Genomic DNA, 133,328 nt, shown 5'->3' with positions numbered 1-133,328 from the left:
TGGCTTGTTGTTAGAAGTACTGGGGGGAGATTGTCCAAAATACACTTTCCTGAGCCCTCCCCTGAGAAGACTAAGTAAATAGAGCTAAAATGAGGCCCGAGATTAGATACTTTTCAAAGTCCCCATTCTCACCCCCTGAGCTCTTGGGCCTCTTACCCCTTGGGAACTTTAGCTGCATTATCTGTAAGATGAGAGCTTAAATTAGTTGAGCTCTCCCATAGGGGAAAGGAGGAGAGGAGGATTGTCAGGAAAATTCTACTTGGAGACTTTAGATTAAGAGAGTTGCTCCTGGGAGTCAGTAGAGTGTCCATCTTGGTGGTCCTGTTACTGGAAACAATGGTGGGTGCTGTTTCTGCTTTAGGCTCTATTTCTTGACTCCATTCTGGAGTGACATAAAACCAGTTGGAAGGCAAGACCGAAAAAATATGTGTGCCTCCTTTGGCATAGACCTGTTGTACACCCCTCATTTCACAATCTCTAAGGACCCTCCACGCTGGAATTCTGTGACTGGGGTCCCTGGGTGAAGTAAACCCAAAGTGAAACCAGCCACATAAAACTAAGGAGTAGTTTTTGCTTTATGTTACCTTTAAACAACAACAACAACAACAGAAAGCTTACTGTAGTATCGAAGCACCTAAACAATAGCTGGTATGTAGTGAGTGCTCTATAAATGTTGGCTAAATGACCTGAGCTTCTGCTATTCGTTGGAATTGAGGACCTAAAGTCAGCCTGCTAGCAGCTTCTCGATGGTGTGTGGCCTTTTGCTTACCCTTGGCGTGTGCTTTCTTTGTTGGGACCTGTGGGTTTTGCAATATGAACTTGGAGCTTTGGAACTTTTATGTCCCATAATGTCTGCAAGACTCTTATAATCAAATCCCTTGTGATAAGGGATAAAATATTACTTATTGCTTTGTATGTCCTCAAAGTGGCACTATTTATAAATGAATAAGCCAAAACTGCAGTTGGAGAACTCCAACTGAATTTCTTCTTAGTTAAAAAAAAAAAAGTGTGAATAGCATTTGTTATCACCTTTGATGTTTTGTGGCAGTGTCGGAGGAAGTGGACAAGGTATCTAACCAGCCACAAAAGTATAGGTGTATTGGTAAAGAAATAGAGTCTTTTTAAAGGAAATAAAAATAAAAATAAGTTAGTGGATCCATTTGATCTCTGTCCAGTAACAAATGCCTAATGAAAGCTTGTTATACCTTCAAGCATTTCAAATGACAGGTGCCCAAAAGTCTCCCTTGCTTTAGCCTTATAAGTCCCCAAAGTTTCTGAAATTTTTAAAACCCTATGTTTATCTGGTATAATAATGAAAAAAAATAAAGAAAAGCTATATATTCATTTACAGCAGGACAAGAAAAAGACTCCTAAATATTAAAAGTTAAAAACTAGGCTTAGAAGATGAATAAGTTCTGGACAGCTAATGCACAGCATTGTGATTATAGTCAACAATACTGTATCATATACTTTGAAGTTGCTAAGAGAGTAGATCTGAAATGTTCTCAGCACAAAAAGGAAATAGTAATTATGTGACATGATGGCAGTGTTAGCTAACACTATGGTGATAATCATATAGCAGTATTTAAGTCTGTCAAATCAACACATTGTACACCTTAAACTTACACAATGTTATATGTCATTTATATCTCAAAAAAAAAAAAAAAGCAGAAAGTGGGATAAAAGCCTACATCTAAAAGTTACTACAGGGCTGGACCCGTGGCTTAGTGGTTAAGTGCGCACGCTCCACTGCTGGTGGCCTGGGTTCGGATCCCGGGCACGCACCAACGCACCGCTTCTCCGGCCATGCTGAGGCCGTGTCCCACATACAGCAACTAGAAGGATGTGCAACTATGACATACAACTATCTACTGGGGCTTTGGGGGAAAAAAATAAAAATAAAAAAAATAAAAGTTACTACGAATGTTGTGTTTTTGAAGTGAATACAAAGGTAATATGAGGCACATTCATTTTCTACAAACTTCTCATGTTAAGATATACTCCACAAAATATTAAACATTAAAATATTAAATATTAAAAACATTTAAAGATATTCTCTACAAAAATAATAATAGTAATAAAAACTGATTTTAATGGGAAACAAATTCCTTTTAAAAAATCAAAATACTCTTTACCTCCCAGAAGTATCATTAGTCTAAGCACTTCATGGTAAGAGGTATGTTGAATTGAATCACAATGTCTACGCTGTTTGATCATATTCTCCTTTATGTCATCCTTCTTGTCGTTCTCCTTTTTATGTTGTCATCAGAATGGCCAGAGCTTGTGTCTGAGGTGGGAGAACAAACTTAGCAAGATACTGATGTACTTTATGGCAATGATGCCAGCCTATGTGATGTTGTCACTTTTTTTGGGTACAGCAAGTTCAGAACAGGATGTTCTCTTACGAGACTTTAAATTGGTTTTTGATGGTCAAATATTCAAAGAAGCATTCCTGGAGGCAAAAGCTACAGCACGTATGTCTCCTTACACTGGGCATATTATATGGAAAAATCAAGTTTAGGTGGAAGAAGAAGAAAAATGAAGCAAATTAGTAAGTTATGTCTTTTTTTAAGCATGTGCAATTTGATACTTTGGGAAATAAACAAACCCCCAAAATTATCAAAGATCTTATCTGAAAGCCTTGTGTCCTACAAGCTGTTTCTCTTGCAGTGTTCAAGAAATGGTGCCTCAATACATCCAGTTGCAAAGCCAGAAACAGTAGCATCATTCTTGACCTCTCCATCTCTCTCATCTCCCACATCTAGTCCATCTCCAGGTCCTGTCGCTACTGCCACCCAAATACCCCTTTAATCTCTCCGTTTCTCTCCATCTTCTATAGTCCAAGCTGCATATCTGCCCTGGGCTACTATAAACAGTCTCCTAACTAGTCTACCTGAATCCTCTCTGACAACTCCTGTCTGTCCTCCAACCCAAGTCAGTTCTCCTAATTACAGTCATTTCTTTTTGAAATGTAAATACGAGCGTGTCCCCATTTTGTTCAAACTCCACCACTGGCTTTCCATTTACTGTCATGAAGAATATTGTCTTAGCTTGGGCTGCTATAACAAAATACCACAGACGGGGTGGCTTAAACAACAGACATTTGTTTCTCATGGTTTGGGAGGCTGGGAAGTCCAAGATCAAGGTGCTGGCTGGTTCAATGTCTGGTGAGACTCTCTTTCTGGCTTCTAGACAGCTGCCTTCTCCCTGTGTGCTTACATGTCCTTTACTTGGTGCAAGATTGTGGAGATAGATAGATAGAGACAGAGAGATCTTTTCCACTTTTTATGAGGGAGAGAGACCTTTTCCTCTTCTTATCAGGGCCCCAATTCCATCATAAGGGCCCCACCCTCATGACCTCATCTAAACCTAATTACCTCCCAAAGGTTCCACTTCCAAATACCATCACTTCAGGGGTTACAGCTTCAATGTATGAATTCTGGTTGGACACAAACATCAGTCCATGACAAACATAAACCATAATGGCCTGTGGAGCTTTGCATTCTTAAAAGAATGTGACTCAGAAAAAGATGACACACATGAATAACACAGCAAAAGGCAGCAAGTGGTAAGCGCAATGTGAATGGTTAGAAATTACATGGGTTGGGGCTTTGTGTGGTTACAGTGTGTCGTGTAGTGGTCCTCAAAGTGTGGTCCTCAGCTCAGCAGCATCAGCATCACCTAGAAACTTCTTAGAAATGCAAATTATCAGGCTCCACCCCAGATTTTTTTTTTTTTTTGCTGAGGAAGATTGGCCCTGGGCTAACATCTGTGCCCATCTTCCACCACTTTATATGGGATGCCGCCAAAGCATGGCTTGACAAGTGATGCATTGGTGCGTGCCCAGGATCTGAAGCCTGGGCTGCCACAGCGGAGCGCACACACTTAACCGCTATGCCGCCGGGCTGGCCCCCACCCCGGATTGACTAAATCCAAAACTCTGGAGTTGGAGCCAAACAATCTGTGTTTCCACGAGTCCCCTGGGTGATTCTGATGGGTGCTAAAGTTTGAGAACATTGGTGTAGTGAACGCTGTGTGCACTGCCCAGACCTCCCTGAAGGACTGAAGGATTTATTCCTCTGGCTGCTGGGAGTGTTGTTAGCCCTCTCACCCGAGACTATGCGCCCTTTCCGGAGGCACTTTGCATCCAGTGACTGGTTGATGCGGGAATATAAAGCCCCACTTCTTACTACAATGAGAGGGGCAACCCTGAAAGGCCTCCTCAGCTTCTCAGCTCCTGGTGGCTTGGCTGCAGTCTCTGTTGACATTTCACTGCAGCCCAACTTCTTTGCCCAGTCTGCTTCATTTCCTTCCATTACACAGGAGTTACTCCCAACAGCTAACAATCTTCCTGCACTCCGACCTTCCTCTCAGAGTCTGCTTCCCAGGGAACCTACTCACAGTGCTTCACAGACGAAATAGGATTTGAGTTGAGATTTAAAGAAGGATGGGAAACAAGTCAATAAGTAAGGAGGGGAGGGGTGGAAGGATTGGAGATGGAATTTTCCCCAGGGAGGAAGGCATCATGAGCCAAATTTATCTTCAGGCCTCTTTAGGAAATGCAGAGTGACCCTGGTGGGCTAGATTGTAGAGAAGGGAGTCATGGGGTTTTGCTGAAAAGGTAGATTGTGGAAGGCATTAAGGTGCCCCAGTTAAGAGTTTGGACTTGATCCTAAAGGTAATGTCAGGTTCCTCACACTGACGTTTATTAGTTCATTCACTCAACAATACCCATTAAATGCTGGAGAGACACTGGTGAGCAAAAGCAGACCTGGTTCCAGTCCCCAAGGAGCTTACAGAATAATAGGAGAGCTGGACATAAATCTGTCACACAAATGCCAAATTTGCACACCCATACTAAAGTAAAGGGTTTCAGAAACTGAAGTATAGAAATAGTACACGGACCCGAATTTAGGACCCTCTTACTCTAACTTTTGGGTTTTTTCCCCTATTGGCCTACGAATGCTTTGAGAATGAAGGTTGCTCTTGGTCGCGATTTCTCAGAATGTAGCGCAGTAGGTGCTCAGGAACATGTGCTGAATGAATTATGAGTTCAGAGACTTGACTTCACACCACCTAGCACATACTAGATGCTTGACAGACATTGGTGAGTGAATGAATGAATAACAGAATAGTTTAGGTGACGAGGTTGTTCAACCAGAACTACTTCCCAAGTGCTGGTCTTTGCAAAGAAAAATAAGGGCAAAGTGTCATGTTGTTTATAAAGCTACACTGACTTCATTTTAAGAACTGCTGAGAGGTTTTAAGTGATTATGTGCATCCCCTTCCCTGTGTTAAAATACCTTTTCTTTCTGAAAGGATGGTAAAAGTCAGTATACTGTAAATTACTCTTACTAGGCAAAAAAGTCAACAATTTAGTAGCTTAAATTGTTTTAAACTAGTCGAAAAGTTGGGAGCAATTTCTGCAGGGCAAGTTAGGACAATGGGAGGGTCTGGTGTCTGCTGAAGATCAAGGATTAGTCTTTGAGCTGTCCTTGATTTCCACCCTTGAAAGAATTGGGGATGTATACCATTAAGTCTATGATTGGGGGTGGGCTGGGGAGGAGGTGAGTTGGTTACTAAAGCAGGAAGGAGAAAGAGGTTATTTTCAAGAGTTAGGGAAGACAGGAGAAATAGACTGACAAGCAAGCAAACACTTCCAAAATGAACAACAAAAACAAACCCATTTTGTAAAACTCCTTGAGGGCAAGGGGAAGCGCTACTTAAGGGGATTCAATTATGTTCAAATACAAGCTAGGAGAAATAGGTTTTAGACTTGTTTGGAAGCACTTTTCTGTGCCCACTTACTATGCACAAATGCTTCAAGGTGATGACAGGTTAGGAAAAAGGACAGAAGTGGTCAACAGGTGGAGGGAGGGTGGAGTGTGGGCTGGTCAGAGAGGGGGCCATGGTGAGCAGAGGCCGTGGGACATGTGGGGTTGGAATTAGTGGAATCAGCGCTTTGTAACTGGCTGTGCTAATAAGCAGGGAACATTGAACATGTCTGGACCAGAGGACTAACAAAAGTTAGCAAAGTGGTACACAGCAGGAATGGTTATACAGTAGATCACGTAATTTGTATTTTCCCAGTTCAACCGCAGGGATGTGGCAGTGAGGGCAAGGCTGGGCAGGTGCCTGGAGGAAGATGAATGACAAAGAGACAGCAGGCTGATGGAAGTGATGGATAGCCAGCCAGCAGCGAACAGAAACAGGAGGAGGAAAGGAAGGAAGAGGAGACAGGGAAATAGAATATGTTGCTGGCTCTCTTGTTAATTTAGCTGCCTAGTAGCCATGTAAACAGAGTATCATAAAAGATGGAGTGTAAGAAATCCCAACAATATCCAAGACAGACATCAGGATGAAGAAAATCCAGAGTATTCTGCAAAGAAGGCAAGGGTAAGAACAATTTAAAGTAAAATCTCTCTCTCCCCCTTTCTCTCCCTCTCTCTCCCGCCCTCCCTCCCCCTTTCGCTCTCCCTCTCCCTCTCCCTCTCTCTCTCACACACACACACACACACACACATACACACACACACACACACACACCTTCTAATGCCCTCTGAAGGCAAAGTTAAGCAACCTGCCTCCGTTAAGCTCCTTCTAGAAGGGAACACCATTGTCAAGGCGAGGGATGAGAGAGCTTGGATTTTCCAGGTGGACCTCAGAAATAAAGAGTGAGTGATGGGACCGGCCTGGTGGCGCAAGTGGTTAAGTGCGCGAGTTCCGCTGCAGCGGCCCGGGGTTCGCCGGGTTCGGATCCCCGGGCATGCACTGACGCACTGCCTGTCAAGCCATGCTGTGGCGGCATCCCATATAAAGTAGAGGAAGATGGGCATGGATGTTAGCCCAGGGCCAGTATTCCTCAGCAAAAAAAGAGGAGGATTGGCAGGGCCGATATTCCTCACACACACAAAAAAGAGTGAGTCATGAGGTGGAGAGGTAGGCAGGGGCCTTATGGTCACGTTAAGAAGTCTGGGCTCCATCCTCAGAGTGATGAGACCTCATCGAGGGTTTAAAGGTGGAGAATGCTATGTGGGGATGGCAAGACTGGAGGCAGAAAGGCTGTTGCAGGGAAGAAATGACGGAAGCGTGGCATAAAACAGTAACTGGGTGAATAAAATGGAACAGATTTGAGAGATGTGTAGGGCAAGGAATTGATAAGACTTGGAGATTGATTAGCTGTGGGCAGGAGGAGGAACAGTTATGGATGACTTGTATCTTTGGGCAACGAGATAAATATAATGCTATTAACTGAATAACAATATACATAAGAATAGGGAGGATTTCTATCACCACAGGGAAGTCCCAAATATTTATAAGGTAAAAAGGAACTCCAAGGATGTTCTTCAGATTCTGCTTATAATTTCGGCTATACTTAAATGATCAAAGACAGGTATCTTTTTATATAAACAATTAAGAGACCTCCTTTGGGAGCTTATTCTAATACTTCCACAACATTTACCACCAAGTAAGACCTACCATCATATAGAATCTAAAAGAATCTTGATGTAACCAGGACAATTTCTATGATAATATGCTGTGTGTTCTGTTCTGTGTAGCACAATGTAAACCCAGAAATATGCCTGTAACGATAACTAAATTTATATGGTATTTAGCTTATATAAATCCATTATTTTATTTGAGTCCCATAACAGCCTTGCCAGAGAAGCTAGTTCCTTCCCTTCCTTATGAGCATCAAGGCCAGGACAGCTTATGGGAGAGCCACAGGCAATATCTAGAAATATTTAAAAGTTATAGATCAAGTTATCTTCCTACTTTGACAAAAATATCTTTACAACCACAAGAATGGAAAACATGTATAAAGTTAGGGTTTTGTTTTTTTTTTTTTTTTTTTTTTTTTCCCCCCAAAGCCCCAGTAGATAGTTGTATGTCATCGTTGCACAGCCTTCCAGTTGCTGTATGTGGGACGCGGCCTCAGCATGGCCGGGGAAGCGGTGCGTCGGTGCGCGCCCGGGATCCGAACCCGGGCCGCCAGCAGTGGAGCGCACGCACCCAACCGCTAAGCCACGGGGCCGGCCCAAAGTTAGGGTTTTTATTTGACTGAAAGTTGGCAAAATATCAAATATGACTAAATTTAATTATCTTTGCTCATGCCTGGGCATCCAACTGATCTGGCAATGTTTGGATGGATAATAAAATAATGACCTAATTCATAAATTATTACATATGTATTCCAAAAAAATCTATTTTTCTTGTCTCCTTTCAGTAAAATCATAAATGGTGTTGTTATAAACAGGATTTTCACATAGTTGGTGTTCTGTTGACAGTGAAACCAAATGAGACCATCTTTCTTCAGTCGGTGTAGCTGACTGTTTGGTAGTTTTTTATTAATTTCAATTTGAGAAAACTTTACTCTGCTGAGACAGAGTTGAAAATAAAACATGAAATTTACTTATCATGTTCAAACGTTGTAATGAGATCACATTTAATGAATTAACATTATTGCAGAAGAATATACTAATTTCATCACATAAACTACTATCACTTATATTGCCATTTTAATTATCTCTTAAATGTAATGAGAAGAGCCAACTAATGTGAAGAACCAATATCAAGCTTCTAGACCCACACATCTACAAATTTAAAAGGAATATGAATTGTTTAATATTGCAAAATATTTCTGTCTCCATGCGCAACTGTAATAAATACCGTGCTAATTCGTGAGTACCTCTGGAACCACAAACTGGAACAGAAAGAGAAGAAAATTGACATTTAACACTACAAGGAAACTACACTTTGTTATGCAAGACTTGCATTCATGCTATCTCTGACAAGTTAATTAATTCATCTATGTTTTTATCAAACTAACAACTTCTGATGTTCAAAATCTCCCTGCTCTCTGAAGCAGTATCCATCTCTGATAATGGTAATGGCTACAAACAATCACAGCATTAGGCATGGTCGTGTTTTGTATTGAGGGCATAAAGCAAGTAGGGAAGCATTTCTCTGGGACCTGAAGAGTGTTATTCCTGAGAGCAATGTTCAGAGTTGCAGGTTACCAGTTTCCAAGTGAGAGGTACACGTCATCTTTTTCCTCTAATGGCTTTATGGAGATATAATTCACATAACATAAAACTCATCCCTTCACCCTAAAAAGAAACCCTGTACCTGTTAGCAATCATTTCCTATACCTCCTCTCCACCACCCTGGCAACCATTAATCTACTTCATGTCTCTATGGAATTGCCTATTCTGGATATTTCATATAAATAGGATCATGCAATATATGGAAGTTTGTGTGTGGCTTCTTTCATTTAGCATAATTTCAACGTTTATCCATGTTGTGGCATGTGGCTGTTTTTTTTTCCCTTCATTCCTTTTTATGGCTGAATAATATTCCACGGTATAGATACCACGTTTTGTTATTCATTCATCAGTTGTTGGACATTTGGGTTGTGTCTACTTTTTGGTTATTATGCATAAAGCCACTATGAATATTTGCATGCAAGTCTTTGTGTGGACATGTTTTCCTTTCTCTTGGGTCTATACCTAGGAACAGAGTTACTGGGACATGTGGTTACTCCATGTTTAACAATTTAAGGAACCAAATGGCTTTACAAAGTAGTTGTGCAATTTTACAACTCCACTAGTAATATGTGAAGGTTCCAATTTCTCCACATCCTTGTCAACACTTTTAATTGTTGAGTCATTGTTCTAAACCCTTTACAAGTGTTAACTCCTTTGATCCTCCTAGTAATGCTATATCCAGAAAAGGGAATGCAGAGTCAGAGGGGCTGAGTAACTTGCTCAACACTAACACACTGGAGAGTGGCAGAGCTATAATTAGGAATATGTTACACGAAGAAAACACTATTTGAACACTCAAGGGAATGAAAACAATTTGGGGGGATTTTTTTCTCCCTTTTTTTAACGGAACTTCCTGAGTTTAAGATAAAATCCTCTGTTCTATGCAAGTTGAGACTGTGGATGTGCTAAATCCACTCCTGCCTTATGCTTCAGGGATAGCCAGTATTGGGGCTTAATATTGAAAACAAGAGGGAGAAAGAAATAATCTCTGAATATTCATTTCAATTAAGGCAAAGTTTTCCATTTAGTCAAGAACAAAATCTATCAGCCACTGATATTTTGTGAATATTTGAAATTTAAAAAAAAATTCATTTTTTAAAGGGGATTTGAAAAAGTTTGTTCTCCAAGTGTGATCTTTATTATTCTTGGACCAAAACAGTTTCCAAGGTACACATTTTCACATTCTTAACGAAGTCAGTGGAAATTGACTTCAAAGCCAATTTTTATGAATGTCTTAATTGCATGAAGATACATGCCATCTTTTAAATGGAATTTAATCTAATTTTATTGAAATTCATAATTGTAAAAAATTTATATATTTTTTATATTAGGATAATAGTCAAGCAGAAGTATATCATCTTTTAATGTTTGGTCTCAAAAGTAGAAGTGTCAACATTCTTAAGAACATGGCAATAAAGTAAATGCAGTTAACTCAGTGCCTAGAAAAGACTTGGAATAGAGTCAAACTTTGACCTTAGGAATCTGATTTCCAAGACTACGTGCTATTTAAGAATAAAATTGTGCATTTGTACAAAACATTCCAAGAGTCTGTATTCAGTGAGTTTTGTCTCTGGCAGAGGCACCAAGATGGAGGATGATGCTCATGTCCGTGCCTCCTAAGGAGATTGTCCTCTGTATCTCTGATTCACAGATAGTGATATTCAATAGAGAAAGCGCCGAAGGAAGAGGGAAAGTGTATCTGTAGAATCAAACAATGAGCCAATCATTTTCCTGCTGACCATTTCCCTATTGCTTCTGAAGTAGCTCAGTTCTTAGAAGAGCTTGTGAGGAGGAGAAAGACCATCTTGAAATGAAGGCTACAAGCTACCTTACAAAAAGCAGAACTGCTTCAGAGGAATCAGTTACAGGGGAAGTTTGGGAGGGAGAAATGATCAGTTTGGAAGAAAAATTTGTTCTGTTTTAGACATTGCACATTTGTGGTTTGGGGCATTTTATGAGCACTCTACTATCTTCTATTCACATGGAACCATTCCAGATAATGTTATATGAACATACAAACCCTAGCATACTTATTATTTTAACAGCCTTATTGATGTCTAATTCACATACCATACATTTCACTCAAAGTAAACAACTATCCTCCTTATGATATTATACAGGAGTGTTATATATAATATGGTTCCTTATAACTTTTAAAGTGCAGGTTCTTCTGGTGGTAGGGTTTAAATGTACTAGAAAGAAATTATAGGGCCCAAATAATTATTTTAGCTTTCAAAAAGTCTAATAAACCTTGTAGCAACTTTGTTTTTGCAACATCCTTGTTTTAAGGAAGGAAGTTAGAGATATTTGCCTCTCCAGAAATTTAAATGGAATTATAAAACTCCCATCCCCTTCTATGCTGTTGACAGGGTTATTTTCATGTTTAAGTGAGGCTGTTTGAGGTTTTGAAGCATAACTTCACAAGCTTCAGAGTACAGGCAAGCATACAGTGAAAATTTTACAATTTGTTTCCTTCTATGACTTTTGGTTATATACATGGAAGTCATTCTCATAGTTATATTTTTCACTATTGGTGGCAATTATTAGGGTTTTAGCAGGTGATAATCATGTTCTTTTCCTTGATTTGTGTTTAGAAACAAATGAGAAATAAGATACAGGAGTCAGACAGATAGAATCAAACTATCAGCTTTATTACTGATAAAACTGATTGGAAAGCAGGGCTTAGGTGTGCAGCCACAATGGTTTCCTTGGATCATTATGATTAGGTTCAATGCTAGTGCTAGAAAACTCAAAATAACAGAGGCATAAATGAGGGAGAGACTATTTTTCACCTAAAAGTCTAGAGGTGTCAGATCAGGACTGGTAGAGGGTTCCACAGTATACAGTTCTCAGATGCCTTTCAATTTTGTTGATTTGCTACGTGTGGCTTCTTTTTCCAAAGTCATCTCGGGGTCTAGGATGGATGCTCCAGCTCTGGCCATCATGTATACATTCTAGCCAATAGGAAGAAAGAGGAGGATAAGGGAGGGATGTCTCAATTTAAGGACACACCATTTGTGCTTATATCCCATTAGCTAGAACATAGTCACTTAGCCACATCTAACCAGGAAAAGTGCCCAGTTTTTAGCTGGGTAGTCATGTACCCAGTTAAAAACTGGGAATTCTAATATCGAATGGGAGAAAACGTATTACTGGACAACTTGTAGTCTCTGCCACATTCCTGAGTTAAACTTACGCAGCCCGGCAGAGGCAGAGCTAGACAACCACCGGCCTCCCCTATAGTGCAGGGCAAGCTGCTTACCAGAGATGTACCTCGGGGATAAGCTGCTTGTAAGAGGGGAACCCAGAAGGGCTGAGCCAAACATGCTCAGTTCCTTCTCATTCGCACCCACTGAGAGAGGCCGGACGTGTTTCTCCTATACTTTTCCTTTCCTAACTGATGTCTGGTTTTTCTGAGTGACAGTACAGTGAACTGTCATAAGGCAGGAAAGCAGCACACGATTTGGCACCACAATAACAAGGTTTTCTTAGTTTCCCATTATCTAGCCTTTCTTTGTCTTCACTGTCCATTAGATTAAGAAATCTTCCTGAATAATCATATGAGAGTTCTTCTTCTGGCAAAATGTCTTTGGCTGCAAAAAGTGCCAACTTTGGTACCATTGAGTCAATTCGGACAGGAATCATCAACAGGTTTGGCTCACAAGAATGATTAAGGAATCTTCCAATATTTCCTATATGGGCAGGATCAACAAATGTTTCTATTACCTGCCCATTATAAACATGTTCCCTGACGGCTATAATGTAATTCAAATCGTGTACAGTTTGTAATTGAATTCTTCTCTGTACTTCGGAGAATCCTAAAACCTCGCCAGCATATTCACAGACAAACCGTCCTTTTGGTATAAATTCCAAGGTACGAAGTCCCCAGCCTTTTTTATCTGTCTTGAACACCTGGAGGTGGAATTGCAGACCCTGCTGGACTACTCTGTTCCTGCACTGGTCACTGCACTGGCACAGGACACTGCATTCAAACACTGGCTCGGCACACTTGGCTTCGGACCCTATGTGTCTGAGGCATGAATTACCATCATAGTTCTCCTCGCGACGGAGACAGGAGCAAGAACCAGGGAGGCAGGGAGTTTTGAGACAACTGCATCCAGGAAAGGTTATTTGAGTGGGATCAATGTCTGTTCCGGGTCCAGCTACATGATCAGGAGTATACTGCAAAAAGTAGAAATAATGTAAGTCAGCATGACATGTCACGTATTTCATATACATTTAAAGCAGCTTTTGGCTGAGACACTTCCTAATTCCAACATATATAAAAATAGAACAAACCTGACAAACATATTAAAATATTGTCTGAAAATATATCTCTCCAATTTAAAAAATAAAATTATTTTTTAGATTTAAAATTCTATGGTTTCATTTTAGATATAAGGATAACAATAGGAAAATATGTATTTTTTTTCCTCTTAGAAATTGAAAGCTATGTAACCATTTCATTTCCCTCTTAGCTTTGGATGTGAGGAAAATCAGCGCTGAATTTATTTTCTGAATGCAGTTAAGTGTTCTCTCCTTGGCTTTTGATCTCCTTTACATTTATCTGATAATATGTACATAGTTTTATTGTGAGTTACCTCAGATCCTTTTTGGGGATAAGAAAGTCATAAATGATAAATCAATGAAAAATGGCCTTTGTAAGAGAGTCTTCTGTTTATTTTTTTAAAGAATTTTTTATGTGAAGATTATTTAAATTCTTAAATAGTCTCTCATGTTTTAAAAAATACTATTACCTTATAGTTCTATTTGAGTCTTCACAATGTCAAAACAGGCATTTGGCCAAAAAATTACAGACAGAATTCCAAAAAATGTATTTGCTACATATATATTAATAGATACTTAAATTTATTGTAGATATATTGTATACATGTAAGAAATCCTGTTCTTATTAAATGAGAAAGAGATAATATGAAAAAGTTTCTCAGTCTTTTAAATGTACCTGTATTTTCAAAATGTTACATTTATAAAATGTTACAGGAAAAAAAGTCCTAAGTCTAAAATCTCTGTGTGAAGCCTGACCTCTGGTTATTTCCTTATGGGCATAATGAAGCTTATTTTTTTTTTTTTTAAAGATTTTATTTATTTTATTTTTTCCCCCCAAAGCCCCAGTAGATAGTTGTATGTCATAGCTGCACATCCTTCTAGTTGCTGTATGTGGGACTTGGCCTCAGGATGGACGGAGAAGTGGTGCCTCGATGCGCACCCGGGATCCGAACCCGGGCCACCAGCATTGCAGCGCGCGCACTTAACCACCAAGCCACAGGGCCGGCCCTGAAGCTTATTTTCAAACGCTGAAGATTATAGTGTCTCTCATGAGCCCAGCATATTTTCTTATGTGTAGAATAATTCTTTTTTTCTTTGCAGGGAAAGATTCGCCCTGAGCTAACATCTTTGCCAATTTTCCTCGTTTTTTTTTACTCCCCAAAGCCCTAGTGCATGGTGGTATATCCCGCTTGAAAGTCTTTCTAGTTCTTCTATGTGAGCTGCCACCACAGCATGGCAACTGACAGACAGGTGGTGTGGTTCTGCGACTGGGAAAGGAATCCAGGCCGCCGAAGCAGTGAGAGCGCTGAACTTTAACCACTAGGCCATCAGGGCTGGCTCAGAATAATTCTTGCTTATACGGAATCTAATTCATTTATTCATACTTGCTTTGTTCCAAAAAGGATTTAATGAGGCTTACAAAGCAGTAAGATAAATGAACAATGGTAAGAAAAGCAAGGCAAAGGGGAAAATGAGAGCAAGCTAATCGAGCAAACTTAGTAGTAGAAGTAGTGGACATCTGGCTCTGCCTGAGAGCAACCACTTCCAAGAGGGAAATACAATTACATGTATGGTTTGCACTGTCCATAAGGAACAATCTCACTGTTCAGAAGCGTTGACTTTTTCCAATATGGAGACTGGAGAGAAATTTCACCAATGTGTCCATCCTACACCATTCTTTTCCAGGAAGCAGTTTCATGGGCTGTTTTTCATTTCGTTCATCTGTGACCCAATAATGGCTGTTGGCACACTGCCACAGCACAGTCAGCAAAAGCAGTTCTGAGGGACCAGTTGCACAGTCTTTAATTCAGGGACAGATTTTAGAGTATCTAGAGGAATGTTCCAACCTCATATCTTTCAGTCAATCTTCCATTAATATTGTGTCTCCTGGCCAAGCTTTAGAAAGGTATTGAACAGCATGTAGTTAAACTCCCTGTGGAGGCCTCGGTGGAGCTATGCAGTTGGGTGTAAAACCCCATACTTGAAAAAACACTGAGCTGGAGGGAAGGACTGACATCTTCTTGTGAAAGTTGAGGAGGATGATGAGTGGGAGTACCTGCGAGGGAAGGCCAACACTGCTTAAAAAGTGATTTGGGGGTGGAAAGCAGAAATAGCTTCTCTTGTTTGTGTCATTTCTTCCAGCTTTACCTTAGCAGAGATGTCCTAAAGGGATAAAGGAGGGCTTAGAAAAAGATGCCCTATCAGTCAAATTCAATGACTGCTGTCTTGTACAGAATCTGTCTCCAGCTTTTAAGTCATCGCTGAAATGTAAATGGTTATCGAGACGTTTTAAGAAGCGCTTGTAAAATGAAGATTTTACTATCTCTTTGTTAAACTTTTCATGAAGAATTCTTTTAAATTGTTCTTAAATTTGTCTCTTAAATTTGTTCTTAAAGGCACACATATTTTTAATGTACTATAGAAATCACTAAACTCGAAAGTGATTTTTTTGACACAGATAACTCCTTTTAAAATCAAGTCTGACTTAACTGCAGTTTTCTAACCTTGTGGAACTTATTTGCATGTGGATAGGTTTGGAAAAATACTTCTATTTGCTTATTTTTACTTATACATTTAAAAAAGATTTTGGAGAACCTAGTGAGATATATATATACGTATTTTAATTCTGTAATTTAAACTTGATGTACAATCTAAGATCCTCTAGAGACTTAGATTACAAATGGTAGCTAATTCCAAATGAGCTGCAGACACCTTCCAAAGGATAATAGAGACGTCTGGATAAAATTTTCTGTTTAAAGAGAATATTTTTTTTTCCCTTCATGGGTGTAATCATTGACCCTGATACCAATAATCATCACAAATCATTTTATGTCTATATGTTTTCATTTTTCTCCTCCATATAAGGTTAGTAAAATACCATTCCAGAAAGATATTTTACTTGACTTAGAAAAATGGCTATACTAAAGAATAATCTTTTAAAAACCATGGTCTAATTTAACGTACGATTATGTAATTATCCATCTTTTCAGATATTTAACTACATATTGAAAAATTATTTATTCTTCTCAGAAATAATCTGTCATTGACCTGACATTCTATTCAAATATTGATATGCGATGCAAACTGTTAAACTTTAAGTATCCTTGAAAGCTAATGGAAAGCTTGTTACAAATTGGGAGTCAGTTGACCTGAGTGTAAATGCTCCCAATTTGTAACACTCTTTCCATAGTCTCTAACCTACTTCCAGGTACAAAGCCGAGGACCAAACTGATCTCAAAAGGGTGTTACCCTGAGGATTTTTGTACCTACTCTAACCCAGCAAGAGATCAAAGCTTGGGGGATGCGACCATAAAGGACATATGTTTTCACTTGCACAGCATCCATTCCTTTTCTTCTGATAAAAGCACCCCCAACTCATCACAGGGGAACTCTTCCCACTCTTGTCTCAGTGGTTTGGATAGGGGTACAGGTTGGACAGTGACCTAAGCCAGATCAACGAAACATAATTCTGGAACTTCAGCTGAAACAATTAGGGAAGAGGCATTCTCTTTCCACTGGGGCTGCTAAACTCTAGAGTTCACCCGGCATTCCCAAATTCTGCCACACACCTAAGACCTATTGAGTGTGTAGCCAACCACAGGAAAGGGGAACGGGGGGGTGCTACACCTACCACAGAGGTAGGTGGTAGAAAGAAATATCTGATGACACCATTAGAGTTCTTGGATCCAGACATTCCTATAGTTACCACTCTGGGACTTTGGTGTTATGTGAGGCAATTCGTTCCCTTTTTGCTTGAGTCAGTTTGTGATGTATTTATGTTTCTTGCAAACAAACAAGTCTTGACTGATATACCCAGAGTGGAAGCTGAGAATGGTGCCAGGAAATGGCTAAAATTTAGTCAAAGATATAAATGGCCAATGAGCAATAAGGTCTCCAAGTGGGAGGTGGGACTGGAGCAGGGTACAGGAGGCCATACAGGAAAACTGACTGTGGCCTGGAACACTGGACAAGCGCTGGAGAACTTCTGAATGTAGAATATGGAATGTTCTAAACAAGACACATACAGAGCCAGGCTCTTACTAGCATTGTGACTTAGGGCAAGTGACTTGCTAAACTTTGGGTTAGCAACTATAAAACAGTGAAAAGTTTGACAGAAAACTTGAGACAATTTTTTTTATAAAAAAAATTTGGCTTCTTATTTACCCAAGAAACCAAAATGGAAACAGGAGACAGCATGTTGAAGAGCAAATATACCTCCTTGGCTATTCTCATCCACAATTTCTCCCTTCTCTGAACTAGACCTGCACTTATATTAATAGCATGAACTTTGGGATCTAAATGGCATAGACTGTAGGACTCTCTAGTTATACTAAATGTGTAGGTCTTGTCTTTCTAACAAATATATGTCTCAAGGAAAGGCATGATCATGAGGTCTGGGTGTGGTATGGTGGTACGGGTGGGGTTCCTATCCAGAGTTCTAGGCACAGAGCAGGCACTCAGGAACTATCTTTTGATTGACTGATTGCAGCTCTTGATAACTTCTGATTAGTAGTATGACTTTTGGGAGTCACACTCTGTATTGAAGCCCCAGAAACTAAAGTATGACACTGCATAATATTCTGAGCTTAAAACCTAGGCCTTGATTCTGAATTTCAAGGAAGTGCTGTGAAAATCTTCATTCCTTTTTTAGTTATTTTGAAACACCAGCTACAAGAATATTTGTACTTGGCCTCTAGCCCCATGAGTTTGTTTTTGCTCCAAGCAGCCATTAGGAGACTGTGAGCCAGATAATTCTTGTCAAGGCCAAGTTGAAATCTTAAAAAGGATGTCTGAAGCTGGTTTCACTGACCTGAAAAATAGTTAGATCCATCTTAGCTCAAAATCAATTAGTTTATTTTCTACTTGGCTTTCAACACTGATGGCATTACGATATGCTTGTTTCCAATCTGAACATTTGAACATTCTTCTTGCCTTTTCACACAGTACCCCAAAGCAAACTAGACACAAAGTTATTTTTACCTTGAGTTTTACCATGCCTGAATTCTTACCTGTGCATTTGCCTGTGAAGGCAAGGTTTGGGGCAAGCAAGCTGTTTTGACCTTTTATAAGACCGGTTTTGTGCTTCATGAAGATATGGAAGCACACTAGTTGAAGGCACTTTTAGGCTTGTCATTTAAATGTTTCGAGCATGTTTTATCTTCTTAGTAAGACTATAAGCTCCTTGAGGAAGGAATCTTGTCTTCTTTCTGAAACTCTAACTCTACCCAGAGGTGTGCATATAGCCAGGCAGCTAGAACACTGTGGGACCGAGTCTTAGACTCCTGATTTTCATTTATGCCCATCAACTCCAGGTATAAGGATCAATCCACAAGGCTTCCTTCCCCTGCTTTTTATAGCAACCAAGTGCTTTCTATATGCTCTTATAAACTCAAGGGCAGGAATTGCATGTTGTCACCATTTTATCTTCTATGCCTAGCTTAACATGGTGCCCAGCACATTACAGGCACTCAATGATTTGTTGAATAAAGAAAACATATATCAGTTGTTTTTGACATTCAGCAGTTTGGTCTTGAATAAACTTTTAGGGATCAGTGTTTAATTTGGTGCTAGCCAACCATATTATTAACCATAAACTGCCTATGGCAGTTTGAGGAATAACAACCATTTCTGACATTAATATCCTGCTCTACTCTTTGAAAATTGCTATTGAATCTATTGTCTCGTCTGATCCTCACAACAAACCTAGGAAGGACAGACAAGACTCAATACTGATAATGGATGTGAAAAGGGCTATAAATTTTTATTTTCATTTTGCAGATGAAGAAACAGGCTCTGAGACATAGCTAAGATGGCTAAGTCCTGAACCTAGCTCTCCTACCTCCAGGTCCAGTGCTCTTTCCATTCCAACATCCTTGATTTTTGGGCTTTTTTTTTCGTTAGGCCTTATTCCTTAGGCAACATGCAGGCCAAGGTCAGAGGAGTGAGAAACTTAGTGCAGGAAGGGCTTTGAGGTATTAACAGTAATGAACTTTATTGAGTTCTTTCAGCAAACCAGGAACTGTATTTTACTTGTAATTCTCAAACCAATCCGGAGACAAGTACTATTATTTTAATTGCACTTGGGAGAACTTTAAGGCTTAGCTGAGGCTAGTTTATATTGCCCAACAGCTCATCCGCAGCATGAGGGAGACCTCAACTAAGTCTGTCTCTAGGAGCTAAGATCCGTTAGTAGGCCTCATGCCTTATTTTACATATGAGTCACCTAAGACCGGAGAGCCTAGTGATTTGCCCGAAATCCCTCCATGAACTATGGGATCAGAAAGAGGACAAAAAGACAGGTTCTCAGGGCTCTTTGCACGGGACCTCACGAAACCTGTAGTTTTGCCCTTCAGGGAACTGCCAGTCTATGGGCAGAAAAGAAAAATACTCTTGTTAAGGTCATTACGGAGGATTAATAGAAAAAGACCGAAACCTGTGCATTTAAGAGCTATTCTCGCGCGCGCAAATAGCTGTGCGATAGCGTAAGTAAAAAGATGGCGAATTTTGGAGACAACCCGCAGTATTAGAGTCTTCCACAGAAGTACGACCACCTGGGTAGCTGCACAGCCAACCCTGGCGGGCACCTAGCCAGGCACCCTACTTGGAAGAGCGCCAGCCCCGCCCCGGGAGCTGCGCGCGCAGCGCTCGTGACCGTCTACCGCCGCCCGGTACAGAGGGTGCCGGCCCCGCCCTCGGGGGCCGCGCGCAGTATTCTCCGCGGCCGAGCCCCGCCCCCTACCTGGAAGGGCTCTGGCCCCTGCCCCGGGGGCCACGCGCTCACAGGCAAGTTCTCCAGGCCGCGCGCGACATCCAGCTGCTGGGTCGGGGCCTCACCTTTCTCCTCAGACGCTGCCATCCCGCAAGGCCAGTTGTCCACGGCTTTAGCGGACATTGCGCCCAGTCACGATGCGCCTACCACCTAGGCGATCTTAAGCCTCGCAGAGGATGCCGGGAGTCGTGGATCCCGCGGCCCCGCCGCCTCATGGGAGTCGTAGTTGTTTTCTCTCCTTTCAAGAGTGGCTGTGAGGGCGTCTTCTCCGTTGACCCTCAGCTTTCCTTGAGTTTTTGGTCTGGCTCCCTATTTGTTGGAGCCACATACACAACAAATAATGCAAAACCTTGTAAGGTACGGACAAAGCTTTGGGAACACAAAATGAAGTGCTTTAATTTTTCCTGTGACCCTCAGGGAGGGCTTTGGAGGCCGGGTTATTTGTCCAGGTGTCTGAGGGCTTAGAAGTTTGCTGGAGTGGGGGAAGGGCGGGCTCTAAGCTGAGGGGGAAATGCACACCGGTTTCTAAAGATCTGAAACTTGCGTGGAAGTTGGATGACGTGTGATAGGGTTTGCGGTCAGGCGGCCCAATAGCCTTATAGGTCGCCGCAAGGAATGCGTGTTGTCTACACCCGCTCCGTGATTGAGGTATCTGTTCCTTATCGGCTTCCCCTTCCTTCGAAAAACAAACCCTGCTCCGGCAAAGGATTCTGATAACCTCGAAATTGCTGAATCCAGTGGAATATTTTCAACCTTACCAAGGCTCTCTGACCCGATTGTCCTGCTGCTTCTACTTGAAACCTTCTCTCCTCGCAGCTTCTGCGGGCCCCTGCCCTGGATGCGCTTCTCTCTTGCAAAATGTGCTTAGTATCCTTTTGTCCTTCTGCCTGACTCTGAAATGAGGGTGGATGTCACTCGGGTTTCTGCCCCGGGCCCTTTTCTCACATTCTCTGGGCTTCCTCAGTAATAGCATCTGCTCCCGTGGCTTCAGATGCTGTTGTAAAGTAGTAGGTCGTCAGTCTCCAGCCCAGAAGTTATGGATATCCGATTTGGATATCCACTTAGCTCCGGTTATGGATATCCAACCAATTGTTGGACATTTCTACTTTCTGCCTTATATGCGCCTCAAGCTCAAAATGACCTGAGTTGACTTATTCTTCTGCAAATCTTCCTTTTCTCTTTTAAAATGAACTGGGAGAATAATTTATCCATGATCTCCAGAGTTACCAAAGCAACAAACCAAAGCATTTCCCTGTGTTCCTTCCTCTGCTTAGACCTCCATAGCTAAGAACTTCCTGGTCAAATCTTGTTGATTCTACTTTCATAATGTTTTTCCTTTTCATTTCTTCTTACTTAGTCTCAGGATGTCTTTCCTTGCTTCGGCTCTTGAAGCAATTTTTTTCAAGTCTAACGTTCTCCATACCCCCACATCACCCTTACTGCTGCTTCAACAGTGACGTTTTGAGGGTGCACATCCAATTATTATATTGCACTGTTTAAAATCCTGTGTTTGCTCCATGTTTCTCTCAAAGTCCACCTTCTCAGTCCTGGCTTATGAGGCCCTTAAAGATCCAGACCCTATTTATTTGGTCTCTGTTTTGCACCTCTTGTTGTATTTACGTTTTTCTCAACAAGCTGTGCTACTTGGGCCTCTGCCTTTGTTCTCATTGTTCCTGTGTCTCCAGTGTGTTTTCCCCATACTGTCTGTAGACTCAGCTCAAGGGTCCCCTTCTCTACATCCTTCCTGGCCCTGTATCTGTAGCATTGGTTACCCTTTTCTTTGTGCTCCCATTTTACTAGATAAGCCATTTCTTATTGTCCCTGCAACTTTTTAGTATACTCACAGGCAAAGCCTTCCTATTGAAGTCATAAAAATTATATACACATGGGAAGAGACAGAGAGGAACATTTTATTTTAGCTTAAATAATCTTGGTACATTTATTTGCAAGTCTTTTGATATAGAGCCAAGGTGGTTTTTTTTTTTGTGTGTGTGTGTATGGATCTACTGATTAGAATTCCATGTCATGCTTACTCTGAGTTCCAGTTTGGGTGTCTTCAAAGTAGGGCAGGAACTAGAAAATAGTGAAGCAATCTGAGTTCATGATAAGTTTTTTTCACGCAGTCTTGTATACTTTTCTTACACCCACTTCAGTGGCAAAACATTTTTTAATGACTTGACTATTTTTCAAGTCTTTCTGGAGTGCTTCACTTAAGTTTTCCTAAAGGAGAGAAACTCTTCACACTGATAGTTCATCATCATTTCCTCAGATAAATATTGTAAGTTATACCTGGCATTAATAGTGTCCTAGTTTAGGTTGCTATAACAGAATACCATAGGCACAGTGACTTAAAGAACAAACGTTTATTTCTCACAGTTCTGGAGGCTGGAAGTCAGAGATCAGGGTGCCAGTGTAGTCGGGATCTTGGTGAAAGCCCTCTTCCTGGTTCGCAGATGGCTGTCTTCTCATTGTATCCTTACGTGGGGGAAACAGAAGGGGCTAGTTCTCTTCCTCTTCTTATAAGGATAATAATCCCACCCTAGGGGCTCCACCCTCATGACCTAATTACCTCCCAAAGGCCCTACTTGCAAATATCATCACATTAGGGCTTCAATATATGAACTTTAGAGGGATATAAACATTCAGTCTGTAGCAAATAGGTTTGGGAATAGACATTCAGATCAGGCTTATAATGTGTAGCCATAAGCAGGTAATAAAGTCACTTAGTTTTGCACTGAAGTACACATGTCTAATATAAAAACCCATTTTTGAGAGCAGGTTTAGATGGGAAGATAGAAAGTTGATTCTATGTAGAAAAGTACCAAAGACTAAGGGGGCTTAGGATCTGGAATCAGACATGCCTACGTTCATGGTTCTACTTGGCCAGTTTCTCACCATGGGCAACAATTGCTAACATTCATCGAGTTATTATTATGTGCCAGACACCATTTAAGAACTTTACATGCACTAGTTCATTTAATTTCCAAAATAAGTTTCTTGAAACCTTATTGAAATGACCCACTAAGGGTCGTTTTAGATTCAACTAAACGTTCAGACTCATAGGACTCTCATAGGCCACGCTTGGCTTTAGGTTCACTTTGAAGGTCATGGGATAGGAGCCACAGCCTGCCAGCAGAGAGGCTTCAGATGTTCTTCTATGGGAATAGTGCATGCAGCTGTCACATAGCAGGTCACAATGTTGCTTTGGAGCATTCTTCTTTGTCTTCCCAGAGGACGGCTCAAGTGCAAGAAGAGATCCCCATTCATAGGGTGTGGGAGCATCCTGAATTAGAAACCTTACACCCCATAGGAGCCATAGGCTTTACGGTTGTCACCTAGTAAATATTTTATGACATGGCTGTGCACTTGCTCTTACTTAAAAAAGGAGATAGTCACCCCTGTAATACAATGGGCTATAGTATAATTAAGGGATGTAAGGAAGGTTCAGGTGAAGTGCTATGAAACCACCAGAGAGAAAGATGACTTCTAGCCGGGGAGATTAGGCAAAGCTTCATGGAGAATGGGCTATTTGCCATAGGCCTTGAAGACTGGATAGGGTTTAGGAAAGGGCGTTCCAGGCAGACAGAACAGCAGGAGCAAAGGAATAAAGAGAAAGGTGAGTATAGGAAAGGGTAATTTCAGATTGGCTGGAGATCATGTTCTTTTCATTTTTCAGGAATTGTAAATAATGAAGAAATTTTGCAGATATCCAAAGAACAGCTGTGCTTTCATTGTAAGAAAGTTTTTGAACAGTGATTACATGCACAGTGCTACGTTTACCAGTTTGGGGAATGTACCCCTGAAGAGGACATAGTGCCTGAGGAGAGCTTCCAATCTAGTAAACGAATAACTGTGTACATCCAGAAATTAGTAAGAAGTGTAAGAATGTTAAGAAGAAAGAATTTAAGAGCAATGAGGAGAACCACGCTCCTGTATTTGTAGATTACTATGCTGTTTTGATTTTTTGACTCTTTCTTGGTAATATTGTATGCCCTTTGGAAAAATGTTTTGAAAGATCTGTTTTTTTTTTCTGAAGCTGTCAGTGACAGTTCTTCCAGAATAAGATATTCAGTTCATGTCAGCCCTTCAGTTTAATTTGTTTTTATCTTGCTGGCAAAGGATCCAAAAATATTTTATATAGTGTGAGATTAAAATAATGAGAGGATGTTTGCAGGCTGATATAACCAATCTTCAGAGTGCCAAGCAGTCAGTTTTCCGTCTTTTCCAGGTCTAAAAACCTATCTTATTTTCTCTAAATACCTGCTCTTCACTGAACAGGAGCCTAGATCTTCAAAATTTCTTCTGAAAGCCATAATAGCTACATGGTGAAAAAAAGTGTATCCCTGGACATTTATGAGTTGCCCAAATTGACTTCTATAAATAAGCCTTGGACCTGAATATTACATTGATTATTCAGATTTCTTTTGGCTTTTTCACTGGCGTGAGAGAAATTAATCTGAGCAATAATAAGGAAAAATATTAATGAAAAAGAAAATAATACAATATAGTAAAACTAACATTCTATAGGTTCAATTATATTTTGCTAAATTATGGGGTATGACTATTATGACCTTCTCATTTTTTTAACAGATGACCTTTAATTGAGATATTTTTCATATGTGTTTTTGTCAGTGTTTTAATGAAGTTCTGCATGATTTTGTATTCATAATCCGTTCTTGTATCAAAGCTCACTAGCATAGTTAATCTGAGATATACTTTCTAGTCAGTGATGAAAGGTCTAAAGTCAGCAGAAGTTATATATTTGTTGGTTTTAAAGACAGCATGAATAGAATAGTTTGGAACATCTTAGCTTTCCAACAATAATTGTCACGACTAAGATATTACATAGGCCTAGTATAAGCACTGAACCCTCTCATCAAATAAGATTGTGTAAATGAAATCATTTTGAAGAGAACAAAGCATGGTAGTTGATACTTTTGGGGGTTTCTGCTTAACTTGTTGACAGTTTCCCTTCTGAGAACATGCCAGCCCCCACACTGCTCATCCCATGCGGTGGGCTCACTGGCATTCATGTTTATATTACACAACCCCTAAGTCTTGGCCCATGCTTTGGACCTCTGGATGCACACCTGATGCAAGCTAGGCCAATCAGATTCTCTTGATGAGTAGTTGAGACCAAAAAACAGCTAAAACTGTAGCTATAGTTTAGGAGCTGAGAGGTAGCTTTCTTTGGTATATTGATGGAGAAGCAGAGAAAAGTCAGTCTTCCAAGAGAGAAATAAAGCAGACAAGTGACAAGGAGAGAGGACTCAGTTCCTGACATCTATCCATTTCTGGTTCTGATCCCTTTGTGATTCACATGACATATTTGTATTCTTATAACAAATTCTTCCTTTGGGTTTAGGTTAAGTCAGTGTGGTTTCTGTTACTTTAGTCAAAGAGTTTTGACCAGTGAAGGTACCATGCACATTTATGATGGCATTATTATTACCATTATTATTATTAGAAAGTGTGGGCTGGATAATCAGCTGCTATGCCCTGTTACAGAAGTTAGTTGATGTCTATGAATTTTTGTTCATTTTAAAAGTTGGTAAGCTGTATTTTTTTTAACACTTTGCCTTTCTGATGCGTCTTCACTAAAGAATGCCTCCCCAAAATAATATGAATAGAAATTTACATCAAAAAGTAGTAAAAAATATGAAATTTCTATCTAGTAGAGGGGATAATAATACAGTAATAATAGCTAATAGCTATATTGCACATAATACCTGCCCAGTGTTGTAAAAAGATAGCAAAATACAAAGTAAATGGGATGGAAAAAATGTTTTTTTAGTAGCTGAAATTTTACATCCAAGTGTGTGGCATGTGGATCATTTTGCAATAAGAAAAAAATATGCCAATTGATTAAAATAACTTGAGAGTTGTGTTTCACAAAATAATGATTCTGTGTTATTCATGCTTTCCAAAAGACAGTAGTTTATGTTTTTGTGTTTAGACTGCTAGTAATATGTTTTCAGCAGAATAAAAAAATTGCATCTTATCCTATGTTGTTCTCATTGCATTGAAGTTTAATGAAATCTATAATTACCCTTGTTGATATGACAACAAAAAACATCAAGATATAATCACAATCAGAATATTGTTAGGGTAATACTTTAATTGTAAAGTAAATATCCAGGATTAATGATTATAGAATAATAACTCATAATGGTATGCAGTCAAATGGGGATTGTTTGATAATAGGTGAAGAGGTGAAAGAAGAGAATTGTGTATTTATTTAACCTGAAATGTCACTAACAAGGAATTAATTTCCCTCATCAAAGACATATCAAATTTATTACCAGATGTGTTCAAATACTATTACCAAGGCTGGGAGAACAGACTTGCTTTGTTTGTAGCTTGATCATGAAAGGCACAGCCTTTCAAGGAGTTATTCACACAGTTTCATTTTGACTTGGGAAGGAAGCTTTGCATTATTACCTAGAAGGATACCACCTATAAGTAGAATGCCATGATTTTTACAAAGTACTAGATCTTCCTTCTCATTTATAAAAAGGCACATGGGCCGGCCTCTTCTACTTGTAGTTTTGAAAGCAAAGATGTGTATCCTTTGAAGTTTAGTCATAAATGTCCTGTTCCAGAGAAATCTACGCAGAACATTTAAGCCCAGGTCTACGAGGGTCTACAGGATAATTTCACCAGATACCCCGAAGTATCAGCAGAGATTGGAATTCTTCTTGGGGCTCACATTAAACTTCAGCTTCTTATAATTCTACGTTCCTGCAACTTTCTAGACCCCAATCAGCATTTTCACTCTGGTAGCTTTCCAGCTCCATTTCTGGTGTTTAGAAGGAGAAAGGAAATGAAACCAAGGAAACAAAAAGACTAATGCAAAGAATTCTGCTCAAGTGCCCAAGACTAACTTGGTTAAAGTATCTCTGGAAAAATGTTGATGTTTTATTCTTATTTTTAGATATTTCAACCAGGAAAAATTTGGTGTGAGAAGAATTCTACAGAGGAAAAGGCCCTTTTCTTTTTCATTATCTCAGTAAGTATTAATGTGTTAAAGTCAACGTCATTGCTGTGAGTAGGTGGATCTTTAGGTATGAATTGAGGAGTACTGTGGAGACTGTTTTTCTCTCTCCACACTTCTAGTTCAAAAAGACCCTCCCCAAATCCTACTGCAGTGCCTGAAATCCCCATCCTTAGAACTTCTCGCATTTGTGGTAAACATTGCTTTCTCCCTGCAGTGCTCTTTTATTTTTTTTTATTGAGGTAACATTGGTTTATAAAATTATCTAAATTTCAGGTGTAGACTACATCATGTTCACCACCCAAAGACTAATTACCATCCATCACCATACACATGTGCCCAGTCACCCCTTTTATGTTGCTCCCTCCCCTTTTCACCTCTGGTAACTACCAATCTAATTTCTATATCTATATGTTTATTTGTTTGTTGTTGTTTTTATCTTCTATTTATGAGTGAGATCATACGGTATTTGACTTTCTCCCTCTGACTTGTTTCCCTTAGCATAATACCCTCAAGGTCCATCCATGTTGTTGCAAATGGCAAGATTTCATCTTTTTTATGGCTGAGTAGTTTTCCATTGTATATATATACAACATTGTATATAATGTACGTTGTATATAATGTATACATTGTATACATACAATGTATGTATATATACAATATCTTCTTTATCCATTTGTCCCTTGATAGGTACTTAGGTTATTGTGCCTATAAGAGTGGCTGTTGTGAACGTAAGGGTGCATATATCTTGATGCATTCGTGTTTTCATGTTCTTTGGATAAATACCCAGCAGTGGAATAGCTGGATCGTATGGTAGTTCTATTCTTAACTTTTTGAGGAATCTCCATACTGTTTTCCATAGTGGCTGTACCAGTTTGCACTCCCACCAGCAGTGTATGAGAGTTCCCTTTTCTCCACATCCTCTCCAACACTTATTATTTCTTGTCTTGTTAATTATAGCCATTCTGACAGGCTTGAGGTGATATCTCATTGTAGTTTTGATTTGCATTTCCCTAATAATTAGTGACGTTGAACATCTTTCATGTGCCCGTTGGCCATCTGTATATCTTCTTTGGAAAAATGTCTGTTCAGATCTTTTGCCCATTTTTTAATTGGGTTGTTAGTTTTTTTGTTGTTGAGATGTATGAGTTCTTTATATATTTTGGATATTAACCCCTTATCAGATATATGGTTTGCAAATATCTTCTCCCAATTGTCAGGATGTCCTTTTGTTTTGTTGATAGTTTCCTTTGCTGTGCAGAAGCTTTTGAGTTTGATGTAGTCCCATTTGTTTATTCTTTCTTTTGTTTCCCTTGCATGGTCAGATGTGGTATTTGAAAATGTGCTGCTGAGAATGATGTCAAAGAGTGCAGTGCTCTTTTAGAACTCCAGTATTCCTGGGGGTGAAAAAGTGATAAATACATGTATGTTTTATCATATTGCTTTCCTTCTTGATAATGAGATACCTTGGGCAGCCTGAGAACTTAGGGAAATTGGTGAGGAGGAGGAAAAAAATGCCGGACAGATCAAATGAACATTTATTAAGCACTTACTGTATTCTCTAGCAATGTCCAAAAATTTCTATGATGATGAAAATATTCTGTACCTATGCTGTTCAGTACAGTAGCCACCAGCCACATGTGACTATTGATTACTTGAAATATGGCTAGTGTGACTGAAGAACTAAATTTTAAATTTTATTAATTTTAATTAATTAAAATAACCACATATAGCTAGTGGCTACTGTATTGGACAGCACATTTCTAGACTCTATACTAAATACTACATACATTTCTTATTTAATCTTCACAATAGTTCCATCAAGTAGGCGATATTATCTCTACTGCACAAGATCTTGGAACTGAAGTTCATATAAATTAAGTCATTTGTTTCATGTACCCCACATGTATGAGTGGTAGAGTGAGATTTGGGTCCAGGTCTGAAACTCTGCTTCTCTGAAGACAAAGTTTCTCACTGTTTGTGTTGCCAAGCCTTAGCCATATTCAGAGACTGCCTTCTTCTGGCCACTGTGGAGGAAATAAAGGATTAGAAATCATGAAATTAAAAAATACATACAATTTTTCATCTTATATGAAAGTACAGTAATTTATGTAGTGAAATACATTATGTAATTTGAAAGAGGTTTTTCTTAAGGGCTGTGCCATTGGGCTTTGTAAAAATAATCAGGGTAATTAGTCTGCTTCAAAAGAAATCCTGATCTCACTGCTAGGTATCAATCCTGGAGCATGACTACTGAGAACAGTCTATTAGGCTTCTGAGATCTCTGCCTTATGACAATTAACTGTTATTACTATAATTTTACTAATTTTGAGTTACCTGAGAAAGGGGGCTGAATAATAGAAATCTATTGCATATATGAGTGTGTCTCTTTCTCTTGGTAGTAATGAAAATGCAGAGAAAATCATCAATTAATTTGTGAATGGCCATAGAAGTGATTTCTAGTTCTACTCTCTTTATTTTTTAGGCATTTTTAATAAGTAAATGGAGGCAACAAATTGCTTTATTCCTGTGCCACTCAGGAGAGGCAAAATAGGTGGCTCCTTGAACTCCAGAACTTTCCGCTTCAGAATGGAAGGCCAGAAGGTTATTTTTATGGGAGACCAAACTTTCTTTGCAATAGTGGAAGGGTTTTTTTCAGTGTCATTCTAACTCTTCCACTTTCAGTCATATGTTATAATTACACTATGTGGTTAATGAATGACTGGTCGTATCTTGCAGCTCTGAATTCGCTTCTCTGATCCTGATTCTAGCTTTAATCTCTTCAGTTGGAAAGTCTCACCTTTCATTTAGCTGTTCCTTTGTAATTTTAATTTGCAGTTTTTTTTTAGTCAAATATTTTCAACCTATTTGCTTAAGTAAAGTTTCAGCTCTGGAAGATTAAATTTCATGTTCTGGAATTCACCTGTGAGCTCAGCTTAGAAGAACATTGAATATAATTTGTTTTTTAACAGAGCCTGGAAATTACAGGGCTGATGACACAGGAAACCATTTCTTACTGGAGGTGAAATATGTGAGTCTTCTCTTCACCTCTTAGCAAATTAAATAAAGTTTTCCCCAAAGTGGATTTTTTCGTTTTTACTTGGTAAATTAAATAAGAAGTTCAGATGATGCTTTCCAGACCCTAGATTTTGTAGGTATTTGCTGCTGGGACTTTTGCCTTAATGAAGTCTGGCAGTACCTCTTCAGATGAGACAACAAATTTTATCTAACCTTTGCTCTGGCACTGAGTCCAGCCCTCCACTCTAGGTCTGGCTTTCAAACACAAAGGGAAAATACAAAGTATAGCCAACTTGGTGATGACAGCTGGTGGGAAAAACAATCATCCGTTCCAGTTGACAGTGTCCCCTGGAAACAGACCAGGAGTTGAATCAAATATAATATATTGCCTCATCTTATAGATGCCTTCAGATTAGTTGGAATTTTAATTTCTGACTTACCTACCTTATTTCCACTTCTTGGAGGAAGCCCCTTCTTGTCACACACTGTGGCATCCACATATTCCTGGATAAGACCAACATCAAAGTGGATATTCCACCACACAAAGTGCCTTACATTTAACCAATGCCTTGTAGACATGTTATTTGTTTCAGCCTGTGTGTATTTTTAAACCAGAAATGATCATGGGCAGATCATGTATATTCTAGGGCAAATGATCATCTTAGAGATATTACCATCCAATACTTTATTTTTTCCTCCATTCAAAACAATATTTGTGCTAATTAATAATAGATAAGGAAAAATTTATTTTAGATGATTAAATTTACAGTTGAACAATTGGAATTTTATTCCAAACCATCTGGAGTAAATCATATTTTAAGTCTATTTTTGCAATTAATTAGTTGTTTCAATTCTTTGGTTTTGTTTTTTAGCAAGCAAATGAATCTATGGCAGATCTTAAACATAGGTAGTTATTGGAAGCAGCCTTATATCTAAAGAAACACTATAGGGCCGGCCCTGTGGCTTGGTGGTTAAGTGCGCGCGCTGCGATGCTGGTGGCCCGGGTTCGGATCCCGGGTGCGCATCGAGGCACCACTTCTCCGTTCATCCTGAGGCCGAGTCCCGCATACAGCAACTAGAAGGATGTGCAGCTACGACATACAACTATCCACTGGGGCTTTGGGGGGAAAAAATAAAATAAATAAAATCTTTAAAAAAAAAAAATAAATAAAAATAAAGAAACACTATATTAGGATGGGGTGAGGTAGGTGAAGAGATGTGAGAGTGACATCAACCGTAAAGGACAAGAGCATTTCTTGCTTCCCTTTTTGGAAAATGTCTGGAATTCCTGGCAATTTGATTTTCAACTTTGTACCTGGAAACTTAGTTTTGTATTTCCCCAAAGGTCAGTATAAAGAACCCATTTTCTGCCAAGGGCCAATCAAACAGGAGCATGGGATCAATGAAAGAGGTGTTAAAAAGCTACTTCATTTTCTTCCCTTGGAGAAATATAAAATGTTTATTCTCTGTACATAGAACCAAGTTATCTGTTATTCACTGCAAACCTTTTCTGGAACAAAGTGAGGCATAAATTATTTATTTTGCATTATGAAATAAAGTAAAAAGAAGAAGGAGAGAGGAAGGCACTTTAGAGTAAATCAGAATGGGAGAGAAATGCATAAGGAGACAAAGATCTGTATCTGTATCTATATCCAAATCTATGTCTATAGATATAGATATATCTATATATAGATCTCTCTTTCTATATAAATATAGATTTGGTATAGATAAATCTATCTACCTATGTATCTATGTATCTATCTATGTATCTATCTATCTGCCTACCTACCTACCTACCTACCCACTCACCTATCTATCTAGAGAGATATTGATTTAGAGCAGGAAGAGGGAAAGAAAGAAAACATCTGGATTATTTATAAATAAAGAGTTTGTGTCTCTGGTAATGGTTTGTCCTATTATTAACCTGGGACTACTATCAAGGTGTTAACATATCTTAAAATTTCCCATTGAAATTCTTGATTTTATTTGTCACTTAACAATTGAGTATATTGAGAATTTACTACTTGCAAGACACTGTGATGGGTTATGGGGAATAATTATAATATTTGGTGAGCACATACTATATGCCAGACATGGGACAAAGCCTTTTTTTGGTGAGGAAGATTAGCCCTGAGCTAACATCCATTGCCAATCCTCCTCTTTTTGCTGAGGAAGATTGGCTCTGGGCTAACATCCGTGCCCATCTTCCTCTACTTTATATGTGGGACGCCTCCCACAGCATGGCTTGATAAGAGGTGCATAGGTCCATGCCTGGAATCTGAACCTGCAAATCCTGGGCCGTGGAAGCGGAGCACGTGAACTTAATCACTACGCCACTGGGCTGGCCCTGGGACAAAGCCTTTTATGTGGGTTATTTTGTTTAATCCTTACAATAATTCTGTGAAGTAGGAGCCATTGCCACCTCTCCTCACTACATATTATATGTAGAAAAAATAAGATGTAGAGAAGTTAAAGCTGATAATTTTTTTTAAAGTGTCTTGATTTTTCCTGATTTCTGTTGTGTAAATATACCTACCATTGCCTATTTCAAGCTACCATCAGTTTAACAATTGGCTTGCAAAATTTCTGCATATGAAACTATTGGTAAGAGCGGGTATCTCCCAGTAGGGGAGATAAGACCAACTAGAAAATAAGAAGAATCATCTAAAGTAGCATAGAAGGTTAGAACAGAGAAACATTTTCATTTAGCTGTTTTCCTGTATTTTAATTTGCACTTAAAGAAGGCTCTGTGATGGGGACGTTTAAATAGTGTTTTGAGGAACGGGTAAGATTTGAAGATGTGGAATTAGGGACAGAGGAGCTGGAGGGGATGGGAAAAGCGTGAGTAGCCACTGTTCAATGTTATCTATCTTCTCATTCTTTTTTTGTGTGTGAGGAAGATCAGCCCTGTGCTAACATCTGCCAATCCTCGTCTTTTTTTTTTTTTTTTTTGCTGAAGAAGACTGGCCCTGGGCTAACATCCATGCCCCTCTTCCTCCACTTTATGTGGGACGCCACCACAGGATGGCTTGCCAAGCAGTGTGTCGGTGTGCACCCGGGATCCAAACTGGCGAACCCTGGGCCACCACAGTGGAGCGCATGCACCTAACTGCTTGCGCCACCGGGCTGGCCCCTGCCGCCACATCTTCTCATTCTTAAAATGTGCTTTTGGCTCTGAAGCAGCAATATCCTAATGGTCCACAAGGTGGTGGGATAACTCTATGCTTTTCTCCACTTAAATAAAAATGATAAAATCCCTATTTTACATAAATTGGACAGGAAGTTTTTCTCTGTTGAAATAAGGAAAGAGTTCAAAAATGCCTGTAGGAATTGTTTTTTTTTTCTTTTTTTTGTGAGGAAGATCAGCCCTGAGCTAACATCTATGCCAATCCTCCTCTTTTTGCTGAGGAAGACCGGCCCTGAGCTAACATCTATTGCCAATCCTCTTCCTTTTTTTCCCTTTCTCTCCTCAGAGCCCCAGTAGATAGTTGTATGTCATAGTTGCACATCCTTCTTAGTGGCTGTATGTGGGACGCCGCCTCAGCATGGCTGAACAAGTGGTGCATCGGTGTGCGCCCGGGATCCGAACCCGGGCCGCCAGTAGTGGAGCAAGCACACTTAACTGCTAAGCCATGGGGCTGGCCCCAGCCTGTAGGAATTGTGATGAGGAGTTTCAGAGAAATGCTTCCTTTTGCCATGATGTGCTAGATTATATACAGTCTAAGAAAAATTCACGTTAAAGGTATAACTTGAGTAGGTATGGAATTCTAAGGTGACTGAGTGAATAAATTTGTCAAAGATGTATAGCACTGTCCAGAGATACTAAACTTGGGGACTTGTTGTATTTGTGTCAGAGTTAAGAATTTGGTATGTTTAAATTTCACTGTGATTAAAAAATCAAAATCATCATAATTTAAATTCATTCACCAGATTTGAATGGCTACAGTGTGCCAGTCATGATTTGCCTATTATATCTTTTATCTGGATCTCATTATATCTAGATCTGCCAATAGTTGCAAAAATGCAACTTGACCAATTATAGTACAAGTTTTAAAATGTGTTGTTTTTATTGTTAACACAATTTATTTGATGCTAAAGTCACTTATAATAAGAAATACTTGTTTTTTAGCATTTGTTCATTTAGTCATTGAACACATGTTTATTGAGCACCTGCTGTGGTGGTCATTGTGCTAGGTGCTATTTTAAATGGTTATTTAGTTGACAGAGTGCTCCAGCTAGAAACTTTACAACCATGTGGTTTACCTCATATGGATGATAACACCAAAGAAAATGGATTTAAATTAAGAGAGATGGTAAATCTAGTCTACAATAGCAGAAGCAGCTCTGGAATAGGTGATGGAGGGAGGGTGAATGTGGAGGGTGGTGCTTCCCAGGAAATCTTCAAGAACAGAAGTGGTGTAATTAAGACATATACTTGCTTGAAGGCAAGAGCTTAAGCTCTGTCTTGTAGGTTCTTTCCAGTCTTATTTCAAGTTTCTAAATGTTGGAGCAGTAATGCAAGAACATACCCTCAACACACTATCTGTGAGTGACCAGTTTACACCACAGTGGCCCAATATGGTCCTGCTCTCACATAGCGTTTCTTCACCTGATAATAATACCAGTCTTATTGGACATGCCTGAAGATTTAATTAGGCAGGAAATGTGGGATGCATTTTGGGAACTGGAAACTGCCAGTTAAGTGCTATGAGGGAGAGGAGATCTGGAGACTCCTGCCCCCATCCCCAGGTGAGAGAGTACTGGCCTCCAGCTGCTCTTTCACCACCTCCAGTCTGAGTTTTGCAGGCTTCCTTTCTCTCATTATCCTCCTCCCCATCTCCACCCAATCCCCAAGTTGTTTTTAATCTACTTCAGTTCTGGTTTGACTGGGGTAAGGTTAAAATAGCCCTCCCTCTGAATGTGATGTCATTACAGCCCTCTAGGAGAAACTTATGCTCTGTACTGTAGCAGAAAAACCTGGATAGCAATGAATAATGAGATAGAGTTGGTAGAAAGAACAATAACACTGTGGGCGTGAGGTCCTTCTTGATTCTCGCAGATAAACAGTAAATGAGGATGGAGTAAAGTAAAAGGACGTGTGCAAAGTTCCAAAACCGTCTTCCTTCGTAGGTGGAAATTAAATTTTGTTTAGAAATAGCTGCATAACTTCTAGTTTTTGAGTGAGATGATTATGTTGCAATACTAAGCTAGGTTAGAGGGACTAACTAGATGCTAACTGTACAGGAATGGCTAGCTAACTGTTTTGGGATGGAGGCCAATCATAGTAATCCTTTCAGAATCCTTTCACATCCACCCCAAGGCTTTAGAATATTTATTTTTTAGGTGGAAAGACACACAAAACAATAATTTTGGTTTTTTAATTCTTTGCCTAAAGCTGCTGATATTTTTATGTTATGCCAAGAGGGAAATTCTGTCCATGCATAGTTTTTCCACTTGTCAGTACTATTTGCATACTGCTCAGGTATATTCACTGAGTTAGGAACCTGGCATTTATGCATCAACAATGAAGCAATTAAGAACTTGGTTTATATCATTGTATATTCCTCATCTTCCCTAGGTGTTTTCTGGTGAGAGAGATCTAAATGGTCATAGACTTCTATTGAAGATAGCAGGTACCTGAAATCTCAGGGGTCATTATTTTGCTGTTACATTGAATCATCTTTAAATTTTTCATGCCACTGTAGAGTTGGGAAAGGGAGCTCAGAAGACGAGGAGAAAAGGAAGCATATATGTCAGAGCAGCAGCATGAATTATCCAAATCCATGAATTATCAGAAAGGCTCCAAAAACATCCTATTTCTCTATACTGGAGGATTTGCTAATTTACTTTAAGCTTTGCTTAGTTGATGATAATGGAATTTTTAAAGCACAAACAACTGGCTAAAGCATAATTAACTGAGGTGACAAGGAAAAGCACTCTATGCTTTAAATCTGTTGTTCCCAAAATGCATTGAGGTGCCTTGGGGCACCAGAGGGAACTCAACAGGAGTACTGCATGGATATTTAAGGGAAACAGTGATACTCAACATCTGTGCAAATTACTAGCCCTGGGAGAGTTCACATTTTCAACATTGGATAGTGCTACATTCCTTTTCATTAGGTCATATCTTTGTGAAGCTGGCTTTTTGGTGATTACTGTGATACAAAGCAAGTACAGTGACAATCAAAGTAGAACAGGAAATGAGAGTGACAGTGTTCAACCTGATTCCAAGGTTTGAGAAGTTGTGCAGTGACTGTAGGCACATGCATCCCGTTAATAGGGAAATGCGGTTAAGAATAAAATAAATTTTTTTTCAATTTATATGACTTATCTTTTCAAATGTCTGTTAAGTGGTTGAGACATAAATAGTTATTAAGTTGTTTGGATCTAACAGAGCTCTTATGTATTTCTTCTGTCCTAGGGACATCATGAAAAAATTAGACATTAAAGGTCACAATGAACCAAAACAGTTTGGCAACCTATAGTTTAAGTCATTTAAAACAAAGGTTTTTGGTGGCCTTTTTTCTTCTTAAAAGCTTTTGTATTTTTTTTCTCTATCATTTTATTTAAATGTACAAATGTAATCATATACCTATTTCTAAAAGTATCTTTTCTGTTTCTGCTAGCTTTCCTCTACCTCCTCCCTCTAATTCCCCAACCCCCTACCAGATGCTACCTAGTATATATCCTTATATATTTTTAAAGGGTATGTTTCTATAAGACATATATACATATTAATTTATTCAAATATGCAAGACTAAGAGGGTCACTGTTTTATGAAAATAAGATCATATTACTACATTGCATCTTGCTTTTTTCAGTCAGTGTATCTGGGAGACTTCTAATTTTTTCATTAAAAATTATATTTAGTGATTTTAGTACTTTCTAATTTTACAAGTATTATGCATGTTGTGGAAAAATTAGAAAAGAAAGATAAACAAAAAGAAAAAAGTTAAAATTGCTCATAATTCTACTCCTTCCCCTCAAGTTAATCATTATTAATATTGTAGTATGAGAATTTCCAGACTTTTAAAATAAGTATATAGAAAATATCTTAGTGGCTGATGCACATGTACATATGTTTCTTTTCATGAAATAAAAAGTGATATATACTTGTAAAAATTCAATTAATGCAAAATACCAAAAGTCTCTCTCTCACTTCCATCCTGTCTCAAAGTTAATTTCTAAAACTTTTCATCGTATGTATAAACATCTATATACACATATATATACCTTTTTCCCTCCCCAAAATGGGATCATTTTATGTCAGTATGACCTGTAGACTACCTCATTCTTTTTTTTTTGATGAAGATTGGCCCTGTGCTAACATCTGTTGCCAATCTTCCTCTTTTTCTTTTTTCTCCCCAAAGCCCCAGTACATAGTTGTATATCATAGTTGTAGCTCTTCTATGTGGACGCCGCCTCAGCATGGCTTGATGAGCGGTGAGTAGGCCCGGGCCCAGGATCTGAACCAGCAGAAGCGGAACATGTGAACCTAACTGCTGTGCCACCGGGCTGGCCCCCTACCTCATTCTTTTTAATGGTTGCTAGAATTCCATTGGATGTATCTACTATAATTTATTTAACCTATTTTCCTTAATGGTGGAATTTAGGTTGTTCGTAGCTTTTCATATTACAAATGATGTCTTAATAAATATCCCTATATGTATAACATGTATCTTTTTATATAAGTGAGAGTATTTTGTTGGTCAGAATCCTAGAAGTAGAATTGTTAGAATAAAAGATATTATGCATTTTACATTTTGGTAGATAGTGCCAGTTAGTTTTCCAAAAAGGTGAACTGATTTCTAGTCTAAATAAATAGAGAATTTTATTTAGGTCAAAGATATTGTTCATGTCTAAATTTTTTTCCCAGCTTCTGCTGAACTAACAGAATTTACATTAATTTTTTCTAACTCTTATAATACCGTCTGAGATTTCTATATATTCAGTATCAGTGTTATCAAGTAAATCATGAAAATAATTTATTGGAATGTCATATTTAATAAGTTGGCTTAATTTCATTTTTGATCACATCCAGTCCATGGAGCTTAGCAAATATCATTTGACCGAGTTTTAGGATTCAATAAATTGAGAGAACTTAAAGAGTTCATTATGTCTTTCACTTTTATCAGCAAAAAACAAATGCATTTTCACATCTAATGGTTTTTCTCTTGAAATTGACACTTTATTTTATTTCTAATGGTATATCATATTTCTTCATTTTTATTCTCTTTTCAGCTTCTCTGTTTAGCTTTATAAATCACTTTTATTGTTGTCACAATAATGTGTTAACTATAATAATGGGAGACATTTCTTAAAGGAGCTAAAGAGAATTCTACTTGAACATTCTTTATTAAAGCCACATCTCCAAAAAAATCAGTTTACTTCCTAGATTTAATTGTTCCATTTCACAATTTCTATCATGGTGAATAAATAAAGTTTGATAGTTTCCAAACTGCTTTTACAGTTCTAGAACTATGAAATGCTGCTCATATCTTCTTCCATTTTTCATTTTTTCAATTCTGAGCTCTTGAGGTATATTATATAATTTTCTACATGCTGCATATTGAAGTATGATAATAAATGGAAAGCATATAAGAAAAAATTATAGTGAGAACTTCATTAATACCTTTTTTGAATCATCCAGAGATAATTGAACATGCTGACTTAGCCTCAAATTAAAATTTCTGGAAAATTTTGGCTGAAACTCTAGACTTTCTCCCTAGCATTGCACTGTCTTTAAAAATCCAGTAAGATTTTTATGTAAATATTATTCATTGAAACTGTTTTCTTAAGAACTTAGTAAATAATTTTGATATATTCTTTCAGATAGTATTCCTCACAGCTCCACAAAATCAACAGAAACCTTAAGCAGTATTCAGAAGTTTTAAATTTCATATATAGTGTAGTGTAAAACATTCAAAGCTTTGTTACTAATGATTGATGTTTTAGTGCCTTGATTTCTAAAAAGTTATTTTCTCATTTTGTTATATCAGTGGTTCTCAACTCTTTGGTCTCAGGATCACTTTATACTCTTAAAAATTATTGAGGATCACAAAAAGTTTTTGGTTCTGTGGTTATATCTACCAGTATTTAATATATTAGAAATTAAAACTGAGAACACTTAAAGACTCGGAAATACTCAAGCATATATTCCGTTAGCTGTCGGAGAGATGATGTCATCACACATCACATAGCCTCTGGAAAACACTTTTAAGAGAATGAGAGTTACAAAAGGCAAATGATGTCTGAGTATTATTATGAAAATAATTTTGACTTTGCAGCCTCCTCTAATGGTCTCAGGGATCCCAGAGGTCTCTGGGCCCCACTTTGAGAACATTTGCAATAGATGTGTTTTTACAACTGAAAGCCGAAATCTGGATTGCAGTGATACACCCTTAGCAATGTTCTTTTTTTTTTGTTTTAAGTTCTGTGTAAATATTCCATGTCTAAAAAGTGCTTGGTGATTTTTATCTATAGTACATAGTGTTAGGTGTGTATTTTTTTTTAATGATTACAATTCTTTTTATAAATGTGTGCTAAGTGTTATCACAGTGTTATGATGGATCTTTCTTAATATTTTTCATTTGCTTTATTGACACTGATAAAATATCTTTTGAACTTATAATTATTTTAAATATTTTAGTGTGTGACACTTGTAATGTTCTTTTATATTTTCCTCACTGATTACATTTTCTCTTTTGGTACCAAGCGCTTTAACAGAACATGATTGCTATTCTGATGAAAATTAATTATAAACAAATAACACATTTGAGCATCATTTTTATTCAACATTTTGTTAATAAAATAAGCCAATAGTATTTTTTATTCAAAGAAGTTATTTTTCATTCTGGAAGTAAAATTTGTTTCACTTTGCACTGATTCTGCTCAGATCAAAAGACATTCCAGGCTGTTATCACTTTGTACAGTATTAGAAGATGTTCCCAGCCTTGATTCAAAACATGAATTCAAAAAATTCATGTTTATAATATTCAAAAGAAACATTAAGAAACTATCCTAGTCTTTTTAGCCTAGTTTTTATTCTGAGTATTTGTTTTTAATATTTTATTATAAAGTCTTGCATATTTAAGTACCAAAAAACTGTACACTTATTACTTACAGAAGTATGGTAATTCACTGACAATAAAACCAAAGAAGAAAACTAAATAATTTAGAAATAGAAGTAACTATGTAATTTGAGAATATTATAAACTGGTGATACTCTTAAGGTGTCTTATAAAGAATGTGCAGAATATTCTTGCCACGTACTATGACGTGGGCCCAACAGGTGGATATTGCAAATATTTATTTCACACTGCTGTGGGAGGCCCATTTAGGATTTATTTTCATGACATACCCTGACAATTGGCTTGAATTAATGAATTTAAATTATAATTTATATTTTTGGTTAAGCTTTCTGCTTATTGCATTACTATTATACTATTTACCAATCAGAAGTATTTCAACATTTAACTGTTGTGGTGTGTATCAGATGCATATATCAATTCTAACCTTTTGCATTCTTAGAATTATCATTCGTTCCTCAAATACTGATCACTTACCAAATATGAGGCACTGTGAGGCACCGTGGGAGAGTACAAGTATGTGTAAGACCCAAAATGTGTCGTCAGAGACCTTGTGATCTCTGCTGTATCTACACAAGGAAATAGAATATATGGAAGAAACTGCTATTGAAGTTTTAGAAGTATTAATAGAAAAGAAGTATTAATAATATACCATTTGTATTCACAGATACTAGTTTTGTTTGGGAAATTTCGTTGTCAAAGATTGAAATTAACTATATATATATTTTCCTTGTTATAATCATGTATTCTCATTGTGAAAAATTCATAAACTCTAGACAGTCACAAAGAAGAAAAATTGCTTGAAATTTCACATAACAATTGCCATCATTAATATTTTGGTGTTCGGCTTTAGCCAAACTTAATTATATTTATCTACTTCATTATTTTAAGTGGAATCTTTTGAAAAGTGCTTTGGAAAGATACTCCTTCTGGGTGTAGTTCTAGGAGTAATGCAAATGTTACATACAGTCCTTGCTATTGGTGATTTTGGAAGAAGAAATGCTATTAGGTCAAGTTACTTGAAGCACAATGTTTTATGGACAGTAGTGATTTGGCCATGATTACGGGTGTAACTTTACAGTTGTGCCCAAGAGATCTGAAAGAGATAATGCAGCTCCTTCACTTGGTGGCTTAGGGACAGGAGAATCTCACTTATGGAGTTCTAAGAATGTGATAGGTTCTACTCAGACACGGAAGCAAGCCTCGTTTTACTCCAGAGAAAAGAAGGACTATCAGCTGATTCTTAGAGACAGTATTATACATGAGAGGTGAAAGCTTAGCAAATCCACTATCGAAAGTAAGTCCACATAAAAGTTATCAGTTAAATCTTTGTATTTGAACTAGCGTTTGCTTATTGAGATATTTGTTCCATTTATAGGAAAAGTAATATATTAAACCATCCCTTTCTCTCATCTTTTTTCCTTTAAAAGCACCATGACACAGATAGCCTAAAATAATAAATGACCCCGTGCTTCTTTATATTTTGTGTTGGAATCTATTTTTCCCTCCAGTAGATTAGTCTCCCTTCCCTGTTTTTAAATTTTAAGTAATGGTTGATACTAGTGTGAATTCCTTGGAGGAGCGAGCTTAAAGACATTTTTGGTGGCAAGAAAATACCACACTGGAGTGAAAGATATGTCAATGATAGCACTTAAAGTGGATCATTCACATGTAGGTGATGGCAAGTTGATAGCAGGGCCACCTGTATGCAAAATGAAAAAGCAGGGCAAACCAATTTGTTGTACTTTCACTTTGCTTTTAGCACTCCCTATTCTTGGCTCACTTTGCTATTTTTTTCTAGGGTCCCTTTCCTGTAGGTAATACCTATCCTTGCCCTCTTTAGGTGGTGCCCAGTACTTAGACTTTTCTTATGCTTTCTCCCTTTAACATTTTCTCTGTTATCACATCGGAAATAAGCCAATGTACTGATCCCCCCAAAGATGTTAGTTATTTAGGATATTTCATTTTGTTAATCTTTCACTCCTATTTGAATTTTGACAAAGAATTTCAAGAGAGGCAAAGCTTTATCCAAAGCTTTAACAAATATTTAATGTTAAATATTCAGATGGGTTGGAGAAAGTGTTTGGAGACAGGGTTAACTTTATAGACCCCTCGGTTCATCCTACAGACAGCCAAACAGTTCCAGTTGAATATATACTTCTCTTTTGACAGGAATTGTACAAGGGAGAAGTGCTATTTGTGTCTTTTAATGCAAATAGGCGTGTGGAAATTCCTTTTCCATAAGGTTTTGTGGATTTATTGTTGCCTCCAAAAGTTGAACGTGGGGGCAGTTTTGCTGATGAAATTTAAACTAAAAGGAACAAACTTGTAGCAGATTTGCAAACCTTCTCTCCTTAGTGATTTCTCTATCTCTAAGAGTCTAAAGATCCTGAAGGGAAAGGCACCAAATGCAGAACATCAATTACTTTCAGATCTACAGTCTGAGCTCCTAAAATGGCATAATATGCAATTTGAAAAAGAGGCAGTCATCTAATTCATTTTGTTCTCAGAGTAGAGAAGTGTAGTACATGATTACAGATTGAGCCTTTAGGAGAGCAATAAAAATAGCTCTGACAGCCATTTCCAATAAAAAATAATTTTTCATTGGCCAGAGTATCCAATCAATAAGACATTTTTGGAGTTCTTGTTTGGCATTGTGTTTGGAGATATTATGTCTCCAAAGCAGTCACAGGAGAAAGGAATACATGATTGATGCAGGACAAAAATCAGACACCTTATTTTAAGAGAAGTACTTCGTGACCTTTAAGTTTTAAAATAAGATTTTCTTTTAAGATCTTTTTCTAAATAAGAATTGACTGAACAACAGTTCTCTCACCTTCTGCTCTTGTGCAGGTATCATTATTTTCACTGAAAGTGCCATTTAGTATAAAAGGGTTGAAATCGTAGTAACTGTGGTCTAGGAGCCATTCACGTTGCCGTAAGGATTTTTTCCCACTCTAGCTACCAAGTAGTTCTGTTTCTATGCTCTGATAAGGCAAGAATTGGGGAGTAGAGAAATTGTGGAAGGTTTATGTGAATTAGTTTTTTATTCTAATTATTGACTGACTGTTGAAATTAGACAGGAATAACAGTGCATTTGGTGGTCTAGTGGTTAAGATTCGGTGCTCTCACCACCGTGGCTGGGTTCATTTCCCAGTCAGGGAACCACACCACCCGTCTGTCGGTTGTCATACTGTGGTGGCTGCGTGTTGCTGTGATGCTGAAAGCTATGCCACTTATTTTTTTTTTTTAATTTTATTTATTTTTTTTCCCCCAAAGCCCCAGTAGATAGTTGTATGTCATAGCTGCACATCCTTCTAGTGGCTGTATGTGGGACGCGGCCTCAGCATGGCCGGAGAAGCGGTGCGTCAGTGCGCGCCCGGCATCCGAACCCGGGCCGCCAGCAGCGGAGCGCGCGCACCCAACCGCTAAGCCACGGGGCCGGCCCATGAAAGCTATGCCACTCATATTTCAAATACCAGCAGGGTCACCCATGATGGACAGGTTTCAGCGGAGCTTCCAGACTAAGACAGAGCCACCCACTTCCAAAAAGATTGGCCATGAAAACCCTATGAATAGCGACGGAGCATTGTCTGATATATAGCACTGGAAGGTGAGAGGATGGCACAAAAAGACCAGGCAGGATTTCGCTCTGCTGTACACAGGGTCGCTAGAAATCAGAATCAAATGGACAGGCACTAACAACAGCAGTGCGTTAACTGTACATCCTTTCCCCGTGTATGTTTCTTCACTTTAAAAAGCAAGATTTTAAATTCTTAATATTATATCTTAGGAATCTTATTAGTGGCCCGGTATTACTTCTGGTAAAACTGCAATAAAGCTCCCCTGCTCAAATTCATTTGAATGTGATTTTTCTATGGGCTAGAGAAGTACATTGATTTTATGTTTCATGGAGATTAGTGGTTTAACAAAATAATAGGGATTATTGATTCTAATTTTTTCTACATTGTTATTGGACTTAGTTGTCTTTTTAACCTACGTGGTGTTTGAAGATGTTTTCTTTTTGCTCTAAACAACATTAAATAAAATGTATAATGATAATGACAAATCAGGCAACAAAGCCAGCTTCTAAGTACCCACATAATCTTCTGCATTCTGGCTTGTCTTTGCTATTCTACTGAATTGTTCTTTCTTTATAAAATATTATATGCTGCTTTTTGAAAAGGAAGTATATTCACATGAATAAAAAAATCAAAATAATATAAAAGGTGGATGGGTGGTAAGGTTCTCACTCCTACTTCTCTTCTTTCTCTGCTCCCTACACTCTACCCTCCAGGTAACAACTTTTATTAGTTTCTTGGAAATTCTTCCAATTTTTCTTAATGTAAATACGTATGTTTATTCTCCCTTACCCTGTTTTTCCCCCCAAAGTTCACTTAATATATAGACTGTTCAGAATCTTTCTAATGGTTATTTCTTCTAATTATTTTTTCTCACCCCTGAACTTGAACATTTTCCCTAGATTTTTTGGCTGTTTTGTCAGACAAACCTGTATTTGAGTGCTGGCTCTACTATTTACTAAGTAAATGACCTTGGGTTAAACTTGGGGGTGTCAGTTACTTTACTTGTTAAATGGAAGTATCAGTACCTATGGCATAGGGTTGCTATGAGGATCAAATGAGGTAATCTATGGGTAGTAGCCTATGGTGGGCAATAAATATGTCAGTTTCTCTTCCTTTTACTCTGGACTTTTCTCTCTCTCTTAGTGCAGTCACGCTTTTCCATCATCTGTTCCCTGAATTAAAGCTACAATAACCTCACAAATAGTCTCTGTGTCTCTAGTATAGCCCCTGTCTGTCTCTTCTTCACACTGCAAGTACAGTGATCGTTCTATGGCTTCTGTCACCTGTACAGAGGATAAACTTCAAGAGGCATGTGACATTCTTCATGATCTAGGCCCTTGGTACCTCTCCAGCCTCATTTCATTCAATCCTCTTTCCTGCTCTACGGCACATGCTTTTCTCCCTGCCCAGAGTTCTCATTCTCTGCTTATCCTCTTGATAAGCTATTGTGGATTGAATTGTGTCTCCCCCAAAAACAATGTTGAAGTCTTATCCCCCAGTACCTGTGACTATGACATTATTTGGAAATAGGGTCTTTGCAGATGATCAAGTTAAAATGAGGTTATTAGGATGAGTCCTAATCCAATATGGTGTCCTTATAAAAGGGGAAATTGGACACAGAAGCAGACAGACAGACAGACACACACACACACAGAGGAAGAATGCCATTTCAAGATTGGAATTATGGTGCCACAAGCCAAGGAACTCCCAGAAACTAGGAGAGAGGCCTGTAACAGATCCTTCACTAGTACCTTCAGTGAGAGCATGGCCTTGCAGACATCTTAGTCTTGGACTTCTAGCCTCCTGAACTGTGAGACAATAAATTTCTGTTGTGTAAGCCCACCAGTTTGTGGCGTGTTGTACGGCAGCCTCAGGAAACTAATATACCAGCTTTTAATTTTTCATCTCAAATGTCACCTTCTCCATAAAGCCTTCCCTGGCCTTCCTCCCACCTAAAGGGTGTGCTCTTTGTTCTTTTCTCTGTTAGATTATCTTGCTTTAAATAAATTTTTAAGTTAAGGTACTTTAAGTTAAGCACCTCTAGACCCTGAGCTACTTGAGGACAGGCATTGTGTTTTTTCATCTTTGAATTCCCAATGGTTCATAACGCATAGTATGGACTAAGCAAACCTAAGTTAAGTGAATCAAGTAACCTAAAGCTTTTTTAAAACCCTAAGGTGTTCTTGACTAGATCTTTGGTCCTGTTAGCAGTACATTTATGAAATGCCTCTTAGCATTGTTCTTTTTTACAGGTGGTTATTGTCATCTCTTATGTATATGTTTTTACTACAGTTGAGTCACATTTTTTAAAGAATATGGCTTTAAGGATTCTTTAAAATTATCTTTAAGATATTGTCAAAATTACCTTTAAAAATCTCTAAAAAACATCTCATAGAGTATAGTACATGCAGTTTTTTGGTGTATACCATCTGGTACCCTAATTTTTATGCATACTTAAGATGAGAATCTTAGGAATTGGGCTCTCTAAATAAAGCTGAGAGCTGGGAAAAAGTGATCCCATTTAAAAAATTATCTTTCAGCCTGCAGAGGTGGCATATGTAATTTGGTTCATATTATGAGCCTCCTCTCAGAGTGTAAACACAGAATGGTTTTGTTTTTTGGCATTTGTTGCCCCCAGCTCTGCTGTGAGGAACCTCCACCTCCCACAGAGAATGCTGTCTCAGCTCAACTGCATAACTTTGCAGGCACTCTCTGTTGTTAGAACAGCCTCCTTCCATTTTCTTTAAAGCTTAGTACTTTTCATTTAAAAATTTCAATCTCATATCTAATTTACAACCTTTTGGCTTTAACAGTTCTTGTTAGTGAGCAGCATTGGAAGTGTGGTGGCTTCAACAGGCTCTACTGACAAATGTCTCACTCCCAAGTATGTTCAAGTCTAATGTCCCTTAGGCGATAATGGTCCCTTTAGGACTTCATCACACCCTCTGGCTGACCTCAGTTGGCAGCATCATATCACATTCTTTTTGTCATATGCTATGATGGCCCTCAATAAGAATGTAATCCCCAGTTGCATCTGCTTTCTCTGACCAACTCTTGGACAAAGTGATTCATTGTTAATACTTATTAGGAACTGGTTACTTCAGGTTGGAGCCGAGTTGGCCCTTTTCCACCTGGCAGTCTCCAACACACCATGTCTAATTCTCTTTTCTTCTTAGCCAATGATACTGGGTAAAGTCAGCAGGTTCATTGACTAGACTGACATCAACTCAGGGTACAAGATGCCAGCCCTAATTATTTTTATTACTTTTTGTAGTCTTGACCAAAGGCCCATTGTCTCTATCTATCTATTACCTATCTATCTATCTACCTATCTATCTGTCTGTCTATCTATCTATCTATCTATCTATCTATCTATCTTTCGTCTATCTTCCTGCCTAATTACCTTCTTACCTACCTATGTGTTTTATTGAGATATAATTCACATACTATGACATTCATCCCCTTTAAAGGATATGATTCAATGGTTTTTAGTATATTCACCAGGTTCTGCAACCATCACCACTGTCTAATTGCAGAACATTTTCATTACCTCAAAAAAACTCACAAAAAAGAAGACTCCATACCACTAGTAATCACTCCCTATCCCTCTCTCCCCCCAGCCCTTGGCAACTACTAATCTACTTTCTGTCTCTATGGATTTGTCTATACTGGACATTTCATATAAATGGAATCGTATATCACGTGGCCTTTTGTGTCTAATATCTTTTACTTAACATAATGTTTTCAAAGTTCACCCATATTTAGCATGTATCAGTACCTCATGCCTTTTTTATGGAATAATAGTCCATTGTATGGATACCACATTTTGTTTGTCCATTCGTCAGCTGATGGACATTTGGGTTGTTTTCACTTTTTGACTATTATGAATAATACTGCTATGGACATTTGTTTACAAGTTTTTGTGTGAACGTAGGTTTTCAATTCCAAAAGTGCAATTGCTGGGTCATATGGAAACACTATGTTAAATTTTTTGGTAAATTGCCAAACAGTTTTCCAAAGCAGCTGTACCATTTTACATTCCCACCAGTAATGTATGGGTGTTTATTTTTTCCACATCCTTGTCAACACTTGTTATTGTCTGTTTTTTTTTCTTTCTTTATTCAGAAAGGTTTATTTCTATCCGTCTCATGTTTTGTTTTTGTTTAATTAATAGATTTAATTTTTAAAGATATTTTAGATTTACAGAATAATGGACAGAAAAAATAGAGTTCCCATATACTCTTTTTCCCTCCCTCTTCCCCCAAACCCTTCCCCTAGTATTAGCATCTTGCATTAGTGTGGTACATTTTTTGCAATTGATGAGCCAATATTGATATATTATTATTAACTAAAGACCATGTTTACATTAAGGTTCATTCTTTGTGTTGTACATTCTATGGGGTTTGACACATGTATAATGACATATATCTACCATTACAATATCATACAGAATAATTTCATGGCCCTAAAAATCCCCTATGTTCCACTTATTCATCTAGAATCCCTGGCAACCACTGATCTTTTTACTGTCTCCATAGTTATGCCTTTTCCAGAATGTCATATAGTTGGAATCATACAGTATGTCACCTTTCCATATTTGCTTCTTTCACTTAGCAATATGCATTTAAGATTCTTCCATGTCTTTTTGTGGCTTAATAGCTTATTTAATTTTTAGTGCTGAATAATATTCCACTGTCTGGACGTACCACAGCTTATTTGTCCATTCACCTACTGAAGAGCATCTTGCTTCTAAGTTTTGGCAATTATGAATAAAGCTTCTGTAAACATCTGTGTTCAGGTTTTTGTGTGGACTTAAGTTACCAACTCCTTTGAGTAAATACTTAGGAGCATAATTGCTGGATCATATGGCAGGAGTATACTTAGTGTTTTAAGAAATTGCCAAAGTTTTTATATTCCCACCAGAATAAATGAGAGTTCCTGTTGCACTACATTCTCCCCAGAATTTGGTGTTGTCAGTGTTTTGGATTTTAGTCATTCTAATGTGTGTGTGATGGCATCTCATTGTTGTTTTAATTTGCAATTCCTTAATGACATATGATGTCGAGCATCTTTTTTATTGAGATATGATTGACATATAACCTTGTATTAGTTTTTTCTCATTTTGAATATAGCCATCCTAGTGGATGTGAAGTGGTGTTTCATCGTGGCTTTGATTTGCATTTCGTTAATGACTAATGATACTGAGCGTCTTCATGTGTGTATTGGCCATTTGTATATCTTTTTTGGAGAAATGTCTATTCAAATCTTTTGCCCATTTTTAAATTGAGTTGTCTTGGGCCAGCCCCGTGGCTTAGCAGTTGGGTGCGCGCACTCCGCTGCTGGCGGCCTGGGTTCAGATCCTGGGCGCGCATGGATGTACCGCTTCTCTGGCCGTGCTGAGGCCGCGTCCCACATACAGCAACTAGAAGGATGTGCAACTATGACATACAACTATCTACTGGGGCTTTGGGGAAAAAAATAAATAAATAAAATTAAAAAATTGAGTTGTCTTTTTATTGTTGAGTGGTAAGAGCTCTTTATTCTTGATACTCGACTCTTGTCTGTTATATGATTTGCAAATATTTTCTCCCATTCTATGGCTTGTCTTTTTAGTTTCTTGGTAGTGTCTTTTGATGTACGAAAGTTTTAAATTTCAGTGATATACAGTTTATCTATTTTTTCCTTTGTGTTCATATGCTTTAAGTTCTTAGATATTTAAGAAATTATTGCCTAATCCAAAGTCACAAAGATTTAAATAATCTAAATAATATTACATTTTCTAATCAATGAATATGGCATGTCTTTACATTTATTTAGGTCTTTAATTTCTTTCAGTTTTAGTTTGTGGTTTTTAGTGTACTAATCTCGCACTTCTTTTGTTAAATTTATTTCTAAATATTTTATCCTTTTTTGATGCTATTATAAATGGAATTGTTTTCTTAATTTCATTTTCAAATGGTTCATTGCTAATGTATAGAAATACAACTGATTTTTTTTTTTTTTTGGTGAGGAAGATTGGCCCTGAGCTAACATCTGTTGCCAATCCACCTCTTTTTGCTGAGAAAGATTGGCCCTGAGCTAACATCTGTGCCCATCTTCCTCTATTTTATGTGGGATGCCTGCCACAGCACGGCTTGATGAGTGGTGCATAGGTCCACGCCTGGGGTCCAAATCTGTGAACCCTGGGCCGCCGAAGCGAAGCACGGAAACTTAACCACTCCACCACTGCTGGCCCCAAAATACAACTGATTTTTGTATATCCATCTTGTATGGTACATGTGGAAGCACGTTCTAGGAGATTTACTGTAACACTTCGTAATGGAAAAAAGAGTAGGAAACACTTATTTACACAAATTCTAAAAACATAAATATTATTGAGATAAAAACAAAAATGCAAAAGTTTTGGCAATATGGACAGCTGCTATTTCTATAAATTAAAAAAAGGTGCAGTGTGTTGTTAACTTTATACTGTTTATGAGGACATATATGTGTAATAATAGCACAAAAACAGGCATGAGAAAGATAAACACCAACTTTATGATGATGATTACTCTCTAGAAGGATGGAGATGGGGAAGGTGGTGGAACTTTAATAGTTTTTGTAGTGTTTATGATTTTTTATTTTTACCGAGTATGATCAGAAGCAAATTTAGCAAAAAGTTAACATTGTTTTAGTCTTAGTGGTGGGTACAGAGATATCTGTTATATTTTATCTGTTATATTTTTCTGTTTGAAATGTTTCATAATAAAAAATTAGAAATAGTAGAACTAAAATATTAAACAATAATAATATGAAAAATGGAAGGAGACTTTTTGGGAGAAAATGAATGTTCCAAGGCCCTTGTCTTATCTAATTTTGCATGTTTGACAGTTTTCAAAATGAAGTTATTTTAAATATTCCTCTCTTGATTACAATGCCTAGTCATCTGTTCCCTTATTTGACTCCTTTCTTTATAATAAAACTCCTTGAAAGAATCGTCCATACTTTCTACTTCTAGTTTTTCTTTCCCATTCTCTCTCTTTCTTTCCAAATAATTTCAAACTTATAGAAATTTACAAGAATACAGAAAGAGATTTTGTTCCTCTGAGTCATTGGAGAGTAAATTACCAACAAGGTGTCCCATTACCTTAGTTCTTTAGTATGTAATTCATGTGAAGGAAGACATTCTTCTCTACAACGGTCATATAACCATTTAAATGTGGATATTAAAATTTATACATTACTGCCATCCAACTTACAGACCCCATTCAAGTTTTCCTACTTGTTCTAATATGCCCTTTACAGCAAAAAGACCAAGTCTAGTATCACACATGCATTTAGTTGTCATGTCTTTAGTCTCCTTCAATCTGGAACAGTTCCTTAGGCTTTCCTTGACTTTTATGACGTTGACACTTTTGAAGACTAAAGATCCATTATTTAGTAGAATGTCCTTTGATTTGAGTTTTCTGATGATTATATCTTATGATTATATAGGTTATGCATTTTGGTCAGGAGTATCACAGAAGCAATGCTGTGTTCTTGTTGTATCCATCAGGTGGTGCTTAACTTCAATTTGCTGGATTATTGGTAGTGTTAACCTTGGTCTCTTGGTTAAGATAGTATTTGCCGAGTTTCTCCACTGGAAACTTATTTATTTTTCATTTGTAATCAGTAAATATTTGTGGGGAGACACTTTGAGACTATGTAAATTTCTGATTATTCATCAAACTTTTATTTACTGGTTTTAGCATTAGTGGATATTTTTTGGCTGAATTATTATTATGATGGTTGAAAAATAGTGATTTTTATAATAACATTATTTCTTCTACATTTGTCTGTTGGAAAAAGCTTTCTAATCTCCTACTGATTTATTCATTATTTATTTATATAAGTATAATCTCAAGGATTCTTATTTTTTAATGATTACCGTCGTTATTTATATTGATGCCCAGATTTTCTCAGATTTGGCCAGTGGGAGCCCCCCTCAAACTGGCTTCTGGATTCTTTTGACATGTCCCTATCATTCTTTGAGCCCTTACTTATTTTCTGGCAGAAAAAAAGGTGTTACAGGTTTGTGTTGTATTTTTCCTACCACAGCCCTGTAATTAGCCATTTTTCCAAGGAGTCTTTGTTCCTTTTAGTGGAGAAAGATATTTAGAAACCAAGATATGGGGTCTAGATGTGATCATTGGTTTTGGGATACCACTCCTCCCAGGACCTCTCAGTGGACAGATAGGAAATATATATGTGAATATATTTATGTGTATACCCATAGATATATACATCTATCTATCTATCTATCTATCTATCTATCTATCTATCTATCTATCTATCTATCTATCTATCCATCCATCCATCCATCCATCCATCCATCCATGCATCCATCCATCCATCCATCTGTCGATCTATCTTGAAAACCATGAGTTTATACTGATCCTTACAATTCCAGTCCATATGAGAAGGTTCACTGGTTTTTTCCCTTTCCATATTTATAACTCCATTCTCCAACAGTGAGAAACCTGGCTCCCACAATCTTCCATACATTTACTTGTTTGATCAATCCCTCCTGTATGTAACGAATCTCACAGTGCTGCTGCTGCCCTCTCCCACCCATGAGGAGTTCCTCCTTACCCATCTTGGGCTCCACACCACATGCTGGATCATTGCTACTTCTGTCTCCTCTAACACCTTCTCACCCCATGAGGCAGACGTCTGATTGCTCAGTCAGTTCCATCTAATGGTTTTTATACTGAACTATGAAAGATGGAAGGAAGGCTCTCTCTTTTCCCTTAGTTTTTATTTTGAACAATTTCAAGCTTACTGTAAAGTTTCAAACATACTATAATGAAAAATCATATACCTTTATCCAGATTAAATAATTGTTAACATTTTTGCCACATTAGTTTTGTTTCTCTCTTTCTCTCTCATATATATACACATTTATACATATATGTATGTATGATACCTATATATCATTTTTTTCAGTTGTAAATGAACCATTTGAAGTAATTTATATATCATCACAGTACCCCAAAATACTTCAGCTAAATACTTCATCTGCTGAGAACAAGGACATTCTCCTGTATGACCACTGAATAGTTATCACAATCAGGAAATTTAACATTGATGCAATACTCTTATCAAATATATAGACCATATGCAGATTTCTCCAGTTGTCCTAACAATGTTCTTAAAGAGGATTTTTTTTTGATCCAGGATCAAATCAAGGATCATACATTACCTTTAGTTATCGTATCTCTTTATGTAGTACAGTTGTCCAAACTTGAAAATAGTGTCTGACTCATAGAAGGTCCTGAGTAGATGTTTGTGCTCTCGTTAAGGTTCCCTTTATTTAGCAGCATTTTCTCTCAGTTTCTAATTTGGCCTCCTTTTTTTGGTTTAGCAATTCACTTTATAAAATTAATTAGCTTTTTTTTGTAATCAAATGCCCATGCTAAAGATATAGAGCAAATGAGCATACAGTAAACGTAAGTCTTCTTCCCATTCTAAAACCTAACCCCCCAGTTTTTTAGAAGGTAACCAGTGTTCCCAGTTCCTTATGAATCTTTCTAGAAAAATCTCTGCATATAAGCATAGAGCTGTTTATACACACCACTAGTTTTTTTCTTTTATAAATGGGATTATAGCACATACTCTTCTGTAACTTGCTTCTACAGTTTCTAATATATCTTGGAGATGGTTGTGCATCAGCACACATAGCTACCTCATTCTTCATGGCTCTGTAGTGTTCTAGTGTTCATATGGATATGTCATAATTTACTTAATTGTTGATGAACATATAGGTTGTTTCCATTCTTTCAGCTATTAAAAACACATATTTGACCTCTTAAAGGGACTAGACTTTTTAATTTTGACATTTTGAAACTGTGAATTAACAGAATAAAAGGTTAAGAGCACTTAGATAATTTTATTCATATACCTGGTGAGCTATTTTAGATTATCCAGACTTTCATATCATACTTCAATGTAATACTAATAAACTTCATTTGTCAAATGAAGTGGCTGATGAATCATTCAGTGTTACAATAGAAATGTCTAACTTAGTTATGCAGTATTGAATTAGAGCAATCCTTTTCAAACTATCTGTGATGAAAGATTCAGATTTTTAAAAAATTTCCAATCCTTTGCAGACCAATACTTTTGTAAAATGCAGTAAAACTAAATCATCAGAAAAATAAAATTTAAAAAGGCGTACAACATACAAAGTCCATATGATTAATATAGAGCAGTGGTTCTTAAAGTGTGGTCCAGGATCCTCAATCACTTTTCAGATGTAAAGGGACCAAAAAGTTTGAGAACAACTGACATAGGGGGTTTCTATTACATTTATAAGTTTTTGTTGTTCCACCATCATAACTACACAGAATGTTATAAGTGAAACAGTGTTTCCCTGTATTAAATGCCTATATGCCCCCTTTGAAAGAATACGACGTATACCAAAATTTAGTATTTTCAATATGACAAATATGTTGTATTGAAATTCAATGTGACTTTCTTTTTGCTTGTTAATTTATTTAATCTTGGTTAGATTGAAGATAATGCTACTTATAGGAGATAATGTATATCTAAACTCTTTCTACGGTCTGTTTTAATAGCACTCTAGTGGAGAAACCAGGCTCACAGAAGTATTTGATGGCTATGCAACAAGAGATTTTAAAACAAGCTCATTCAGCTCAGGATATTCATTTTAAAACTTCACTCACAATTAAGCAAGTGATCCTATATTTTCAAAATTCATCTTCAATTTTTCATCAGTAGTTAATTCTAACAATTTATTATTTAAAGTTATGGCTAAATCACTGAAACTAATACATGAATTACCTATGAATGGATCTCCTTTTAATGGAAACTAAAATTCAAAAATTTTATCAAATTAGAAAGGTGTTTAGTACGACATCAAGATCATCACCTATTTTCTCGATAATTATTAAGTTATAGAACATAAATACTTCTAAGTTTTTAAATTTTATTTTTGTCTTTTGATCTTATCTGCCGTGAAAAAGGATGTTACACTCCTTCTTTCTACGGAAATATTAAGAAAATTAAAAATACCAAAAATATCAGAGAAATAAGGAAATCTGGTTGTTCAATTTATGTCCTTAAAAAGTTGGGACCTTGGGGCTGGCCCAGTGGCTTAGTGGTTAAGTTCACATGCTCTGCTTTGGCAGCCCAGGGTTTGCAGGTCTGGATCCTGGGCACAGACCTACACACAGCTTATCAAGCCATGCTGTGGCAGCGTCCCATATAAAGTAGAGGAAGACGGGCATGGATGTTAGCTCGGGGCCAATCTTCCTCAGCAAGAGGAGGAGGGTTGGCAACTAATGTTAGCTCAGGGCTAATCTTACTCACCAAAAAAAAAAAAAAAAAAAAAGTTGGGACCAACCTGCTTTCTTATGTTGCAGCAACACAAGAAGTTCATTTTTGAGTTCAAACACTCTTTACAGACTTTTCCTGTTGATAACCACTGTACTTCGGCATACAAGTAATTTTATTATCAGTTTTTATATCATTACATAAAATAGGGACTATAAAAGATTTAAGTGAATTAGCTTTTATGATGACTCTCAGTTTTTACTGTGTCACTAAACATACCGTTTAATTCTGTTGACTTTTTTTTTGGAGTAACAAAACTTTCTAAGTAAAGGAAGTAGTGCAATGATTTACATTTTGGCTTAAACTCCTTAATATGAATAGCTATTCCAAAGACGTTTCCTGTCATTGGAGCTGTGCCATCTGAACACACTCATATACAAAATTTAAATTTCAAATCACATGTGTTGACAATGTTGACAACTTAGAATTTTATATAGTTCAGAACTAGTTGTGTTTATCAGCAGTGAAGCTGGAAAAAAATTACAAATATAGTTTAAAAATTGCCATATTAACAATGAAAAATACTTGACTGGCTTTATTTGCTCTATGAGTTGTTTTTCCATATCGTTAGCCAGTACCTGGCTGTGTTGGACTGTTGTGTCATTGAGAAGTGGTATTTGAGCTACTTTCTTTGCCTTAGATTCACCTACATTTCCAAGAAAACATTTTTGTATGTGGTTTTTTAGTCCTAGAAACCTGAAGTGCAACATAAAAAAAGGCTGAGAAGCACTAATATTTATATTTGAGATATTGAACATCTGCTTCTATTAGCTTTTTAACTCAATACCCTTTCTTTCAAAGAATTCTTTGATTTTGATCTTATTTATTTATGTATTATATATAAGATCCATTTAAGTTTTGATTAGTCAGTGCATCTTCACAAATATCACATTATGATTTTAGTATTTCACTCTCAATTATGGCTACACAGCTGAAGTCAATATACAAGCTATCATATTCCTAATAGAATTAGGATAAACTCTTTTGGTCCTCATTTATTTGGAATAACTTCCATCATTGTCATTTGATTTACTACCACGGCTGTGTTCAGAAAAATGAGTGTCTATTCTTTTTTTTTTTTTAAGGTAATTTTTTTTTGTGAGGAAGATTGGCCCTGAGCTAACATCTGTTGCCAATCTCCCTCTTTTCTTCTTTTTTCTCCCTAGACCCCCCAGTACATAGTTGTATATCCTAGTTGTAGGTCCTTCTAGTTCTTCTATGTGGGATGCTGCCTCAGGATGGCTTGATGAGTGGTGAGTAGGTCTGTGCCCAGGATCCGAATCAGCAAACCCAGGCCGCCAAAGTGGAACACACGAACTTAACCACTGCACCACCAGGCCGGCCCCATGAATGTCTATTCTTTACAAAAAAAATCCAGTGAGGCTTATCTTGGCATATGTCAATTAGAGTAAAAGTAAAATAACTTTATTTTCCTAATTTAGCTTGTTAAAGTGCAAATTTAAAAAATAGGCTTGATCTAAAGTCATAATGTTTGTAAAAATAATGTTTTTAAAATAGATACATTTATCAAATTTTTATTCACTTGTGGGTTACAGGTGACAAAATAACCTGAAATATCACATGTTGTAAGTGGTCTTACTGTATGTAATTAGCATGCAGTGTATGCCCCATGCTGCTCACCACTTGAGTTGGACAGCATCCAAACTTGTTTATACCTTGTTTATCAAAAGGAGTTCACTGATCCCATGCTTGGATGTTGTGTCATGGCAAATTGTTAACGAAGTTTATAAACACTTACTGTTATATTCTATGGTTATCCTGTCAAGGACTGGTAGCAAACAGTCTGTGAACCACACTTTGAGTAGTACTGGCCTAGCAGATATTAATGTGCCATAATAATAATAGCTAATGTATATTGAATTAGTATTGTATGCCAGGCTCTTTGGCAGGCAATTTGCACATTATATCTCATTTAATCTTCACCACATTCCAGTAAGATATAGGTAGTGTTATCATCCCCGATTTACAGATGACAAAAGTAAGGGTCAAATTCAGTAAATTTTCAAGGTCACACAGTCTTCCCAGTTGGAGCTGGGATTTGAGCCCAGGCCTGTGGACTCCAGAACCTAAGCTCTCAATCTCTAAATTCAAATGCCGTAAAACAGTATCTTTGAACTTACGGGGAGAGTTATAATGGAAAAAACAAAGAATGGGTTCTGTTCTTAGTTTTGGCACAACCTAGTTGTGTGGCCTTTGACAAGTCACTTTATCTCTCTGGGCTTCAGTTTTTCTGTCTGAATGTGACATGGGGAGAAAGAGGCATTGGTTATATGGTCTTTAAGTAGTGGTGTGCTGGAGCCAGCTCACAGCAGCTTGTAAGAGCCAATTGTTCAATTTATAGGTATTTTGTTAGCTGATTAATGTCATCCTGGTAGCTTGAAACTGACTGTCTTGGAGTATTTACACCATGGAAATTGGTACACACTGTAAATCAGGGCTTTCCCCTGGTTATTAAACATTTACCAACATATCGCTGCTTTCAGGTCTCTTTGAGTTAATTCTGTTGCTTTTCAACCTTCTCTTCTAAACGAGAAGCAAGTCCTTTGTCCCTTTATCTCTAGCACCTAGCACAGTGAGTGGATATCCAGTACATATTTGGTGGTGATGATAATGATGATGTTAGTGATGATTAAATCACCACATGAATACCTTATACTTTTGGATGGCCTCTGCTTAAAGTTACTTTCCTAGAAATGGTGGACCCTCAGGGATGCTCTTCCTATGGCCCAGTGACCTGGGTATTGGCCTATTTTTTAATGGAGGTACTCTGACACTGCTTATACACCTCTTTTTGCTGACTGTCCTTTCTCAGATTATTATGCTGACTGAGAAAGTATAACACAGAAATGGTATGTATGAAGTCATTTTCATTTATGCTAGTTCTATTGAGTTCTTCTGGATGTAGGAATTTAAGTGTTTTTCATTTTTAGTTCAATTCAAGCCCTACTGTGTTGGTCTATTCTCCTTTACTAACCTGGATAGCATCCCTGCCTTTCCTATCTCCTACTTCTTTTCCTCCAGTTCCTTCTATCCTTATTAGGTCTGGGTCTCTCTATGTGCTGTAAATCATAACCTGTGGTTCTTTTCCTCTCATTAGTCCTCATTTTTTTCTGTGCTCTCTCTCTTGGGTAGTCTTTCTCCTTGGATCTAAAGAGTTACAACTGGTTCTTAATTTAATGTTAAGCATACTATTTTTATATAATTATGATATATATTGATGAGGTAATAGAAGGAAACCCAGGCTTTTGGTAAAGGAGACCTGGGTATTTTGGTTTTGCTTTTGTTCTGTAACTATTTGAATTTCATTTTTCTCTTTTATGAAATAATGTGATTGGATTGTATCAGTGGTTCCCAAACCTGCTTGTGCTTCAGCATCACGCAAGGAACTTGATCAAAATACAGAGGGCCAGTCTCACTTTACTCCAGAACTAGTGTGTCTCTTTTGGGAATGGGGGAGAGGAGAGTTTATTTTAAGCCAGTTCCACATGTAATTAGATTGCATATCAAAGTTTGGGAACCACTGGATTAGATTACCTCCAAGATATTTTCCAGTTCTAAAATTATGTGTCTGATATTTTACCTCATCTTTCTTTGCCTTCCATCTTCCCCACTTTCTATCAGAAAGTCCTGAAGGCTGCAAGTTTGAACTTATTCAAGACAATGGAGGATTATTGTTATGTCCAGATTTATATAATTATCTTGTTAAGGTTTCTGAACACTGCTGTGTTTTACAAAATGATTCAATTTAATGCAATGACTAATAATAAAATGCACAGTGTTACAATTAATCCTAGAAAATATAAAACCACTAAAGACAGACATACACTATTACTCTATAGCCTTTGAAACCATTATTGGTAAATAAGAAAACAAAAAGAAATAGCTTGTTGCTTCCAAGAACTATGCGAAATTTATGATATGGCATATATGTCTAGTTCCTGTAATCAAGTATATGTTATAATCATAGATTGTGAGTTTTAGAAAGAACCTAGAAATCATCTGCATTTTACAAATGAAGAAGGGGGAGACTCCAAGAGCTTAAGTCCTTCATCCAATGAGTGGCAGAGCTGGTGTTACAAATGATTTCTACAGGGATAGAGTTTCCTCTTTTATTTTCTTCTTAAAATGGAAAAAAATAGGACTATTCCTACACCAAAGTATTGGTGGAATGTTCTACTGATTTTTTGTAATTTCAATTATTTTATTGAGGTCATACCTCAATTTATTTTTATAACATTGTGTAATTTCACGTGTACATTGTTGTTTATCAGTTTCTGTATAGACAGCATTGTGCTCAACACCAATGGTCTATTTTTATCCATCACTATACATATGTACCCCTTTACCCCTTTTGCCCACCCTCAACCCCCTTCCTCTCTGGTAATGACTAATCTGTTCTCTTTATCCATATGTTTGTTTATCTTCCACATATGAATGAAATCATGTGGTGTTTGTCTTTCTCTGTCTGGCTTATTTTGTTTAACGTCGTACCCTCAAGGTCCATCCATGTTGTCACATATGGGATGATTTTGTCTTTTTTTTTTATGGCTGAGTAGTATTCCAGTGTGTGTGTGTGTGTGTGTGTGTGTGTATACACACACCACATCTTCTTTATCCTTTCATCAGTTTATGGGCACTTGGGTTACTTCCATGTCTTGGCTATTGTGAATAATGCTGCAGTGAACATAGGAGTACATAAATCTCTCTGAATTGTTGATTTCAAGTTCTTTGGATAAATACCCAGTAGTGGGATAGCTGGATCGTGTGGTAGTTCTCTTCTTAATTTTTTGAGAAATCTCCATACTGTTTTCCATAGTGGCTGCACCAGTTTGCATTCCCACCAGCAGTGTCTGAGGGTTCCCTTTTCTCCACATCCTTTCCAACATTTGTTAGTTTTTGTCTTGGTAATTATAGCCATTCTGACAGGTGTAAGGTGATATCTCATTGTAGTTTTGATTTGCATTTTCCTGATAATTAGTGATGTTGAACATTTTTTCGTGTGCCTGTTGGCCATCTGTATATCTTCTTTGGAAAAATATCTGTTTATATCCTCTGCCCATTTTTTGATCGGGTTGTTCACTTTTTTGTTGTTGAGTTGTATGAGTTCTTTATATATTTTGGAAATTAATGCTTTGTTGGATATATGATTTGCAAATATTTTCTCCCAGTTGCTGGGTTGTCTTTTTGTTTTGTTTATGGTTTCCTTTGCCTTGCAGAAGCTTTTTAGTCTGACGTAGTCCCATTTGTTTATTTTTTCTTTTGTTTCCCTTGCCTGAGTAGACATGGTAGTCAAAAAGGTGCTGCTAAGACCGATGTTAAAGAGTGTACTGCCTATATTTTCTTCTAGGAGTTTTATGATTTCAGGTCTTACATCCAAGTCTTTAATCCATTTTAAATTAATTTTTGTGTATGATATAAGATAAGGGTCTACTTTCACTCTTTTGCATGTGGCTGTCCAGCTTTCCCAACACCATTTATTGAAGAGACTTTCCTTTCTTCTTTGTATGTTCTTAGCTCCTTTGTCGAAGATTAACTGTCCGCAGATGTGTGGTTTTATTCTGGGCTTTCAATTCTGTTCCATTGATCTGTGTGTCTGTTTCTGTGCCAATACCATGTTGTTTTGTTTACTATAGCTTTGCAGTATATTTTGAAGTCAGAGATTGTGATGCCTCCAGCTTTGTTCTTTTTTCTCAAGATTGCTTTGGCTATTCGGGGTCTTTTGTTGTTCCATATAAATTTTAGGATTCTTTGTTCTATTTCCATGAAGAATGTCATTGGGATTCTGATTGGGATTGCATTAAGTTTGTAGATTGCTTTAGGTAACGTGGACATTTTAACTGTGGTTTTTTTTTTTTCTTTTTGGTAAAGAAGCTTGGCCCTGAGCTAAGGTCCTTTGCCAATCCTCCTCTCTTTTGCTGAGGAAGATTAGCCCTGAGCTAACATCTGTGCCCATCTTCCTCTATTTTGTATATGGGATGCTGCCACAGCATGGGTTGACAAGAAGTGCATAGGTCCGTGCCCGGGATCCAAACCTGTGAACCCTGGGCCGCTGAAGCAGAGTGTGTGAATTTAACCACTGCACCACTGGGCCAGCCCCACATTTTAACTATGTTTATTTTTCCAATCCATGAGCATGGAATATCTTTCCATTTCTTTATGTCTTCTTCAATTTCTTTCGATAGTGTCTTATAGTTTTTAGTGTATAGGTCTTGCACCTCCTTGGTTAAATTTATTCCAAGATGTTTTATTCTTTTTGTTGCTATTGTAAATGAGATTGTATTCTTGACTTATGTTTCTGCTAGTTCGTTATTAGTGTATAGAAATGCAACTGATTTTTGTAGGTTGATTTTGTACCTTGCAGCTTTGCTGTAGTTGTTGGTTATTTCCAATAGTTTTCTCGTGGATTCTTTAGGGTTATCTATCCGTAGAATCATGATGTCTGCAAACAGCAAGGGTTTCCCCTCTTCCTTTCCAATTTGGATACCTTTTATTTCTTTTTCTTGCCTAGTTGCTCTGGCCAAAACCTCCAGTACTCTGTTGCATGGGAATGGTGAGAGTGGGCATCCTTGTCTTGTTCCTGTTTTCAGAGGGGTGGCTTCCAGTTTTTCACCGTTAAGTATGATGTTGGCTGTGGGTTTGGCATATATGGCTTTTATTATGTTGAGGTACTTTCCATCTATACCCATTTTATTGAGAGTTTTTATCATAAATGGATGTTGGATCTTGTCAAATGCTTTCTCTGCATCTATTGAGGTGATCATGTGGTTTTTATTCCTCATTTTGTTAATGTGGTGTATCACATTGATTGATTTGCAAATGTTGAACCATCCCTGTGTCCTTGGTATAAATCTCACTTGATCATGGTGTATGATCCTTTTAATGTATTGCTATATTTGCTTTGCCAATATTTTGTTGAGGATTTTTGCATCTATGTTCATCAGCGACATTGGCCTGTAATTTTCATTCTTTGTGTTGTCTTTATCTGGTTTTTGTATCAGGGTAATGTTGCCTTATAGAATGAGGAAGTGTTCTGTCTTCTTCAATTTTTTGGGATAGTTTGAGAAGGATAGGTATTAAATCTTCTTTGAAAGTTTGGTAGAATTCTCCAGAGAAGCCATCTGGTCCTGGACTTTTGTTTTTTGGGAGGTTTTTGATTACTGTTTCAGTGTCTTGTGATTGGTCTATTCAGATTCTCTATTTCTTCTTGATTCAGTTTTGGGAGGTTGTATGAGTCTAAGAATTTATCCCTTTCTTCTAGGTTATTCAATTTGTGGGCATATAGTTTTTCATAGTATTCTCTTATAATCCTTTGTATTTCTGTGGTTTCCATTGTAATTTCTCCTCTTTCATTTCTAATTTTCTTTATTTGAGCCTTGTCTCTTTTTCTCAGTGAGTCTGGCTAAGTGTTTGTCAATTTTGTTTATCTTCTCAAAGAACCAACTCTTAGTTTCATTGATCCTTTCTACTGTTTTTTTAGTCTCTATTTCATTTATTTCTGCTCTAGTTTTTACTTCCCTCCTTATGCTGACTTTGGGCTTTGTTTGTTCTTCTTTTTCTAATTCTGTTAAGTGTAGTTTAAGATTACGTATTTGAGATTTTTCTTGTTTGTTGAAGTGGGCCTGTACTGTCCGCTTAGAATCGCTTTTGCTTCATCCCATAAGAGTTGGTGTGTAGTATTTTCGTTTTCATTTGTCTCCAGGTATTTTTTGATTTTTCCTTTGATTTCTTCATTGATCCAGTGGTTGTTCAGTAACATGTTGTTTAGTCTCTGCATATTTGTGGCTTTCACAGCTTTTTTCTTGTAGTTGATTTCTAGTTTCATAACATTGTGGTCAGAAAAGATGCTTGATATGATTTCAATCTTCTTTAATTTATTGTGGCTTGCCTTGTTTCCCAACATATGGTCTATCTTTGAGAATGTTCCATGGGCACTTGAGAAGAATGTGTATTCTACTGTTTTTGGATGGAGTGTTCTATATACATCTATTAATTCCATCTGATCTAGTTTTTCATTTAATTCTACTATTTCCTTGTTGGCTTTCTGTCTGGATGATCTATCCATTGATGTAAGTGGGGTGTTGAGGTCCCCTACTATTATTGTGTTGCTGTTAATTTCTCCCTTTAGGTCAGTTAATAGTTGCTTTATATACTTTGGTGCTCCTGTATTAGGTGCATATATGTTCGTAAGTGTTATGTCTTCTTGGTGGACTGTCCCCTTTATCATTATTTACTGCCCCTCTTTGTCTCTCATTGTCTTTCTTATCTTGAACTCTGCTTTGTCTGATATAAGTATGACAACACCTGCTTTCTTTTGTTTGCCATTTTCTTAGAGTATCATCTTACATCCCTTCACTCTGAGCCTGTTTATCTTTAGAGCTGCGATGTGTTTCCTGGCGTCAGTATATTATTGGGTCTTGTTTTTTGATCCATCCAGCTACTCTGTGTCTTTTGATTGGAGAATTCAATCCATTTACATTTAGAGTGATTATTGATATATGAGGGCTTAATACTGCCATTTTATTTCTTGTTTTCTAGTTATTCTATATTTCCATTGTTTCTCTTTCCTTGTATTTCTGACTGCTATTTCAGTTTGGTGGTTTTCTGTGATGGTTTTCTCACTTTTCTCTTTTTTTATGAATTGTGGCTCTGCTCTGATTTTTTTGTTTAGTGGTCACCAAGAGATTTGTATAAAAGATCTCGTAGATGAGATAGTCCATTTTCTAGTAGCATCTTGTCTCCCTTAGCCTAGGCAGATTCCATCCTTTTCCTCTTCCCCTTCTGAGTTATTGTCACAAATTATTCTGTTTTGTTTTGTGAGTTTGTGACTAAATTGAAGTGTTTATAGTTGCTTTTGATGCTTTCCTTCCCTTTATCTTTTATGTTATAGTTAAGTGTTTGCTAACCTGTTCTATTAGAGAGCTGCAATTTTCTGATTTTTTCTATTTATCTCCTTGCTCAAAGCTTTGTAAACCTTTGCTTTTTTGTTTCAAGTATGAGGGCGTCCTTCAACACTTCTTGTAAGGGAGGTCTAGTGGTGATGAATTCCCTCAGCCTTTGTTTATCTGGGAAATCTTTTATTTCTCCATTGTCTGTGAAGTATAGTTTTGCTGGATAGAGTATTCTTGGCTGAAAGTTTTCTTTTAATGTTTTGAATATGTCATTCCATTCTCTTCTAGCCTGTGAAGTTTCTGCTGAGAAATCCGCTGAAAGCCTGATAGTGGTTCCTTTGTAGGTTATTTTCTTCAGCCTTGCTGCCCTTAATATTTTTTCTTTGTCATTGACTTTTGCCAGTTTTGCTATCATATGCCTTGGAGATGGTCTTTTTGTATTGATTTAAAAAGGAGTTCTGTTGGCTTCATGTACTTGTAAGTCCAGTTCCTTCCCCAGGTTTGGGACGTTCTCAGCTATTACTCTTTGAACAAGCTCTCTGCTCCTGTCTCCCTCCCTTCTCTCTCTGGAGTACTTATAATCCTTATGTTGCTTTTCTAGTTGAGTAGGATATTTGTTGAAGAATTTATTCATTTTTTAAACATCTTAGTTCTCTCTCCTCCTCCACCTGAAGCATTTCTATATTTCTATCGTCTAAATCACTAATTCTGTCCTCTATAATTTCAGATTTATTATTTAAGGATTCTAGATTATTTTTTATCTCGTTAATTGTGCTCTTCATCTCCAGAATTTCTGTTTGTTTTTTTTTTAGAGTTTCAATTTCTTTGGTGAAGTATTCCTTCTGCTCATTAATTTTATTCCTGAGCTCATTGAACTGTCTTTTTGAGTTTTTTGGTAACTTGTTGAGTTTCTTTATGACAACTATTTTGAATTCTCTGTCATTTAGATTTTAAATTTCTGTGACTTCAGGATTGGTTTCTGGAGACTTGTCATTTTTCTTCTGCACTGAAGTGTTACTATAGTTTTTCATGGTGTTTGATGAACTGATCCTTTGCTGGGGCATTACTAGAAGCATTAGGTCACAGATCCCACCTGCCATCTCTGGGGGTGGGGTAGGGGCAGGAGCTGTGTTTTCTGAACCCACGCTACTCGGTGGAGAGCGTTCTCATGGGTGGTGCTGATGCAGCATGGTGGGCACTCCCATGGCTGGGCTGCAACTCCAAAAGCATTCACACATGGGCCTGGCTCTCCCTTGCCTCCTTTTTCAGTCACGTGCCAGCTGCTGCGTGAGGACCTGTGACTTAAATCGCTGCTGGGGAGGGGAGGGATCTGCTCACCTCTTTCCACTGCTTCCCAGGGATCCAGTCCCCCCATCTTCACATGTATGGCTATGTGGATCTCTCAGTCGTCCTGTTGTGCTTTGTAGGGAATCCTCTGTTGGTTAATAAATGTCCATTTAGTTGTAACTTAGGGGGAAGAGACTAAGGGAACAACTCAGCCACCATGATTCTGACATCACTCTCTACTGATTTTTGATTATGCTTAAAAGTTCTCATTTCTCATAGTAAAAGACATAGTTACATTTTTTTCATGTAATAATAGTATTTAGGGAAATCATTTAAACATTTATTATTTGGTGAGTCATGTAATGCTTTTCAGGCTATTTATTCATTTACGTCAACTTGCGTATTCACAATGTGCTGCCATATAGCCTCAGTTTTAGGAAATGAAATAAATAGTATGTTCTGCCCATTCCTGCAGCAATTAAGCATCCTTGTTGTCTCCTGTATAAGATCATTTCAAATCTCTTGTCAGAGAATGATGTTGAGCCTGGTCAATGAATTTCACCAGGGGATTTGAGATCTGGGAAAAATTAGTGCCCCATGCTTGAACCCATGAACTTGGGAGCCCAACAGATCAGAGTTCAAATATTTTATTCGGCATGTATAAGGTAACCAGAACCACAGTGAAATGAAACTGATTTGGGAAATTAGCTTCCTGGGAGATATTTAAGGATACATATGCTCTTAGGAGTCTAGGACATGAGCAGAAACAAACCAATATGATTTTTTCTGTTCTTGTTCTGAAGCTGCTGTTTCTGCTCCTTCTGACCTTTACACCATAGGTGCTTGGCTAGATGACATTTGCTGATTTCAGCAATAGACTTCTTATATAAGGAACTATGTTAGATGTATTCCCAACCAACATTTTGCTTGTCTCTTCTGCCTCAGAGAATTCTGATTTTGTCCAAATGTCCACCCCTGCTCCCCAGAGCTATGTGCATTAGAGGAAGTTGTCTCCATTGGTAGTTACAGCAGGTAGATCCTGATTAGACTGAGCCAGTCATGATTCCAAATGGATCACTTGCTAGTTATTGGTTTAGGGGCAACATGTAGTTTGTTTTGGCCAATAAGATGTCAGGGAAGGTCTGTTGGGGTGGAAAGGGGCATTCTGGGATAGGTTTTCTTGTTCTTATGAAAGATACACCAGAAGAGACCATCCCTTTTCTGCCTCTTCACATTGTCCTATTTGTATGTTCTATCTGGAACTATTTTCTGTTTTACCACAAGCCTAAGGATGAAGCCAACAAAGAGAAGAGGAGAAGCAAGATAATCACAGAGAAGTGGAGCTGGAGCTCCGATCATACAAACTTGGAATTGTTCTACCTCTCAACTTCCCTGTATAGGAGACAATACATATAATTATTTCAACACATTGAATCAGTCTGTACTTGCAGCTGAAGTCATTCTAATGGCTAGATCTCTACTGTATCTATTATTCTAGCATGCTCACAGGCTCTTTTTCTACTTGCTCACAGCACAAAGTGAGACTAGAATATAATGACAAGGATGTGCAGTGCGGAGAATTATTTATTATTTATTTATTTATTATTGTGGTCACATTGGTTTATAACATTATATAAATTTCAGGTGTACATCATTTTATTTCACTCTCCATGTAGATTGCATCATGTTCACCACCCAAAGACTAATTACCATCCATCACCATACACATGTGCCTAATCACCCCTTTTGTCCTCCTCTCTCCCTCCTTCCCCTCTGGTAACCACCAATGCAATCTCTGTCTCTATGTGATTATTTGTTGTTTTTATCTTCTATTTATGAGTGAGATCATATGGTATTTGACTTTCTCCCTCTGACTTATTTTGTTTAGCATAATACCCTGAAGGTCCATCCATGTGGTCAAAAATGGCAGGATTTCATCCGTTTTTATGCCTGAGTAGTATTCCATTGTGTATATATACCACATCTTCTTTTTCCATTCATCCCTTGATGGGCACCTAGGTTGCTTCCAAGTCTTCCAAGTCTGCAGTGAATAATGCTGCAGTGAACATAGGGGTGCATGTATCTTTACACATTCATGTTTCCATGTTCTTTGGATACTCAGCAGTGGAATAGCTGCTTCATATGGTATTTCTACTCTCAATTTTTTGAGGAGTCTCCATACTGTTTTCCCTAGTGGCTGCACCAGTATGCACTCCCCGAAGCAGTATATTAGAGTTCTCTTTTCTCCACATCCTCTCCAACACTTGTTGTTTCCTGTCTTGTTAATTATAGCCATTCTAATGGGCGTGAGGTGATATCTCATTGTAGTTTTTATTTGCATTTCCCTGATAATTAGTGATGTTGAACATCTTTTCATGTGCCTGTTGGCCATCTGTATATCTTCTTTGGAAAAATGTCTGTTCAGATCTTTTGCCCAGTTTTAATTAGGTTGTTAGTTTTTTTTGTTGTTGAGATGTGTAAGTTCTTTATATATTTTGGATATTAACCCCTTATCAGATATATAGTTTGCAAATATCTTCTCCCAATTGTTAGGTTGTCTTTTTGTTTTGTTGGTGGTTTCCTTTGCCGTGCAGAAACTTTTTAGTTTGATGTAGTCCCATTTGTTTATTTTTTCTATTGTTTCCCTTGCCTGGTCAGACATGGTGCTAGAAAATATGCTGCTAAGAGCAATGTGGAAGAGCATACTGCCTATGTTTTGTTCTGGAAGTTTCATGGTTTCAGGTCTTACATTCAAGTCTTTAATCCATTTTGAGTTAATTTTTGTGTATGGTGTTAGATAATGGTCTACATTGATTCTTTTGCATGTGGCTGTCCAGTTTTCCCAACACCACTTATTGAAGGGACTTCCCTTTCTCCTTTGTATGTTCTTGGCTCCCTTGTCAAAAATTACCTCTCCGTAGATGTGTGGGTTTATTTCTGGGCTCTCGATTCTGTTCCATTGATCTGTGTGTCTGTTTTTGTGCCGGTACCATGCTGTTTTGGTTACAAAGCTTTGTAGTATATTTTGAAATCAGGGAGTGTGATACTTCCAGCTTTGTTTTTTTTTTTCTCAAGATTCCTTTGTCTATTTGGGGTCTTTTGTTGTTCCATATAAATTTTAGGATTCTTTGTTCTATTTATGTGAAAAATGTTGTTGGCCTATTTGCTTGTCTTGTGGCTTTAGCCTGAGGGGCAAGTTTCAGGTTTGGCACCTAGGGGCCTACACCTAGGGGCCTACAGCTCTGCTCTCAGGAAGCGTAGGCTGGTGGACGTCATCTTTGCACTCTCCCTCTCTCTCACTACAGCTCACCAGTACCTCCCAGAAAAGAGCTTATACACTTGTCTCAAGCTGCAATTTTTGTGATTGCCATCCAGGGGACAGCTCTAGGTCACATGGCTCTGGTGGCCAGTGAGGCTTACACTTGTGGTCCCAAAGGACTGTATATATTTGCGTACTTTCAAAGCTGCTGCCTGTGGGTCTAGCTTCCAATTAGCCTGAATCTAGGTGCTGACTGAGACCCCTCCCTTTGGGACACTGACAGGTCTTGGCACACCCTCAACTGCTGGGAGCTATTAAAAATATTATAGGCTACTTGGACAATCACAAAGGTTTGAGAGACAACCAAGAATTAGGGCAGGGTTCAACAACAAGTTTCATGTCCTACATGAGGCCACTATTTCAAGACTGAGAGAGGTGGTTGTTCCATCTAACACATAGAAACAAATACAGAGAGTCAAGCAAAATGAAAAAATAGAAGAATATGTCCCAAACAAATAAACAAGACAAACCCTCAGAAAAAGAGCTTAATGAAACAGAGATGAGTATTTTAGCTGGTAAAGAGTTCAAAGTAACAATCATAAAGATGCTCACCAAACTCAGGAGAAGAATGGATGGACACAGAGAGAACTTCAACAAAGAGGTAGAAAATATAAGAACGTACCAAACAGAAGAGACAGAGCTGAAGAATACAAGAACTGAAATGAAAAATACACTAGAGGGGTTCAACAGCAGAGTAGATGAAGCAGAAGAAAAGATCAGTGAACTCAAAGACAAGGCAGAGGAACTCCCCCAATCAGAGCAGCAAAAAGAAAAAAGAATTTAAAAAAGTGAGGATAGCTTAAAGGACTTATGGGACAATATCAAGCAGACTAACATTCACATTACAGGTGTCCCAAAATGAGAAGAGAGAGAGAAAGGGGCAGAAAAATTATTTGAAGAAATAATGACTGAAAACTTCCTTAATCAAGGGAAGGAAATAGACGTCTAGATCCAGGAAGCCTAGAGGATTCCAAATAAGGTGAATCCAAAGAGACTCACACCAAGACACATTATAATTAAAATGTGTAAAGTTAAAGACAAGGAAAGAATATTAAAAGCAACAAGAGAAAAACAACTTGTAATGTTCAAGGGAACCCCCATAAGACTGTCAGCAGATTTTTCAACAGAAACTTTGGAGGCCAGAAGGGAGCATGGTATATTCAAAGTGCTGAAACGAAAAAAACTTCCAATCAAGAACATGCTACCTGGCAAAGTTCTCATTCATAATTGAATGAGAGAGAGTTTTCCAAACAAGCAAAAGCTAAAGGATTTCATTATCACTAAAATGGCCTTACAAGAAATGTTAAAGGGACTTCTTTAAGGTGAAAAGAAAAGGTGCTAATTAGTAACTAGAAAAAATATGAAAGAATAAATCTCACCAGAAAGGTAAATATATAGTAAAGGTAGTGGATTAATCACTTATAAAGCTAGTATGAAAGTTAAAAAATAAAAGCAGTAAAAATAATTGTACCTACAATAATTAGTTAAGAAATATACATGACAAAAAGATGTAAAATGTGACATCAAAAACATAAAATGTGGAGGAGGAGACTAAAAATGTAGAGCTTTAGAATGCTATCAAACTTATGTTGTTACTGTATTAAAATAGACTGTTATAGATATAATTTGTTTTATGTAAGCCTCTTGATAACCACAAAACAAAATCCTATAGTAGATACGCAAAAGATAAAGAGAAAAGAATCTAAGCATACCACTAAAGAAAGTCATCAAACCACAAAGGAATAGAGCAAGAGAAGAAGAAAGAAGAAGAAGAACTACAAAACAGCCAGAAAACAATTAACAAAATGGCAATAAATACATACCTATCAATAATTACTTTAAAAGTAAATGGAAAAATTCTTCAATCAAAAAGGCATAGAGTGGCTGAATAGATAAAAAAGTAAGATCTATCTATATGTCGCCTACAAGAGACTCACTTCAGATGTAAGGACACATACAGACTGAAAGTGAAGGGATGGAAAAAGATATTCCATGCAAATGGAATACAAAAGAAAACTTGAGTAGCTATATTTATATTAGGAAAAAAAAAGACTAAAACAAAGAATGTAGTAAGAGACAACAAAGGGCATTACATAGTGATAAAGGGGTCAGTCCAACAAGAGGGATATAACATTTGTAAATATTTATGCACCCAACATAGGAGCACCTAAATATGTAAGTCAAATATTAACAGACCTAAAGGGAGAAACAGACAGCAATACAATAATAGTAGGGGACTTTAATACCCCACTTATATCAATGAATAGATCATCCAAACAGATCAATGAGGAAACTTCACCTTAAATGACACGAGACCAGAAGGAATTAATAGATATATACAGAACATTCCATCCAAAAGCAACAGAATACAAATTCTTCTCAAGTGCACATGGAACATTATCCAGGATAGATATGTATATTAGTCCACAAAACAAGTCTTAATAAATTTACAGGGATTGAAATCATATCAAGCATCTTTTCCAGCCACAATGGTACGAAACTAGAAATCAATTACAAGAAAAAAACTGGAAAATTCACAAATATGTGGAGATTAAACAAAATGCTACTGAACAACCAAGGAGTCAAATAAGAAATCGAAGGAGAAATAAAAAAATATCTTGAGACACATCAAAATGGAAATACAACATACGAAAACTTATGGGATGCAGCAAAAGCAGTCTAAGAGGGAAGTTTCTTGCCTACATCGAGAAACAAGAAAAATCTCAAATAAACAACCTAACTGTACACCTCAGGGAACTAGGAAAAAAAAGAACAAACAAAGCCCAAAGTTAGTAGAAGGAGGGAGATAACAAAGATCAGAGCAGAAATACATGAAATATAGACTAAAAAGGCAAGAAAAGATGAAGGAAACTAAAAGCTGGTTCTTTGAAAAGATACACAAAATTTACAAACCTTTATTTAGACTCACCAAGAAAAAAAGAGAGAGGATTCAAATAAATAAGATCAGAAATGATAGAGGAGATGTTACAACTGATACCACAGAAACACAAAGACTCATAGAAGACTACTATGAACAATTATATGTCAAGAAATTGGACAACCTAGAACAAATGGATAAATTCCTAGAAATATCCAACCTACCAAAAGTGAATCATGAAGAAATAAAAAATCTGAACAGACAGATTACTGGTAAGGAGATTGAATTAGTAATCAAAAACCTCTCAACAAACAAAAGTTTGGGACCCGAAGTCTTCACTGGTGAACTCTACCAAACATTCAAAGAAGAATTAATACCAATCCTTCTCAAACTCTTCCCAAAAATCAAAGAAGAGGAAATATCTCCAAACTCATTTTATGAGGCCAATATTATCCTGATACCAAAGCCAGACAAGGATGCCACAAAAAAAAAATTTTACAGGCCAACATTCCTGATAAAGATAGCTGTAAAAATCCTCAACAAAATATTAGCAAACCAAATTCAACAGTACATTAAACAAATCATACACCATCATCAAGTGGGATTTATTCCAGGCATGCAAGGATAGTTCAACATCCACAAATCAATCAATGTGATGCACTACATTAATGAAATGAAGAATAAAAATGATCATCTCAATAAATGCAGAAAAATCATTTGACAAAATTCAACATCCATTTTTGATAAAAACTCTCAACAAAGTGGGTATATAGGGAACATACCTCAACATAATATAGGCCACATATGATGAGCCAATAGCTAACATTATTCTCAACAGTGAAAAGCTAAAAGCTTTTCCTCTAAGATCTGGAACACGACAAGAATGCCCACTCATGCCACTTTTGATTCATCGTAGTATTGGAAGTCCTGGCCAGAGCAATTAGACAAGAAAAAGAAATAAAATCAGTCCAAATTGGAAGGGAAGAAGTAAAACCGTCACTTCCTGCAGATGACACAATATTGTATACAGAAAACCCTAAAGACTGCATCAAAAAACTGTTAGAACTAGTAAAAGAATTCAGTTAAGTTGCAGGACACAAAATCAGTATACAAAAATATGTTGTGTTTCTATCCACTAATAATGAACTACCAGAAAGAGAAATTAAGAAAACAATCCCACTTACAATTGTATCAAAAAGAATAAATTACCCAGGAATAAATTTAAACAAGGAGATAAAAGACCTGTGCACTAAAAACTATAAGACATTAATGAAAGAAATTGAAGAAGACACAAATAGGTGAAAAGATATTCCATGCTCATGGATTGGAAGAATTAATACTGTTAAAATGTCCATATGTCCCAAAGCAATCTACAGATTCAATGCAATTCCTATCAAAATTCCAACGACATTTTTCACAGAAATAGAACACACAATCCTAAAATTTGTATGGAACTACAAAACATCCCGAATAGCCAAAGCAATCTTGAGAGAGAAGAACAAAGCTGAATGCATCATGCTCTCTGATTTCAAACTATATTACAAAGCTATAGTAATCAAAAACAGTATGGTATTGGTGTAAAAACAAACACATAGACCAATGGAACATGAGAGAGATCCCAGAAATAAACCTATCCATATATGTCAATTAATTTACAACAAAGGAGCCAAGAATATACAATGAGGAAAAAACAGTCTCTTCAGTAGTGCTGGGAAAACTGGATAGCCACATGCTAAAGTGTGAAACTGGACCACTATCTTACCCCATACGCAAAAATTAACTCAAAATGGATTAAAATCTTGAATGTAAGACCTGAAACCATAAAACTCCTAGAAGAAAACACAGGTGGTAAGCTGCTTGACATCAATCTTGATGATGATTTTTTTGAATCTGATACCAGAAACAAAAGCAACAAAAGCAAAAATAAATGAAACTACATCAAACTAAAAAGCTTTTGCATAGTGAAGGAAACCATCAGCAAATTGAAAAGGCAATCTACTGAATGGGAGAAAATATTTGCAAATCATATATTTGATAAGACATTAGTAACCAAAATATATAAAGGACTTATACAACTCAATAGCAAAAAAACCAAACACTGATTTAAAAATGGGGAGAGGGTCTGAATAGACATTTTTCCAAAGAAGACACACAGATGGCCAACAGGTGCGTGAAAAAGTGCTCAACATAATTAATCATCAGGGAAATGCAAATCAAAACCACATGAGATATCACCTTACACCTGTTAGAATGGCTATTATTAAAAAGACAAGAAATAGCAAATGTTGGTGAAGATATGGAAAAAAGGTAACCCTTGTGCACTGTTGGTGGGAATGTAAATTGGTGCAGCCACTATGGAAAACAGTATGGAGGTTCTTAAAAAAACTACAAATAGAAATACCATATGATCCAGCTATTCCACTTCTGAGTATTTATCCAAAGAACATGAAAACACTAATTTGAAAAGGTGTCTGCACCCTTATGTTCATTGCAGCATTATTCACAATAGCCAAGACTTAGAAGCAACCTAATTGCCCATCCACAGATGAATGGATAAAGAAGATACTACTCAGCCACAAAAAAGACAAAATCATGCCATTTGTGACAACATGGATGGACCTTGAGGGTATTTTGCTAAGTGAAATAAGTCAGACAGAGAAAGACAGATACCAAACGATTTCACTCATGTATGGAAGATAAACAAACAAACACATAGATACAGAAAACAGATTGGTCGCAACCAGAGGGGAAGGGGGTAGGGGAAGGTGAAAGGGGTAAAGGGGCACATATGTTTGGGGATGGATGGAAACTAGACTTTCGATGGTGAATGCAGTCTATACAGAAGATGAAATGTAATGATGTACACCTGAAATTTACATAATGTTATAAACCAATGTGACCTCAATAAAATAATCAAATAAAATAAATATAATGTTGGATGAGATCCTTGAACAGAGAAAGGACATTAAGTAATAATTAAGGAAATTTGAATAAAGAGTGGGCTTTAATAAGAATGTTAATAAGAATGTATTAATATTGATTCATTAATTGTGATAAATATACCCTTCTTATGTAAGATAATAATAGAAGAAAATGGATATATGGGGACTCTCTACTATCTTGACAATTTTTCTGTAAATCTAAAACTATTCTAAAATAAAAAATTTATTAAAAAGAAAAGTTGGGGTGCCCAGTGTGAGGTTCAAACCCTTCACTCCTCAGGGAGAAGCTCCGATTTGAGCTCCCTTCTGATTGTGGGTCGCCACACCTGCAGTGGAGTTTAGGGTGAGCTTGTGTCCCAGACTCTCCTACCCACTTCAATGTGGTTTTCTTCTTGTTTGCCCATATGTAGTCATTGCTCGGCCAGCCTTTAGGTTTTTTTCAGAGGAAATTGTTCCATATTTACAGTAGCTGTAGATTCAGTGTGTTTATGGAAGGATGTTAATTCAAGATCTTCCTACGTCACCATCTTTTCCTATGTTTACTTTTTCAAGAAACTACCAAACGGCTTTCCAAAGTGGCTGCACTATTTCCTGTATTTACTACCTTTGATTTTTGTAATTTTTGCAAGATTAGTTGCACCATGTTTGTTAAGAAACAGAAAATTATTCATGGCAGTATAGAGTAGTTATGTAGCAGATACTGTCATGGTACAACCAGATTCTCCTTTAGGACTGAGAGATCTTATCCCTTCAGCTTCCAGGAGCATTGCCAACTGACAGTCCTCGGGTGTCAGCCCTCTTCAGAAACTGCCCTTGGTTAAAGAGTCACCTCATTCATGACCATGGGCTCTTCCCCGGGGACAGTCGGTATCCAATGAGTGGTTGATGTGAGGCTGTGAAGGCATGATCTTCTTGCACCAACTCAGGATAATTCTGATGGTGCCATCCAGCTTCAGAGCTTTGAGGTTGATTAAGGCCCTTGTTGGAACTGCATTGCAGTCTGACCCCTGCGTTCTTTCTTCCCTTCCTCTAGAAGAAAGATCGATCCCAGAACACTCTCTAATAAACTTTCTGCACATTACTCTCCATCTCTGAGTTGGCTCTTGGAGGAAACCAGCCTTGAAAGCAATAAATTGCTACCTTTAAAATATTGTAGATTACATTTACACTTGTCTTATTAAGTAGATCCCTCTACTGGCAAGAATCAGAGTATTTTCTTGAAGCCTGAAGTCAAATTCCAATCCCTGCATAGAAATCAGCTTCTGTTATCTCAGTATTTACCAAGAGAGGGCAGTGAGATGCCAGTTAAACTAGCAGCCATGTGGTGAGAATAAAGGAGAATTTAATTATCACAGAAATTCCCAGCACTTTGTTCTCCAAAAAAAATTTTTTTGTTATATTATCCTGAGAGATCTGTAGGATATGTAGGAGTAAACTTCATTTAGTATGTTCCAAAAAAAAAAAGCAGAATTCTAAGGAACTCCTTTTTTAAGGACACTTCTGAGCATAGGCTGTGGTTTTCATTTTTAATTAATTAATGTTTCAATTGATGGTATAGAAGCATTTGAACCAAGTGGATTTTTTTAATCCAGTCAAGAGTGAATTATAAAATCAGAGAATGTTAGACTTCAGAGTTTATCTAGTTCAACTTCCTTATTTTGTAGGTGGAAATAATGGCATGAAACACTCGGAGTGGTTGGTTCAAGAGCACCGAGGAGATCCAGGACTAAAATTCGGTGGAATGCTTTTTTCACTATACCCTGCTCCCCTTCTTCTATTATAGGACTTGGGTTAGTTCTAGTTTTTCAGGGAGTTAAAAGTATTTTTTCATAATGAAAAACACTACAGAGATCCTCATGGATGTGATTGGTGATGGATGTTAGCATCGGTGTATCAGGCTATGATATTTTCAGTGACTTTGAGTTTGGGATATTCCAGGACTTGTTTTCTTCTTCTGTATTTCCAGTCATTTTTTGATACTACTGTTATCAATATTTTTGATATGTGTAACTATTCAGATTTAAAAATATTTTCTATTTGCTATCTTGACAATTGCATAATTAGTGGTCAGATTCAGTTGACCAGTTTCCATTTTGCATGATTTGGTTTTACTTTGTGGTGTCCAAAACCCTTCTCCTGGGTGAAATGCTTGTTTAAGCATGTACAACCGAGCCAGTCTGATGGCCTAGTGGTTAAAGTTCTGCGCACTCTGCTTCGGTGACCTGGGTTCCGCTCCCGGATGTGGAACCACACCCCTCATCTGTCAGTTGCCATGTTGTGGTAGTGGCTCACATAGAAGAACTAGAAAGACTTACAACTAGAATATACAACTATGTACTGAGGCTTTGGGGAGGGGAAAAAAAAAGGAAGAAGATTGGCAATAGATGTTACCTCAGGGCAAATCTTTCCCAGCAAAAAAAAAAAAAAAGAATGTAAAATCATCTAGGGAAGTTCTTAACCAAGTGAAAATCAAATAACTACTCCCTTCATCTTTGTTAATATTAATATTAAATTATCTAACATCATTGCTTGGCAAAGCTAGGAACTATCCTGCTACCGACCTGATTAATTTTTTGTGTGTGTGTGTGAGGAAGATCAGCCCTGAGCTAACATCCATGCCAATCCTCCTCTTTTTGCTGAGGAAGACTGGCCCTGAGCTAACATCTATTGCCAATCCCCGTCCCTTTTTTCCCTTTTTCTCCCCAAAGCCCCAGTAGATAGTTGTATGTCGTAGTTGCACATCCTTCTACTTGCTGTATGTGGGACGCTGCCTCAGCATGGCCGGACAAGTGGTGTGTCAGTGCGTGCCTGGGATCTGAACCCGGGCTGCCAGTAGTGGAGCGTGTGCACTTAACCACTAAGCCACGCGGCCGGCCCCTGGACCTGACTAATTTTTAATACCAGTTATATTTAGGAAGCTTCCCACGTGCTGGTGTCCTTTGTTCAAATCCGAGACAAAGTTCAGTGCCATTTATTTTTTGATGACCTTCTTCTTGCCATGAATTAAAATTCCCCCTACACTCAATTCCCTTTTTCTCTGCAAATATGTACCCTTGTTGTGGCAGAATCCTAAAGAATTATGAAGTGTAATTATAAATGCATTGCTTATTAGATGGTTTGAGTTTTCACTTTATCAATGTGCTTTGAGTTTAAGTGGTGTATGTATGAGACAAAGGTGAGAGAGAGAAAAAGAGAGAGAGAGGAAGAAAAGAGAAGAGAAGAGAGAGAGACCTTTTTTCTGTTGGTCTCCCTGTTTGTTTTCTTCTAGCTTCAGACCTGGAGCCACTTTCTCACCTACAGTGTCAGTCATACTTCAATGATTAATTCTTTCAATAATGAGGCTTCTTTTTAAGGAGCCCAAAGCCATTGACTCAGCCTTAGTTTAGCATAAATTTAGCTTTCCTGATGGCCCACCTCTGACCCGTTTCTTCATTTGTTCCCTCTGAACCTTGGGTAAATGATCTAGCTTTGCTGAGCTTTGGTTTCCTTATATATAAAATGTGATTAAAAATACCTGTCTCATAGCATCAGTGTGAGGATTAAATGAGATGTTAGCTATAAAATGCTTAGCACATAACACTCACTTAATATGTGGTATCAGTACTTCATCATCAGCTCTTCACCTTCAAAAACTTCCCTCTTTTAGACTGTCATTTACACAGAGTGTAGATAACTAAGAGCAGCTTGTATTATGAATATTATGCACCCTATGATTCCCACTCCATCCCCAAGAGGATGAAAATTTAGTAGGGCCAAATGCTCAAACAGAAGGGATTCATTCTGACTGGCATTAACTGGTCGGATGGAAGGATCTCATGGAGTGTCTTTGTTAGTTTCTTCATGGCTTCCAAAATTATTCCACAGAAAGAATTTTCCTATTTTGCCTTTGGCCATGACTGTTGGGCTTTGGGAAACTTGAATTTTTGATTGTCAGAATGACTACTTCCCCCATTCCTTCTTCCTTCCCCTGCTCTGGCCTTTATCTCCTCTCCTCTTCCCTGTTAGTGCTGCCTTATCTTCTGCATATACCAACTAATTTGAAATTTGGCACTTTTGTTAAAATTACCTTATGTTTTCATGTCTCTACTAAACATCTTTTAATTATGATTCATGACTAAACTAAATTAAAATTACATTTCTGGGGGCTGGCCCATTGGCGCAAGTGGTTAAGTGCGCGTGCTCCACTGCGGTGGCCCAGGGTTCACCGGTTCGGATCCTGGGTGCGCACCAATGCACTGCTTGGCAAGCTATGCTGTGGCGGTGTCCCATATAAAGTGGAGGAAGATGGGCACAAATGTTAGCCCAGGGCCAGTCTTCCTCAGCAAAAAAAGAGGAGAATTGGCAGATGTTAGCACAGGGCTAATCTCCTCACAAAAAAAAGAAAAAAAAATTACATTTCTGTATTTAAGGCTTGAAAATTTGCAATTCTGTAGTTCCAATACATTGTAATGTATACTTTTATATGTGCATGTTGCTAATAATGGACTAGTTAAGCACTTAGATTTCTGAAATATGACCCTATAATTCTTTCATTCTTTAAAAGAAAAAGGTCATATTTTATTACTTAAAAATAAATTGGGAAGACTTAAATATATATGTATTACAAAATACTGTAATTTGGGGAGTAGGTAAGCTTGGGGCAATTAACAGAGACACCACTATGAGATTTTAAATGTCATTTGTGAAAAAGCGTTTTGTACACTATAAAATGTTATTTATATATGAGGAATCATAATCATTATTGCCAGAAAAAAAAATTGACAAACCACACTCAAAGTCACTGTTATAAATATAACTATAGAAATTTTAAAGGAACAAAAATGTGGCCCACAAGTTTGTGATCTCTGGCTAAAGGTTTGGCTAGATTATCTTTTTTTTTTTTTTTTGTGAGGAAGATCAGCCTTGTGCTAACATCTGCTAATCCTCCTCTTTTTTTTTTTTGCTGAGGAAGACTGGCCCTGGGCTAACATCCATGCCCATCTTCCTCCGCTTTTATATGGGACACCGCCACAGTATGGCTTGCCAAGCGGTGCGTCGGTGCGCGCTCGGGATCTGAACCTGTGAACCCTGAGCCGTCACGGCGGAGCGCGTGCACTGAATCGCTTGCACCACCAGGCCGGCCCCTTGGCTAGATTATCTTTAAGATAGCCCTGAGATTCTCTGAAAACACAAGCAGGAATTCAAAAGTAACAAAAAAATTAGTGCAACCAGGGTTCTCCCTGCTCCTGCCAGGTACAGAGGACACATTTTTGTCCTATATATTAATTGATGAGAGCTGGGGTCTGGTGTGTTAGAAATTGCTGCAGTAATGATGTCTGATATTGGTTAAGTATCACTTTTACAGTTTGAAAGTGAGGGCTCTTCTTCCCTGATGTACCCCTACCATTTACAATGAACCTAGTTTCTTATGATGTACTTCGTAACAGTATCCATTTTATCACTCAATTAACCAAGCTTGATGGAAAACCTAAACAGGGTGTTATTTCTATCAGAATAAAAGCACTTTAAAGGTAGTCAAAGGGCAGCTCAATTAGACGTTTGCAAGTCACATCTATGGAAAAATAAAATGTGTGCCTTTACCTGCTGTTTTTTCTTTATAAAAAAGTGTTCTGATGCTGTAAATCAGAAAAACATTTATGGCTCACCAAATTTTCGTTACCCCAAACTCCCTTTTTCTATGTTTGTTAGTGTAGTAATGCTTGATGACAGGAAAGGGACTCTGGCATTTTGAAGAGGCTTAATACCAATGCTGTGGTTTCTGGTGGCTCTTTGATTAAAAGCCTCGTTGTTCCTTTCCAGAGGCTCGCTAATTAGCTCAGGCTCTGGCCTAGAGTATTGTGCATGGCTGTATTTAACCGCCTGGGAAGTGGCTCTGGAAAGCGCTGGCTCAGCGTAAGTAACTGGGTTGTGTCCTGGCTGCCTTTTGGGTGAGAGCTTTATTTTTAACTCTGCTCCCTATTTCAGAGGATTGCTGAAGTCAGATCTTAGTGAGGAGAGCTCAGTTTCATTGTTAGACCTTTGTTTCCTATTTGGTAGGGTTCATAACCATTTTCTTCTCTTTTGCCATTAGGAGAAGGAAATAAAATGACAGAATTCTCTGGGAAAGGGTTCTGTGCATAATACTAAAGATTTGATATATATTTTCCTGAGATTTTTAGAGGATCAACTCTATCTTTCCTTTGGGTCTTCTATCATTGAATGATAAAATAAATAAAGTTAGCAATTCAATTGCAATCTTCAGGGTGGGAAAGGGATTATAAATATGTAGAAAATGACACAGCTTTACCCCCTAAGAGCACATAACTAACTATAACATAAAACAGAATGAAATAAGGATCAGAGAGGAGTGTTCATAATATGCCTTGAGAACTCAGAGAACTTAATAAGGGGATGAGGGAATGTTACCTCGAAAATGTGGTGTGTGAGTGGGGTCTTTAAAGATGAAAAGGATTTCATAGGCAAAGAATAGACTGAGGCTGTTTCTCAGTCAGTGAGCTGAGTGGAAGAAGACAGGAGTCGTGAGAGCACTTGGTGGGTTGCTGGAATGGAAATGGGCCAGTGTTGATGAGCATGGGGTACATGGTTGGGTGTACTAGGAGACAAAGCTAGAGAGACAGTTTGGGGCTGGATCAAGGAGGGTCTTGAATCTGCTAGACTAAGGAATTTTATAGTACTAGATCTCTCACCATAGAGTTTGGAACCAATTGAAATATTTTTTTCTTTGCTTTTTAGAAAACATCAGACACCTTTTCCTCAAATTATTTTGGAGTCATGCTCTTGGTTTCAGAGCAATACATTTTAGTGAAGCAGAAATCATTTGAAAGACTAATTCATGATGTCATTTGTCTTATTTAGTAATCTTCAGGAGTGACTTTTAAAGTGATCAAATGAGATAATATACATGGAGAGACTTGAAAAAGGATACCATCTATTACGAATGGGAGATTCTCTTATTCTGAAGGAAATCCTTGACCTTTATGTTATCATATCCACATTTATTTAAAACTTTGCATCGCTTTTCTTTTCCTTTACTCCATGCCTTCCACTGTCATTTAAAAAATAAATGCAATATAATAGCATTACAGAAAGTTTGGAAACAGATGGGAAAACACACCTACTGGCCCCCTTCTCATAGAGCTATTGCCATCGCCGTGGCCCTGGGTTAAGGCCAAGTTGGATTTTGATTGTTTTTGCCAACCTGGTATTCATTCCCTTTTCTTCCTTGAGTAGCAGGCTGATTTTCCATGGAGAAACAAAGTACTGTTGGACCAGGTGATTGGGTGGAACTGACCTATTGCTACATCTGGAAAGATCCTGGCATGGCCAAATGGGCAGTTGCATCATCCTGGTTATGATGATTGGCTTAGGGATGGGCATGTAGTCAAGCCAGACCATTCAGAACCACAGACTTAATTCTATGACTTTTGTTGGAACTTTTGGAAAAGAAGTATGCTTTTCCACTGGAGTTGCTGAGGAAATAGAATATAAGCCTAAAGCTGCTGTTAGCCATCTTGCTACCACTTGGGTAAGAATGAGGCCACCTGGCAGGAGAGCAGAACGAAGAGCCAGAGAGAGAGAGAGAGTTCTGATGACCTTGCTTGACTACCAGCCATACTGGAAATTGGCATTATAGTCATGGATATTTTTTAGTTGTGTCTGCCAATAATTTTCTTTTTTGCTTTGGCCACTTTGAACTATATTTCTGTCACTGATGAACGCACATAGAGAAATACTCGAGGCGTTAGAGTTTGAACTCAGAGGAGGAGGAACGTTACTGGGAACTGAAGTGGTTTGGAAAGTTGTAATGTTGGAGACGGTGTTTATAATGAGCTTTGAAGAATGGCTAGGATTGCTTTGTTATATGTTCCTGGGCTGAGGAAAAGGCACTTCCAGGTACCCTTAAGGTCAGTTTTTAGGAAAAGAGGGGTGGCTACCCCACTTTTCAGCTGTCTGCCTGGGGTGAGATATATGGTAGACCTACTTGTGCTTATAGCAGCTCTGAGTGCAGAGAGAAGATTGGAGATGTGGTCAGTTTTGACCATTTTTATGAGAAGAGGGACAGACTAAGTTATGTGCTTGATTTTCTTCCCTTTGTTCTCATCCCAGAATATTTTTTCTAGTATAATGTGGCTAAAATAAACATCAAGGACAGCCGGAAAGGACAACCTGTAGGCTGTTTACAGAAATGGAGTGGGATACTTGTTGCAGACTTTTTGGACCAAAGGGTAAAAATATCTCCTGTCCCACCAGCTCTCTCTCTGCATCAGTGCTCAAGTGCCAGTAGCACAGGCGCTAATTGTGGCACCTTTGGGAGAAGTCTCTGTCTGGCACTGAGGCTGCTCTTCTACTACACACCAGAAGGGGAAGCAGAAGTGCAAGTGGACAGATTTTTCCAAGCAGGCTTGAGCTCTGATGTTCTTCACACTGCTGACTCGGGCATCATTCTTGCTGTCGAGCTGTGATTGCAATCATGATCTCCGCAGGCATATCACAGCTCCAGTTATACTGCAGATGGTTGACACCCAAGCCAACAGAAAACGTGCATAATCCGTGGGCTAACAGATCCTTACAAATCCTCTAGAGACAGCAAGACATACAACCATGCCCAAGCTGTTTTAATTTCTGCAAATTCCAAACAGATTAGACAGCAAAGGATCAAAGGCAGGCATTTAAGTAACAATAAAAAGATAGACTGATTATATATTGGAGGGGCTTTGCATTTTTAAATGAAATATATCTCTTTCTTCCCTTCACTGGTCCTCTTATCTAGCTCTGAATCCCAAACCAAATGTTACTACTCTAATAAGTCCTAGTTAAACAGAGTGTTTCTCTCTGTCTCTCTCTCTCCTTTTTTTTTGCATGTTATTCATTCTGCCCTTTTGAGAAAATCACATAAAGGCAAACACAAAAGCAATCAAGGTAAGCTGGTACAGTGGGAGGATCACTAGCCTGGGACTCTTGAGACATGTTTTCCTCCTAGCTTTGTCTTTACACTTTGTGGCCCTTAGTTTCCCAATCTGTAAAATGTCAAACTAGGGTCAGTGTATTAGTTTGTTATTGTTGCTCTAACAAATGATCATAAACTTAATGGCTTAAACAATATAAATTTATTATCTTATAGTTCTATAAATCAGAAGTCCAATATGGATCTCATTGAGCTAAAATCAAGGTGTCACCAGGGCTGTTTTCCTTTCTGAAGGCTCTAGGGGAGACCGTGGTTCCTTGTGCGAAATATGACATGAGTGGAACCATATTAAAATAGAGCCAACACAGCTATTTCAGAGGAATTACCTTGCATGTCTTGTTTTCTTTATCTTCCAAACTGAACCAAACCACCGAAATTCCAAGAAGTCAGTAAGGACAAGAATATCCTATTTGTAAGGACTGATAAAACTGAACCAATCAGTGAAGTACAAGTCTAGCCTGTTGCCTGATGACTGAATCTCAAGCCAATCTATGAAGTACAAACCTAGCCTTACCTCATCTAGCACCAGTGAACTCTTCTTTAATACAACTCACCTCATCCTCCCTTTTTCCCATAAAAACCCTAAGCCCCTCTCCTGTAATCAGAACATGTTTTGTTTTTCTACCTTAATCTGTATCCTCCGAATTGCAATTCTAATTGCCCAAATAGATATCTGCTGTTTAAATTGTAGTGATTTTTCCTCAGTTGACATTTCCCTTTTCTAGCTTCTAGAGGCCACTGTGTTTCTTGGTTTGTGGCCTCCTTCTTCCGTCTTCAAAGCCAGCAGCAGCAGGTCAAGTCCTCCATCCTGTCTCTCTGACCTACTACTCTTCTGCCTTTCTCTTCTGTTTTTAAGGACTCATGTGATTATATTAAGCCCACTAGGATAATCTCCCCATCTCAAGGTCCTTAACCTTAATCACATCTGCAAAGTCCCTTCTGCTATGTAAGGTAACATATTCACAGGTTCTTGGGATTAGGTCATGGACATCTTTGGGGAGGGTGCAGCATTAATCTGCCTACAGGTTAGTGAACCTTAAGTCTCTATCGATATTGAACTCTGTCTGTGGAAGCTTACTATCTTCCCAGCACTGTCCTACAAATCAAGAATATGATCTAAGTACAACCCAGATTCAACTCAATTTCTGATAACCGGGGCTACACTGGTAACCAAAAGGTTGTAGGGGAGTGGAATGTGCCACCCCAAAATGTGTCTCTTTGGCTTGATTATTTGGGGCTAATTATTTTTGAGAACAAAAGACTCAGGAAGAATCTTTGACCTTCCCCCTGACTGCCTAAAAGAATTTAAGATAGAAGGTCTGTTCTGGGAAGGAGCTATCACCACAGATAACTATAATATAATATGGACTAGGTGGGGTAGACAGGGAGGAACCTAGCAAGGCCCCTTTGATCTAAGTCCTTTCCATGTCCCATTGTCTCTGCCAGGCACGGCAAACATTTGTTTACTAAACATTTGCTTTTCCATCTCCACGTGAATTGCCTTCCTCCCCTTTGAAGTCCCAAACCACTAGCCCCAACATCCTCTTTTGTCTTTAGCTGAAGGTGGTATTTAAGGTGGTAGCTTTGGCCATTTTGGAGTTACTCAGTTTTCCTGGGTTTCTTTCATGTATATATATTATTAAACTTTGTTTGATTTTTCTCCTGTTATTCTTTCTCACGTCAATTTAATTCTTAGACCAGCCGGAAGAACTTAGAAGGGAAGAGGAAAATTTCTTCCTCCCCTACAAGGCCAAGTTAGGCTCATAGTCATATAGATTGGCCTACATGTTTTGAAAATGTCTGTTTAATTGAAAATTTTTAAATTGGGAGATTTCACACTTAGACATAAGTTTCTAGCTTCTCTTGAAGGAACAACAACAACAACAACAACAAAGTGGGAGAATTTGGTAACACTAGGGCTTTTTTTTTTCTTGCATGGCAGCAATTAGCCGGAATTGAGTAGTGCTTATTGGTTATCTTCTACAGACAGGAATTTTGTTCCTGCTATTTATATTACTTGCTTGGTCCTTGTGTAAGCATTTGAGTTTTCAAGCTCTGTTCTATCCCTTCTGTTACTTCAACTTGACTATAAAATTGATCTTCACCCTGATAACCCAGAAGTACTGCAAATTCCTGAGTCATTAATTATGCTTTATTCATTAATTATTGAGCTAGACAAACAGATTATTGTCTTTCGTCTCTTTTGGTTTTTTTTTCCTGGTTCAAAAACAATACATATATTATGACGTTTGAGAAAACTTTCCAATTCACCACCACTACACCCCTCCCTTGAGCATTGCAGTTAATTGAGGTTTTCAATATAATTGACTTCCTTCCATTTGTAAAGAAATATTTAAAAAATGGTAACTTTTGTCTCTAAGTAGTAATTTATGGGTTGTTTTAATAGCTTTCTTTTTGAAAATGTATTTTCCAGCTATCCTAAGTACAAGTGATACTTTTGTAATCTGAAAAAATTTAATAGAAGTTATTTATTTCATAAACATCCTTTTGCCACTAGGCTTTGTGCTGCTGCTATTGAGCTCGAGGCAAAGAGAGTTGAATGGAAAATTATTCATTGCTTGGTATTTTGAGACTTGCAATTCCCTTCCTAGATTATACAGAGCAGTTTTACAACCCAAAAGGCAAGGTGCTGAGATTTATTGATAGAAAAAAACAAAATAAAAATAAAAACCAAATCATAGTCTAAGAAAGCCACATATCCCACACCTAATCCAAATATTACTTTGATGAAAAGGCAGAAACATGTAAATAATTCACATTTGAGATTTTCATATTATGTTGAATGACCATATTATTTTAAATAATTGCAGACTCCCCAACAGCTGTCTTTTTGTCTTATTTAATATATAGGTTAAATAGGGTGCTATTAATTAAAATTAAAATTATAATAACTGTGAAAGTACAGGAACAATGGAAAGAAATTTGCTAGAGATAAGCAAGATTCATCTTCAACTTATGATCCTTTTTTGAAGGGAACACAAGAGATGGAAAGTGAACCAAGAATTAGGCACATAAATTGAGTTTATGTCTTAAAAGCTTTTTAACAGTGCCTTTTTTCTCTTTTTACACTGCAATTCTTTGGACATATAAAATTTAGTTGGAAATTTAAAAAATTGAAAACCTTTATGGAAAAGCACATAATAAAGTCTAATTGGTGATGAATTACATTGAAAGTTAGATGGTCTAAGTCAAATTCTCTCATTCTGTTTTCAGAAGAACAATGAGCCACTGGAAAGGTTGGCAGTTTAGATGAGATTACACCATTAACACTTTTGTTGTGGGGTGCAGTTTTTGTGTTTACATATAAAGAAACAGAGGTGCAATTTCAGATTATCCATTGACTGCTTGAATATTCACCAAGTGAGGCAATTTGCAGTTTTTCCTCTTGGAAGTAGAGTTCCTTGCTTTGCTACGATTTCCCCCTGTACCTGGTGAAAAAACAGTTTTTCCCCTTCGTTGAAGGGGTTGGCTGGGTACATGTAGCACATTGGGAAGAAAGTGGTTTGATGGAAACTGCTTGAGGTTGTAACTTTCAATTTTCCTAGTTTTCGTTCTCTCTCTGAGACCTCTGAGTTCATTGTACCTGTAGGAAAGGCAAAGAGGCAGGCTGGTAATGAGCTTGGCTGCGTTCATTCCCCACTCCTGCCACTCAGGGTTTTATTTTTCAATATTTGAAAGTTCAGCAGCTTCAAAAAGGTGAATCTATTTAGGGATTACTTTATTATGTATTTTTGGATAATAGATAATGTGGGCAGGTTGTACAAATGTTTTTAAACAGCTCATGGTATGTGTGTGTGTGTGTGTGTGCATGCGCACACGCGGGTGCATTTGAAGGGGAATCCAAACCTCCTACAGAACTATTATTTGCTACTTTTTTGTTGACTTTAACGGGGAAGTGGTTGTCCCAGAGATAACACTTACATGGCCCAAGGAGAAGAAAAGGACATAGTTCAAACATTTAATTCTATCTCCATTTTGCAGATACTGTATATTTTGTAGGAAATAAAGATCTTTCTCAGGAACGTGCTAATTTTCTTTCGGGTAAAACAACCCAAATTACCCATTTTTTCATTTAATTAAGCCAATGGTATAAGGACAATGAGGAAATTAGGATGGAAACTACCACTGTATATAGTATACTTGGTTTTGGGGCTTGGTAGAATGCACAGTTCATAGCCGAGAAAAGTTCCCTAGATATTTGGTTTGCTAAATGTCAAAGACAACTGGCACTCCCCTCTGCTAGAGAATACAGCTTATTTTTCCCACTAAGTTTGCATGCCAATCCATTAGGAAGATACCTCCTGAGTTAGGGGCAGGAGACCCCCTCTGTCATGTGGGCTAAGTGACTCCAGGCACATCAGCAGATGCCGCTCAAAGCGAAAAGTAGGAAAAAGGGACGAAAGCTGCCATGGCCCGTGGTTCTCTGTGTGTCTCCCTGATCCTACGTCAGGCCTCTTTGAATGCACTGATCTTCTCAGCAAGTCTGCAGGCCCCAGTTTTCCTCCATACCACGTGTAGGGTCTAGGAACATGTTTCTCTCACAGACCCTTTCTCTGCCTATACTTTCCCGCTGTCTATAACCATCCTCTTTCTCTACTACAGCCGGCCCATGTTGGTGGAGTATACTCTGAAAGATCGCATCCTCCTAGGATTCCAACTGGAAGCAGGAGAAAAGTGTCTTATATTCTTGGATCCTCCAAGTATAGCTGAGGGGAGGGATGTTTCTGGTACCCATTCTCTCATCCAGGAATGAAACTCTGGGTCTGTGGGGATGTGTGGGAGGGCATGAAACTTACATCTAACTTTTTTTCTCTCAGCTCCCTAATCCAGCCTAGGAATGGTTTTGAGGTCTTTCCTTTGTAGTGGGAAATTGCTCTGGTATCATATCCTATATCTTTTCTACTCCACTGGTTACAGGAAAAAACAAACAAATAGATGCCTTGAATTAGTCAGTCTCTGGTTTTTAATATAAAGGGAAATTGCTAGAATGTAGAAAATCTTTTTTTCCCTCCTAAGTACATGGCTCTCACAGTTGAGACCTATTGCTTTCATGACTTACACTTTTTATGACTTAAAAAAGTTGAGGTCAAGCAATGACTTTGTTTTCTGCCCTTCAGCAGTGGATGCTTCAGCCTTAATGGAGAGAGGATCACGGGGACAATAAGACTTATGCAGGATGCAAATGTGTCAGACAATATTCAAAATGTTGTTCTGTCTCATCAATACTGCTTATATCAAGAGCCATAATAATGGCACCACCACAATTTATATTTGTGTATCAATTTGCATCTTACAAACTATTTTGTTAAATTAACTATATTAATTAAATTAAAATTAACTATTTTACTTCCTTCCACAGTTTTGCAGTTTTTTTAAATTCCCTTTTTGTATGAGGGGATTAAGACTCAGAGAGGTCAAGGGGCTATTCCAAGGTGACCTATGTGGTGAGTTTTCAATTCTAGGCAGGAACTGAAGCATTCTGATTCCAAATACTCTTTGTACTTCATCAAAGTCTTCGTTTCTGGAATAATAGGTCTTGCAGCGACTTGTCTGCGTCATTACATTCTTTTGCTTGATGCTTTTCTAGGCCTCATGGGCCACTGCTCTTCCTTCAGTTCTTGACTGACTCCTTCCTTGTCTATGTTGAAATTGCTCCTCTGATTTTAGTCTAGATATCAGCTGCTTGCTCCAGCTCATGTCTTGCTTAGTCTACGATAAATATAAGTCCATCCCCTGCCCTCAGCTAGCATTCCAGATCTCTACCTGGGCTTCTCACCCCATCTAATTCTCCTCTGCCTGTTTATTATAGTAGATTATAATCAGATTTCCTGAAGGATTAATGTAGTGACTAGTGAACACTGTTACTTTCCAAAATCCTGAGTTCTAATTTTAGAACCTAATGTTGAATTGAATTGAATATTGAATTAATAGGCTTACATAGAAATCTTTATTGGTATTTTGGGGCCTGTTGATTTCAGTGTAGCATAGATTTGAAGAGTTGAATTAATGATTTTTGCTGTTCTTGGGAATATCAAGGACATTTGCTCAGAGTAGACTAGGCCAAATGTGGAAATTGTAGAACACATGTTCCTAAGTACTGTATCTTTCATGCAATGGATGTTGCACAGTGAATTAATTAGTTGGCCTTGACTTTGGTCCCCCTTCTGCTGCTGACTCATTGTTTCACCATCTGGGCAATGGGGCAGTGCAGAATATATGCCTCCTTTGCCATGTATTGTCATATTGTTTTACTGTTTTCTAGAATCCATTTAAGTAGGAGGATGGAAGTTAATTCTTAAAACACAAAGTCAACTCATAGATATGCCTTGAAATCAATTGCACATGTTTTATGCTTAAAGCTCCATAGTTGCTAGGGACTCATTAACCCTGAAACAATTTGGGTGAACTTAATCAAAAATGAATTTTGTAAGAAAATATGTAATTAAAAAAACAGTGGATGCATGACCTACAGAATTAGTGCTGTATTTCCTCAGGTTGCTGTTGTATTTGCCCTTATTCTTGTGTCATAGGGAAACATGGAAATATCAAGATTTGGGAGACACTTGTTTATTTTATTTTATTTTATTTTATTTATTTTTTTTTTTAAAGATTTTATTTATTCATTTTTTTCCCCCCAAAGCCCCAGTAGATAGTTGTATGTCATAGGTTCACATCCTTCTAGTTGCTGTACGTGGGACTCGGCCTCGCGTTGGACGGAGAAGTGGTGCCTCGGTGCGCGCCCGGGATCCGAACCCGGGCCGCCAGCATCAGAGCGCGCGCACTCAACCGCTAAGCCACGGAGCCGGCCCTGGAGACACTTGTTTAAAGTTGGCAACTTAACCACTTATCTTGGTGGCTTGTGAAGTATCTTCAATTAAAAGACATCAGGAAGCAGAGAGAAAAACAAAAAGTTCAGATGACAATGGCAACTAAAAAGGAGTGATTGGGAGTTTCTAATGAATCTCCATATCATAAGGTCATTTACCAAGGCCAGCTTTTATACAAATTGTGGCCAAAGATATGAAAATGTAATTACATCAGTGGACAAAGTAACAAAAGGTTGTGGAGTCTGGAGGAAGTATTTTAACAGGATTCTCTATCACAGAAACAAAGGCAGATGTATTCAGCAGAAGTAATACAAGTCAGCAACTGGTTCCCACTATGTGCCAGAATAGATCCTGATAATTACCAAAAATTTGAGTAGACCTCAGAAAGATAGATACAACTCTGCTAAGAGAATCGGATCACAATTTTAGTGAATTAGTTATCAGAATTTTAAGACTCTTATAGGGTTACAGATTTGAAATAGACTGTGAATGAGAGAGATACACTGTCACTTGGGGTAGTTAAAATAAACTATTTTGATTCTTTAGAATGCCATGTTTTCCATTTTTCCTCCTTAGACTCTCAATACCTTTTTTGCTTTTATGTTTGCTTTTAATTTGAGGGACAAAATTGTAATTTGTTACATATCACGATACTGTGTATGCGGTAGGCATTCAATAACTATTTGTTAAATTGAATGAATGACTGAATCAATCAGTAATTACAGTGAAAATACAGGGATTATGTTATTGTAATGCCCTGTAGTTTTGTATTTGCTATGATTGCTGTTGACTGTCCAGGATTATAGCAAAAATTGATTGAGGTCCTGGAGCATTTAGAGCTGACTTTAGGGTTTGATATTTCAGAATGACAGTTTGTGGAGAAAGGGATGTATTTACTATTAAAAATATAGATGGGTAGCCACCTAAATACCTTTACAATTAACCTTTAAAAAAAATACTTCGTCTTCTGTGTGTCTCTCTGAAACTTTCTGCTCCCAACAGGGCCGCTTTAGACAATGCCATCACTCATCTGATGTTTTCTGTGAGTTATGCTTATCTGCATTTGAAGCCATTTGTACAAAAGTGGGAGCAGTTTAATTAGATTTTTAAAAAGCAGCAGAGATTTTGGGTTGGTATAATCCAGGTGCTTCTTTTCCCTGTCATTCAAGTGTGATTTTGGTAGAAAAGACTCCTAGAGCCAATTAGCTGCTTTGAGCATTGAAGCCACCTTAACCAAAAGGAGAGTTGCAGACCAATGAATCTTTTCAGTTATTCCCCAGATGACACACTGTTCAGCTAGTGACCAGATTATTTCAAGAAAAAGGTATTCATTTCTAAGATTCAGAATATTGCTCAATCATGACAACATGTGTAGAAAGGAAAGAAGCATCATGTAAAATCCAGGAAGGGAATAACAGAAACATATAGAAAAGGCCACTGTGGCTGTGTAATGTGCATGTGGAACAGAAATCAGAAGTATTACCCTGTTAGTAAAAGATATTAGGTGTTGGTAGATATAAGGGAGAAGGTACAGAAATGAATATTTATTTTGCCAGGATCCATGTTCTTTCACACATGTCTTCTCATTTAATCTCCTTAACAACTTTGAGAAGTGGGCAATATTAGCCCTATTTATCTTGTATACAGAAGGAAATAGCAGTGCACAGAGATTGAATAATTGACCTAATTCAAGCTGTTGGTAATACAGCCAGGATTTGAACCTGAGGTGATTCCTTATCCCTCCCACCTGAAGCATCTCACGCAATGAGTGTTTCCCAGTTGACACTCTGCTCTTTGCAGGTTTCTCCTGACGTTTCTTGAGTCTCTAGGTCAGATTTCCTTAGAATGTTGAACTTTCTAGTCACAAGAGGTGTAAGCCCCTCTGTGGCTACCAGTGTACAGTTTTGTCCTCCTGCCCTGAGCCAGGGGGGCACAATCAAGGTTGAAGTCAGGTTCATCACCACTCTGTTCCTCCTGTCAGTTTATTCAGTCCCTGCCTTCTCTTCCAGCTCCTGCTGAAGTTCTGTCCTCTGCACTCTCAAGATTTGATCTCTGGCTCCTATTACTAGCTTCTTTGAGCCTGGATTCTGGTTCTTGTTACTCGCAGTGTCTGGGTCACTGCTTCTGTGTTCTCTGTGTTCTAACTGAAGTTCTTGCTCCTCGTTCCCTGCACCCTCACTGTGTGTTTATACTACCTATGCTGTGCTAAGAGCTAGAACCCTGTGAGACGCTTTGATGCCTGCCTGTTCCTTCTCACCTGTGCTGATCTTCTGCCTCTAATCTGTGCTCAACACTTCATTTTCCTTTGCTGAGGCCCCTGGAGATCAGACTTTTCCTGATATGATGCATAGGACAGATATAAGTCCTCCGCACATTACCCTTCTACAAGTTCACCGAGATTTGGATAAAATCCAAAGTAAATAAGCAAATAGTACCACCAACTTGTATTAACTTGGCATGGCATTCATTAAGATATTTTGCTGGCATGTCAGTAATACAATTTACCAATTTTATAATCTCAAAATTACAATTTATACAGGAAAATCAGTTAACATGACTAATCTGATTTTTATCTTCACTTTAGAAGAGGAGTTTACTAGGTAATGAAGCAAGAAAGTACATATCATCAAAGAATAAATATAAAATGCTTTATTTTATTGCAGTAATTTTAAGACTTCTAATTTCAAGATTTTAAATGTTATTTGTGTGACTAGCATTACTACGAAGTTCACTTGTACTATCACTTGTGTGAGTTTTGACCTAGAAATTGTAATTGTGTCATTAGCAGAAATGTTCTTGTCATCGTTTTCACTCATGCAGTAGGTAAACGTGCATGTACCATTCACACTTTCTTAATCTGTGCTTGCTTTATTATTAAATATTTATGCCTGTGTGAGAAAAGAGAAAAGAAGAAAAATAAAACTTAGATAGTATGTGGTACACTAGTTTTTTAAATGGTTTCAACTATTAGTGATGAGAGAACAGTGAAGTTTTTTAGCATAAATGAGATAGTCTGTGGGTTGTGTGCACTTAATGTCCCAGTGCTATAACAGCTCCTTTCTCTTTCATTCAAGAAAACATTTCAGAATGGACATGAGTGAGAGTGAAGTTATTACAGGAGTATCCACAAAGAGAGTGATCATCCACTAATTTCAGCACTTTGTACTTGTGCCATTATTAGAATCCAGTTACTTTTGACATCTCACTGTTGATCGACACATTAGTATATTTTAATATTGTGGGTAAGAATTCCATTCTAGACATTGATGCTTAAACTCACAGTGCTTGCTAGAATTTTCCAGTTTTTTCAGACTTTGACCCTTTCCTCTTTAATCTGTCTCTTCCTTTTCATTAACCAAAACCTGTTGGTATACCATGTTGGAAAATTATGAGAAAAATGAGGCTCAAACTCATTATATTTTAATGAGTCATTACAAAACTTATTACATTTTATTAATTCCTCCCAGGCAGTATTGATTAGGTTAGGATTTGTCAAGAGTCTCTTGGTTTTGGTCATCAATATTGTCTTGTAGAAATAAAATCAAGGAAATATAGTGGTCTTTTGAAGTTAGAACTTTAATAGAAAGTTTTCAACTGTAGGATCCTGTATGTAACTCTGTGTGTAAAAAAACTGTATGTAAATCTCATATATGAGATGCTGGTGACCTAGTATCCTGATACATTATGGTCAGAGCAATCTTTCAAGATACAAAATGGATCGTGCCACTTCTCTGCTCATTAGCTTTCAATGGCTCTCAAAAATTGCTCTCAGAATAGAACAGAAACCCTTCACCGAGTTGATATTTTTCCTCTCGTCTTATACGTCATTCATTTTCACTCTCTGTGCTCCACACGTGTATCCTCTTTTCAGTTTCCCGAATGTCACTGTCTTGTGCCACAGGACCTGTACTCATGTTGACCGCTCTACTTGTTCCTTTTACTTTTCTCTTCCCACCTATTCATCTCTCAAATCTCAGCTCAGGAAAAACTTTCCTGAGCTCCTGGATCCATATCAGCCCCTCCCACTAAATATTCTTCCTTTTTATTGTCATCACAATTTTCATTTTACATTTGTGTATGATTCTGTGATTAATATTTGTTTCCCCTCTTTTTATGAGCTCCAAGTGGGCAGGGCTTTGTCTGGTTTCTGTTCCTTCTTGTTTGTTTCTAGTACCTGGCACTTAATCTGCTCTCAATGAATAAATGAAGGAACAGATAAAGCAATACAACATAAAAGTGGCTGGTGGTACATTTGAGAGCATGTTTGGTAGTTCTAGCTTGGAAGCACAGCTCCATGTAAACTTCAGCCAAAGAATGGCCTTTGTCTACCTGAGCAGGTCATCTGCCTTTTGCATCCAGATTTGGTTGTGTTACACATGGAGTATTAGGGAGGAAGAGGTTGCTTGCTGAGGCAACCTCTTATTTATCCTTCTTAACCCCAAATATCCCTTCTAATTATCTAAACTCTCTCCCTAATAAACCAAACTCTACTAATTACTTTCCAGTGATTTCTGCATTGGAGTTTTGTGTGTGTTTTGGATGCTTAAATCTACTTCATGATGACAATGGGAAAGGGCATCATATCTTTATTTTGGTCCAGTGTCCTGAAAAATATGTCATTTGTTACTTTAAATCATTTTGAGGGCTTTTATGAAAATCCTAATTCTTTTCTGATTATAAAACTAATATAAATCATATAAAAAAGTATAAAGAATGAAATATAAATAATCCATGTTCTAGTGATAACATTTGGTGTAATTTCTTCCAGGAAAGTAAAAATTACTTTAAAATATTATTTTAAATAGCTTTATAACATTCCATCATCTGAGTATACTATACTTTATCTAACCATCCTTGTAATCTTTTGATACTTAAGTTGTTTCCAATATCTCACTATCATAAATAGTGTTGGATTAACATCTTTGTCCAAACCTCTGGTTATTTTCGTAGGATAATTGCTTAGAAGTGGAACCATCAGGTTCATGGGTAATAATGAAAAAAATATCATCCTTCTAAAAGTAAAACATACAATTGGAAACAAACATAAAATAGTACCAAAGTGTTCAAAATAAAAATTAAAAGCATTTCATTTTTACCTTCATAAAAATTAACTCAAAATTGGTCATAGACCTACATGTAAAATATAAAACTCTAAAACTTCTGGAAGATAACATAAGAGGAAATCTAGATGAACTTGGGTTTGGTGATGACTTTTTAAATACAACACCAAAGGTACAATCCATTAAAAAAAATAAGTTGGACTGCATTAAAATTAAAAACTTTTGCTTTACAAAAGTCACTGTCCAGAGACAGAAGACAAGCCACAGACTTGGAGAAAATGTTTGTAAAGGACATATCTAATAAAGGGTTGTTATTCAAAATATTTAAAGAACTCTTAAAACTCAACAATAAAAAATGAACAATCTCATTGGAAAGTGAGCAAAAGATCTGAACAGACACCTTACCAAAGAAGATATATATCTAGTTGGCAAGTAAGTATATGAAAAGATGCTCAATATATGTCATTAGGAAATTGTAAGTTAAAACAATGAGATACCACTACACTCCTATTAGGATGGCAAGAATCCAAAACACTGACAACAGCAAATGCTGGTGAGGATGGGGAGCAACAGGGCCTTTCATTCCTTGCTGGTGGGAATACAAAATGGTACAGCCACTTTGGATGACAATTTGGCATATTTTTACAAAACTAGACATACTCTTACTGTATGATCCAGCAATCATGCTCCTTAGTATTTACCCAAAGGAGTTGAAAACTTATGTCCACACAAAAATCCGCACATGGATGTTTCTGGTAGCTTTATTCATAATTGCCCAAACTTGGAAACAAACAAGACATCCTTCAGTAGGTGAATGGGTAAACAAATTGTGGTTCATCCAGACAAAGGAATGTTGTTCAGCACTAAAAATAAATGAACTATCAAGCCGTGAAAAGACACGGAGAAACTTTAAATGCTTAACTGAATGAAAGAAGCCAATCTGAAAAGGCTACATACTGTATGATTCCAACCATATGATATTCTGGAAAAGATAGAACTATGGAGACAGTGAAAAGTTCAGTGGTTGCCAGGGGATGGAGTTGGGGGAGGGATGAATAAGCAGAGCACAGAGGATTTTTAGGGCAGTGAAACTATTCTATGTGTATTATAATGGTGGATACATGTTATTATACATTTGTCCAAACCCATAGAATGTAGAACACGCGAGTGAACCCTAATGTAAACTATGGACTTTGAGTGATAATGATGTATCAGTGTTGGTTCATGGATTGTTACAAATGTACCACTCTGGTGCAGGGATGCTGTGTGTGCATGGGGTGAGGGTAGGGGATATATGGAACTCTTTGTACTTTCCACTCAATTTTGCTGTGAATCTAAAACTGCTCTAGAGAATAGAGTCTATTTAAAAAAAAATGCTCCCCCCGCATCTTTTTCTCCAGGCCTACTCATTAGAAAAAATCCATCTTTGGCCATTTCTCATTTCTCTTTTTAGTTTTTCTGGTAGTCGTAAGATGCTTATATCTTTAGTTCTTGATTTCTTAGCTGTGGGAATTTTCTACTGATGCTATGCTAAGAAAGATGAGGAATTCAGTTCAAGTTTATCATCCTCTGCCAATTTTGTTGGCTATATGGTTTTCCTATTAGTTTTCTTTGTAGTTTTTAGACTAAATTTTGGTATCTTAATTTTAATGTATTGTACACCTTGTGACAGTGATGTGTTGCCTTTCCTCTTCAATACTTCACCATTGTAATGGAAGCCACCTCAGAGATGAATAGGCATGGTGGTTGTGGGAGAAGGATGCAGTAATTCAGGGCAGCATTGAGTGAAAAGAAGGGAGCGAGATGGCACTCATTATCTAGCAATGCCAATTCAAAAAGATCTGAGATGCTTACACATTAAAAAAATAGCAGATAACGTCCCTTGCTTCTTGTCCCAACCTTCCAATGTGAGGGCAGAGAGTTGGTGTCACGATGGCGGTGTAGGCAGACTCTGAACTCACCTCCTCCCATAAACACAACAAATTCACAGCTACTCTTGGAACAATTACCCCTGAGAGAGAACTGAAAACTGGGTAAAAAGAACCCCTGCAACAAGGGACAGTCCTGGCTGAGGTGGAAGAGGCAGAAATTCCTTTCTGGAGAGAAAAAAAAGCCACCTTCGCAAGCCACAGCACTTCACGGCCACACAAGAGCAATCCAAAGGTACACAGCCTTCCCTGGAGGAGTGGGGGACCTGAGCGGGGGAATGTGACCTCTATAAGCATCTTTTGGTCCCAGCACAACTGAGACAGGTGTCATAATATCTGGCTTTGCTGGCTACTAACAATAATGGGGAATACCCCCAGAAAAGCTATGAGACATAAGGAAAAAAAGCTGGCTCATAAAGGGCCCAAACACAAATTTACCCATTTCAGAAAGCAACCTAAAATCACCAGAAAGAAAGGTGCGCAGTCCTTTGGTGAAAAGAGACTCACCTGATAGGCTCTGGGTGTATCTTGGTGAGAGGTGAGACGTCTCCAGGGACAGAGACATTGGTGGCAGCCATTATTGTGATCTAGTATGGGCGTGCTGACACAGATGCTGGCAGATGCCATTGGAATTCTTCCCCTGGGCTGTTAGCCCAGGGTCTGCCCCACCCACTAGAGCACCGATTTAATCCAGCTCAGCCAGGGCAGGCAGCCCACCCTGGGGACTGGCCCCACCCAACAGCAAGCCCTTGGGCAACTGGTGGGCCTGTGTAGGCTGGGTGCCTGGATCCCCTGTGGCCAGGAAAGTGGCCCGGCAGGGTAGGGCATGTGTGAGGAGTGGGTGAGTGCGTGGGGGCTCTACAGTGGGACAACTAGGTCCACTTCAAGGGGTTGGGGTGCACACATGGGGCAGGACTGTGTTGACGGGGTGTGTGGCCCTGTGGTGGTGGGGCTTGTCAGCTGCAGAAGACTTGTGCTTCTCAAACAGCCATGTAGGGGATTGGCCTCACCTTCCAAAGCCTGAAGCAATTGGGTGCTCTCGTGCCTGGGGCCATCCCCACTCAGCTGCAATCCTGAGAGAGCTGAGAAGAGCCTTGTAGGCCAGAGGCCTACAACAATTGTAAGCCCCTGAGCCTAACAACCAGCCATGCTGGGGGCCTACTCACTTAACAGAAAAACCGCAACAGGAATGTGCTATTAGATCTTGCAGCTGACTGTGCTGGGGCCCTCCATACCCGATAAAGTGACTGAAGGGTCCATAGGAGCCACACGCAGCTGAGCAATACAACCAGCCATCCAGGGGGACAGGCTAGCCTCCCTGGGCACCTGCAGCAAAAGCAACCCCACCACAACAGTGGGACACATGTAGCCCACACAGGGGTCACTCATGGAACATTTAGAACTGGTGACAAGTGAGAAGCACACTGCTGGGCCTCATAAGGCATCTCTTACATAAGGCCACCTCTCCAAGATCAGGAGATGTAGCTGACCTACCTAATACATAGATATAAGCACAGAGAAAGAGGCAAAATAAGGAGACAAAGGAATATGTTCCAAGTAAGGGGAGAGGATAAAACCCCAGAAAAAGAACTAAGTGAAACAGAAGTGAGCAATCTCCCTGACAAACAGTTCAAACAAAAAGTCATAAGGATGCTCACTGATCTTGGGAGAAGAATGGATGAACTCAGTGAGAACGTCCACAAAGAATTGGAAAATATAAAAAAGGAAGCAATAGAAATGAAGAATATGATGCTGGAAATGAAAGATTCACTAGAGGTACACAAAACCAGAGTAGATGATACAGAAGAACGGATCAGCAAGCTGTACGAAAGACTAGAGGAAATCACCCAAGCTGAACAGATAAAAGAAAAAAGAATGAAAAAGAACGAGGGGTTTCTAGTTTCTAGAGTTGTGTAATAGTTAATTTAGCCATTTACTGATTGATTATCCCTGAGAGCTGTCTTCTGGGCCCTGTTTTCTTCTTTCTTAGCTCATTCTCCCAAGCTGATCTTACCTTCAGTATGTTGATGACTCCCAAATCTGTATCTCTAGTGTAGTCTATTATTGCTCTCCTGAACAGGTACCTCAAACTTATCCTTTCCCTCTAGAACTTGTTAATCTTCCACCTTACAGTGAATGGCACCACCATCAAACAATTGTTCAGGCAAGAAATTTGAGTGTCAACCTTGACTCCTCCATCTCCTTTATTCTCTCACATCTAGTTGGTCATCAAGTCTTGTTGATGCTCCCTGCTACATTTTTTAATTGTTCTATTCACTTTTCTCTATCTCTACCACTGTTGTCCTTGCCCAGGCCACTATTGTTTCTCAACTGCATTACTGCAGCTGCTTTATGTCTTGTTTCTCTGCCTCCAGTGTTGCTCTCTTCAAAATTTATTCATCGTGCTGCAGCCAGAGCGATCTTTCTAAAATACAAATTTAATCAATGTTGCTCTCTTGCTTAAATCTCTAATATATAAATGCGTGTATTAGTCATGGTTCTCCAAAGAAACAGAACCAATGAGATATATTAGAGGAGATTTATTATAAGAATTGGCTCATGTGGTTTTGGAGGCTTAAATGTCCCACGATCTGCTGTCTGCAAGTTGGAGAAGCGGGAAATGGTGTAATTCAGTCTGAATGTGAAGGCATGAGAATCAGGGGACTGATGGTGTAAGCCTCGGTCTGAGTCCAAAAGCCCAAGAACCAGGAGCACCGATAAATGAGGGCAGAAGATGAATGTCAACTCAAGCAGAAAGAATGAATTTGCCCTTCTTGCGCCTTTCTGTTGTATTCAGGACCTCAACAGATCGGATGATGCCCACCTGCGCTGGTAACGGCAGTCTGCTTTACTCAGCTTCTGATTCAAATGCTAATCTCTTTCAGAGACACTCTCAGAGACACACCCAGAAATAACGTTTTGCCAGCTTTCTGAGCATCCGTTAGCTCAGTCAAGTTGACACTTAAAATTAACTATCACAATATGGAGATTATCTATATCTGTCATCTCCATATATACATGCACACACAGGCCCTTGATGACATGTGCCTACACACCTCATTAGCCTCAACTCTTGCTCAAAGAATTTCTTTTCCTTGACTATGCTATGCTCTGTTTTGCTTCTGGAATGTCAACATGTTATTTCTTTTGCCTGGACTGTTCCTCTTACCCCTTTTTAATTGGTAACTCATTCTCATCTTTTGTGTCTCAAGTTGGCTTGCATATCTCTTTCTCCCTGAATGTTTCCTTGATCACTAAAGTCTGGAATAGGTACCATTCCTAGGTGCTCCCGGGGAAATATTTTTACTTTTTCCTTCAGAGAACATATCATGCTGTATAGTAATTCTTGTTTGCATGTTTGATCCTAATAGGCTGTGAGTTCTGTACATATATGAATATACACTAGCATTCATATACATGTTTGTTGAATGAATATGGATTCATTCATTTGTGGATGAGCATGAGAAATGGAAAGATTCCATCCAGCATCTACTTAGGGCTTTGGTGTTACCGAGAAGTCTGTTGGATGAAAAAAATAAAAGCAGGAACATGAAAGAAAACATTTAATACCTGAAGGTAAAGTTTCCAATTGCTGCTTCTACTCGAAGTGAAAAGACGTGTAATAATTTGTATTCTCTCTGATCTTTGATAAATTGGTTCCTTTCCCTGAATGTTAATTCATAAAGTAGAAATATTTAATCTTAAAAATCATTCATGTAGTCCAACCCCTGATTTAAAAAATTAGAATACAGAAGGTCAGAGAGGTTAAGTAACTTGTTCTAGAAACAGATTCAGGACCAGATCCCAGCTCTCTTGACTCTCAGGTACTATGTATGAATTAAACATGTATAAAATGGCTAGCATTGTGCTTGTACAAAATTATCCAAGTTCTCAATTTAGGCACTATAGAAAAATGGCCATAATTCGTTCAGGCTAGGAGATAATCACTTCAGTACATGGGACACTGATGAACAACAAAGCGTTAATAACTAATGAGGCAGAAGTGATCTAGTTAGTCTCTGGGAGAATCTAGTAAATGTTTGGACACCTCTGGGTACAATGAAATATTTATTGATCCATTAGTGGAAACACTGGTGCTTTTACTTTGGGGAAGAGAACAGCAGTACTCTGCTTTTCCCCTATACCCTTCTTTCTGGGACTCATTTAATATTGACTTTAGTTTCATAACTCGTGTCCTTGTCTAACGCACACAGGTTCAGGCACTCCCTTGAGAAACTTCTGTAACAGCGTTTCATGGCTGTTCATCTGTGCCCAAATGATTTTTCATGACTTAAACATTTTGAAACTGCAGTGTGATATTTTAAGGCTTTACTGAATTACGTACTGTGTGTTAAACAATTCAGCTTGGTTGTGTGTTCTGTTGGTAGAACAGGGTAGACTTTGGTGGATGTTTAAAAAAAAAAAGACAAATTGGTACTTTTTTTACAGTTTAGTAGTTGCTGACTGAAAACATCTAGGTTGACTACTTTCTCCTGGAATAGGAAGAACAACTTGTGATCATTTTATATTAAAAAATGAAAACTGGTTATAAAAAATAAGAACATTGCCCACTGTAGGTAAAAACTCCCTACAAGGAGTTTTATTACTGTAACTTATACCTCATTGTTCAGTGAAGTAGGAAGATTTGGGATAGATGGTTTTTGAAGCACATCAACTCGCATTGACGTGATAGGCCATAATGACATCCCTCATGATGCCATCTGCAGATCTCAGAATAGTGCTGGCCAAGCTCCCACAGAAGGTGTAGCGTTTGCCCATTGATCTGCAAAGGGTATGCTGCTGCCAAACACCTCGTTTGTGCCTGGATCTGAGGATGAGTCTTCCTAAGTCCCGATTGTTTGTTTCGGATTCACTATTGAAAACCTGGCTTAGAAGAGAGTACAGATAATTTGCCTTACTTAAATCCATAGGCTTGGGCCAGCCCCCCTGGCTTAGCGGTTAAGTGCACGCGCTCTGCTACTGGCGGCCCGGGTTCGGATCCCGGGCGCGCACCGACACACCTCTTCTCCAGCCATGCTGAGGCCGCGTCCCACATACAGCAACTAGGAGGATGTACAACTATGACATACAACTATCTACTGGGGCTTTAAATCCATAGGCTTTTGTTAACTGCAGCTGCACATATGAAGTAACTAAATTTGAGAGTTATGGACTCTTGGGGAGACCTGTGGAATCTCCTGCATTTTCTACTCTTCTTTAGATGAGGGAGGAAAGGAAGGACAATAACCCACTGACGTTATGGGGAGTGGTCCAGCAACCAAGTATTTGGATATTCTTGTTTTGAGTACAAGCAGAACAACCACATTGAATCCCTTTTTTTCTTAAAGCACAACACCTTGGGATATCTATAGTAGTGAGACTATTTTAGAGATTGCACTTTTTTGCAGGTGAGAAACTGTTTGCCCTGGGATTGTCTTCTTTATAATATCATGTCACCTTGAAAGATTTATTAAATGATAAACAAACAAACAAAAATCGCATATACAAGCTATTGTTTATAGCTTTCTTTTTCCTTTTGGCTGCAAGCAAGCATAAATTCTTCCTTCTGAATAATACCCTGATTTCCGTTGGGAGAACTGGCCTCCATCATTTTGAGTAGTGTTGCTGGGACAATAAATTTCTAAGTGCCTGTCTCCCTCCATGGAATCCGAAGAAGACAGAGCCTTCTGCTCTGTGCTCTCAGGGGGCTGACATGCAACCTAGCCCTGGCAATCAGATCCTTTCTTTCTCTTGACTGACTGATTTAAGGACCCAAAGTACAGTTGAACATCATTCATCATCATGCTACAGCAGTAGCATTCTGCTCCCAACTGCAACAATGTGCTTGCTGTGTTTCCAACTTCTTGGCTTCTGGGGTTCCCTTGGTTGCTGCATGGTGCTAAACCTGCTCCTCTAGTCTCCTGTTGATTCTATGACACTCTCCACCCCCAATATGTTTGCTTTTGATTATGTTGGTCAATGTCAGTTCAGTTGCTTACAGTCAAGAACTCTGATGCGTGTGTCCAAGTGTGGTGGCCTAAAATGAGCTCCACTTACATTTATCAATGAGGTACTGGGGGGGATTTACATTGGACATTTGGTAGTTTTAGTTACTTGTTCTGATCATTCCCATTAAATTAATTTTCTCCAACAGTACCTATACTCTTTTCCACTTGACAAATTAAGAAATGCATATTTTCCTTAGGCTTCATAAAACATGGAATGAATTCCTCTATAATGAGACCACTCTGAATGTCAATATAGTCTTTATGACTGTGGCATAAAGGTAGGGTGATTTTTATATCCCGGATTCCCATGTAGTATACATATTTACCTCCCACTGCCAGGATTCTCCCTTGCCAGGAGACTAGCATCCACTATTGACCTGCTTCTCTGATAAATGAAGAGATTTTCCAATATGAAGAGCTATATGTTATCAAGGTATAGTGGTTTCTTAAAGGAAGGCTGATACACCTGCCCTGACTGCTCAAGAGGATGTCTCTTTCCCAGAACTAATTTGTCAATAAAACTAGAAATAAAGAAAGACAAAAAGATGTCTTCTTTGCACGTATAAGCAGGAAAGGGCATATCAATGGGGCAATCAGGATGGCAAACATGTCTGTGACCTGCTCCTCAAAATCATCAGTTCAAGTTTCATTTCTTGCAGATTAAGTTGTTACCTGGTTTGGATAACAACAAGGGACGGGGTGAGAGGCTGAAATAAAATAGCATGCTTTCCATTTGAAGAGTTGTTATTTGAGACAAGTTCTCTGTATTATTTTCCCTGGGCAAAGCTAGCCTGTCTAAGGTTATTGCATTTGAAAGCAAAAAGGGGCCTGAAAAATCATCTATGTACAACTATCTAATTTCATCAGTGAGGAAACTGAAGTCCATAAAGGTTATATGATCCAGCTAAGACTATATGGTTGGTTACCTCATGCTTTTCCTCCTCAATGTCTTGTAGTAAACTTATTCTCCCCTCTCAAAACTGGGTGGTGGTGCTCAGCTATTAATAGACCAGCTCTCTAGTTGCTTCCAGGGTGGAAGGTTTTGCTTTGCATCTTTCTCTTGTATGGTGAATTGTTTGGGAATGTCTGTTAGCTGGCTTGACTTCTTTAGAAATGAGCAGACCTTTTTGATAATATTCTTATCCCTTCTAGAAATCTTTTGTGGACCTACCGCTATCAAACCTTGTAATTCAAATGTACCTCCCTTTACACCACAGACTTTTTTCAAAGTCATGTTAAGTTAACTTTTGGTTACCCAAGTGTGATACAATAAGAAATATATATTTGATTTTTGTCCTGGGTTCCTGGCACATAGGTCCTAAAACCCTTGTAATCTGTGAAGTAATCAGAGTGTTGTTTGTATGCTAATGAGATGACTGGTGGCTGGGGACCCCAGATAGCTTCAGGATGAATGCTGGTCTCCAGAAAGACCAAGGCATAATTAGAGCCTTGGAACTATCAGTCCAACCCCCGACCTTCAGGGAGGGGAGAGGGGCTGGAGTTTGAGTTAATCACCAATAGCCAATGATTTAATCAATCAACCCTATGTAATGAAATTTCCATAAAAACCCCTAAACAACAGGGTTTGGAGAGCTTCACTTTGAGGTGCTGGGAGAGTGGCCTGCCTAGAAAGGGCATGGAAACTCTGCAACCTGCCCACTGCCATGCATCTCTTCCATCTAGCTGTTCCTAAGTTGTATCATTTACAATAAAGTGGAAAATATAAGTAGGATGTTTCCCTGATTTCTTTGAGCTGTTCTAGCAAACTGCTGAACCTGAAATGGGGTGTTGTGGGAACCTTCAACTTTGTAGCCAAGTCAGTCAGAAGTGTGGGTACCCTAGGCACCCAATACTTGGAACTAGCGTCTGAAGTGAGGGCAGTCTTGTGGGACTGAGCCCTTAAAGCTGTGGAGTCTGATGCTAACTCTGGATAGTTAGTGTCAAAATTGAATTGAATTGTAGGACACCCAATTGATGTCTGGAGAGTTGCAGAATTGCTTGGTGTGAGGAAAAACCCCACACATTGGATGTCAGAAGTGTTGTGAATAGAGACAGCATAGACCTAGTCCCATTTGTAATGCTCTAGGGAAGTTTTCTATCTAAAAAAAAGAAAAAATTGCTATGGGAAATCCTTGTAAAATGAAGGTTTTTAAAAAATATTGTTAATAATCTTTAATTTATCTATTTGGAAATTCTGATTTTTATACATTATATTTTCTTGGAGTAGATCATGCATCATAATATGGCCAATAATAGCTGGGATTTATTAAACATTTACTATGTGCCAGGCACGATGCCAAATGCCAATGCTGCGTATGAATTATTTCACGTAATCCTCACAGCAACTCCATAAGGAAGATAATTTCAGAGATGAAAGAACTAAGGCTCAGAGATATTACATCAATTGTTTCATTTTACTGGTTAGAAAGGAGTGGCTGAAACTCTTAGGAGAAATGACATGACTAAGATAAACTGTAGTGGTTTCTCTTCTTGGCTTTTGGGGCTGTAGACATTTAAAAGACAGGTGAATTGTCAAAGAGGATCTCACAGGAATAAAATGTATGCAGCCACATGCTAGATTATTATGGAGGATGATTGGTAGGGAGGGCAGTATTTTTGTGTGACAACTAGGGAAGAATGCAGAAAGGAATAGGGCTTCCCCTGAGCCCTAAATTTAGATCAGCCAGGGAGAAATTGGCCACGTTATTTGCCCAACATTTTACTTATCTCTTTGTATGTCCTTTACTTGTTTTATTTCATTTGGAGTTTACATTCCTAGAGGCTAGTTGTTGTCTTGATCTAAATTGCTTTGTACACCAGTCAGCACAGTTTCTTGATGATGAAGGTCACCTAACACAGTGGTTTGGGGCACACTATTTGCATCCTATTTTATTCTCATTTTCTACCTTTACCTGCTGGGCATCCTTCATCATGATCATTCACCTTTCAGAGCCTCAATTTCCTTATTTGTAATTTGGGGAAAATTGTAGCATATGCCTCATAGGCTTATGAGACAAAGGATATAGGACTCCTCTCAGTGCCTGATATCTAGTAATGGCTTTAAGAGGCATCTATTGCTGCTGCCATTGGTATTTCCATTATTAACTAAAGTGGTCCATTTAAAAGAATTTATATGTCAGGGTTCTAAGAATTCACAGTGTGGATTTTAGGATTTGGGACCTTAGAAAGCTAGAAGAAAGAATATCGAGTATTCTTTACTTAGAGGGAGCAGGTGTTTAAACTTCTAAGCAACCACATTTTCCACCATCCTTAAATTCCCCTTACATCTGATTTAGAGAAGCAGTGAAGCAGAGCTGCATAAAGGTGAGGGCAGATCAGGGAACATGGCCATTGCTATAAGAGTTGGATATTGGCTCTAATTGGCCCCAGGGGGGCCACTTTCCATAAACTTAGTTATTGGAACATCAGTGTTATCCTGAGTATTCTGTCCCCTGCCATCTGCTACCAGAGGATGTGTGCTTTGTTCTACTGTAGGATGAGGGGAATTTGGACCTAGAGTCAGCCGAATGCAGTAGGAAATGTGTATATTGAAAGAGTCAAGGAGACACAGTAGAGTGGTTTGTGGGGATAGTTGTGTTTTGAGTTAGAGCAGGTGTCTAGGAAAATTAACATTGGCTTAAGTAATTTTAGTTTAAATCATGCTATTAAATGTAGATTTATAGTGATGGGTAATATATAAAAAGTGAGTTACAAAGTCCTCCGCATAGCCTGTATGATCTGACCCCGCATACCTCTCCCACCTCCTCTTTCACCACGCTGGTCCCCCAGGAGCTGGTTCAGGTCCTTCAGAAAACTCTTTCTTACCTCAGGGCCTTTGCATATCTTGTTCTCTCTGCCTGGAACCTTAAACTCCAACTCTTCCCTTGGCTACTCCTCTTGCTCATTCTTCAGATCTCAAGTCAAATGTTACTTCTTCAAAAAAGCATTTGCTCTCGAATATAATTTAGGTTTCTATATTTGTAATGGTTATTTCTGATAAAATAATGAAAATTAGGCAGAAAAAGGAGTTCATTGGCCCCTGAACCAGGGAGCCCAGGAATGGAGTTGGCCTCAGGTATGACTGGATCCAAAGACTCAGAAACAATGCCTCCCAGGTTCTGGCTCTGCTCTGTCCCTCTGTCTGTCAGTTTGGTAATTCACTGTTGCACTCGTTCTCCCTATCTGGGACTGACTCTACCTTTTGGCAAGGGGAAAAGAAGGCATGTCTGGAGACCACTTTCTATCCCTTTCCTGGGCTTGACAAGGCCCAGGTTGGGGAGGTCGTGGAGCCCTGAGCTTGAGGCATTCTTCCAAGGTAGTGTGGAGAACGTGTGTGTTTGCATGAGGTGGGGTGAGGTGAGGAGTGTGGAAAGGAGGAACAGGGAAGAATGTATACTGGATGGACAAAAGCCAACGGATCTCCACTATCGTCTCCCTCATGTTTTTTTTTGTGTGTGTGTGTGTGTGTAGAATCCAGTTCTTTTTCTTTATAGCACTTGTGCAATTTGAAATGTAGTTTATTTTGTGTGTTCATTTGGTTACTATCTGCCACACACTCCTCCAGGTTGGCAGTCAGTTCTGCAGTGTTGATGGCTGCATTCCCAGTGCCTGTGGCTGGCACATAGTAGGAGCTCGGTAATTACATGTGGAATGAATGGATTAAATAGTCAAGGAAATCAGAGTGTATGAGAAGGAGGGAGACAGATGTATTGTAACTGTATCTTTACACCTAAAGAAGCTCTAGAGTGCTTCATGGGGAACTTGGTCATTTCAGTGATTGGTAGAGACATGAGTTGAGGGCTAGAATAGGGCAGTGGTTGCTAAACTGTGGTGCCCAAACCAGTAGCATCAATATCACCAGAGAACCTGCTAGAAATGCAAATTCTCAGGCCCCACCCCGCGCCTCCTGAATCAGAAACTCTAGGGATGGGACCCAGAAATTTGTGTTTTAACAAGCTCTCTGGGTGATTTTGATGCAGGGTAATGTTTGAGAACCACTAGCAGATAGGAAGGAGCAAGAAGGTCATGCTTACACAGTTATATCATGTAAAAATTACTGGCAGGGGCTGCTCCCTGGGTTTTTGAAATTTATTTTTGTGCTGAAGGAAAGCAGTAGAGTGTAATGGTTAAGAGCGCTCGAGCCAGGTTTTCTGGTTTAGAATCTTGGCTCCTCTGTTTATTGAGTAACTTTGTACAACTCATTCAATCTCTCTAAGTTTCCAATTCCTGATTTATAAAATAAATAGTACCTAACTCATGGAAGTACTGTGAAGATTAAAAATGAAGATAATGATGATGATGATAATAATTGACATTTCTTAAGCCTTTACTAAGTGTTTAAACACAGTGCCAAGCTTTTTGCAAGTGTTAACTTATTCAGTGCATAGAAAGTGCTTAGCACAATGCCTGGCGTATAGCTAACAATTCTTGAATGCTTACTATTATTGCTTATAAATGGAGAGTGAATGGACCCTGTCTATTTGGAGTGGGCCAAAAGCTTCCCTAGTCAAGAAGACCATGGTAAGGGCTGATGAGACATCTCTTTGACCGAGAGAGAGTGGGTGTGATGTCAGCCTCCTACTCTGTGTCTGCTCCTACCATCCTGCTTTCTGATGGGTCATCCATCCTACATGTTCCTATCTTATTGACCGTCTTATGACTGCCCTTGGTGCATAGCCTTATAATAAGCTACAAGCACTTGTAAACCTAGTGATGTCTGACTGGAGTCATCTGGCCGTTATAATGAACTCTTATACGTGGGATTAACTGAAGGTGTTCTCTGTATAGTCTTTTCCTGAGTTCTGCATTTTTGAGTATTTGCACTTCAGGGATTTTTCTTAGAACCTACTGAGACCTTTCTAACCTGAGCTGACCTTTCCCTAATCACTGGTCATTTGAGCTCTGATCACCAGGAATTTGGACTAATTAGTCAGTGCTGTGTATCTGCATGTGTATCAGCTGGACCTATACATCATAGACTGAGGCAGCTATCCTGCCTGGTCTGGTTGGAGACCTGAGGAGCTTTGCAATGTGGTACGTGGCCGCTCTTTTATGAACTAAACATTCTTTGGGTGTTTACTGTATGCAAAGCCCAGATCTTCTATTCCTGGGAAATGCTAAGAAAGTAATAGCTGGTCACAGTGGAATTTGCTTGCTTGAACAACTTGGGGTCAGTGGTATTGCAGCACAGGAGAAGGTGCATATTAACTTGAAGCAGACTGAACACCAGAGATGTGTGTGGGGAGTTAACATGGAACAGGGTTGGCGTAACACAGAGGGGCACCCTGGGGCCTCTTGGGCATAATTCTCAGCAGATACTTGTGTAAGATTGACTATCACCAGAGGCCAAATGTGCTGTGTGTGGAGATTTCCTCACCCAAGAGCTAATCCCCAGATTCAGGGCCTTTCCTTTCTTTCTCCTTCTAATGGCTCCTTGTCTTTCTGCTGTAATTAATTTTGGTACATTGTCACTTCTTGTGCACAGCTAAGGTTTGCCACAGTGAGCAGGGAAGTTTTAGTTCGGACGCTTGATTGTTATGTGACAAACCCAATTTGAATAAGCTTAAGAAAAAATAAAGAGTTGATTGGCTTAGAAAACTGGGAAGGATGATGGTGCAGATCACAGAATTAAAGAAAAAATTGCAAGACCCAAGGACTTGAGAATCAGGACACAGCTTCACCAGAGTTTTCTCTCTGCTCATCTCTCATTTCTGCCTGTCTCGGATTGTTTTCTTTCTGTTCTCTTATCTCAGGCTTCATGTCTTAGCTATCTTAATGTAAAGAGCTTTGCTTCTTTTTCCTAAGGTCTATTTATCATTCCTAGAGAAGGATTTGATTGGCCCTACTTGGTCATGAGTCCACCGCTGGCCTCATCATATGCGCAGGGGAGTGGGCAGGGCTGACATTCAGCCAGTGTGTACCAGTATGATTGTACTGGTTATTCATGGCAGGAGCCCATCCTGACATTTATTAATGTCCCTTGCTGTGCTGGTTATGAAATATTTTGAGTAGCAGCCCTAGAAATGAGGTACTCTGATTGGCCAGATGTGGGTCATCTCTCTATCTCTCTGAGCCCAGGGTGGGCATGGGGGTGCACACGGCATGGTTTGTTATAAAAATAAGGGATGGGAGAACATGTGCTAGGGAGCCAAAAACTATTGCAATCATAATATGCCTTGAACATTATGTCACTGAATTCAGTATAAAACAGTCCCGAGTTACATAGCTTGTATCTAAGCACCCCAGCTAGGTTGTCTGTTGCTACTTATAAGGCAAAATTCTTGCCTTCTCCTCCCCTTTCCTAGTCTTTTCCTAACTATGCCAAGCTCACCTGCTTTGCTTTCTGAAAGAAGCCATTACTGTCACCAATCTGGTGGCATGAGGTCCCTCTGGCTCTGCCCATGGGAATCATGACTGCTTTTTCTCCTAATGACGGATCTGTAGTCCTCCCACTGTTCCCCTCCACTGAGCTCTGCCCATCTTCATCAGCCCTCTCCCCCTCCTCCTCAGCCCTTTTGCCTACCCTTGATTCTTCCTTTTTACCTCCTATTCTTTTTCGCTTTCTCTTATCCTTAATGCTTTTCTATATTGGGCTGTTCCTGACAGAAGAAATGGCTGGAGGGATTATCATGTTTATTTAACAGATTAAAGAAATGAAGGCTCAGGCAATTTAAGGTGATTTGTTCCAGGTCACACAGCTGGTAGTTGGCAAATTAGCAATTTTTAGGCAGAGCCTTCTGACTCCAGAGCTCAGGACTTTTCCTCTGCTCCGCATTCTCTCGCCGTGTTTGCTCATTACATTTAACTATATTACCACTCTCCCAATAAATAATCACAATTTGGTTAGGGGGATTTTTTGTGACAGTAATTTAGGGATAATTTTGGAGGGGTGAATCTTGAGTCTGGAAGAAAATTCAGGCTTTTCATGGGTAAAAAGGAGAGGGGAGGCCATTCCAAGGGACGATAGCAACCTGGGTAAAGCAACTGAATGAGAAGTGGCTTCTGTCATGTGTCACAAAACCAGCCTGGGCGTAGTGATAGTAAGAACAGTAGCCTCAAGGAATGTGATGATGAAAAATGAGTCGGCAAAGTGAGCAGCTGCTCTGCTCCGGGCGCTGTTCTGAGCACTTTCATGCATTATCTTGTTTAATATGTAATGTTATCATCTCCACTTTCCTGCTGAGGAAAGAGGCACAAAAAGGTTAATTAACTTGCCCAAATCACACAGCTCGTAAGAAGCAAAGTTTATATACACATTTGAACCTGTTTGATCCTAAAGTCCATTCTCTTAACCACAGTGCTCTGCTGCTGGAGGATGCTGCATGAATTTGATAAGAAGCCGAACAAGCAGTCCCAGAATTGTGTCCAGAGAGCCTATGCTATTAGTAAAAATCGTTCTGTTTGTCAGATATTTTTATTTTAAAAGGTATATCTTTATTAGATTTGAACTTGAGTAATCAATACAGAAATATCGTGCAGTCTCCTTGTAAGAGATTTAAACAATACAGAATCAGAGGCAAATGTGACAGCTTCCCTTTACCACTATTGTCCCTTTATTCTGTGCAGATTATTTTGTATCTTAATTTCTCTCCCAGGCTGCTGCGATGGGAGAAGCAACTCTACCACCAACTTGCTGTGGGACCCGGGGCACATCACCTGTTCCCTCTGTACCCCTTTTCTTCATCAGTAAGCTTGAGCTCCTCCCTTGCTTCCCTTCCAGGCTCAAGATTCTCTGAATCTATTTCCTTGCCCAGCAGCAGTGACTCAGGAATCCTGTGAGTAATAAATTATGTTCTATAGTAATAAGCCCTTTCCTTCTGTTCTGTCTGCTGGTTCTCCTTTTCACAGTGAACCTTGATGGGTTGAGGCAGAAAAACTCACAGTTGAGAAATGAGCTCCTACCCCTTGGAGGTGCCCTCTATGTGAGAAGATGAAGATGACGGGCACTCTGGGAGAGAGCTAGGAGCAAGGTGTGGGGACTGCTGGGGCAGTGCTGCTGCCTGTATAACCCACAACCCAACCCTAAACGCTTGTGGCAATGCGTCCTGGTAGGATTTGAGAGTCGTCAGTGAAGCTCCCAGTGTTTACTGACCATGATCAAATAGTAGTGTGGGTGAAATAAAACAAGCACCGGGTACCTCCCTCACAAGAAAAATAATGATGAACAGTATCTCATGCTTGGTGTTAAAGTGGCAAAAGATTCAACAAATTTTATAGGCATTCAGCAAAAGGAGATCTTGTGGGCTGAGGGTGGTGATGTCAGAGAAGGCTTCCCAGAGGAGGTGAGATTCCAAGGATAAAATAAATAAAAAGTTAATGCATGCTCAATGTGGAAAGCTTGGGTAGTTTTTAAAAAGCATAAAACACGAAATGATCTATTATCCCACAAAAGATAATTGCTACCAGTATTTTGGTATATGTTCTTCCAGTTTCTTATTATTGCATTATATAACCAAAATGAAATCTTATTATACATGCTGTTTTGCAACTTCCATCTTTAGCAATATATGACATTTTCCTATGTCAATAAATCTTCAACAGCATGAAATTTTTACAAGGAAATGGCTTTTTTCTCATTATAAAAGTGTAATGCTTGCAAAAAAAATCAGAGGATATATACAATAGTATAAGAACGAAAAGAAAAAAAATCACATACTCCTACCCCCTAGCAATTACTACCATTAACATTTGAGTGTATATACTTCCTGACTTTTGTTTTTCCAAATATGTGTGTGTGTATGTATGTAAAATTTATACCTATAATATATATTACATTTTGTTCCTATAGATATTTGATTAATGTCTTTCACCTCACCTCTCCCCATAGATTTTAAATATCTTGAAGGCAGAGACTATGTCTGTCCCACTCACCAGAATATTCCTAGCTCATTGCTCAGTGCCTGGCACATAATAGGCAATTAGTAAATATTTATGAAATGAGTGAATGAGTGGATGGTAGGTGCATATTGTGGTGCATCTTGAATTAGGAGCTAATAGGAGTGCTGTCTAATCACTGGGAAATGGGTCAGGGCTTTCAGAACTGTGGACACCAGGTATGGCTCTTTGCTTATGTATGGTTAGTATCAGTGCATTTTTTAAAAAGCCAAAGCAAAAAACCAAAACCAAAACCAAAACTATTTGCTGCTTTTACCTTGATGAAAAGTTGCATTTTGACTATTAAGATTGTCAAATGTTAAGATTAAGATTAACAAATTAAGATTAACAAATGTCAATTGTTAAATGGCAATTTAAACCACCTGCTTCTCTCCCTGTCCCCGTCTCTCTAGCCAGCTCTAGGAGTGCAAGGAACATGTCTTGTTCATCTTAGTACTGCTAATGCAGTGCCATATGTGTCCTTGGCATCAGCACGTTTCTTGGTGAGTGTGATGGTAGGAGGAGGAATGCGATGGAAAATTATCTACAGGGAGGCCCTATGGTGAATAAAAGGCATGCAATGCTTCTCTGATGTGACCAGATGCTAAGATGACTGTTTATTTCATTAAGATTCCTTTCCCTTATCTAGTTTCGCTAGACCTGATTAAAGAAGTTGCAGTGAGAAATGTGTGTAGGCAGACAGTTAAGTAGCTAAACCAACTTTATTATAGCTCCACTGCTGTAGCATAAGACTCTAGTGTACACTCTTAGAGACATTTTAAATGCTCTGAACTCAAATGAACCAGAGTAATTTGGATCTAGAGATTTTAAACTTTCATGTTGCTGGAAGGGATCCAGAGAAGCTAACTTAGAATTGTAGAATATTTGGATTGGATGGACCTTGGATACCCGCTAGTACAGTCTTCTCATTTTACAGATGAAGAAACTGAGCACCAGAAGGGAGAGCTGAATTACTCAAGGTCCTATAGCAAGTGAATGATAAAGCTGGAAATAGAACTCAGGCATTCTGAGTTCCAGGCTGATGTGATTTCTAACTATCTGCTGTGAGAAAGATAAAAACTTAAAACATCCAAGAACAACACTTGACCATCATGTGAATGTGTTTTATAAATAGATAGAGAGAAAGGAGGCAAGAGACAGAAGAGGGTAAGCGAGGACAAAGGATAAAGGAAATAAATGAAAATGAGAGCCTTCCTAGGTAATACATTCATTCGGTGGTTTCAACTCCTAGGGAACAAAATGTGAGTCACACAGAATGATTTGGAAAGCGATGCTCCCACGAACTTCTCCAGCATACATGAAAAGCCTGGAGGGTTGTAGTTATAGAAATGAATTTAAAATGCTTTGGACATCAGTATTGGAAGCTCACCACCTTTTCTTCTAATCTAAATGACTTTGGCAAAGGAACTCAGTTTTAGTCACTGGAGACTAATTAAGCCGTCTTGCATGAACCGTAGCTAAATCCCCTTGTGTGAAGTGTAGCGCACACACAGAGAGAGGAGCTGAACTGTGGCACTGATGAAGTATGCTCACAGAATCAACTCAGCCTTTTAGTAATGGATAATGGAGCCTAGGTGAAACAAAAGAAAAAATGTGGTAAGTATAGACATTTTGTAGAAGGCAAAGAGAGGAAATTATAGTGACTTTGTAATGGCCCTTACAATTTTTCTTTCTGTTCCCATATTTACCCTTCCCTCTCATCCTGCTTCTCAAGCTGGGCTACTGCAGTAATCTCAGACCACTTCTCCTAGGCTCCAGTCTTTTTCCACTCCAGCATCTGTTAAACATTGCTTCCACGGTTATCTTCTTAAAATAATCCTTTGATGATTCCAGTCTTTGGCTCAAAACACCCCAGGTTTTTCAGTGCTTCTCAACTTTAAAGGTGGTAACAACGCATGGGGGAGCTTATTAAAAGTGCAAATTCCTAAATGGATCCCCAAGAGAATCTGATTCCATGTATCTAGGATGATGCCCAGTAATTTATATTTTAAACATGTTCCCAGTTTATTTCTGATGTAGGTATCTCAGGAACAATACTGAGACAAATTGGCTTACATGGTGAAGTACAGCTCTTTAGCCAGAAGAGTGACCTTTAACGGTGGAAATTCAGATCTGTGGCAGGCCAAAGAGGGGGAAGAGAGATTTGGAGAAAAATTGGTTTCTAAAACATCTATAGGAATTGGATACACTGGCAATCATGACTGTGGAGAGTTTGCGTCTTATGCACGGAAAAGAATTTGTAACTTTGTGTCACCAATTTTTTGGTGTGAGCCTGCCAGACACCTGGCATAGTAGAAAGAACTCTGGAATAAGGTTGGAAGATACGAGTGTGGGTTCCATCCACTTAGGAACTGTATAACTTTTCAGCTAGCCACTTGACTTCCCTGAGCCTCAGCCTTCCTTATCTGTAAAATGGGAATGCAAAATGCCCTGCCTCCTCATTAAGTTATAAGGATCAACTATGTGAAAGTGCTTTGAAATTTGGAAAGTCTTGACTAATATAAGGTATTATGTATTTATTTATATTAATTGTCTATTTGCTTCACCCTGTGTTCTCTTCACCTTTGCCAAGTAATAAAAAGGATCTTGCTCAGGAGGATAATTGTGGTTAAACAGGCTAGGCCTGTAGGGGGAGTGTGTGTTGACAGTAATCCTGCTACAGATATTTGCAGGAGGAAAGAAAAAAATCATATAGCAGCTGACAGAATGTTTTTGATTACCCCATGGAGTTGGGTAGCTTGGAGATCTGCTGTAGAGTTGCATACTGGAATCTGACTTTTTCTGTGAGCGTGAATTTGGCTGAGTTTAATAGTGAGAAAAGCTTAAGAAAACCCACACATGCTGAAACCCAAAAGGCTAATGAGGAGAATAAACAGCTTGTGTAATTAGACCTTGTGCATTTCCCTGAAAAGAAATCATGAAATATGTACAAAATGTTGTCTCTGAAGGCTTCATGGTTGCTTGGTCTAGTTTTCAATTTGGAAACTACACTCATTGGCCACAGGAATTACAAGAACAATAGGCTTCTGGTTGTTTGTGAATTGATGCCCTCACGTGAAGTCTGACATTTGATGTTCTGGCCTTGGCCCCACTCACAGTGGCAGGGCATTCATGCAGGCCAGGTTTTGCTCTGTCCTGAACACTCACAGCTTAGCAGCATTAGGTGGCTTTATTGTGACTTCTTGATGAGCCAAAGTCTTCTGTGTTTTTTGGCTTCAAACATGTTTATTCTTCCCTGTATTGCTTGTCCATGGAAACCAGTGACCTGCTTTGTCTTAAACAAATCTGTTGTTCTTCTCAGAGGCCCCTAGTGTCTCCAATAAAAAGGACACAATTGAACTTTTTTCACCCTACCAGCCAGGTTTGTCAAATCTTTACATTTTGCCGTTTTTGCTTCGTCTTATATTATATATATATTTTTTAAATGAAGTAAAATGTAATTGCAGTTCAAGCCCCTGTGAAATCCTCCCCATTCCATACCTGTTTGTCTCCCTCTGTTCCCAGAAGTGACAACATGATGTGAGCAACTCCCTCACTTCCATGAAGTGAGCAACACGATGTTCAACTGAATGTCTTGACCAAGTAACGAGATTTCAAAGTGAAGTTTCCATCTACTTGTGGAAATGTGAAAGTAGGTGTCCAAAATCAGGCCAGATGAAAATCGTATGAAGTTCTGTTTCTCCTATAAATCATTTCCAAGCTGGTATAAACCTTCATTATTTTTCCCTGCTGAATTTCAGTAGCAGTACTTGTGGATGTGCCTCATTTTTTTCATGTTTTTTTTTTAATTGGTAAGACATTTACATGGTTCAAAAATCAAAATTATTTCCAAACAGTGTATACTGAGATTTCTCTCATCTACTCTGTTCCCATTCTGTTTCCAACCAACCTTGTGGTTAACAATGTTTATTAGTTTCTTGTTTGTACTTACTGTGTTTTATTATGTACATAGAAGAAAATGTGAATATATATTCTCATTTTCCTGCTTTCTTTACTCAAAACATTGTATTCCATATTCATTGTTTTGTGCCATACTTTCCACTTAATAATGTATCCTGGAGATCTCTCCATATCAGTATAAAAGCATCTCTTTTTTTTTTTTAATTTTATATTTTTTACAGTTGCATAATATTTCACCCAGCACATATTAATACATAGGACTTTATTCCTTCACTTTTATAGTACATGGTATTCCATCACATGTATGTAAGATCATTTTTTCAACCAGTCCCCTATTGCTGGACACTTCAGTCATTTAAAAATTTTTCCTATTTCAAACAATGTCATGAAGATTAGTCATATACATCTGTCACTTCATATGTGTGCAGATATGTCTATGGAATTCCAGAAATGAGCCTGTCAAAGTGTAGACGCAGTGATTCGTATGGGTTGCAACATTTTGCACTCCCAGTAACAGTGTTGGTTTGTACTTCCCTACAGGTTTGCCAAGAGAGCATACTAAATAACTTGGATTTTCTTTTTTTTTCCCCCAATCTAATAGGTGAGAAATGGTATCTCAAGATAGTTTTAATTTACATTTATTGTAAGTGATACTGAGCATCCTTAAAATTTTTTGAAGTAAAATATACATACAGTAAAGTACCCAAATGTTCAGTCTACATCTTGATGAATTTTTGAATATGTAGACTCCCAAATAACCATCACCTGGATAAGATATACAACATTTCCAGCACCCTGGAAATTGTCTTGTGTCCTTCCTACTCAATACTAACCATCATGCTGAAGTCTATAACATAGATTAATACTTGAACTTCATATAACTAGAATCATGTAGTATGTGCTCTTTTGTGTTTGGCTTCTTCACTAAAGATTGTCTGTGAGATTTCTCCATGTTCTTGCATGTAAATATTAGTTCATTCATTTTGTTGTTGTTGCTGTATATTTCTTTGTATTAATATATAATAATTTACTTATATCAGTTTTCTAGAAGATGGACATTTTAGTTGTTTCTAGATTTTGACTACTATGAATAAAGCTGCTCTCAACATTTTTGACACGTGTACTGATTTTTCCTTTGGGTATAAACCCAGCATTGGAGTTGCTGGTAGTTTGGTAGATACAACAGTTTTCCAAGTGGTTGTATCAAATTACCATTGCCAACAGCAATGTATGAGAGTTCAAGTTGCTCCACATCCTCACTAAGACTTGGTGTGTTATTGGTCTGTATAATTTTGGCCAATCTGGTGAAGGTGTGGTGGTATTTAATTGTGGGTTTTTTTTTTTTTTTAGGATTTTATTTATTTATTTATTTTTCCCGCCCAAAGCCCCCGTAGATAGTTGTATGTCATAGCTGCACATCCTTCCAGTTGCTGCACGTGGGACGCGGCCCCAGCATGGCCAGAGAAGCGGCACGTGCGCGCCCGGGATCCGAACCCGGCCCGCCAGCAGCAGAGCGCGCGCACTTAACCGCTAAGCCATGGGGCCGGTCCCCATAATTGTGGTTTTAATTTATATTTCCCTGATCACTAATGATGCTGAACACTTGTTCATATGTTTATTGGTCTTTTAGATAGTCTCTTTTATGAAGTATCTTTCGAACATTTTGCTCATTTTTAATTGGATTGTCTTTTTCTTATTGATTTGTAGGAGTTTGTTATATATTCTGGATAGACTCTAGATTTCATATTATTTGTATATGAATATAAATAATTTGCAATATATATTGCAAATACTTTCTAGTTTATACTCTGCCTTTTCACTCCCTTAATGGGATTTTTGGAGAATTGAGGGTCTTAATTTAAGTGGAATTGAACGTATCAATCTTTTTTTTAATGATTGGTGTTTTCTGTATCCTGTTGAAGAAATCTTTGCTTATCCCAAGGTCATGAAGGTGTTCTCTTATGTTTTCTTCTAGAAGCTTTATTGTTTTATCTTTTACATTTAGGTCTATGATCCTTTTGAAATTCATTTTGTGCATTGTGGAATTTAAGAGTCAAGGTTCACCTTTTTCTACATAGATATCCAATGGTCCAGCACTATTTATAGTGGGAAAAGGGGATCATCCTTTCCTCTCTGAACTACAATGGCAGTTTTTCTGTAAACTGTTGACCGTATATATATGGGTATATTTCTGGTGTCTTTATTCTGTTCCCTTGGTACACATAGCACGTTGCTTTAATTGTTATAGTTTTTTCCCTAAGTATTGACACCTGGTTGTGTAAATCTCTCGGTTCTATTCTTCTTCAAGATTGTATTTGCTTTTTTAGGTCCTTTGAATTTCTGTGTAAGTTTTAGAATGTGTGGAAAATCTCAGCTGTAATTTTGATTTAGATTGTACTGAATTTATGGATAAATTTGGGGAAAATTGACATTTTAACATTTCTCAGTTTTAATAATCTGTGAATATCTATTTAGGCCTTCTTTAGTTTTTTTAAGCAATGTTTTGTAGTTTTCAGTGTTGTAGAGGTTTTACATAAAATTTATTAGATGAATTCCTAGATATCTGATGTCTTTTATTGCTATTTAAATGTTTATCTTTTTTTTTTTTTCCTGAGGAAGATTGGTCCTGAGCTAACATCTGTTGCCAATCTTCCTCTTTTTGTTTAAGGAGGATTGCCATGAGCTGACATCTGTGCACTCTTCCTCTATTTTGTATGTGGGTCACTGCCACAGCATGGCCGCTGACGAGTGGTGTAGGTCTGTGCTCAGGAACTGAACCCGGGTTGCTGAAGTGGAGCCTGCCAAACTTAACCACTAGACCATGGGGCCGGCCCCTAAATGTTTATCTTTTTAAAATTACATTGTCTATTTGGTTGTTGTTAGTAGACAGTTGATTTTGATATGTTGAACAACTTTTCATGTATTTAAGGACATTTTGTTTTTCTTTTTCTGGCAACTGGATTTTCTTCTCCTATTGCTTTGTGAGTTTCCTCTTGATTTCTAGGATCTCGTAATAAATTAGGAATAACATTCTGTTGGTGCTATGAGTTATAGAAAATTTTTTCATATTGTCATTTGTGGTAGAATTCATTTTTGTGCTTTTATCATAGACCAAATAATTTAAATACTGGAAGGATTTTAGAAATCTTCTACTCTAACTCTTTCACTTTACAATGGGGAAACTCTGGCTTAGGATGTTTGAATGATTAAGGCCAAATTACCAGGTAAAGACAGAGCTGAATTTGAATACGAGTCTCAGTGCAATGCTTTGTCTACTATGGTGCCTATATATAATCAAACAGTGCTTTGCATTATGGCATGATTGACTTGTGTATGTGGGATTTTTTTTCTTTATATGAGATTATAAACTCCATAAAAATAGGAAATTGTACTTCCTCAAAGACAACTCCAGAACTAAATATATCATAGGTACCTAATGATTAAATTGAAGCATGAAAAGAATAAAGAGTCTAGATGTAGATGGTTTAACTGGGGAATTCTATAAAATATTTAAATAAAATATAATACTAATTCTACACAAACTCTTGCAGAAAATAGATTTGAGAGAACTTCTTCCCAACTCATTTAATGAAGCTGGTGTTACCCTGATATCAAAGCTAGATGAAGACACCACAAGAACAGAATACTGTGGACCATTATCTCTCATGAACATAGAAGCAATAATCCTTAACAAAATATTAGCAACCTGAGTCTAGCAACATATAAAAGGGATTATCACCATGACCAAATAGTATTTATTCTAGGAATGCACGGTAGATTTATCTCTTTCTTCTCCTTCAGTTATTCCTGTTATGTGTATGTTACATCTTTTGTAGTTGTCCCACAGTTCTTGGATATTCTGTTCTTTTTTTTCAGTCTTCTTTTCTCTTTGATTTTCAGTTTTAGAAGTTTCTGTTTTCATATCCTCAAGCTCAGAGATTATTTCTTCAGCTGTGTCCAATCTACTAATGAGCACATCTAAGGTATTCTTTATTTCCGTTACAGTATTTTTGATCTCTAGCATTTTTTTTAGTTTTTCTTAAATTTCTATCTGTCCACTTATGTTATCCATCTGTTCTTGCATGCTGTCTATTTTTTCCATTGAAACCCTTAGAATATTAATAATAGTTTTAAAAAAAATCTTGGGGTGATAGTTCCGACATTCTTGCTGTATCTGACTCTGGTTCTGGTGCTTGTTCAGTCTCTTCAAAGTATGATTTTTGCCTTTGAGTAAGGCTTTGGATTTTTTGTGAAAGTGGACGTGATGGAACAAGGTAAAATGATGTTACTGGGTAAGGAACTGTGGTTAAGTAGGGCTTTAATAATGTAGTGATAAGATGTGGGGAGAGGGGAAGTATTTTACAGTCCTGTGATTAAGTTTCAGTCTTTTGGTGAGCCTGAACCACTGGACTATGAACTTCCACAGTGCTTCCTAGACTCTCTTTCCCACTTTAAGTGGGGTGGGATGGCTAGAGGGAACTGGAGTTTGGTGCTTCCCTTCCCCCAGGTAGGTTAGACTCTGGTAAAATTGTTTCTCCTGAAGGCAGTCCTTATTAAGAAGAACAGAATGATTTGATGTACTTCAAAATGGTTCCTTTTTCCCTCTCCCTGCTGGAAGCATGAGGGACTTTTTCTCTGATCTTCCTAGTGAGAATATGGTGGAGCTCCTTGAGGTAAAACTCAGAAAAGTGTTCCCCTTTCAATGTCTGGGTTCTCCTAGGCTTTTGTCTCTCAGACTTGCCCACATGGAGACTCCAGCAATTATCAATTATAGTTCAAGTTTTCCTACCCTGACACTGGTTCCCATGAAGGTTTCTGCTTGTGGGTTTCTGCTCCAGTAAGTTGTGATTCTCTGTACCTGCCTGTCTGTTTCTCCAATTATTGGAGCAGTGGTTTGTCCTGTGGCCTCACATCTCTGATGGATCTAAGAAGAATTGTTGATTTTTCTACTTTTTCAGCTTTTTACTTGTTGGGATGGAGTGGTGACTTCTAAGCTCATTACATGGCAAGGTTGATTTATTATCCAAAAATCAATTTGTGTCATACAGCGTAGTAATAAAATAAAGGACAAAACCATATGATTATCTCAATAGACTTAAAAACTTTTGAAAGTATTCAACATGCATTCATGATAAAAGTTATCAACTAATTCAGTATAGATGAGAATTTCCTTGCTGATAAAGGGCTACAGCTAAAATCATGCTTAATATCAAAAGGTTGAATGCTTTCTCTGCTTAAGATTTGAAAGGAGACAAGAGTGTCTGCTCTTGTCACTTTTATTCAGCATTGCATTGGAGATTCTACTTAGTGCAGTGAGGCAAGAATAAGAAATTAAAAACATACAAATTGGAAGATGAGAAGTAAAATTATCTTTATTCACAGACAATATGATTTGTATGTAGGAAATCTTAAAGAATCTATCAAAAAGCTACTAGAATTAATAGGCAAGTTTAGCAAGGTCACAAGGTACAAGAGCAATATACTAAAATCAACTATTATTAACAATTAACAATCCAAAAAATAAAATTAAGGAAATAATATTGTTTACTATGGAATCAAAAAGAATAAAATATTTAGGTATAACTTTAACAAAAAAGAGCAAAAACTGTATGCTGAAAGCTATAAAATGTTGCTGAGAGAAATTAATGAAGACCTAAATAAGTGGAGAGATATACTGTGTTCATGGATTGGAAGACTCAGTTTAGTTAAAATATCAGTGCTCCCAAATTGATCTATAGATTAAACAGAATCCCTATCAAATCCCCAGCAGGGTTTTTATAGAAATTGACAAGTCAATCCTAAATTTAAATGGAAATGCCAAATATGTAGAATAAATAAAACAATTTTGAAAAAGAAAGACAATGTTGGAGGGCTTATGCTAACTAATTTTCAAAGCTTACTATAAAGGCTACAATAATCAAGACAGTGTGGTATTAGCATCATAGATTATAGATCAATGGAACAGAACAAAGAGTCCAGAAATAAATCCACACGTCTGTAGTCACTTGCTTTTTGACAAACTTGCAAGGTAATTCAGTGGGATAAGAGAGTCTTTTCAACAAATGGTGCTGGAACAATTGGATATCTATATGCAAAAAATAAAGTAAAATAAACTTCAGCTCTTACTAAACACCATACACAAAGTTCTAATCAATATGGATCATAGACCTAAATGTAAGAGCTAAAGGTATCATACTTCTAGAATTAAACAAGGGAAAAAATATTCATGACCTTGGATTTCTTAAATATGACATAAAAAACATGAACAATAAGATAAATCAAAACATTTACTCTACAAAAGATACCATTAATAAAATGAAAAAACAAAGACAAGCAAAAAGAATGGAGATAATATTTGCAAATTATATATCTGATAAAGGACTTGTGTCCAGAGTATGAAAAAATCTCTTACAATAAATAATCTGAAGACACTCAACCCAATAAAAAATGGGTAAAGATTTGAATAGACACTTCACCAAAAAAGATCTATGAATAGCAAATAAGCACATGAAAAGAAGCTAAACATTGTTAGTCATTAGGGAAATGCAAATTAAAACTCCAATGAGAAACCACACATTTTGATTAAAATATATATAATCAAAAAAGACTGAATGCTAAGTGTTAATGAGGTTATAAAGAAACTGGATCTCTCATATGTGGCTGATGAAAACGGAAAATGATATAACCACTTTGAAAAATTGCCTGGTAGTTTCCTAAAAAGTTGAACATATATTCACCATATGACCCAGCAATTTCTTTTCTTGATATCTGCCCAAGAGAAATGAAATCTTATGTTCACACAAAGACTTGTATTTGGGTGTTCATGTTACTTGTAATAGTTCCAAAAATATTTGGAAACAATCCAAATGTCCATCAACTGGGGAGTAGATAAACAAGAGGTGGTATATCTATACAACAGAATACCATTGAGCAGTATAAAGGAGTGAACTACTTACACATGTAGCAACATGAATGAACTTCAAAAACACGCTAAGTGAAGGAAGCCACACAAACAGAAGAATATACACTGTATGGCTGCATTTATATAAAATTTCCAGAAAAGGGAAAACTGTAGAGACGGAAAGCAGGTCACCTGGGGCTAGGAGTGGGAGCGGGGATTGATGGCAAATAGACACAAGGAGATTTTTGGAGGTGATGAAAGTGTTCTAAAACTTGAGTGTGATGATGATTACACAACTGTATAAATTTACTAAAACTCATTTGATCTGTATACTCCAAACAGGTGAATGTTATAGTTTATAAATTATACTTTAAAAAGCTGTTCAGGATGGAGAAATAGCTAAAGAAGAAGTATCATATGCTAATAGTTTGGAAGGTATCTTTCTTAAATGATTGTTTTTTGTTTCTTCCTTTTAAAGTGAGTAGGGTTTTAATTTTTTAAGTTTTTTCCTTTTTGAATAGGCTACTTCCTGGTGGTTTTCAGGAGGGATTATTCCCCAGAGCAGATGTACACTACAGCTCATGCTGAGTCTCTTCGTCAGTGGAGACAGTTGCCAACAAAGAGTGAGACTCAGCTGGAGAGAGCTGAGTGAGGCTTCTGGGGTAGGCTCCCCTCAGGTTTTCCTCTAATTACTCCAGCTGAGCACAAAAGAAGAAAGGCAAAGCCACAGGGAGGCATATTAATTAAAATGTCTGCTTTTTGGTTGGGCCATTGTCATTCTCTTCACTTTTAAGAAGTTACAGTTATGGGTTTACATTTCATTATTTCCTTCCATCTCTGGCACACTTGCATGATGAAAGAATCTCATATTTTAATATTCAGGAACAGTCACTTAGGTATATTAATAAGCAGGAATATCTAATTACCAATTGGGGTCAGGGAAGAAAAAGTATCTTCTTTCAAAATGAGCCTATTGGGAACTATCTTGAAGGGAAACTTTCACTACAGATTTCCTTCTGGTGTAGCTCACTTAGATATAGCAGGAAAGATCTTGGCCCTGGAGCTCTCTGGTGTCCAACTGCCTGTTACTCCATAGAAGGTGTAACAAGAGATGTGAAAGAACCACACTCACTGATTTTGTTTCCACTGTTTGTTTAGACCTTCACTGCCGTGTAATAAGGAATAAGAGAAGCATGCTTTTTAGGGAATATAGAGAAAATATTGCTTTGATGTTATCTCCTGCAATTATTGAATACATTTTCTATTTGACCAGTGCCCCCATCTCTCTTGCCACACAAAAGAGCCTAAAACAAACAAAAAGAAAGAAATGATCAACTTAAGCTGGTTGTTATTCAGGAGACTTTTTGATTGATGTTTTAATTTAAAGATTACTTCATTGTAAGATCAGAGGCTTATATTTTCAGGGCCATATGCTGCTTTGGTTCCATGAATGGATACCTTGTGGATCTCAGTGGGAATTAAAGCAGCGATAGTTGCTGAATGGTACTTTCTTCCTTTTGTTGCACATGGCGTTTTTTACTTGCTTTTCCTGAAGAGTGTAATCTGCATGTATTAAGGTGATTTGTTTGGCATAAATGTTTACTGACGTGTTTGGATAGACAATAGTGTATCTTTTATAGGCATTTCTTAGTTTACTTGCCAGCACTAGGCCTGCTAAAGATTCTCCCATAAGAGTGGCATGCTCCTCCATCCCCTTGGAGGGCAACTGTGTTCTATTTCCTGAATCAAAACATTCTTTCTCCTGTTCTTCTCCAGAAGAGCAGAATGTTCCTTTCTCTGTCCCAAGAGCTCATTCCTTCCTCAAAATCTTTCCTTAGTCTATTTATTCCATCTGTCATGGTCTCATCTCCAAACCTTATCTATCTTTTAGAGCACAGGTTAAAGTTTAATCTCCTTTATGAAACTATCTCCTTGTAGCTTAGAGCACACTTCTCTCTTTTCTGAATTCCCAAGCCTATATTTTTCTCATAGCACTCCTTTCCAAATTATAACAGGCACTGACGGTTGGTTGACCAGCCCTTTTCTCTTTGTAGATGCTATTCACCTAAGAATGGCCACGTGTATCTCAGTTCAGGCCAATAAGATGGGAGAAGTCTATTGTAGGGTCTCTGGGAAGATTTGTTTCCCTGAGGTAGGTGCTGAGCTGCTAGGTATTGAGGCAGTCAATTAGGACAATGAGCCAAACTGAAAGTAACAATCAAGTCTTTATTTATTTATTGTGACACTGCAAGCAAGAGGCAAAAAAAACGGCACCAGGTCCCTAGTGTTCCTGTTTTTTCCGTGGAACAGCACCAAGCAAGGGTCAGATGGATGCAGTGTAAATGGGGGGAAATGTTTTATTGCTGAGAAGCCTGGAACAGAAGGCTCCTACCTTTTTATGGATCTAGGGGGTCTGAGAGAGGGAGAAGGGAAAGGGTAAGGAGTAGAAAAGTACTGACTCAAATGGAGAAAATGCCTTAGCCAAGGCCCCTGGTAATGAGGTCTTGGTGGAAGTGCCTTGGAAGTGACTCAGCTAAGGCTTCTCATCAGGGGACCTCTGAATAGAGATGCCTGGGCTAGGAATGCATGTGTGTATGAGCATGGCTGGCCCAGTGGGGTGGGGCGGAGGGGCTGAGTCCTTCATTGTAACTCCCTCCGGACAATTACAGCTTTCTCTCGTGAGGTCTGCCAGGCAAAGCCTTGTAATTGCCTATGGTTGGGCCTCAATGATCATACCTAGGATTTTGGTTTAGAGCAGGATTCTTCTATCAGTGCCACCCCTTCTCCTTTTTATTTTCTTTAAGCTGGAATGTGACCTGATGGTTGGAACTGCAGCAGCCAACCAGGGTCCATGAGGGAAATATTAAGTGAATTCAGAGGCTCTGGAGTTAACTAAACCAGAACCAACAACTGCATGCCTCTGGACTTCCACTTAGGTGAGGAAAAATAAAGCCTAATATTTAAGCCACCATAGTCATGTTTTCTGCTCCTTCTTAGCCTAAAATATTCCTAATTGATACACCATTTAATCATGCAGTGTTTTTTTACTGTTACATAACTGTTGATCTAAATTATTATATATAGTTTGTGAGGACCGGCCCCGTGGCTTAGCTGTTAAGTGTGCACGCTCCGCTGCTGGCGGCCCGGGTTCGGATCCTGGGGGCACGCACCGATGCACTGCTTCTCCGGCCATGCTGAGGCCGTGTCCCACGTACAGCAACTAGAAGGCTGTGCATCTATCACATACAACTATCTACTGGGGCTTTGGGGGAAAAAATAAATAAATATAGTTTGTGATATGCCAAAGAACCAATCTCAGCCATCCTCTGCTACCATACTATTTCCCTTTAATCTTATTACAATTCAGAGTTGATGGTAAGCATGCTTTGAAGCTGTTATTTCTATTTTGTAGCTAAGTCACCAGAGATGAAAATATAGGATTCTTAGTTTATTTGTTAGTGCTCATAAAAGAGTGATGCTGAGCAAAACTCCCAGCATCAGTTGCCTTGAATTTGAAGACCTGAGTCTGAATCCCAGTAATAGTTTCTAAGTAAAGAAAGCACCAGGTAAAGGCCGTTTGCCTTTGGAATATTCAGCACTGTTCTCCGTGATGGGCTTAGATCCTTGTCTATTTATTACTCCTATTATCTAGGAATAAACAAATGCCTGGAATCATATGAAGAATGATTCTAGTAAAAAAATACTTTCTGCTCCCTCTAAATTATTCCTTCTAGATGTAGGTCAATTTCCTTTTTGATAAATTGCAACTCTGGATTTCTCAGGATAATATTTTTTCAGGAGGAATGTCTGGATATTTAGGCACAGCTCTTGCTTATTGACCAATATTGTATAAGCTTTATCAGTTTGTGAAAAAGTTTCTTGCGAACCTTGAAAATGTTAATTTTATTGATAGCCATCAGCCTTTGGCTTATGTACAGAAGTTGGTTATGCCCTAGATATAGACTCCTGGCTACTGATACTTATGTGAGACTTGTAACATCACTGCCAAAATTCCAGGTCATTAGAAATAGTTTCTTGAAAGATTAGATAAATTCAAGGGAGACAAAATACAATATGTTTTAGATTCTCCTCCTTAATGTGTATCTTAATGACTCAGTATTTTTCCTGGATGAGCCAAATTCATGCTTCCCTGCAATAGAGAACAGACAGATAAGCGTTTGCCTTAGTGCTGATTATACAGTTTTATTTTCTCAAATTTAAAGTAGCCTCCATAGACAATGGCCCTCCGATCTAATTACTTTACTTTAAATCAGTTAATTCAACACCAAAGTCATCAGTTTTGGCAGAGGTGTCCTCCACGATTTAGTTGGTCAAGTTCTAAAAACCCTGTATAGAAGGTCAACTTGTTTACTTATCACTGGCTTATCTTGAAGGGTTCATCAGTAAATAAGACTGTAATTCAATATTATATGGGCAGTGTATTGAGATTATTAATATCTCCTTATATAATTTTTCAGGTTACAATTATTACAGGCATATTTTATAGCATAGAATAATTCTGATAATGATAATAAAAGAGCTAAAATTGATTGAATGTTTGCTGTACAAGGCAATATGCCAAGCAGTTATATGCTTTTTCTCTTTTAATTCTCACCACAACCTAATAAAGTCAGTAGAACTTTGGGGCCTCATCCAATTATAAATTGTAGTAAACTTTGGACTATTTTCTGCAGAAAACCTTATCCTTATCTGCAAATAATACCTTGGTCCATCTCCATGTGGCAGTCAGTGAGCTTTTCTCCAGGCTCATGCCTGATGGGTAGGTTTCTTGACTTTTATAACAAAATGTTACCCTTACTCTTTTCTTGGATGCACATTGAATACATGATTCTGCCTTTAACTAGTAACTTAGAATTAAGTGGACTTGAACTCTCACCTGCCCAGTCCTTGCCAGAAGCTTGGCTGTGAGTAATATTGTTCATGAAAGAGAATGCAAAGGGCGTGTGGCCTGTCCAATATATACTCTTGCCCTCTCCACTGTCCAATATATAGTAGCCACTAGTCTCATGTAGCTATTTAAATTTAAATAAATTAAAAATTAAATAAAATTAAAAATTCACTTCCTCAGTCAAAATACCCATATTTCAAGTGCTCAATAGCCACATGTGTCTAGTGGTTTTCATATTGGACAGCACAGATTTAGAACATTATGATCATTGCAGAAAGTTTTATTGGACAGTGCTGTGATAGACTATTAGAGAGTTTTATATATGGGCTGCATCTTTTTTTAAAAAAAGATAATTATTTTCATTGAATTGTGCTTTGATGTGTTGACAGTGGCCTGCATTATGGCCTAGTCTGATGATGTGTATTGAGTGTTCTTATGCGTCAGACACTATTTTAAACATTTTTTATGAATTAACTCAGTTCTTACAACAATTCCACGAAGTAGACATTATTATCATCTCCATGTTACAGATAAGGAGATAGAGGCTCAGAGAGTTAAGTGACTTGCCTATGGTCACACAGATGTTAAAGAGTGGAGGTGAAATTTAGTCCTGTACATTTCGCTCAAACCTATGTCCTTAAACACCACATCATGCTGCCTCTGAAATCCCTGTGAAGCTGCCTTGGAATTCATTCTCAGGATATCAGCAGTAACCTGATTACTTTCATCTCTTTTTTTTTGTATCCCTATTCCTCCTGGCTGTAACTCTTTATTTGTTTCATTCTTATTATTACAATGCTGCAGTGCAATTCTGATGCCAAATACCTGGAATCGGCACAGATTCCACAAGTTAGGGGCACACTTCCCAAAAAGACTACCCTCACTTCTAAAGCCAGCCACAGTTTCAGGGGTCCCCAGACAACCCACATATCCGAACAACTGGCTACAAATTTGGGGGTTCCTATGACTCAGGTCTGATAATTTGCTAGAATGACTCACAGAATTCATGAAAAGTGCTATACTTATGATTACAGTTTTATTATGAAGGTTATCACTCAGGACCAAATGAAGAGACAATTAAGGTGAGGTGCAGAAGGGAAGCAGGATGCATCACTCTCCCCACAACCAGGAAGCTTACCTGAGAGTTAGTGTTCAGAGTTTTTATTGGGGTTTCATTACATAGGCATGATTAAGTGAATCATTGGCCGTGTGATTAAACTCAATCTTTAGCCCCCCTCTCCTCCCTGGAGGTTAGGCTGGCTCAAAGCCCTAACCCTCTAATCCAATGGTGGGTCTTTCCGGTGACTAACCCCCATCCTGTGTTATCTCGTTAATATAAATCAGATATGCAAGGGACTCATGAAAAACCAAGTCACTCTTATCACTCAGGAAATTCCAAGGATTTGGAGGTTATCTCCCAGGAGCCAGGGCCTAAGACTAGACAAATTCTTTATTATACAACATTGTGTATTTCTTCAGGCTGTCTCAAATCCTTTTTGAAATGAAGTGGAGGATTTGTGTATGTTTGTGTGTGTGTGTGTATAAATAAAAATATAAACATTTTATGTGTATATATATAAATATGTATATTTTTAGTATAGGTGCAAGAGGACTACTAACCATGGTTTTATAGATTTTCAGACCTAAAGATTGCCTTAGAAATAACTTGGTTTTACACTGTTATTTTACTGCTGAAGAAATAAGCCCAGAGAAATGAAGTGGCTTGCCCAGCTGGTTAGCAGCAGAGTAGGGACTGAAACTCAGGGTTTTTAATCTTACTTTTAATACTCTTCTTGTCTTCACAATCTCAGGTTCCTCCTCTAACATTATTCATGTACTTACCACCTCACACTTTTCTCGCCCCCTTACTGTGCCTGGAAATCTCAGGCTGCCCTCAGGAGACAGCTTTGGTGCAATGAGTGAAACTCAGTACAAACTGTATTTTTGGACCTCCTTCCTTTGCATGTGTGCTGTTCCTTCTGCCTCAAATGACTTTCTCACCCATGAGCCATTTCTTAATTGTTTTTAAATAAACAAGCTAAACCTCACCTCTTCTGTGAAGCCTTCCCTAACCTTCTCTCTTGTCACAGAGTTAATCTCTCCTTCCTCTGGGTTTTCACTAATATTTAGAATATGTTTTTATCTCAAGGGCAGTTATCACACTGATTTTTAATTCTTTTTTCATATCTTAAACCTTAAGAGAATTCTTGATTTCACCCTTATTGCCACTAAACCTATGCCTCTCTTTGTCTTCCCAATCCTGATATAGCATCATTAGTGACTCAGCTACTCCATCCAAAAATCTAGAAGTCACTTTGATTTCCCTCTTGTCCTCATCTTGCACATCTAATTAACAGCAAGTCCTTTGGTTCTACAGCCTAAATATATCCCAAAACTTTCATCTCTCACTTCCAAACTGGTCTGCCTGCTTCCAGGAACTCTTGCTTTCTTTCAATCCATTCTCCATACAGTGGCCAGAGTTCTATCAAAATGTGAAACAGATCATGTCACTTCTAGCTTAAAATCCTCTGTTGGCTTCTCATTTCAGTGAATAAAATCCAAACTTCTTATTGTGCCTAGCAAGGACCTCCATGATGTAGCATGTTCCTCCTTCATTTTGTACCAGGCTCTCTCACTCTCTAGAATCTGGCCTCTCTAGATTTCTATGTTTCTCAAACACACCAGGTTTGTTTCTTTCTCAAGGCTGCACCAAGGTGTGGCTTGCTGTGTGAGTGTGGTGGGAGGGAGAAAGATTTGGCTTCTCTCCCTCCCCCATATTCTCCATTAGCTTCCCCAAAACCACTCTGACTAAATGTAAAATCTGAATAAAAAGAGTTGGCTTGCTGTACAAATGTAGCTTCAAGGTGAGAGATGAGTTCCTTGGTTTCTCTCTTCCAACCAAATCCCTGCCAGGATCTTTAGCCTCATTTCTTTTCAAGGCTTGGTTAAAATGTCGTCTCCTCATAGAGTCCTTCCTCCATCCATTATAGTACCCTCCCAGCTCTATGATATCCCCTTGTTTTATTGAGTTTGGTAGCATTCAATAAATTGTCTTGTTTATTTTAAGTTGCTTATTGTCTGGCCTCACTAGAATGCATGCTCCAGAGCAGTGGGAACCTTGTCTGTTTTGTGCATTGCTTATTGCCCAGCACCTCAATCATACTGGGCACATAGAAGACCCTCAACAACTGGAAGTTGCTAAGTGAATGAATACCCCCTGTTGTCTGTAGCAGGCTGTGCTCTCCTTCAAGGCAGGTACTGTGACTTATTTTCTGGTGTCCCCAGTGCTTGCACAGGGTATGAAGTCAGTAAAATTTCATTGAGTAATATTGAATAAAATTTGGCCTCTATCGTTTGTTATCTGTGTGACCTTGGGCAAATCCTTTAACCTCTTTGAACCTCATTTATAATGCCCATTTCTTAGAATTGTTGTCAAGATGAAAAGAGGTCATTGGATACAGTATTCTACAAATGTAGGGGATTGTTATTGCTATCATTAGTCACTTTTCTGCTAAACATGCCAACGGGGCTTATATTGACGGTGCATTCCCCAGTAATGCCAAAACTACTCTTTATTGGCCTTCGCAGGCCTGATGAGGTGCAAGGCTGGAAGGATGTTATATTAACTCTTCCTTCTGTGCTGTTTATAGTAATGCAAGCCTACTTGGTAGCTTGGAGCTGCCTACACTCACATTGCTGTTGCCAACGCATAGTTCTTATTTCCCCCATGCTTCCCTAGTGTTTCCATTAGCCATGCAATATAGTTTTCTCCAGCTAAATGATTAGCATCCAACTGTTCCTGTGTTAATGGTTGTGTTCAGTTCATTTAAAAAAACTCCTGATAAGGATTCTTTGTTCATTTAAAAACTGTTTAAAGCTCAGACAATACTTGTTTCTTATTAAAAAAAAAAAGTAATCACTTAGCTCAGGGACTTTTTTTAGGGTGGGACTAAGAATATTTACAGATATCAATGGTTATTTGGAGAAGTTAAATTGGAGCGCAGTTCACTGATGTTAAGCACAACAGCTACTGGAGCTATATTTAAAAATTCGTTCCAAACTGAAGGGTAAGGAAAATTGATTTTGCAGATGCTCAGTTGAAAGCAGTCATTTTATATTAGGCAGATAATCTCAGTTAGAGGGAAGTGTGATTTTAGAGCAGCCAAAGGATAGGAGCACAGTGGGAGGGCTGGAAGTATGGAAGGTGTTATCATTGATCGAAAGGGTGTAGAGGATTAGAGAGAGCATGAGGAGACAGTGTCAGCCTAGGTAAAGTTGGATCATTTATTTTTAGTTTTCTCTCCCACTTTAGTTCTTAGACATCTCATCTTTAATCCATGCCTCCTGTTCTCTTGCTCTACTTTGTGTATTTTAACCTTTTCCATCACTTGCTCATCACAACATATGCATCCTCTCACCT

At 38.1% G+C, this 133,328-nt stretch overlaps 1 protein-coding gene and 1 long non-coding RNA gene across 4 annotated transcripts; one reads left to right on the top strand and one right to left on the bottom strand.

Annotated features, from left to right (window-relative positions):
* Positions 1–11,677: 11,677 nt before the first annotated feature.
* LOC101393273 (histone-lysine N-methyltransferase SETMAR) lies at positions 11,678–20,226 on the bottom strand. Its single transcript, XM_004442417.3, has 2 exons — positions 20,074–20,226; positions 11,678–13,229 (listed from the first exon to the last, which is right to left on the bottom strand). Exons 1-2 carry the CDS (start codon positions 20,224–20,226, stop codon positions 12,441–12,443), a joined length of 942 nt encoding a protein of 313 aa, XP_004442474.2. The 3' UTR covers positions 11,678–12,440.
* A 12-nt stretch (positions 20,227–20,238) lies between these two features.
* Positions 20,239–112,130, top strand: LOC147917093 (uncharacterized). 3 transcript variants are annotated; one of them, XR_015552260.1, is made up of 3 exons: positions 20,239–20,460; positions 27,038–27,112; positions 112,024–112,130. It is a non-coding gene; the product is annotated as an uncharacterized LOC147917093 (long non-coding RNA). The 3 variants fall into 3 exon arrangements; XR_015552259.1 differs by lacking the exon at positions 112,024–112,130 and adding an exon at positions 76,160–76,834; XR_015552258.1 differs by lacking the exon at positions 112,024–112,130 and adding an exon at positions 30,070–30,840.
* Positions 112,131–133,328: the final 21,198 nt, after the last annotated feature.

Source organism: Ceratotherium simum, chromosome 5, assembly GCF_057802395.1.
Source record: "Ceratotherium simum simum isolate JZ-2026a chromosome 5, ASM5780239v1, whole genome shotgun sequence".
In the NCBI taxonomy this organism is placed as follows: domain Eukaryota; kingdom Metazoa; phylum Chordata; class Mammalia; order Perissodactyla; family Rhinocerotidae; genus Ceratotherium; species Ceratotherium simum.
Note: the sequence above shows the minus strand (reverse complement) of the source record. Positions and strands in the feature narration are given on the sequence as shown.

Bases quoted from the DNA above. Each gene is read 5' to 3' on its own strand.
- LOC101393273 (XM_004442417.3), bottom strand. From the start codon at position 20,226: ATGTCCGCTAAAGCCGTGGACAACTGGCCTTGCGGGATGGCAGCGTCT. The intron at 13,230-20,073 runs GTAGGGGGCGGG...TACTTTTTGCAG, and splicing joins AGGGGCCAGAGCCCTTCCAG to TATACTCCTGATCATGTAGC.